The sequence below is a fragment of the Furipterus horrens genome, unplaced genomic scaffold (genome assembly GCF_987537825.1).
Source record: "Furipterus horrens unplaced genomic scaffold, mFurHor1.1.pri manual_scaffold_8, whole genome shotgun sequence".
In the NCBI taxonomy this organism is placed as follows: Eukaryota; Metazoa; Chordata; class Mammalia; order Chiroptera; family Furipteridae; genus Furipterus; species Furipterus horrens.
In genome coordinates, this window is record NW_028327178.1 from 81,283,203 (window position 1) to 81,427,381 (window position 144,179).

At 43.1% G+C, this 144,179-nt stretch overlaps 1 pseudogene; it reads right to left on the reverse strand.

Moving 5' to 3' along the window:
* Window positions 1–3,451: 3,451 nt before the first annotated feature.
* On the reverse strand, window positions 3,452–79,912 carry LOC150003233 (maestro heat-like repeat-containing protein family member 7; annotated as a pseudogene).
* Between the last annotated feature and the right edge of the window lie 64,267 nt (window positions 79,913–144,179).

The window sequence follows — 144,179 nt, forward strand, 5'->3', positions numbered from 1 at the left end:
ATATAGATCAATGGAACAGAATAGAGAGCCCAGAAATAAACCCAGGTCTATATGATCAACTAATATTTGACAAAGTGGGAAGGAATATCAAATGGAGTGAAAAGAGCCTCTTCAACAAATGGTGTTGGGAGAACTGGACAGGGACATGCAAAAAAATGAAACTAGACCACCAACTCACACCATACACCAGAATAAACTCAAAATGGATCAAAGACTTAAATGTAAGCCGTGATACCATAAAAGTCCTAGAGGAAAAAATAGGCAGGAAAATTTCAGATATCCCATGTAGCAACATTTTCACTGATATATCTCCTAAGGCAAGGGAGATAAAGGAAAGAATAAACAAGTGGGACTACATCAAACTAAAAAGTTTCTGCTCAGCCAAAGAAAACATCAGCAAGATGAAAAGGAAACCAACCATATGGGAAAATATATTCGCCAATGACATCTCAGACAAGGGATTCATCTCCAAAATATATAAAGAACTCACACGACTCAACACCCAATACAGACAACCCAATTAAAAAATAGGCAAAGGACCTGAACAAACACTTCTCCAAAGAGGACATACAGAGGGTCCATAGACATACAAAAGAATGCTTAACATCACTAGCCATCAGAGAGATGCAAATAAAAACCACAAGGAGATACCACCTCACACCAGTCAGAATGGCCATCATCAACAAATCAACAAACAACTTGTGCTGGAGAGGATGCGGAGAAACGGGAACCCTGGTGCATTGCTGGTGGGAATGCAGACTGGTGCAGCCACTATGGAAAACAGTTTGGAATTCCCTCAAAAAACTAAAAATGGAACTGCCTTTTGAACCAGCAATTCCATTGCTAGGATTATATCCAAAAAATCCTGAAACACCAATTCAAAAGAACCTATGCACCCCTATGTTCATAGCAGCACTATTTACAATAGCCAAGTGCTGGAAACAACCTAAGTGCCCATCTGTAGATGAGTGGATCAAAAAATTGTGGTACATTTACATAATGGAGTACTATGTAGCAGAGAGAAAGAAGGAACTTCTACCATTTGCAGCAACACGGATGGAACTAGAGAGAATTATGCTTAGCGAAATAAGCCAGGCAACGAAAGAAAAATACCTTATGCTGTCACCTATTACAGGAAACTAATGAACAACACAAAGAAATGAGCAAAATTGAACCACAGGTATGTAAACAAGGAGTAGACTAATAGTAACAAGGGGGGAGGCGGGAGGGAGAGAAGGGGGTAAGAAGGGGAAGGGTCTAGTCAAAGAACATATATAGATGACCCACGGACATGGACAGCTGAGTGGGGACTAAATGTTGGAGAGGGAGGGAACAGGGACAGGGAAGCAAGAGGGGGAAAATTTTGAGACAACTGTAATGGGAAAACAGACAAAAAAATTTTTAGTGGGGCAAAAATGAAAATATGAAAAATGGAAATGCCAGTTTAGTGAATATTAGAAGGACAAGGAATTTCCTTCACACTGTATATTTTTCTCCCTCTCTGATCCCTCCAGAGTTTGGCATTCTAAAGAAGTAAGTAATAACATAAGTTTATTTGCATAAAACTAATAAGACCAGTTGTTAATAGAGGGTTGTTTTTTTTTTTTTCTTTTTTTTTTTGACGAAGACTGTGACTGGAATGTCAAGCCTAAAGGAGACATGCTTTGGCTCAGGTTGTTGCCAAAAAGCCCTGAGGAACTGGGAATGACTTTCGAAGGTAATAAAAGCCCGCGAGATAAAAGGCCTGGTACCATGGTTGGTTGTACGGTCCACAGCAATCTTTCCAGGGAAGGAACGAAGGTTGTTTTCCTGAAAGATGGCTAGAAGGGACCTTAAGGCACAATGAAAAACCAGAAGGACTTAGAAAAGACAGGAGTGTACAGGCAAGGCTGAATGCCAGGTGTGTGGCCCAGCTTCTGTGCCCTGAAGAGCAGACTGAAGGTCACCCTAAATGTTCCTTGCGTAAGTTCCAGCAAAGCAAAACTAAAGATCGTAAGTGATCATTTGCTGCTCTTGTTGTGTATATGCAAATGAACAGAATAAATTAAAAATGGACTTAATGCAGTCCCTTTAATGACAAGGAGGGTAATCTTAGGGAAAAAAACCATTATTCAAGGAAAATCACAATGATCAGCGGTAGACTATAAAGTAGTGCAGCTAACCGTCTCTAAAGTTTCTTTTTATTTAAAATATGTTTTCACTTGAAAGTTAAACCATGTCTGTGGTATCATCAAAGATATTTAAGTTACAGGCAAGAAGAATGTCAAGTGCCTTGCAACTGGATGTCTTTCCAATAAGACAGTCTTACAGATTTAGGGACTTGTTTGTAGGTTATAATACATAAATTAACATGTGTTTTCTGTTTTCAAAGGGCATAAGCCTATGACCGCATTACCCAAGTGATTGTCTGCACGTATAGGCCTCACTTAATCCTGTCTGCAGCGCTGCCTCCTGAGACTCAACGGTTTGGCTGAACTAAGTGGCTGGGTTGGCGAAGAATGGGGTGGTCTGTGGGCTTCACTTTAAAACTGGTTTCTCTTTTCTATCCTAATGGCGTGGACTGAAAGGGCCCAGAGGTCGGAGAGGGGGGAAACCTAAAATATTTCCCTCAGCCAAAACTAAGTGTAATGAGCAAAAGGGTTTTGGACAAGTGACATGTGCCTAGCACACCTTCCTCCAAAGAAGCCTTTTTTTTTTTTTTCTCTAATGTGGAACATTGAAAAATTAATCCCTGCCTTTTGTCATCTAGTGGTTATGGATTGAATGATGTCTTTTAACCCTTTTTGCCAAATATGTTGCCCCCAGAATACAACAAGGATGCCAGCCTGTTTAACCAAGCACGCCGTTGTCCGGAGACAGCCAACTGACCTGGAGTCTGCACGATCCTTCCCCATGTGGGAAGGCCACCCTCCCCTCCACACCCCCACTCTTATTAGGGATTTCTGGACCCAAGGGTAGGTAGGATGATGACCATGTCCAGCTTGAAGCAGCTAGAGGAGCATGAGACCTTCGCCCATTGTCCTTTATAAGATTATAAAGGGTCTTAATATCTAAGAGGGAAGGATTGTTATTTTTTATTCTTAAAGTCATTAATTATTTATTAAAGGGGGAAGAAGGATAAAAAGAATACATAGAAGGGTGAAGCAGGAGAACTTGTACGTACGAGCCATGGGTATGGACTTGGGGGCGGATTGCTGGGGCGGGGGTGCTGGGTGGAGGGGAGTATAGGGGAAAAAGTTGGAACTATTGTAACCATATCATATCAAAACACTGCTTCAAGGACATCGATCAAAGTCATTAATTATTTATTAAAGGGGGAAGAAGGATAAAAAGAATACATAGAAGGGTGAAGCAGGAGAACTTGTACGTACGAGCCATGGGTATGGACTTGGGGGCGGATTGCTGGGGCGGGGGTGCTGGGTGGAGGGGAGTATAGGGGAAAAAGTTGGAACTATTGTAACCATATCATATCAAAACACTGCTTCAAGGACATCGATCAGAAGCCCAGTGCCCGCATGATCCAGCAGCGCCGCCGATGGCAAGTGGGCAGGTTCTCATCATTAGGACTCCCGCGATGTATGATGGCTGAGTCCCCATGTGGCAGTGGCGATGAGTTCAGCCAACAGCTGGCCAGGATGTTGTCCTGGGCCTGGGCCGCACAGATACATACTGAGGCTTCTGGGTCTTGTCTCAAGTTTTTCAGAGCTGAGTCATGGGAAGGAAAGGGGCCACTTGTGAAGACCAGGTCTCCACATGGGTCTCACACCTTACCTTCCTTCTCACTTCCATGACATGGCTTCGGCACCCTTTGTTCAACCTCCCCTCATCTTACCTTCCTCTCAGCTTCTTCAATGCCTGAAGCAAAACCTGCCTCCTCCAGGAAGTCTTCTTGGAGTGCCCCAGCCTACCTTCAGTTTTCCCATCAGCTTTCCCAGTTACAAAATTAATCTTCCCCTTTTAAGAGTCTGAAGTGCTTGCCCTGAACTAAGTGATTTTGAGTCTGGTTCTCTGAGTCTGGTTTCTTAGACTATAAGCTCCCTTAGGATGGGGCTATGTCCTCTGTCTTGGCGACTCCATGGTACATAACATGTACTCATCTGCCTAAAGACTTAACACAACTGAATTGAGCTGAGGACCGTTCCCTTGGGACTTATCCCTTCCCTCTTCTATGACCCACTGTGGGCCTACGCATTCTCTCACTGGCCCCTGAAATCTCACCAACGCAGAGCACAACTTACCGGCTTTAACTTCATGCAGATGCTCTTCCGTCATTACGATCTTCATGAAGGGGACCAGGGACCCTTGAGCATAATCCGAGAGGTGAGCATATCTACCTCCTTACTCTGACCCCACCCCCATCCCACCCTCGGACCAGACCTCCTCAGAGAAACTCTCCCTTCCCCTTCTCCAGCCTTGCAAATGGGGACACAAAAGGAGAACTTCATTCTGACCCTGCAACAGAGGCCCTGGGAGAGGTGGCAGGCTCAAAGGGCAGGGATGGCACCAGGACAGGGGCAGGATGTGGGCTGTAGCCAACTCTGACAGACAGCCCCAGGCAGTCACTTAGTCAGACTGGCCCTTAGTATCCTCACCTGAGACTGGAGGCGGTGCTGCCCCAGCTGCCCCTTCTCTGGGGAGTTTGAACCACAATAACATGAAAGACACCAAGTGCCTGGCATACCCTCCAGGCAGGCAGTTGGCAGGGCCCCTGGAGGGGCTGAGACCCAGCTCCTCAGCGATGTTACTTAGCCCTCCCCTGCCCCTAGCCTGCATGCCTGGCTCCCAAAGTGCCACCAGATCCTTAAATGGCCTATACCTCTTGCAAGGCCCTTCCTACACTTTCTTACCTGGCTAATTCCTATTTATTTTTGAATATTCAGCTCAACATAGTTGCTCCTCCAGGAAATCGTTCCTGCCCCTGCCCCCAAGCTAGGTTAAATGCTTCTCTGGGTTCCCAGAGTCCCTGTGAGTCTCTCTCTATCTGTATATGGCCTGTTGTATTTTACATGTGACTTATGACTCTCCCATCAGACCAGGGGTTTCTTCAGCTTAAACTCCCTGGGGGAGAGGGAGGGCAGTCTCCAAGGATCCTAGAGCATGAGCACAATTGTATGCAGATATGCATTTTCCTAGAATAGGTGTTCCTAACTTTCTTCAGAGTCTCACAAAAGATCGGTCACCCATGGAGGCTGGAGTCCTGCCCCACAGTGGGGGCTGTCTGTGGGCAAGGCTGGCATTGCTCAACTCTGTTCCCCCAGCACAGCGCCTGGCAGAGAGGAGACTCCCGCGGTGTTAAACACCAACACTTTTAGAAGTGATTAATTTGGAACAAGATTTAGGAAGTAATGTCACTCCCCGGGAGAAGCTGCCTCTGAACAGGCCCCCACATTCTGAGGGCTCCCCCAGTCCAGGCATGACTCCTCTGTCCCATCACTGATCATGTGAACGGCATCACCCCCTGAAGGGTTCTTTGTTTCCCTGGACTAAGCATAGTGACTGACACAGAATAGAGGGTCAACCACCATTTGCTAAACAAACCACCGAAGGGATCCACGGATGGATGGATGGATAAAAAACTGCAACTGATTTGAGGAAAGTCAAGGAAACATCACTTTACAAAGTACAGGGCTGGGAGCATCATCCTCTCTAAGCCTCTTTGCAGCAGGGCTTCCTGGTCTTCGGTGAAGGGTGTGTGATTATTTTGTGGGGAGCGGGAGTATAGCTGGGAGAAGACATACCCAGCATGTCATCAGACGGGTCCTGCAGGGGATTCTGGGTGAGGGGACTCTGCTATTTGTTTTTTCCACACAGAGACAGAGCCTGGCACTGTGGTGAGAATGAAGGTAACTAACACTGAGTGAGCACCTTGACGTGCCAGGCTTCACGTTAAAAAAAAGAAAAAAAAATTCTTGTCTAGTCTGTGAAACAGGAGTTGCTCCCCATCTCACAGGTGAGAAAACTGAGCTCAAAGAGGGGGCATCATGGAGCTGAGATTCGACGTCACTTTTCCACGTCCACAGTGGCAGGTCCCCGCTGCGCCTGGGCCTAGGCTGCACTCCAGGGGGAACTGTTCTGCTATGTATAGTTGTCAAGGTTCTGACCTGCACAAGGACTCCAGGCTGAATCCAGCCTGTGGTCCACGCAGTGATCTCAGAGGAGAGAAGACCTTTCTAATTTGCACCACAACTATCTGCTAACCAACCCTCAAACCCCAGGGGAGGCACCCATCCAGGTGCCCAAAGGGCTGGCAGCTTCCTTCCACGTTGGAGATTGTGCAGAGCCCCAGGAGCAGCACTAGTGCCCGGGTAGGTTACCTATGAACATGACGGAGGACTTCCGGAGAGAGGCTCGGGAATTCTTGGCATACTCCAGGCTCTGGTTGAGAAATGTGAAGGCGCTGTCTCGGTGGGTGTTCACCTGGGACAAAGAGAACCCCCAAAGTGCTGAGCCCTCATGAGAACTAATTACTCATCCACTCCTCCCGAAGCTGGGAATGGTGACTGTCAGGCAGCCAAGCCCTGGCCTCTTGCCTCCTGAAAATCTCTGCCTGAGCCCCCAGAGGCCAGGCCTCATCTTCTCCTGGCAGATTACAAAAATCACTTTTGTGGTCTTTCTGCCTTGAGTGTCTCCTCTTCCAACCCACCCCCCTGCTGCAGCTGGAAGGAAAATTCTAAAATGCAAGTCCATTCAGAGGTGAGGATGCACATGACGTACAAGGGACATGATCGATAAGGAGAAAGATCTGACCAGGGTGAAGGATTCAAGTTGCAGAGCAGGTGGGAATAAACTGGAAAGTGAGGAAGTTCTTAAAGGCCCTTAAAAGCCAAGCAGGCAGAGGGCTGACTTATGCTTTAGAAAATAGGAAGCCAACATTCATTCATTTTTTTTTCTTATTTTTAGATTTTATTTATTACTTTTAGAGAGAGGGGGAGGAAGGGAGGAAGAGGGAGGAAAACATCAACATATGGTTGCTGCTCACGCGCCCCCAACCAGGGACCTGGCCTGCAACTCATGCATGTGCCCTGACCAGGAATTGAACCAGAGGCCCTTTAGTTTGCAGGTGAGCGCTCAATCGGCTAAGCCACACCAGCCAGGGCCCAACATTCATTCTTGATAAGGTGATGGCAAAGCAATAATTTGGGCAAAATAATCTGACAGTGGGGCTTGGGATGAATTTGATCAAGTAGAAACTAGGGGGCAGACATCTTGCTAAGAGGCTGTTGTGGGAAATGAAGAGAAATCTGATCTGATCACTCCCCTGTTGACAATCTCCACATCAGGGAGTGAACTCCTGGGCATGACGCAAAGCCTTTATGATCATGTCCCTTGTCGGCCTCAACTTCCGCACTGCCTTCACCTGCCATGCACATTATGCTCCAGTCCCAGGATGTAGCCCAGTTCTCCTCAGATCTGTGCCTGATACAAGCAGTTGCTCCTAACTGCAGCGCCCTTCCCTCTCTTCATCTGAGGAATTGCCTCTCATCCCTTGAGGCTCAGCTCAGAAGCCAGCTCCTCCCTGAAGCTCCCGCAAACCTCAGGCAGAGCTGATTCTAGCACCTGTGATGTTTCTGCAGCATCTTGCACAATCTTTGTCACAGCACCTATGACATTGTGTTGTAATTATTTATACCCATTTCCTCCACTGGATCCTAAGCTCCCCAGAGAGAAGGAGCCATCTCACTGCACTCAGGGCCTCAGTGCCCTGCACAGGACTTGGCATGCTGCAGGTGCCCAGAAACTGTTGGATGATGGATGGATGAGTGAGTGAGTGAATGAATGAATTGATGACTAGGTTCCCAACCCCTTCCTAAACCAAACGGTAGAACTTAACCTTCACGTGAGCAAAACTAGGGACAGAGAATCCTGCAGAGTCACAAGCTGGCAGCCCACGGGCCATAAGTGACCAGCCGAGTGGTGACCCACACAGTGTTTTAAGCAAGCTAAACTGATTACTGATTAATGTTTTATAAAAATCTGGGTTTCACTCTGGCCAAGTAGCTCAGCTGGTTAAAATGTCTTCCCAATATGGCAAGGTTATGGGTCAGATCCCTGGTCAGGGCATATACAAGAATCAACCAATGAATGCATCAATTAGTGGAACAATAAATCAATGTTTCTCTCTCTAATAATAAAAAAAAAAATCTGGGTTTCTAGCTTCTGTTGTGAAGGCGAGGACCTGGCAAGAGTGGCTGCACAGTGAGTTGGAGCACTCCACTCGGGCTTTCAGCAGGGACTGGGCCCTGCAGGCTGCCACAGGCACTACCGCTGCCACGTCACTCGTGATCATGTCTGCCCAGTCCCTGGGCACTGCAAGTATGTGAATTAGCGCCCTGGCCAAGCACTTCCTCCAGGGCGTTTTCTCTCTGTGTAAGATGATGGTAACGATATTAGACACTGGGTGAGGAGATTTTGAGCCTTCCTGAGAATGGTGGTCCTGAAACATCTTCCCAATCTGATATTTTGTATATATTTGTTAGGTTGGTATGGGGAATACTGACATGCTCGGTCCAAATCTCCCTTTGGGTTTGAAAAATGCATTCTCCCAGCTATGGAGATTGCTTTGGCTGAAGAAAACCGTTAACCCAAGGTCACATCCCTTCCCAGGGGGGCTGGCGGCCAGAGACAGGCAGGATGTAAAGATATGACCCCCGACTCCAATTTGGGGAATCTCACGCAGTGCTGGCTGAGGCCTCCCTGCAACCACGAGGAGGCTTGACTGCTCTACCACTCCTGCTCCTCGCTTTCCCTTCTGCAGGTGTTAACCCCAAGGGTGCACCCTCTTAAACCCTGTGCGTGCTAATCTGTCTTAGAGTCTGCATCCAGGGGAACCCTGCCCATGACAACAGGGAGGGTAAATGAGACCAGATGGCAAAGCTTCCTAAATGTTATGCAGAGGTACTGGGCCATATCCAGCACTTTACTACCTTAGGATGTTCTCAGGTGTTACCTAGAAAAGGGGTTCTGTGTGGCCAGATAAGTTTGGAAAACCGTAAATTAAACAGCCATGAAACGTGCCCTTAGCACGGAACATCTCAGAGACTTCAAAGAGCTGATGGTGCTGCAAATACCCAAGAGGAAGATGACAATGCAGTGTTTCCCAAACCTAGTTTGGGACGTCTGAGAACGTCCTTTCTCCCCAGTAGGGCATATCCTATAGAACTGGTGTCATAGCCCTGGCTGCTGCGGCTCACTTGGTTGGAGCATCATCTCATAAACCAAGAGATCTCGGGTTCTATTCCCAGTCAGCGTACGTGCCTAGGTCTGGGGGCCGGGCCTGTCAGGGTGCATACAAGAGGCAACTGATCGATGTTTCTCTCTCACATCGATGTTCCTCTCCCTCTCTCTCTCTCCCCCTCCCTTCCCTTCTCTCTAAAAACCAATAAGCATGTCCTCAGGTAAGGATAAAAAGAAACAAAAGAATTGTTGTCATAGACAAGACACTCTGGGAATTCCTGTTGTAGAAAAGGGAGCCGGTAAAGCCCTTTCAGCAAGATAAACAGATGTGTGTTTTCACCAGACCACTCTGGTGGCCTGAGTGGGGAATGGATTGGAAAGGTGAGATTAAAAGCTGGGAAACCCACTGGAGGGCTAGACCCAAGTCCTAGCTGAGAGACATCCATGACCTGAACTAAAGGCAGTGACAGTGGGGGTGGGGAGGGAAAATCAGATTCAGACGTATTTAAGATATTTAAGATTGATCCAGTGTGGAAGGTGAGGGAGATGAAGGCGTCTAGGCCGATTCTGGGTTTCAGCTTTGGGGCTCAAGAGGGACAGAGCAGAATTGCAACAGGAAGTCATAAGTTTGGAAGAGACATGCTGAGCTTGCAGTGCGTGTGGTTCAGTTTGGGGGTTGTGTCTGGTAAACCCCTGGAAAGGGAACACTAGGAGTAAGGAGAGAAGTTAGAGACCGAGATGAACATTCAGGAGCCAACAACTCATGGGTGCTATTGGAATTTCCAGTCAAGATGTAAAAAGAAAGAAGAGGAAAGGAAAGAACTGCCCACCTCCAACATACTCATAAGGAACCACTGGCGTCTTGGAAGCACTCACAAGGTAGTTGCAAATCTTGGCCACCGTCTGTTGCTGGCTGTCCCAGGGCTTCCGGCTATAAGCTCTTTTTGGCAAGTCCCACGCCATGAAGCAAGAACAGCGGGACAGGGTCTTCACGCAGCACTGAGGACCAACAGAAAGAGAATACCAGAGCTGTGGAGTTCCGGGACAGCCAGAACATGTTCCAGAAGAAAGTCGTGTGAAACGGCACTTTGGAAAATCAATTCCTATTTGAAGTGGACAAGCGCAGCTGGTGTTTGGAAGAGGAATCCTGACACAGGTGCTTTCGGAAAACAGACTTCTCACCAGAGTGGTTAGTGACTCCGGATCAGTTTCCATAGAGGGAGAGGCACCCGCAGGGCCAGGGTCCTGCGCACACTCACCGGGCCCACCTTGGTGTTGCCCTCTTGCATGGTCAGCAGCAGGGGAACCAAGGCGCTGATCAGCTGTTCCTCCATGGCAGGGGTGCGGGGCGACGACCGCAGCTTCCGGACCACCTTGCCGTACAGCTTGATGCAGGAGGAGCGCACGTCTTCTCGTGACTGGGAGAGACGTGGAGGCTCAGGCACGCTCCCTCCTCCAGGAGGCAGCCTGGGCCTCTGCGCCTCACAGGGACACACCACGGCCTTCCTTCCACTCGTTCTGAGTGGCCCTCCAGGCACAGGAGGCACAGAGACAGAGAAGAGCAGAGGCCCCCTGGTGGGCCTGATCTGGGGCTGGTGTCTCCCTGCTGGAGCCCAGGTCTGGAGCTCCTCCCGCTCTTCCCAGCCAGGCCTCCTGCTCACCCAAAACATGTCTTAGAGTCAAGTGGGAAAATGAGCCCTCTGCCTGGACCAATAAGAAATGCACCTCCTGTAGGTGGACCAATAGCAATGAAGCAAGTCACTGGGAGACTTGATTATAAAAGAAGAGCTCCCTCCATGCGAGACAATTAGAAAAGGACCTTTCTATGCAGACCTATTACAAAAAGATGTAGACAAGTTGGAATGATGAATGAGGTACCCCTTCCCCTGGGCTGACTTGGCCCTGCCCACTTGGCACTGCCCAGGTGCCAGTGGGCCATGGAGGTATTGCAACCTGCAGGGAAGTAAAGAACCATCCTCTATAGCCAACTCCCACCCCTCCCACCCACACCCAAGGGGGTCCCTTACATCACTGAAGTGTGGCAGCAGGATCTGCAGCAGCTCCACATAGGCTGAGCTGTCATTCAGTTTCTTGTGGTCCAGCCCCTTGAAGATGGTCTTGAGGTTTTCGCCTGCCTCCATCAACAGCAGCCCATCCACATTCTTCAGAGCCTTCACCATGAAGGGCAGAAGAGCCTGCACCTTGGTGGTCTGTGGGGCAGGAGCATTTGGAATGGGGCCTCCTACTTGGGCTAACAGGTGGGAGACCCAGCCTCTGCTTCACCGAGAAGAACTCAGTGCAACAAGGCTCACTTCCAGGCCTTTGCTTCTGCCATCCCTCCGGCCTGGGACACCCTCACTGAAGCTTTTGCTGTCCTCAGAGCCTTCTTTGGCCCTGCCGACTCCTTCCTGGCCTGAATACCCGAAGCACTTGGCTGTCTACTCCCTTCCTTGTATAATTATTAGTTAGCTTTAGAGTCTACATCTTGTCATTTCACCTGCTATATATATATATCATGAGCCATAACAGTGCTTGGTAGAAAAAAACAAAGCACTTTAAGAAATGCTAATGATGTCCCAACAATCCTAGCCTTGGTTTCCTAATCTGTAAAGCAGGAATAATTACTGCCATCCCCAGCCCCTCTCACACACACACTGCCTTTAGGGACATTATGAAAACTCTGGATTACAAACTACTTCAAAACAAATGAAGTATTTAGGGAATTATTAAGGGATACCCATTTTACAGATGGAGCAGCTGAGGAAGGGACAGAAACAGGCTCCGATTCTGATTCTAGCCACCGGCATCTGAAAGTCGATGACAGCAAGCTCCGTCCTTCCTCCAACCCAGAGTCCAGCTGGGCTGGGCTTTCCTCTACCCTTGGCTTACCTTCTCAGTCTTGCGGGCCAGAGTGGCCAGGCCTCGGATGGACAGAACCTTCATGATGGGATCGCGGTGGTTCAGGCCTTCCACCATCCGCCCCAAAGAGTATTTCTCAGGAATCAGCTGCACCTGCTCCATCTGGAGGAGCTAAGGGAGGAACAGTGATTACTCCCTGGACGGAGGGGATAGGCAGCCCTCTGGGTCCCCACGCACTGGTAGCACAGGCCGGATGACCAGGGGCCGGGTGTGGGGCACGAACAATTATTGCCCAGTCAGCACCGTCCAATGCAAGCCACATGTACAGGCCTACACTTCCTAATACCGCATTAAAAGAGTGAAAAGAAATAGGTAACATTAACTTTACTAATACATATTATTTAACCCAGTATATCCAAACTAGTATCATTTCAGCATGTAATCAATATAAAAATTATTGATATATTTCACACTGAAACTTGGTGTGAATTTTATACCCAAACACATTTCAATTCAGACTGCATTACAAGGGTCACTAGGTCCCATGTGGCTGGTGGCAACCATATTGGACAGTCCAGCTTTGGTTAGTGATAGCCACTGGTCCTCTGTCTCCACCCGGCATTCAGTGGTGACGGCCCTGTGCCCTGTCCTTTCTGCCTACTCTTCCCAGTGAGCCCTCCATTCTCAGAATCTTAACTGCTGTCCCTGGGTAAATAACTCCTAAGTCTGTGCCTCCGGCTCAGCCTCCATCTGGAGCTTCCAATTTGGAAAACCAACAGTTTACCGCACACCTCCACTGGATGTCCAGCACCTCATGTCAGAGTTGAACATGTCACTACCCAGCTCAGAGCCCCCATTCTCCCCCATTGCCTTCCACCATCAACCCTAATTGCTCTGGGGCCCCATTCGTGCCTGCCTGCCCTCTAGCCACACTCACTATCAACCAGCTTCTAAACAAGCTGCGCACCATTCATGGAATGACCCAGACTGTTTTGTCCCTTTAGGGTGGACAGGATGCCCTTCTGCCACAGCAGCCACCTCCGCTCTAGCCCATGCTTACTTTGCGTGACTCCATCTAGAACTCAACCCCTGAGAAGCCATGTCTGACAGTGCCCCCAAGACTCACCTCGGCAGCTGGCTCCCTTCTCTGGGCCCCCTAGGGCCCTGAACATGGAGACCTTAGGACTCCCCTCTGCTAATGTATCTGCCTGCCCTCTCCCATTGTGGGTTTCCTTGAGGACACAAACGAGTGTTTCTCCTTTGGGTCCCTTTGAGACAGCTGTGTTGTGGCATATGTGCTTAGGGGACACTTGTTGCCTGAAACATGAAATTTGGTTCCTTTCCTCACTAGAATTGCCCTTCCTCCTGTGTCCCCATTGCAGGGTTAGCAATTCCCCCACCCCCAGTTCTTTTCCCAGCCCCAAACCAGGCATCACTCTCATCTCCTTCCTCTCCCTCCACACCCTCCCCACCCACCACAACCACCGCTCTTCAGTTTCCTCCTAGTTGTCCTCATAAACACTTCTCCTACCTCTTACCTTGCCCTATATCTACTGAGACTAGTGAGACCATGTGTCTGTATAATGAGAAGAGGGAGCTGGGGAGAGGGGCTCCTACCCATCCATACAAGATACTCAGGCCTGCTATGCACCAGGTTCTGTGCTGGGCACTAGAAATACAGGAAAGAGTAAAGATGATGATGATGGTAATAATAGCAACAGAGTTGACTCGCAGAGAGCACTTCCTGTGTCCTGGAACTGTTCTGAGTGATGGATGTAAACTCACTGAATCCTCATCGAAACCTATGAGATCGGCAGTTCATTATCCCCGTATTACAGGTGAGGAAACCGAGGCACAGGCAGGTTCCGTGACTCACCCAAGGTCACAAAGCTCCCTAGAGGAGTTCTCCGGCCATTGGTAGAAGCAAGTACACATACGACACTCACAGCATAGGGGCCTGGGGGGCTAGGGAGGAACATCTGAGCTACATCAAAGTTCCAGAGTGTATGCAGCAGGCCTGGCTCTGGCCAGGAGCAGACCACCACCTCTTCTGGGAAGTCGGAGAGCCTAGGGGAGGACCCTTGCTCCCAGAGGAAGGGCCACTGCTCAGGGTTCCAGGGGAATGCTGCGGAAGATTAAGTCTAGAGTCCTTGACCTTGTGGTGAACACAAGAGCATCCCCCGAGATCTGGCAAGGTCCAACTTTCCACCCCCTCCCCAAAGAAACTGTGTGGCAGCCACTTAAGACTAAGGCTGATTGCAATAGGAGAGCCAGTCATGGAGACGTGGTCTGAAGCTCTCTGGACTTCCTGAGCTGCGTGACCTGGAAAAATGCCCCTAAACTTGTGCCTCACAAGTCTTCCTTTGCAGCACTGCTGTGCAGATTAGAAGGGTAACTAACAAATGAAAGCGGTCAGCACAGGGTTTGGGACATAGTAGGCCCTCAAGAAATGGTATTTTCCCTTTCCACACCGGAACCATGCGGAAAATTAGAAGTAAGACCCATGCTTATCATCCTGGAGGTGATGTTCTGCTGGTGCCTGCAAAGCCAGGCAAAGTGTCCATTCCGACCCTCACTCCTCTATTCAATCTCCCCATCTGGGAGCCCTCTGAGGACTGGGTCTGGGGCTGCAATGCATGGCCCTTGTTCTGCAGACTCGCAGTCCAGAAGAGGACTTCTGCAGAGGCAGAAAATATGCAAGGAGTACGTGGAATGCCATGCTGCCTCCTGTCCACCTGGCAGACTTTGCTCACCTGTCAAGGCCTGTCTCAAATGGCACCTCCTCCAGGAAGCCTTCCTTACCTGAGCCTCCTGCCTCTGAGCCCCACTGTACAGACCCCGGTGATAGCCCTGACCCGCTCTACGACAATCGGCAAGTCAAAAGAGGCACACAGGGCTAGGTTAAGAGAGTGGGTTTTGCAAGTGTCCGTCAACCGATGAATGGATAAACAAAACAGGGTATATACATACTACGAAATATGATTTAGCCTTAAAAAGGAACGAAATTCTACAACATCCGTGAATCTTAAGAACCTTATGTTAAGTACAATATGCCAGATAGTGTAGATTTCACTTGTCCAAAACCTAGAAAAGGCAGATTCACAGAGACAGGAAGTAGAAGGTGGTTCCAGGGGCCAGAGGAGGGGGGATGGGAAGTTTCAGTTTGGGAAGGAAGATGAAAACGTTCTGGAGATGATGGTGGTGATGGCTGCACAACACTACGAATGCACTTAATGCCACTGTGCTGTACAGTTAAAATTATTAAAGCAGTAAGTTTTATGATATACATGGTGGGGCAAAAGTAGGCTTACAGCTGTTCGTATGGAAAATAATACAATAATTAATAAATAATAATACAAAAATAATGTACTCACAAGTGTAAACCTACTCTTGCCCCATGTGTATTTTACCACACGCGCGCACACGCGCGCACACATACACACACATACACACAGTGTTCTAAGAGCTCAGATGTCTGGGTTTGAATGCTGGATCTGCCACTTACAGGCTGCATGGCCTTAGGAAAGTTATTTAAATCTGTGCCTGTTTATTCCTCTGAAATGGGAGATAGAATGGTATCTGCACCACCGGATTGTGTGAGGATTACATGAATCGGTATGTGTAAGGCTCCTAGAATGTGCCTGGAAGGTAGTAAGTGCTCAGTACATGTTCTATTATTATAAGTCAGTCTCCCCTTCTGGGTCTGACCCTATCCATGTCCTGACTCATCTTTCCCCAGCAACCCCTTCCTAGTACCCACACACACACTCACTCAGCTTAGATGTCACTTGCTCAAGGAAGCCCTCCCTGATGAGCCCCATCATAGCACACATCACTCTACAGCACCCCATGTTATAACGGGGATGTCCTCTCGCTCCTTTGTTGCACCAAGGATTCATTGAGGGCAGGACAGAGTCAAACGTATGTTTATAGCTCCAATCTGGTGCTTGGCATACAGAAATGCCCAGCAAAGGATAGCGGTTGCCTGGGGAACAGAAGGGGTCTGAGAAGAGTGGAATGGGGTGAAGGAGTGGAGAGAGGAGGAGAAAAGGGAGGGAAGAAGGAGCTCTTCACATTCAGGAGAACTCATGCTCACGACAGACTGTCAATTGTTAAGTACTACTTGCGCGGGGAAAAAGACCGCTAATGTGAACTGAAGCCTATGCTCAGGGGAAGGCCTGGGAGCAGCCCCATCCTGCACGCGGTGCCCCATTGGTACCTCCACAAAGAAGGCGGTGGCGGTGATCTTGTGCTTCTCATCGCCTCGCTCCAGGAGCGGGATGAGCAGGTAGAGGATGCGGCACAGGTCCTCGCAGGAGCAGTGCACCATGGCCCTGCAGGTGGGGAAGGGGAGCAGTCCCTCAGGCTCTCCGGCCCCAGGGAGGCCTGCTGTGTGGGAGTCTGGCTGAGACACTGCAAACCATGGACAAGACAGGGTCACCTGGGCTTCTGCATTCCCAGGATTTCCCACCTGGACAGGACCTCAGAGGCCATCTAGTTTAACTATTTTGTTTTGCAGACAGGGAAACTGAGGCTTAGAGTAGGAATGTGGCTTGCCCAACAGCACAGGGCAAATCAGTAAGACAGCCTGGCTTCAGACTGCCCACTGAACAGGACCACCCCAGGAGGAGGAGGCCGGAAGGAGAGGGTGTGAGGACCCACTCACTAAGCGCCCGGCAGCAGCCAGGTGCTTTCACATTGTTATTGCATTTGATCCTCCCCATTAAGCCTCGAGCAGATTACCATTATTATTATTCCCAAATAAGGGGACAGGGGCTTCAAGTGTAACCTGGTCAGGATCACAGAACTGGAAAAATGGCAGAGCTGGCACCGCAGCCCAGGGTCCCCCACTCCAGCTGCCTTGTTCATTGTACCAAGTCAGTGGTTCTCAAAACGTGGCCCCTCGATTAGCAGTATCAGCATCCCTAGATACGTGTCAAAAATTCACATTCTCGGGCCCCCATCCCAGACCGACTGAATCAGAAACTCGGAGAGTGGGGCCCAGCAATCAGTGTTGAAACAAGCCCTGCTTGCTCAAGTCTGGGGACCACTGCACTATGCTCCATTATCAGTGAACCCAGGAAGTGTGGCAGCTGTGCACAGAGACTGGAGTAAGGCAGCTCGGGTTCAAATCCTGGCCCCACCACTAGCTGTGTGACTTTGGCAAGTCACTTAACTTCTCTGTGCCTTGGTTTCCTCTTTGGGAACACTGGGATAGCAGTAGTACTATTTCATCAGTCGCGGTGAGAATTAAATGGAGTAATCCACATACATACAGCTCTTTGCATGGTGCCTCAAGCATAGTAAGTGCTCAATAAATGTGCTTGTATCCTGAGACCCCAAGGAGACCCCATCCTGGGCACTTGGTGCAGGGCTGAGGCAGGCATTCCTGCAGGACTCACATCTTTAAAATCAAGGTGTCTGTCCTCTCCTGACCCCATGGGAGGCTGTGTGTGGTTGCAGGGAAGAGCCCCAGTTGGGGTCAGCAGGTCATTTCCCAGCTTGGCCACTTCCTGGCTGTGTGACCTTTGGGACACAACTGTCCCTCTCTGGCATCGTCCTCTGCATCAGTAATTCCTGCCCCACCAGGCAGCATAACGATAGTAAGAGCTAACCTGTGTGTCTGAGCTCTGACCATATGCCGGGGGCTGTTCCGAGTTCTTTACTTAATCCTCACCCCAAATCTTGGCTCTGGGTCCTATTGTTACTTCCTTACTACTGAAGGGAAAGCGGAGACATGGACAGGGATGTAACTTGCCCTGGGTCACACAGATGGGACACAGCAAGCGGGCATTCAGACGTAGGCAGACTACCTCCAAGGCCACACTCTGAACCTCTCAGCCATCCCATCATTTCTGTAGCATTGGGGGTATTAAATTCATGATGCTGTGAGGAAAGGTGCTTTATAAACAACCTAAGTGCTCTGTGGTTGCCAGGTACTGTGGTAAGCAGTTTGCTCTGAAGAGCATGTACCATCGTTCACATCTATATTGTCTATCCACCAAGGCAGACAGGATCTGCTGGTTTTAGAGGAGAGGTGATGGACTGAGGGAAGGGTTTTGCCCAGAGACATGCAAACCCAAGTCTGTCTGAAGACACTGAGGTCCCTCCCCTCCCTCCAACCCCTGCCTCACCTAGCCAGCAGGGTCACTCCTCGGTGGTGGTTCTCCGCTTGTCCCATGAGCTCCCAGCCGCCCTGCTCATCCAGAAAGGTGGCCTCGGACGAGCAGCCCATCTTCAGCAGCAGGGTTTTCACCACTTTGACCACCCAGCTGCCAAGATAAGGGAGCAGAGACCTCATGTCACCCCGCCCCCAGCAGGCTGGGCCGCCCTCCACCCAGGACTCTCCCACCATCAGCTCCCATCTGGCCAGACAGGCTCCTCTCTGTCATGCTAATCAATAGCTAGTGGTGTCCAGTGGATCCACAAAAAGTGGCTTTTTTACAAACAATTTTTAGCTTTGAGAACAAGAAAGTAAACAGAAGTAAGACGTCCCTCTCTTTGGAGCTGCTGCTTTACCCTCACTTTTCCCCTGAGTTTCTTTACTGAAAGGAGAGGTTGGATTGGAGCCTCCCGCCGCCCAGGTCCTGCCTCAACCTTGCCCTCCACCCCCATCAAGCCCATGGCGGGGGGAGCTCCATGGGACAGTCCTTTCTGCTCCTTCAGACACAGTCTCCTGTCCAACCCTGAGTCCTTCATTCGCTCAGGACACTTAAGTAGTGAGTCCCAAGTCTAGGTGCACAACAAAAGTTCCTGGGGAGCCTGCGCAACCCGGGGACTATCAGGCTCGGACGCCGGTCTGTGCTTTGAAGGCCCTGGGTGGGCCTGAGGAGCCCCGGTACGAGGGAGCAGGAGGAGGGCTCCGCCAGGGGCTGTCATCCTCCTGCGTGCCTGCCACGGCCCCGGCTGCTCATGGGAATATCTTGTATATGTGTGTGTCTGGATATGCACGTGTGTAGATCTGTGCATGCGTGTATGAGCCTTTAGTAAAATAAAAACTGACAATGTGTGTAATAAAGTTTACATTTAAACACAGTTTTCCAGAAAGCCAAACCCTTGCTTTAAGAGTTTAAGACACGGTTTTGTGGGCCTAGTTCAGCTGATGCCCACGGCTGGTGGTTCTCAGCATCCCGGACAAGGCATCAAAGCATTTTGGAACTCAGGTGATGTTCAGGAATTTGCTCTGAATTTTTCTGTTTGGGGTTTTGTAATGAATATGAGTCCAGTGTAGAAATTCAAGTCATGCAATCCTTGTGCGGATTCTTTGAAACATGTGCTGTCGGGGACAGTCCTTCACCAGCCATGCCGTTAAGAGTTTCTAGTTACACACACACGTGCATACATGCACACACATGCATACACACACACACACACACACGAGGGGATGGAGTGGGGCAGACCCCAGGTGTTGTTCACCCTAACAGCCGAGGGCTCACCCTCCCCAACTCTCCTATCCACTGTCCTCCCTCTGCCCCTGAAATTCCAGCACTGGCTAAGCTGAGATTTATGCATTTTGTTTAGAGAAGGAAGGTTATACCTTCCAGTTCCAGTATTAGCAGCACCTTTAACTAAAACAGAACGAACCACCTGCGTGTGCTCTCTGTTATGTGTCTCCATGTCCGGTGGCAGTTGGTCGCCTCTCGCTAACTGGTTTGGGGACAGCATTGAGCTCAGCGCTCAGAAGCTCCACAGGAAAGAATGTGACTTAAGAGGTTTCAGACAGTCACAGTAGACCCCTGACCTCATCTGTGCAGCCCACAAAGAATGTAGATTTAGGCCAAAACATCCAAACACAGAGCTACGTCATTCATAGTTTGTCTTCTCTCACTTCACCACTTTCTCAATAAGGCTCCAAAGTTTAACAAAAATGACCTTCTTCATCACCCTTCCTCCCCACCTCACTCCCGAAGAGACACCTGGAAAAGCCCAAAGAAGGCCAGCCTGCGCTGGTTTGTAAAAAGGCAGAGGTACACTGTTGGGAGAAAGCTGCGGGGTAGGGGGTGCATTTCCTTCGGCTCTCCAAACACCAACTCTGCGAGCTTCACCTTCCTGGAAGGTTCTTGGCTTTTCCCAGCAAATGGAGCCAGTGTTGCCCTGTTCCTGCACTGGGATGGGGGGTGGGAAGAGGGCAGGGAGCAAGGATCTAACACCAGCTGCTTCAGAGCCCGAGGCTGCTGCAGAGCATGGAAGCTGGAGTGCACGCAATGCACTGTCAAGCTCTATCTATGGTGTCCGGTCCAGCAGGACGCCCCCACCCCCGTCAAACCCAAGTCTGTGTGACAGAGCTGGTGCCCACACTCATCGCCTCCACCCACCTCTCCTCACGGGAGGGTGCGACAGTCTCTGTGCACTTAGCCATCTCCTTAGAGCTTTTCCATTCCTTCACCGGGGCCTGGAGCACCCAAGACCTACTTGGCTTCCACGCCCCGATGCCTAGTTTCCTCGGGCTGCCCTAACCAATGGCCACATAACTGGTGGCTTAAAACAACAGAAATTTATTCTCTCTCCATTCTGGACACCACAAATCCCAAATCCAGTTGCCAGCAGGGCCCTGCTCCCTCTGAAGGTCAAGGAGAGCACCCGTCCCGGCCTCCGCCTGCTTCCGGTGACTCATGGCGTTCCTTGGCTTGTGGCTGCGGCACTCCGGTCTCTGCCTCTCTTCACGTGGCCTTCCCCTCCGTGTGCGTCTTTTCCTCTTCGTGTAAGAACATTTACTGCTGCATTTAGGACCCACCTGGCTCGTCCAGGAGGATGTCATCTCAAGCTCCTCAATTATCTTCAAAGACTCTTTTTCCAAATAAGGTCACACTTGGAGGTTCCAGGTGGGACCCAGCATGCAGCCCTCTCCACCCAGGTACCACCCTGTGGCTTTTCTGGTCCCCTTCAGCGTGGCACTTGCCCACCTCTGGTTTTCTGTCTCAGGTGCTGCCTCCTGCGAGGCAGAGGTGAGGGGGGGCGCTCAGGCTCTCTTCCAGCTCTCTGGTGCAAGCGTCAGCGGATTGAAGCCCTCCATGTCCGGAGTTTGCACCTTCACTCGGCAGCCCAGGACTTTTCCACGATGTGTTCCTCTTCTTCCTCCTCCAGTGCCCCCTCCACTTTCCTCTGGTTTTGTTTTCCCTCCAGCCACCAGCTTTCTGAGTCAGGGGTGACACCCTCATGGCAGCACCTGTGAGCGCCAGGGGAATGAGTGCCAGTGTCCTGCTGTGATGCCATCCTCTTTAGTCCTTACAACACACCTAGGGGGTAGAAATCTCTTACCCCATTTTATAGGCAAAGGAACAAGCCACCAAGACGTTAAGGTAGTTTCCCTAAAGTGCAAAGCACAAAGTGGTGGAACCATGACTCAAATCCAAGCCCAGCTGCACAACTGCTTGCCCTGTGCCCCTCAAAATGCACCACTGTGAGCATAACACTCAAGAGAAGCCAGAAAGGAAAAAGCTAACAAACCGGTCTACATACATTTAAAATCTCTGAGTGGCAAAAACAAACAAACAAAAAATAAATAAACAATAAAATAGTTGCCAGTCACGTAACAAACTAGAATATAAATGACAAAGAGCAGTGTCCTTAATATGTAAGCGCTTTTACAAATAATTAAGGAAAATTCCCAACAGTTTTGTATAAAATTGGACAAAGGACAAGAACAAGTGGCTCACAGAAAACACAAATAGCATCTCAACCTCAACCCCGCTCACAAGAAGAGAAACACAAACTAAAATTGCAGCAAAATACAGCATTCTCTCACTTATCGCAGGTATTACGTTCTAGAGCCCCCTCCCCCGTGAAGTAGGAAACTTACATTTATTCTACACTCTGAAACCTACGTAACTCTAACACCATACGTATACAGTACCGCAAAATCCCGTGATATAGCGAAAAATCCGCGATAAATAATCAAATATAATATATTTTTTTAAATTCCCTGATGCAGTGAGGCTGCGATAAGTGAACTGCGATATAGAGAGGGACTACTGTACCTTTTTTCCCCCAGTTCTCAGACTGGCTGAGATGAAAATGTTTTATACAGTATTGTGCTGGCAAAATGCGAGGAGACAGACACTCATACACCACTGGTGGCGGTGCCCTTGTTGGAGGCTATTTGGCAAGTTCGGTGCTTTAGGATATATTGCAATTTCTCTTCCATCACGTCACTGGTCAAGAACCCTTTTCCCCACACATTCCTATTCCACCTGACTATTTAGATGCAGAAACCTTCTTTGCTGCAGCCATTCTGCTGTCAGGAATTCCTCCTATACATACGATCGCATGTGTGCACATACAGACATGTGGACAAGCAAACTCACGGCAGCATTGTTTGTAATCAAAAAGGGCTTCAAAGTGCCTAAATGAAGAGGACTCTAGTGAAATAAATTATGGTACATTGAAATTAACATTGAAATTAATTTTTTACATGGAAATATCATGCAGCTGTGAAAAATAATGGGTGGCACTATATGTAATGATCTCCAAGACATAATATATGCTAAAAGCAAAAATGTGTAACTGCGTAAGGGTCACAGTTCCATCGGTAGAAAAACAGAGAAATAAATGTGTGCTTATCTTTGTACACACCACCTCTGGAAGGTCATGAAAGAACTCTGTCCTTCTGGGGAGGGTGACTGGGTGAAGAAAATGTCTTTTGAGATTTTTACCATGTCCATTTATTACCTATTCCAATTAATCATTTAAAACTGGATGTTCAGGCCTTAGATAAAACCCCCCTGGGGAGGGCCGATTCTCTCCCGCAGCCCAGCACTAAGCAGAGTCTGACACACAGCAAGGGCTCACAAATAGTTGCTGAACAAATGATTGCCTCTCATAGAAGTGTGGTTCTGTTTTCTCTTCAAGTCTCACAGCTGATTTCTATTTACCGATTGCCCTAAAGACTTTCAGAAGGGCCCTTGGGGGGTGGCCCTCCCTGAGCCAGGAACAGCAGGAGCATACCGCACAGGTACGAAGGCAGACAGCTGTGCATCCTCCTTGGCATCCTTGTGGGAACCCACGAGGCCAGACAGGTTGAGGCCGATGTGGTAATGCACCTGAACGAGCAAGGCCAGAAGCAGCTGGGGATAGATGCGCCTCACATGGTCCAGGCAGCTGTCGACGGACAGGAGCTCACACAGGCCGCTGGCTGCCTGGGGGCAGAGAAGAGGCGTGTGGGAAGTCCTGGCCCACTGTCTCAGCATTGCTGACTGCTTCTCTAGGAGGTCAGACCTGGATCTTTGCTCTACTCTGGCGTGGCCTGGGAAAGCCCAGATCTTCCCGAATCCCGACTCCCACTTCTGGCTTTGTGGGTGAGCCCTGCACTGGAGCAATAACAAAAGCCTGCCTCTTTGATGTTGACACACCCCTGGAAGATCATGGTGGTGGTCTTGATCCCACTGTGCCAGTGAGGAGACAAGAGCAGAGGGGTGATGGGACTTGCCCAAGGGTCACCTAGCCCCTGGGGTGCAGGGCTGAGTCTTGAACCGAGGGTTTCAGATAGGGCTGTAGCATGCCCTTCCTCGTCCTCTTTTGTACCACAGGAACACAGACCGCAAAGCGGCACCAGCTGACCCTTTACTTTGGGCCATTAAGGTGGACTGCCCTCACTGCCTCCCCATGTGGCCAGCAGCTAAAAGAAACAAGCCACAGCCTGGAGCAGGAGCCAGGAAGGACCTGTTCTGAACTCCATGACAACCTGCCTCACACACCCTCCCCGACACCAATCCTCCCAAGCCCTGGGAATTTGGCTTCGTTGGCATTTGTCCCACCAGGTTCCCAAGGACCAAATTTGCACTCACCGCTGTCCCCCTCCAACTTCCCCACCTACATTCACTCTGGTCCTGGCCTGGGCCCACCCCTCACACTTGGCTCACTGAATCCTCCCTGACTTGCAGGACAATGTGGGGGCAGGGAGCAGGCAGTAATGGGTTGGAGTCACAAGACCTGATGGCTCTTTCTGGCTCCACCGCTCCCTGCCCCACTTTGAGCCTCAGATTCATCCTCCATAAGGTGAGGTCACTGGGCCTCGTCCAGCCAGCCCCACAGATGTGGTGAGAAGTGAATGAAGGAGAAGGGAGACTGCTTCCTAAAGAAATGATTGAAATTTGTGCCACCATGCAGCTGGCCCATTTAATTGTGAAGTGAAAGAGCCCATGACTTGTTCCCATGGAAATAAATGACATAATGTGGGCTGGAGGAGAACAATAAACGGCCCTTATTTGTAATTCACGGCTTAGGAAACCCTTTCACGCATCCACTATCTCACTCTTCTCAACAGGTAAGACAGAGAGGCAGGAGTTATGACTACTCATTTGACAGATCTTACTATGAAAGCTAAGGAGGGGGAAGTGACTGGCCAAGGTTACACAGAGAGGCAGTGGCAGAGCTAAGATGAGTCTCTTGGACTCAAAGCCTTTCCACTTGTCAGCAGCCCAAAACGAATACTTTATTCAAAGAAAGCAGTCTGCGGTGTAGAGAAAAGCCTCTGGCGATGTGCCATAAGGCTCTGCTCTTGGCTTAATCTTGCTCAAATGGTGTATCAATGCCACAAGGTAAAAATTTGCCCACGTCCTATCTATGCTCAAACTATGCTTGTTCAGCAAGACGCATGGATGAGTGACTGGAGAATACATGGGAGGAGTGAATTAAATGCCGAAATCAGGGAGGGCACGGGGCGCCTGATCCATAGAGCTCGATGCTGGCAGAGAGATCCGATGGGGAAGCACGGGATCTGGGTTTGAGTCCTGCCACCACCACTCAATGGCTGTGTGACCTTGGGCAAGACACAGACTGTTCCTAAACAGGAGGATCTCCCTCTGTAAAGGATAATACCACCCACTCCTCCATTCCCCATATCTTTGCTTATTTGCTTCCCTCCCTCAGAATGTCTTGCTCTCTGCTGAGTCTCCAGAACTTACGTGTGCTCAATAAACAATTGTTAAATATATCAGTTGAAATTTCTTGAATATCTGCTCTGTGCCAGGTAAATGTTAGACGTTTACTATTCCAGGCCACTGACGTAACTGTAAGTAGCAGCACTGCTGCCATCGATGGATCACAGTCAAGAGCAGACAGACAGACACTTACCCAAGGCCACACAACTAGCTGCTCGCAGAGCAGCACCCTAGAAGCTGGGCGGGTTGACTCCAGCAGGAGGGGGGAGGAGAAAAGGGGCAGGCAGACAGGTCTCACCGCTAGTGGCTTGCTGGAGGTCCCGCCCTTCTTGGTGACAGGCTCCTCCTTCAGGATGAGCAGAAGCAGGTCCAGGACCTTTACGACTTCATGGTTGTACTTGTACAGTATCAGCTGCCTCCACATCTCTGCTCCATTGCTGGGAGGTTGGGGGTAAGATAGTTATGGGGACCAGGCCCACGGGGGCAACCCAGCTTCCCACTGTTACCCATGGGCATGCTAGCAAATTCCTGGAATGGTCCAGAAAACACTCCCTGTGAGGCAGGGGGCTAACAGCGATACAAAACCCTATTTCCCAGCTATTATGCCAGGTGCTTTACAGACAATTTATTACTTCAGCAAATATCGAGCATCTGCTATCGTCCAGGCACTAAGCATATCTCTGGGGATACAGATACGAACAGACATTTAACATTCAGGGTCACTGAATTCTCACAATGACCCTCAAGGTGGGTTGTTATTCCCATTTTAGACATGGAGAGTTGAGGCTCAGAGACGTGGAGTCACCAGTCTAAGACAACACAGCTCATGAGTTGTATCATCAAGAAGTGACCGGGTCTGGTGTCCCAAAGCCTGTGCTCCTTCCCCCAGGCCAAGGAGCCCTTTGGGGCCTGGACCCTGCATCTGTCACATGATATCAAGAAGCCCACGCCCCCGTCCCTTAGGAGGCAGTACCCCAGGCAGGGGAAGGCGCCTGCGCCAGGCGGCACCGGCCTGCGGGCATTCTGATGGGCCGGTGAGCTACAGGGTTAACCCAGCCCTTTCTACCTTCTGCAGGAACATGTGAGCCTCCCATTAACTTTCCAGCTCTGTTCCCCTGGAAACCTGATAAAGATAGTATGTCAACTATGTTGCTAGGTAACATTGTTTATGGGAAAAGTGACCCAACTGGTAAATTGCATCTGAGCTGGGAGGAACTATAAATTAACTATAAGAACCGATGGGGACATTGTAGCATTGAGCTTCCTGGGGTGACTGTGCTTGTCCCTGTGGGGACCCTGGAAGCCAAGTCTATAGAGTTGTTAGAAGAAATGCTAGTTCCCGTGTGGCCTGAGCCACTTAAGCTAAGGCAGCTCCCGCACCTTCCGCCTGAGACCCACGAGACCAACTCTTGGAACCAGGGCCAAGGCTGGGGTAAGGGAAGTGAAGCATCCAGGGCACAAAACGTAAGGAGTCCCTCACTCTCAGGCTCACACAAGTGCAGGCAGGCAGGTCACCTGAGAGCAAGGGCCTCCTTGAATTTTGTTCCTGCTCCGTCTGGCCAGCTTCATGGGCTGCTGCAAGGTCTCCTGCAAAGAGGAGCCCCTGATGCCATCCTGTCCTATATCCTGAGTGACTCTGATTTCAAGTGTGGCCTCCACAGCCTTGTGAGTCTGCATGTCTAGTGGCTCCAAGAAGCAAACCCTCTGGTGGGCAGTGCAGTCACAAGGTTTAAATTCTTGCAGGTGGGAGGACAGATATGTGTCACCCCAGCCCTCACCACTGATGTCCTTGGCTTCTGTGAATGACACCAACTCTCCTTCTTAGAGACACACCCCATTTGCATAGCTCTGCACAATTCTGTTACCTTCACTCTCAACCAACCATCTTAAGATGTGGACCACACGCTTTCTGCCTTGATTTAGTCATTCAAAGGTGTGGGAGCATTTCCAGGGCCAGGAGGCTGCACCAGTCACACTGGTCTCTCCTGGCCATGAGCTCACCATTGGCCACAGTCCCCTCTGCCCATCAGACCACCCGCTCCCTGAAGGCTGAGGGCACAGTGCGCCCTCCTGCACGGACCCGGCACAACTGGCTGCGTTACTCGGCACAACCACCCATATGGAGTGGGAATGCAGGCATTATTTCTTCCTTTGGCCTGTGGGGGAAAACTGAAGCCCAGAGAGGACAAGCAGGCTACCCAAGACCACACAGCAGCTGAAAGCTGAGTCAGGACTGTCACTCAGGCCTCCTTTCTATGGCATCATTATAGAGCTCTGGGCTTGGAGTTGGTCAGATCTGAGTTCAGGTCCTCATTTTGTTGCTGGCTCAGTGGATGCCTAGGGTAAGAAACTTCCCCTGAGCCTCAGTTTCCTCATCTGTAGAATGGGGTTATTGCACTATTAATGCTGAGCAAAGACAGCTAGCAGTGTTTGGGAAGTGTCTAATGGTCGTCGTAGTACCACAGATCACAGAAGAGGGGCCGTCTAGAAGGGCAAGGGACTCCTCTGGGTAGAAGAAGCGTCCCAGGCCCGGGCGGGGGCTGCTTCAACCCTCTGAGGCCAACCCCCACCTTGGTACCTGTCTAGTGGGAGAGGGCACAGGAGCAGGGCCTCCACGACCTCGGGCATAAAGGAGCTGGCCAGGAGAGAGACGGGCAGCAGGGCCACCTTGCGGGCCTGTGGCTCCTGGATGTGGCTCAGCTGCACGTAGACAGCCTCCACGATTTCTGGGATCTGGAGGACGGCGGTAAGCCATGAGCACGCAGAGGGCCAATGGCGAGGCCAAGGGAGTTGTGGGGGCAGGGAGACGGAGGAGGAAAGGAGTGACAGGATAGAAGGGGACACACAGGAGAGAAAAGGGGAAGTGGGCAGAGTGCCTGCTCCTTCCCTGAAAGCGAGCTACTCTGTCTTCACTGCCCACCCCCGCTGCCCCACACTGGATGGGTGAGTTCTTCCCCGCCTTGAACTCAGCCACCACCACCCCTGCCTTACCTGAGGGATGAGCAGGCCCTGTGGGGTCTCCCAGCCCAGCCCCCACTCCCAGGGGCCTTACCACTTCCAGTGTCCTGTCTTCGTACCACGCCAGCACTGAGCGGAGTATCACCTCTGAGGCCAGCGGCATCGTCTCCCCTGAGTCTTTCCCCCGAGCCTCCGAGGCACCCTTCAGCCCTTCCAGGGCTGCTACCAACATGTCCTTTACCTCCTCGGGCCCCAGGAAGCTTCTGAATCCCTGAAACAAAGGCACAGAGATGCTGGCACACATGGACAGACCCTGAATGAGCCATACACAGTTGCATAAACACCACCAAGCACACCCAGAGGTCAGCAGGGAGAGCCCGCAACCTCTGGGGAGGAGCTGCAAAACAAGAGGCGACGTGGCCCCAGAGCTGGGTGACTCAGCCCACTCACTGTGGCTCAGACCAGAGGGGTCGTGGGCACTCAGGATGGCCCACGTGGTCAGGGAAGCCTTCCTGGAACATGGGAGAGGAGGGGAGGGCATTGGGCAGGCTGGTGCTGCCCTTCTCCCCCATTCCCGGGAAGGCCCAGGGCTGGCAGGCAGCAAGCAGTCACCGTGATCACACGCAGAATGTTCTTGCGTGGGCTGACGGGGTTGTAGGGCCCCAGGAAACGCTCGTTGCTCTCATACAGTTCCGTCTTGGGGATCTCTTTCTCATCCCTGGCTCCTGTAAGAAGAGGACCTTCTCAGTGAGGCCTGATCACCCTTTCTCTAAAACTTCTTGTTAAACATAGATGTAGGAAGTGCATAAATCATAGGTACCCAGCTAAATAAATTTTCAAATGCTCAACCTATCCACGTAACTGGTGCCTAGGTCAAGAAACAGAATGTGATCAGCACCCCAGAAGCCCCTCGTATGCCCTCTTTCAGTCCACTCTGTCCCTCCCCTACCCTGGGGTAACCACTATTCCGACTTCTCAGCCCACAGATTAGATAACCTTACTGTTGGACTTCTACAAATGGACTCATATATTATGCGATCCTTGATGTCTGGCCTTCACTCAACATCATGTGGGTGAGATTCATGGCCCCTGTTGCAAGCAGCATTGCTTCATTCATCCTCAGTGCTGCCCAAGTTCCCATGGTATGAATATACTACAATTTATGTATCTGTCCTACCTCTGATGGACATTTGGGTTGGTTCCAGCTATTGTGCATAGTGCTGCTATAAACACTAGTATGTCTAATCATGTCTTTTGCTGACTACATGGACACATTTGCTAGGCAGATAACTAGGAGAGAAATTGCTGTGTCCTTGGGTAGACATAGATTCAGCTTCAGGGGATACTGACAAACAGCTTTCCGCGGTGGAGGCCAGTGATGCTCCCACCGCAGATCCTGAGAGCTCCAGTGGCTCACGTTTCACCAGCGTGCGGCACTGTCCCTTTCATTTTTGCCATTCCGGTAGGCGTATGGCAATGCCCCTTAATCGGCAATCCCCCTGCTCCTGGCATTCCCAACTCCCCTTTTCTGCTTTCTTTTTTCTTTAGGACTCATCATCATCTGACTTACTATAGGTATTACTTTTTATATTTTGTTGTCTATTGACAACAAGAAGGTAAGTTCAACAGGGTGGATTATTTGATTAATTGATTTTATATTTATTTCATCACTGCTATGTCCCAGTGCCTAGAATAGTATCTGGCATATGATGGTTTGTATTTCCTATTGAAGGAAAAACATTTCAGATGCATTTTATGAGCCCTTACTATGGCCTGACCTGGGTCCTTCCTGGATCTCCCAGTGTAGGCAAGACATGGGCATGAGAAAGGTCCATCAGGTGGAGTGACCACATGAACCAAGTGCGTGGGTTTTTTGTAAAGGGAAGGAGCTTGGGACCTGGAATCAGGCAAACGCAGGTTTTATATTCTAGCTTTGCTGCTTCCTACGGTCAGGGGGTCCAGACAAACCACTTTTCTCCTGCAGAATCTAACAGAGTGGATTTGGCCTAGGCTTGCCAGATAAAATACAGGATAACCAGTTAAATATGAATTTCAGGTAAACAAATAATTTTTAGTGAAAATATATCTCAAATATATAATACTTTCAATCAGATTATTCATTGTTTACCTGAAATTCACACTTAAGTGAGTGTTCTGTGTTTTTATTTGTAAAATCTAGCAATACTAACTTGGTCTATACTATTCCTGACCTTAAGGCTGATTATTAACATGACTTACATCACTTTTGCCCATTACTCAGGAGGTCTGAGTGGTTCCTGGGCAGCAGCGAAAATAGTCCAGGGGACAAATCTTTGTCCCAAATGTTAGAGGTCAAGAAAAGCAGGGACACCAGACAGATCCCAAAGGCCTGAAACTAATAAGACCATCATTGTAGGCATGGAGAAAAGAAAACTTGCCCTGGCTGGTGTGGCTCAGTGGATTGAGCACCGGCCTACGAGCCAAAGGGTCACTGGTTCAATTCCCAGTCAGGGCGCATGCCTGGGTTGCAGGCCAGGTCCCCAGTTGGGGGTGCACAAGAGGCACCCACATATTGATGTTTCTCTCCCTCTCTTTCTCCTTCCCTTCCCCTGCCTCTAAAAACAAGGAAATAAAGTCTTTAAGAAAGAAAAAAGAAAGCTCTATTTGACAAGTGCCTATAATGTGTGGTACTGAGCTGGTCTTTTTACATATATGATCTCATTTAATTTTTCAGAAAGCTTGCGAGTTATATGCTATTTTACCCTTTTCTACAGATGAATAAATCTAGACCTGGACAAGGAAAGTACTTGTCTGAGGTCATACAGCTAGGGAGGGCCAGAGCCAGGTCTTGTACCCAGGTCACTCTGCCTCCAGAGCCAGGGCAGTTTAAACAACATGCCAAGGTCCCTTGGTTTGAGGCAGTGTTGGGACTGTGGAAAAAAGAAGGACACAAGTAATCGATGATATGGTGCACTTCTAGGTGCAGTGCCTTCTGGGCACCTGTGTCAGCCCATGCTGCAACGCTAGCTCCCTGGAAGAACATCCCAGGAATGTTCTCCACTTACAGGTTTGAACCACTGTGCTTCTAAGATACAATCTGTTCTTTGTTCATTCATTCCATAAATATTCACTGAGCACCCACCACGTGCCTGGCCCATGGCTAGCCCTTGGGGATTCATCGGTGAACAAGACACAGCCTTGCCCTGTCCTCAAGTGAGATTATAGTCTAGTGGAGAAGACAGACCAGGAACTAAGAGATTAGGGCTATCATGCCTGAGTATACATGGTTCCACGGGAATGTGAAAATGAGAGTCACAGATTACATTTGGAAGGATGAGGAAAAGCTTAGATAGAAGGATTGCTTCAATCAAAATAGGTTTGTTTATAGCCTTTGTCCCTGGTCCTGTGGGGACTAATTCTTTGTACTTCTACATACCCCATCAGACCCTGTGCTGGTCTCCACCATCTCCCACCCACCAGTGCCTTGCTACTGCCTTAGTCAAGTGCCTAGCTGAATGCCTGCCTGCTCAGAAGCTTTGCTTCAGAGGTGCTCTAGACTTACGTTTTCGGAGGCCCAGGATGGTATAAAGGATGGCGATGCCCTCCAGAGCCTCCCGGCCAATATGCTCATCGGGATCCCCGATGCGAACGGTGAGTCTTCCCAGCAGAAGCCCCAGGCCCGTGAATCCGAAACATACCTATTTGTGTTATAATAATCTTTAGGGACTGAGTCTTATAGGTTCAATAATGCTATACAGCAAATGGTAAAAAGAGATGGAATGTCTGTCCCTGATAGCGGAGCCCTCTGAGGACGGTAAGGGCCACCTGGGAATCTCTGGACAGGTTGGACAGGTGCACAGGCTCCCTCAGAACTGGGAATATTCCCCCCAGGAGGCCCCCGCCCCATCTCCTGGAGGCCACTCACAGAGTAAGGCAGGGTGAGAAGTGTGTGCTTCAACACAGAAACATTGCTGCTCACAGCAAGAGCTCGTTCATGGGCCTTTCCAGAGTTCATCCAGGGCCCCAGGGGCTGTGAGGACAAGGGTAAGACTCAGAGCTACAGGCTGGCTGCCAGCCCCTACTGCCTGGGTGGGCAGCCCAGTCTTCACTGATCAGCTTCTGGGGAGAGCATAAAGACCACTCCCCACAGATCTTCTCTTCTTCTTAGAGCATAGGGAGTCATGGGGTCCAGAAGCTGAGAATAGGACTGAAACACTAGAGGGAGGATGGTCAATGAGGAGAGAGATGAAAAATGGAGAATCATGCGGCTCAAAGAAGAAGACAGGGGCATGAATGAACAGAGCAAAGATATGGGGGCAGCTACCATGGGAGTATGGAAGGGAGGGAGAGAGTGAAGAGGCACGGGTCTGGGACAGGGAGGCAGAACACGCACAAGATCACATCCTGAAATAAAATCACTCCTTCTGGGTCCAGCACCCATCACCCCCTCCTCCTAAGCCAATCCTCCTTTCTTCTCCACCCTTCCCCTCCCCCCTGTCCCCTCACCTCCAAAATGCTCGTCAGCCCAGCAGCAACGGGGCACTCAACAAAGAGAGCATTGAGCAGTGTCTGCAGGGCTTCCAAGGTATGACAGTAAAGTGTCTGTAGACAGGAGAAGGACCAAGCTACTAGCAGGCCTCTGGAGCAGACCCTCACCCCAGGACACCCCTTGTGTGGACCCAGGAAGCTGCTCTTCGGTCCCACCCGAGACTAACTTAACGTATGATACTGGACACATTACTTCCCCTCCATGGGTTACAGTTTCCTTATCCACAAATTGGTCGTTATTATCGCTGCACTTTTTACCTTATAGTGAAGGAAGCAGATACCCAACATTCACTAAGAATCTACCATAGGCCAAGTAAGCAACAAATGAGAGGGTGAGTGGGAAAATGCTCCAGAACTCTAAGAGCTAGCTAAACTTTTATTATTGTCTCTAGGGAAGCGCTCTGGTTCTTTTTTTAATTGCTACTCCTAGACTTAAATAGGTTTTCCAAGTCGCCTCTTCAGGGCCGCCACCTCTCCCATGCCCGGGCTCCTCCCCTGTCAATCACACCACAGGCCTGGGTTTTAGGAAGGTGCAGGCATTACACATACACGAGGCTGAGCTATGGGTTGGAGCCACTCTGGAAAGGTCCTCTCTCCTCTGCCTTCCCTTGTCCTGCCAGTTCCCCATGTCTGCCTCTCACATTGGTATTGCCCAGGCTTCCTGAGTCTGTTCATTCACACCAGGGTTGCACCACAACCACCAAGCAAACCTCACTCTCCAGCTAAGCCCCTCGGTCCTTCTCATCTGCAGCCCAGCACTGTGCAGCGCTGACCTCTGCTGGCTGGACCTGTTACTACAAGGGGTCCTCCACCTTCCTGGGCCCAAACAAGGATTGCCCGCCCTTCCTTTGGGTCTTATCTCAGGGCACCACCTCTGGGACCCAGAGCCCTCTTACCGCCACGTGGTCTGCCCCCACAGCTCTCAGCCTCACTTCTCAGCACTCTCGCCCGACCCTGGGCTCCAGCCACACCGCCTCAGTGTCATCCTTGCTGTCACCATGTTCTCTCCAGCCTCAGGCCTCTGCACAGGCTGTTCCCTCTGCCCGGCATGCTTTTCCTTCTGCCAGCCCCACTCCCTTCAGCTAACAAGCTCTTCTTTAACCTCTCAGCTCCAGCACCAAGAATCCTGAACCCCCGCCCACCTAGGCCAGGTCCCCTCCATTCCAGGCTCTTCATAGCAGCAGTACTTCTTGCTCGCAGCATGTACCAGTGTTGTAATTTTGCATTAACTGCATAATTCTCTGATAAGGTCTATCTCACCCCTGCCCTTGCCCCTCCTCTATCCCACCCCTGTGCTTCTAGTAGGCCCTCCGTTAATATTCAATGAATGAAAGGATGAATGAATGAATGAATGAATGAGCTTTACTCTGAGCCGAAACACCACTCCCTTGACTTCCCCCACTGACCCTACACCCTACACTAAAGGTCACCTCTGACCGTTCCTCCTAGGACAACTGCAGAGGTTGAAAGGTTTTCATGTGTTTGAGCTCCTTGAGGTCCTGCTTCTCTGGGCCACAGCCAGTCTTTCTTCCTTGTGACCTAGCCCTCAACCAGCCTCCTCTCAATCCTGGCTACCTCCTCTGGCCATACCAATGCCTGCCCACCTGCCTCTCACTGGGCAGGGCTCAGAAGTCAATAGAACCCTCCAGATGAGGGACTGATCCCTATTCCAAAAATCCGTTCACTCACCAAACATCCCTCTCATACCAAGAGAGGGTCAGCACATTGCCCCAGGCCCTGCAACTCGAGCAAGCACCCTTCCTTTCCCTGCTGGGAGTCCTACCATGTACCTCACTCTGAGGACCCTGGACCACCCTAGGACCCACCAGGGAGGGCGCTGCTTACCTGTACGGTGTCAGCCTTGGCCTCATCTTTCTCCTGCATGGCCTGCACAGAAGGCAGGGAGAACACACTCTTCACACACGTGTTCACCAGCTCTGACCTTTCCCAAAGATCCAGCACAGGATGGCTGTGACTGGTGAGGAGACAGAAAGCAAAGGCATAGAGTGAGGGAGGCTGGAGCTATGAATGCAGGGCTGGGGCGAGGGTACCTCGACGGGGTGCCAGGCGTGGGCCTGAGATTCAGATCCACAAAGGGTGAGGTGAGATGGGGGGGGGAGTGAAGTGGGTGCGGAGGGCAGACAGCCCTGGGAGGGACTGGGCACGGGGAGAGGAGAAGGCCCAGGAGTGGGGTTAGGGCACAGCAGAGAGGCTCCAGAAGACAGAGGCGGAGCCCATGGCAAGAAGAAGAGGAGATGGGGGTCGGGGAGGGGCTGTGGACACCTCAGCTGCGTCAGGGTCTCCATGGCCTGCTGGCGGACGGGGCTGGAGAGGGAATCCAGTGGCTCCTCCTGGATCTGCCTCTGAGCAGGGCACACAGAAGGGCCGATGAGGGGAGCAGGCCGCTGCAGACCACCAGGGCTGCGGCTACCCCTCCAGGAGCAGCTACAGCAGCCCCTCAGCCTGGGCAGAACTCCCCACCTCCACGCTCTGGCAGCCTCCAGTCGGAGGGAGCCAGCTCACTGCTCAGACCTGTCTGGAGCCTCAGTTCAAAGCCACCCAAACACCCCACGTTCTAACCAGCTGCGTCTCTGAAGCCCCATGGTTGGGAGGTTTATTTAAACCACAGACTAGCCCAAAGCAAAAACACCACAAAGGGCCCTCGAGAGAAATCCAGTTGAATTCCTTTTAAAATGTCCTTCTAATTACTTCTCACTTTTGATTTACTACCTACAGACAATAGGTGCTCAATTAATATTAGTTAAATGAAGGTATCAAGGGCAAGGATATTTTCCCTCTCTAAGGGACTCAAAGCTAAGTATGATTTTGGAAACTTCTCTGCTTATCCCCACCCAGCGCATGCTGGTGGATAACTGAGAAATGACTGTATTTAGCAAAATGATAAGAAAATTCCCCACCAGAACTAACTTTTGGTATTAAGTAATAAAACTGCTCCCAGGTACACAATGCTCTACAGTAAACCATTGGATTGTGTTCTCCCCCGCCAAGCAGTGACACAGGCATTGTCACAGATGAGCAGAGTGAGGCTCAGAGAAGGGACATGACTTGCCTGGGCTCCCTCTAGACAGGCAGAGAGCAGTTAGAGGTGGAGCTGAGACTCAAGGCCAAGTGCCCTGCCTCCTCGTCTCTCCTCTCCCCGCCTAGCCCCCTGGCTCATCAGTGGGTAGACTCAGGACTTCCGCTCCTCCCACCCCAATGCCACAGACCAGACGTGGCTCTCGCACCATCATCTTCTTCACCATAGTCTTCTTCTCTCCTTCACCTTCCAGCACATCCTGGCTCTTCTGGAGGGTGATGACATTCTCAGCCTCGGGGGCAGCAGAGGGCAAAGTCACAGGGTGAGAGCCGCACTGAACCCAGCTTTCAGGGGCTGTCCCTACCCCTGCATCAGCCACCCGCTGCCTGCAGGCATGTCAGCTTGCTCCTCCCCAGCTGCCAGCCCCAGTGTTGCTCAAGAGAAATGAGAACCCACAAAGGGAACATCTGGGGAGTGGGTGAGCCTTGAGAAGGTGACCGCAGGGGTGTGTGGATAATCCTTGAAGTCCAGCGTTTGGAAGAGGACAGATATCAGGGGCTGCAGAATTCTCCCCCTTTGCCAGTCAACTAAGGGAGAAGCAGCGGCTGCGGGGACAGAAAGGGTCCCCCACACCTCAAGCTGAAATCTCACCATATGTAATACCTCCTATGGGCCTTCTGCTATCTACCCTTCTTGAGGACACGTCCTAATCAGATTAAGGCACTCTGCTACCTGAGAGAGGCAACACATTTACTAATGTCCAATTCATCTATTCATTCTCCTTATCTTAGGGCAGAAGAAGGAGAAAAAAACATGAAATAAATAAAATAATGAATAAAATGACTTCATATAGTAAAGAAAGCAAAACAAGGTAATCAGATGAACAGTGTGGTGGGTTCAAGATCCCACAAGTTCTTCCCTATTCTGCCTATCAAGATGGCTCTGGGCTCATCCCACCACACGTTTAGACCAACAGAAGGCCATGCAAGTGCTGCTGTGCAGTTTCTGGCCTAACCCTTAAAGGAACTGGCAACCCTTCCGCTCTGGAACCCAGCTGCCATGGAATGGCAACGTCAGGTACACAGAGACTTGGGAAGATGGGGTCATCTTGGATGTTCCAGGCCCCCTCCCCCAGTGATCTCTGTCTACACCACACAGAGCAGAAGAACCACCCGCTGAGCCCAGTCACACTTTAGAATCATGAGAAATTGGGCCCTTTCCATCCTTACTTCCCTGGCTGTCAGAGTGAACTTTTAAACCACTAAGTGTTGAGGCAGTTTGTTAAACAGCGATTAGTGACTTTGGCTACTAAAGTGATGGGAGAGGGATGGCTCACTTAGAACAAACTGTCCAGGAAGGCCTCTCAGGGGAGATAATATTTAGACTGAGTCCTGAATGACAAGAAAGAGGTAGCCATGTGAAAAACAAGAAGGAGGGTCTGTCTGTCTCTCCAAAGTAGAATGTCATTTCACTAGTGTATCTCTAGTGCCTGAAACAGTGCCTGGCACATAGCAAGGGCTCACCTAAATTTGCCGAGTGATTGCAGTAACAAAGTCTTTCTGTGCTGGGACCGTGCTCAGTGCTGTGCATACATTATGTAACACAGACCTCACTTCAGTTTTATTTAGGCCTATCTTATAGGAAGAACCTTCCTGACAGAATAACAAGTGCAAAGGCCCTGAGGTAAGAATGAGTTTGGTATGGAACAGAAGAAGGCTAGTGTGGCAAGAGCAAGGTGGACAACTGGAACAATGCCGTGGGGTAAAGACAGATGCTTCCCAAATGCAACACCTCTTCATAGTTCTGTCACCTTCTCCCCACCCCCACCCACATGCTGCATTGAGCTGGCCTCTGAATCAGCCTGAGGGCAGGGCAGGGCCTCCCCCCTATAAGTCCTTATCCCCTACCTCCAGACTCTGTCCATCAGCCAGCCTTGCCCACATTCTGTGTGTCATATTCGTGTCCACCAGCCTGTCCCGTCTGCCCCAACTGGCCCTCAACAAGTCCTGCAGACACTGGCTTTCTCTGGCCTCCCGAGGCCTGGTGCGTGGCCAAGACCTGCGTCAGGCCTATGTCCTGAAACAGGCCATTTCCAGCCTTTCTGTCTCCAGTACAGACCCTCTCACAATTCATTTAGTTGTTTAGAAAACTTACTGAGCACCTCTGATATGCCAGGCACCACAGTAGATGCTGGGAATACAGCTGTGAATAAGACAGATCAAAATGCCCAGTGCATAGGAGATACATATAGCGAGAGAGACCGATAAAAGATGGAAAGCATCTTGTGCATCGGATGGTGATGAACACCATGGAGAAAAGAGGAGCTGGGCAGAGAAACAGGGATGGCTGGGGCTGGGGAGTGGGGGCTGGGGGGCATCCCAGGAAGTCAGCTGTTTGTTGGGCAGGATGCATACCAGAGTCATTTTGTTGCCATCCTCTCCCTTCCCTGGCACGTTCACCAGGCATGAGGCCACATCATCAAAGGCTTCTGCATGTCGTTGTTTCGATGAGGGAAGAAAGGAGTAGAAAGATATAATATACCTAGGGACCCACAGTCCCTTCTCTCCTCCCCAACTGGGCTTCTCTAATCCTTACTCTCCCGGCAGCCAGACTGGGCTCCCCCTACCCTGACCCTTCAATGGCACCCCAGTTCACTGAGCATAAAGTCAGCATCCTTGTCAGCGCCTTCAAGGCCCTGCCAGGTCAGCCTCCCTGACCCCACCCCCAGCCTTACTGTCGCTGCTCTCCCTCACTCACCATGCTCTGGCCACACTGGCCAGACAAGCTTCCATGCTCAGGGCCTTTGCACAAGGCAGTTTCCTCTACCTGGACCAATTCACTGCCATGTCCCCTTGCCCAGGTCCCACACCTGTCCTTCAGGTCTAAGCTTGCCTGCCTCTCCTCAAAGAGGCCTCCCCTGACCTTTGGGTTAATGGGGGTCCCACTGTGATCCTCTTGTGCATCAACTTACTCTCTTTTTTCAACCATTATCACAATTTATAATGAAACTCTCATTTGTTATAGTAGTAGATACTTGCTATTTTGTCAGCCCCAGGTTTGCTCATCTTTCCTTTGGTAAAAGAATTCCTGCCTTCCCTGTGGGTTACCCATTCCATATAGTTAGATGAAGCTGAACCCTTGAAGCCCCACCTATCCCCCTCTTCAAATAGGCGCGGGTCTGCAACCCAAGCTTGGCCAATAAAAAGAGTCCTGTGCCCATCGCCACAGTGACTGGTCCAGGGATGGGCTCTTGGGTGAGCAGGGCAATAGAGCTCTTTATTTAAGAAAGTGTGTCTTCTCCTTTTGAGGACCTATGAGAGCCTAGAACTTCAGGGCCCTCTTGGCCACCAGAGGCTGCTGGAGCATTAAGCCAAGAGAAAGAAGCAGAGTCATCCCAATAGTAGTAAATACGGCCAGCACCAAGACCTTGGCTTCTAAGTACCATTCTCCACTAAAAGGAACAAGGCTCCTTGGGCTGATTCTAGGACTTGGGCAGGAAAAATAGAAGATGAACTAGAAGACAAGGAAGAGACATCTTGAAACGGAGAACAAGAGAACTCAAGCAACAATGAGGCTATGTCAAAGGGCACAAAAGCTTGCTTGAAGAGGAGTCCACTGGTCAAACTGGGGAAAGTTTCGGTATCACAATAAATAATGGCAGCAACACATGATGCAGTCCATTGAATAAACTAGGAAGCCACAACTCCATACTAATATAAACAAGTAAATGAATAAGTAGAAAGTTTGATGAGGAATGAGGTATTTACACAGTTTCAGATAACCTCCTCACACAATATTTATTACAAAGCGGTAAATAGTGACTTCACAGTGGTGAACTTGGCAGCAACCATCTCACTCACGTGACCGAAGTGAGCATCATCAGTAACGGAACAAGCCAAAATCACACACCACCAGGTGGGACGCCATGAGAAAAGGCTAGCTCCCCTTCCATGCTCTTCCTGCCAAAGGCGCATGACACGGAGGTGATCATGGGGAAGCATCAGACAAACCCAAACCTGGGTGCAACTTACAAAACAGCTGGCCTGTAATCTTCAAATGTATCAAGAACATGAAAGTCCGGAGATCCAATGTGGCTTCAGTACCCTTGACTCCTCAGAGGCCCCCTGCAGCCATAGCCAGCAAGGGCTTGCAGGACCTGAAGCACAAGTGGAAGGGGTAGCCCAGGCTGCAGCCATGGGCGGGGTGGCCAAGTACACCCAGAAAACCATCCACAAGACTGCTAGCCAAGCCTCTGACACTTTCTCAGGGTTGAAAGGAAAAAAATAGGCTTCCTGAGGTGACAAAGGGGAGCCATGGGTGACTCCCCTCTAGGCCCTGAGCTCTGCTCAGCTGCTGCCCCCTTGGCCTGACAGCTCATTAAAGCACATGTTCAGAAAGAAAAAAAGAACATGAAAGTCAAGGAAAGGCTGAGGTGAGGACTGAGGAAACAAAACAAACTAGACAAAGAAGTGCAGTGAGTTATTCTGCACTGGATCTTTTTCTTCCAGAAAAAATTACCGGGACAATCAGTGACATTTGAATGGGGTCTGCGAATTAGATGGTAACAGTGTATTAACATTGATTTCATGATTTTGATGGTTAACCTTTGTTCTTTTTTGTAAGAAATAAAAAACAAAATTCAGGGATGTGGGACATCACTTGGCCATTTAATCAAATTATTCACAGACAAAAAATTTTATACTGTGCTTTCAATTTTTCTTCAAGTTTTCATTGTTTTAACATGTTTTAAAGGAATGAAAGAGAACTAGAGGCAATCTTTTTCAGACAAAAAATGATAAAAGTTTACCATCAGCAGAATTCACTAAAGGAAATTCTAAAGTATGCTCTTCAAGCCATAGGAAATCAATGTCAGATGGAAGGTCTGAGATGCAATAAGCAATGAAATAAAAGAAAGATTAATATTTGGGTAACTATAAGAACATTAACTACATAAAACAATAATGATGTTATAGGATTAAGAAAATAATGAATATGCATTACCAGGACAGCATATAAATTAGGGGGAAGGAATTAAGTGGGGTTACTGTGTTTCGATCACAAAGGACCACATATTTATATGAAAAGTCCAAAACAGGTAAATTTATACAGAGAGTAGATTAGTGGTTGCCTAGAACTGGGGGACAGTGGGTTTGGGATGATATCTAAGAGGTTTGGGGGTTTCTTGGGGGGTGGGGGGTGTTGATGAAAACGTTCTACAGTTGATTGTGGTGATAGTTGCACAATTCTGTGTGTATTTTAGTACCATTAAATTATACACTTAAAGTGGGGAAATTTTATGATATCTAAATTATAACTCAATAAAGTTGTATTTTTAAAAGTTCAACATACAGAAACAAAATTTCTCTATACCATCAAGCATCATCAGTACAAAAGAGGAATTGTATTAAAAAATAAGATATGATTCATGCAAGCAATAAAAACTATAAAGTACATAGGAATTAACCTATCGAAAAATACAATAGATCTTGAGGGAGAATTTTTCAGTTCTAGTAAAAGCTATATCCTATATAAAGGAAAACTTCAAATAGATGGATAAATTAATAGCATTCCAATACAAATGCCAGCAAGATTTTTCTGAAGACCTAGACAAACATATTCTAAAATATATATGGACCCTGCCCGGTGTGGCTCAGTGGATAGAGCGTCGGCCTGCAAACCAAAAGGTCGCCAGTTTGATTCCAGTCAGAGTACATGCCTGGGTTGCACACCAGGTTCCCGTTTGGGGGCATGAGAGAGGTAACCACACATTGATGTTTCTCTCCCTCTCTTTCTCCCTCCCTTCCTTTCTCTCTAAAAATAAATAAATAAAATCTTTTTTAAAAGAAAAATACTTTTAAGAAGAGAAATATCTACAGAATAGAGAAAATATTTGTAAATCATATATCTCACAAGAGTTTAGAATCCACAATATATAAAGAACTCACCACTTGGCGTGGTGAATACACAATACAATATACAGCTGATGCATATAGAATTATACACCTGAAACCTATATGATTTTATTGACCAATGTCACCCCAATCAATTCAATAAATAAAAATATAGAGAAAACTAAAAATTAAAAAACTCTAACAACTTAACAACAAAAAGATAACCCAATTTTTAAATCAGCAAATGACTTAAACAGGACACTTCTCCAAAGGAAGTGGGGGGGGTATACACACACACACACACACACACACACACACACACACACACACACACATACACATATATACTTGAAAAATAGTCCGTCTGGAAAAAGTCCAGCCATGGTTAAAGAACAAGAAAGGTTTGTGCAACACCAATGTAAGCTGGTAGCCAAGGCGAGTGGACTGGAATACACATGTGTAAATGATGATGACTGCACTGTACTAGTCAGTGAAGGTGGTAGCCACCGCTGAGTGAACATGTGTGCTGCGTGGCTGTCACATCCAAAGTGACTGAGCGAGTAGAGCATGAATCTGCATCGGTTCTGCATTCAGCTTGAACACGCCTCCGAAGAAACTGTTCGCATGACTCAGAAGGCTGCGGCTAGGAGCGACAGGTGATTGCAGCTTCATGAGGACGATGTGCTTGCTCATTCATCACATCTTGTGCAGAGTTCTTGGTGAAACATCAAATCACCCAGGTGACTCGGCCCCCCTTACAGCCCAGGTTTGGTACTTCTGGCTTTCCCCAAAACTAAAACCAATGAGTTTCAGGAAAATACCACAGGGCAGCTGATGGTGACTGGGAGAACTGTGTGAGGTCCCAAGGTGCCTACTTTGAAGGGAACTGGGGCATCATTGTCCTATGTACAATGACTCTTGTAACCTGTAGCTTCTTCAATAAATGTCTCTATTTTTCATATTACATGGCTGGATACCTTCTGGAAAGACCATATATATAAAATATTTTTAAGAAATGTGTATATATATATATATATATATATATATATATAACCAACAAGCACATGAAAAGATGCTCAACATCATTCGTCATTAAGGAAATGCAAATCAAAACCAAAAAGAGATACTACTTCACACCATTAGGATGGTTATAATTTTTTAATGGAAAATTACAAGTGTTGGCAAGGATGTATAGTAATTGGAGCCCTCAAATTGGATGTGGGAAGTTGGAATCCCACTGCTTGTGGGAATGTAAAATGATGTAACCTCTGTAAAAACCAACTGGGTAATTCTTCAAGAAGTTAAGCATAGAATTATCATACAATCCAGCAATTCTACTCTTATGTATATACTCAAAAGAATTGAAAATTGGTGTTCCAACAAAAACTTGTACACACATGTTCGTAGCAGCACTATTAACAACAGCCAAAGGTAGAAATACCCCTAATGTTTGTCAGCTGGTGAATGGATAAACAAAAATGGTATATCCATACAACGGAATTTTATTCAGCCATAGAAAAGAATTAAATACATGCTAAACATAAACTTTGAAAATGTGCTAAGTGAAAGAAGCCAGACACAAAAGGTCACATATTGGATGCTTCCATTTATATAAAATAACTAGAATAATCAAATCTAGAGATGCTGAAAGCACATTAAAGCAGACAAAAAAGTTGCCAGGGCAGAGAAAGGAGGGACTGGGAAGTGATGCTTAATGGGTACACAGTTTCCTTTTGGACTGACAAAAAATATCCTGGAACTAGGTAGTGGTGTTACCCAACATTGTGAAGGTACTAAATGTTACTAACAATACATTTTATGCTAAGTGTATTGTATCACAATTTTTAAATGCTTGTTACAGCCAACAGGGGATAGACCCACTTTTCCCTACTCCTGCCTCCTAAATACAACTAAATACCCTGAAAAAAGCTCAACAGACAAGTCAGTGAACTAGCTAGAGACCTCAGGACTTAAGGGATGACATGATAGTGAGTGCTCCCCGGTTTTCTTTTTATCTCCCATAAAACCCCGACTGAGCACCAGAGAGGCCTGCAACACAGTTCTGCCAAGAATGCTTACAAACACACACACACATGCGCACAGAGAGAGAAAAAGGAGAAGAAAAGCTTGCTTTCTGACCAAAAGATCAGGAAAGGAGAAGTCCAATAGAGGGGAAGTCCCAGTGAGGTGCCCAAATCCCCACTCTTCATCTACATCTAGGCAGTGACAGGCCAATCCAACTTCAGTGTCAGTGTTAGCAGAGCCCTGCATCTCTGGGCCCTCCACCCAGTGGCAGAGAACTTGCCAGGTCCCACAGTTCCTGGATCTCCAAGGACAACATATGTCCCAGGGAAGCACCGTCTGCCCCTACAGGCAGCCCCAGCAGTGCCAGAAGAACAAAGCAGACCAAGGTTGACTCCCTGCTGAAACAGAAGATTAAAGTAGGGTCAAGAGACTTTTGATGTCCAGAGCACCAAAGATACAATCAAAAATCACTCATCATACCAAAAAATAGGAAAATTTTATCTTAAGAAAAGATAATCAACTAATGCCAACACTGAGATGAATCAGAAGTACAGAATTTCTGAGCATTCTTGAAACATATAAAAATACAAAATCTCAATCAATACATAAAGTTATTAAAAATACAATAATGAATTAAAGTAGAAGTTATTGTAAAGGCACAATAACTAAAAAAGAATTTTTAACTCGCTAGATGAGCTCAATAGCAGAGTAGAGATGACAGACGATAAATCAATGAACTTGATGAACAGATCAATAAATTTACTTAATTTCACTGACAAAGAGAAAACAGGCTGAAAAAATACAGACTCAGAGATATGTAGGAGGAAATTATATATATAGCTATAATCATTTTTATCATGAGAATTCCAGATGGAGAAGAGAAAGAATGCTGAAAAAAAAATTTCTAAGAAATAGTAGCTGAAAATAAACCAAATTTAGTGAAAGATATAAACATACAGATTCAGGAAGCTGAGAAAATCCAAAATGGGATAAACCCAAAGAAATCCATTTCAAAACATCATGATTAAACTTCTGAAAACTAAAAGAAAAAGAAGAGAAATAAAAAAATCTTCAGAGAAGCCAGAGAACATTATCTCTAAGAGAACATCCCTTTGAATGGCAGTGGATTTCTTATGTGAAACCACAAGGCCAAAGAGAAGTGCTATACATTTTTCAGCTGCTGAAAGAAAAGAACCGCCAACTACAGATTTTCTGTCAAGACTCTTTCAGGAATTAAGTGGAAATATTGATATTCTCAAATAAAGGAAAAATGCTTGTAAATCCAACTACACCATTTCCCTCTCGGACCTCCTCTGTGACTTCTCATAGGCTTTCAGACTCTGGGGTGGGGGTATAGTTTACATATTTTTTTAAAAGACAGATTGCTGGACCTTGCTCTCAGAAACTCTACTTTGTAGCTCTGAAGGGGTCCAGGAATCAGCCTTTTGGTCAAGCTCTTCCCTACCTCCTCTCCCCAAAGTGATGATCACATAGCTGGTGGATGGACACCCTGATCTGCTGTCTGATATGTGTATTTCCTTTACCAGTAAGCTCTGCCCACATGCCTCACCCCTCCATCTCTTCAGCGACATCCATCCCCTTCCCTGGTGCAATCCTTGAGTCACTCTCAATTAAGTTGCATCCCGTGCTCAAGCCATTCACAACTTCTCCCAGTGCCTCAAGTGCATTGACCAACCTTTTGACTCGGGGACTTTGCAAATACTCTTCTTTCTTCCTATAAACTTACCCAAGGCTACCCAACTAAACTTCCATCACCTCCCCTGGCTAACATATAGTCACGTATTAGATGCCAGCTTAAGAATCTCTTTCTTCAAGGAGTCTTCCTGAGACCCTCAAATGTGGGTGAGGAACCTTCCTCACATGAGCAACTCTTTTATCAGAGGATTGCTCTGTTTATTTACTTGTACATATACGTCTCCATCTAGAAAATGAGCTTAGTGAGTGTCTAGCTGTCTAGTTACCCTTGTTTTCCCAGCACATGACATAGTGCCTAGCATGCAGGGGAAGTTCAGAAAATATTCATAAAATAAAAAATTGAATGAATGAATGAATGACAACTCTTCAACGTAAGTGTCATTAACCTTATTTACTGGCATATTAATTCAGACTGTTCACAGATATAAAGTGATTTTTGCAAAGTCCCCAGCAAATGGCAGAGGCAGGATTCAAGCCCAGGTCCTCTACACTCAGGTTTCCCTACAATATTTCAGAGATTCTCCAAGCATGAATCACTGAGTGAATCTACGTCTTCCCATTTCTCATTCTCTAAACCCTCTGCCACTATTAAGCCTCTATCCTAAAAGGAAAAGATCAATGAAAGCAACAAAAGTCTCCCAATGCTTATAATACACAAACCCCGGGCTTTGGAATTAGATAGACCTGAATTCAAAACCTGCTCTGTCTCCCACCAGCTGTGTTAGCCTGGGCACGTAGCCTTACCACAATGAGCATCAATCTTAATATGCAATCCACAAGATTACTGTAGGGAACAAAGTGAATAATGCAGAGAGTGATGGTCACAGGGCCTGGCCCCCAGTAGGCCCTCGATAAATATTCATCCTCACCATCTCTTCCTCCCCCTGGGTAAGGGTACAGTGGGAGCAGGGGGACTTGAGAAAAAGACCAAGTCTTGCTTCCGGGTTGTCTGCCTTCTCTGTCCCCCAACCTATGGGACTGCCTCCTTGAGTCTTCTTCTCACTCTCTTCCCCCTCACCTGCCCCCAACTCCCACCCACCACACTCACAAAATTTTCTCCGTGTGCTTGAAGTTGCTGGTGTAAAGTTCAATGCCTTACCTCCTTCTGGAGTATCCATGTGGTAACAGAAAATTCAGCTTTAAGACAAAGGTATGAAGTTCCAACTGTGGAATTAAAACCCTAGGAGAGAGACTTTTACCCAGGAAGGGTGGGTGGGGTCAAGACCGTAACTGCCTTGTGAAGGCTGTGAAGGCTGCCCCCACTCCTGGAATGTTTCCAGAGCCACCTCTCAGGTTACCTAGGCTCCCCCAAGCCCAGGCCAGTGTTACAGTCTTTGTGAGGTCGACATGATGACACAGGAGTTCCCAGCCAATGGGGCCCTTGCTCATGCCAACGCACCAGTGAAAAGCAGTTAAGTGTTCTTCTGACACAGGCTTGTAGACCAGGACAAGTGGAACAGGCAAACTGAGATAGTTAAATGACCAAGAAGTTTACAACCATCTGGTAAATCGTGAAATCCTTTGTTTCCTAACCAGAGGATAAATAACTTAAATCACCCTACTCACTGACATAGATAACAGAAATCCAATTAGTGCCAACCACACCCAAGGACAGATGAAGTCAGGGAAATAAATCTCATTTTGGCTCCTCAGCAGAAAGCTAATGAACATGCTATTGAGATCTCCCCTAGAGCTCCCCCAAATCTCCCAGCCTTTGAAACCCTCAAGAGGGGGCGCGCCGCGTGCAGGGCCGCCGTTGCCGCCGCGGTTTGTCGCCGAAGGGAAATGGCGGACCTGGAGGAGCAGTTGTCTGATGAGGAGAAGGTACGTATCGCAGCAAAATTCATCATTCATGCCCCTCCTGGAGAATTTAATGAGGTGTTTAACGATGTTCAGTTACTGCTTAATAATGATCATCTTCTCAGAGAAGGAGCAGCCCATGCATTTGCACAATATAACTTGGACCAGTTTACTCCAGTAAAAATTGAAGGTTCTGAAGATCAGGTATTGATAACAGAACATGGTGATGTGGGAAATGGAAAGTTTTTGGATCCAAAAATTAGAATCTGTTTCAAATTTGATCACTTAAGAAAGGAAGCAACTGACCCAAGACCATATGAAGCAGAGAATGCAGTTCAATCATGGAGAACTTCAGTAGAAACTGCTCTACGAGCTTACTAGCCCAAAGCAAAAACACCACAAAGGGCCCTTGAGAGAAATCCAGTTGAATTCCTTTTAAAATGTTCTTCTAATTACTTCTCACTTTTGATTTAGTACCTACAGACAATAGGTGCTCAATTAATATTAGTTAAATGAAGGTATCAAGGGCAAGGATATTTTCCCTCTCTAAGGGACTCAAAGCTAAGTATGATTTTGGAAACTTCTCTGCTTATCCCCATCCAGCACATGCTGGTGGATAACTGAGAAATGACTGTATTTAGCAAAATGATAAGAAAATTCCCCACCAGAACTAACTTTTGGTATTAAGTAATAAAACTGCTCCCAGGTACACAATGCTCTACAGTAAACCATTGGATTGTGTTCTCCCCCGCCAAGCAGTGACACAGGCATTGTCACAGATGAGCAGAGTGAGGCTCAGAGAAGGGACATGACTTGCCTGGGCTCCCTCTAGACAGGCAGAGAACAACTAGAGGTGGAGCTGAGACTCAAGGCCAAGTGCCCTGCCTCCTCATCTCTCCTCTCCCCGCCTAGCTCCCTGTCTCATCAGTGGGTAGACTCAGGACTTCCGCTCCTCCCACCCCAATGCCACAGACCAGACGTGGCTCTCGCACCATCATCTTCTTCACCATAGTCTTCTTCTCTCCTTCACCTTCCAGCACATGCTGGCTATTCTGGAGGGTGATGACATTCACAGCCTCGGGGGCAGCAGAGGGCAAAGTCACAGGGTGAGAGCCGCACTGAACCCAGCTTTCAGGGGCTGTCCCTACCCCTGCATCAGCCACCCGCCGCCTGCAGGCATGTCAGCTTGCTCCTCCCCAGCTGCCAGCCCCAGCGTTGCTCAAGAGAAATGAGAAACCACAAAGGGAACATCTGGGGAGTGGGTGAGCCTTGAGAAGGTGACCGCAGGGGTGTGTGGATAATCCTTGAAGTCCAGCGTTTGGAAGAGGACAGATATCAGGGGCTGTAGAATTCTCCCCCTTTGCCAGTCAACTAAGGGAGAAGCAGCGGCTGCGGGGACAGAAAGGGTCCCCCACACCTCAAGCTGAAATCTCACCATATGTAATACCTCCTATGGGCCTTCTGCTATCTACCCTTCTTGAGGACACGTCCTAATCAGATTAAGGCACTCTGCTACCTGAGAGAGGCAACACATTTACTAATGTCCAATTCATCTATTCATTCTCCTTATCTTAGGGCAGAAGAAGGAGAAAAAAACATGAAATAAATAAAATAATGAATAAAATGACTTCATATAGTAAAGAAAGCAAAACAAGGTAATCAGATGAACAGTGTGGTGGGTTCAAGATCCCACAAGTTCTTTCTTACTCTGCCTATCAAGACGGCTCTGGGCTCATCCCACCACTCGTTTGGACCAACAGAAGGCCATGCAAGTGCTGCTGTGCAGTTTCTGGCCTAACCCTTAAAGGAACTGGCAGCCCTTCCCCTCTGGAACTCAGCTGCCATGGAATGGCAACGTCAGGTACACAGAGACTTGGGAAGATGGGGTCATCTTGGATGTTCCAGGCCCCCTCCCCCAGTGATCTCTGTCTACACTACACAGAGCAGAAGAACCACCCGCTGAGCCCAGTCACACTTTAGAATCATGAGAAATTGGGCCCTTTCCATCCTTACTTCCCTGGCTGTCAGAGTGAACTTTTAAACCACTAAGTGTTGAGGCAGTTTGTTAAACAGCGATTAATGACTTTGGCTACTAAAGTGATGGGAGAGGGATGGCTCACTTAGAACACTGTCCAGGAAGGCCTCTCAGGGGAGATAATATTTAGACTGAGTCCTGAATGACAAGAAAGAGGTAGCCATGTGAAAAACAAGAAGGAGGGTCTGTCTGTCTCTCCAAAGTAGAATGTCATTTCACTAGTGTATCTCTAGTGCCTGAAACAGTGCCTGGCACATAGCAAGGGCTCACCTAAATTTGCCGAGTGATTGCAGTAACAAAGTCTTTCTGTGCTGGGACCGTGCTCAGTGCTGTGCATACATTATGTAACACAGACCTCACTTCAGTTTTATTTAGGCCTATCTTATAGGAAGAACCTTCCTGACAGAATAACAAGTGCAAAGGCCCTGAGGTAAGAATGAGTTTGGTATGGAACAGAAGAAGGCTAGTGTGGCAAGAGCAAGGTGGACAACTGGAACAATGCCGTGGGGTAAAGACAGATGCTTCCCAAATGCAACACCTCTTCATAGTTCTGTCACCTTCTCCCCACCCCCACCCACATGCTGCATTGAGCTGGCCTCTGAATCAGCCTGAGGGCAGGGCAGGGCCTCCCCCCTATAAGTCCTTATCCCCTACCTCCAGACTCTGTCCATCAGCCAGCCTTGCCCACATTCTGTGTGTCATATTCGTGTCCACCAGCCTGTCCCGTCTGCCCCAACTGGCCCTCAACAAGTCCTGCAGACACTGGCTTTCTCTGGCCTCCCGAGGCCTGGTGCGTGGCCAAGACCTGCGTCAGGCCTATGTCCTGAAACAGGCCATTTCCAGCCTTTCTGTCTCCAGTACAGACCCTCTCACAATTCATTTCGTTGTTTAGAAAACTTACTGAGCACCTCTGATATGCCAGGCACCACAGTAGATGCTGGGAATACAGCTGTGAATAAGACAGATCAAAATGCCCAGTGCATAGGAGATACATATAGCGAGAGAGACCGATAAAAATAGGAAAGCATCTTGTGCATCGGATGGTGATGAACACCATGGAGAAAAGAGGAGCTGGGCAGAGAAACAGGGATGGCTGGGGCTGGGGAGTGGGGGCTGGGGGGCATCCCAGGAAGTCAGCTGTTTGTTGGGCAGGATGCATACCAGGGTCATTTTGTTCCCATCCTCTCCCTTCCCCGGCACGTTCACCAGGCATGAGGCCACGTCATCAAAGGCTTCTGCATGTCGTTGTTTCGATGAGGGAAGAAAGGAGTAGAAAGATATAATATACCTAGGGACCCACAGTCCCTTCTCTCCTCCCCAACTGGGCTTCTCTAATCCTTACTCTCCCGGCAGCCAGACTGGGCTCCCCCTACCCTGACCCTTCAATGGCACCCCAGTTCACTGAGCATAAAGTCAGCATCCTTGTCAGCGCCTTCAAGGCCCTGCCAGGTCAGCCTCCCTGACCCCACCCCCAGCCTTACTGTCGCTGCTCTCCCTCACTCACCATGCTCTGGCCACACTGGCCAGACAAGCTTCCATGCTCAGGGCCTTTGCACAAGGCAGTTTCCTCTACCTGGACCAATTCACTGCCATGTCCCCTTGCCCAGGTCCCACACCTGTCCTTCAGGTCTAAGCTTGCCTGCCTCTCCTCAAAGAGGCCTCCCCTGACCTTTGGGTTAATGGGGGTCCCACTGTGATCCTCTTGTGCATCAGCTTACTCTCTTTTTTCAACCATTATCACAATTTATAATGAAACTCTCATTTGTTATAGTAGTAGATACTTGCTATTTTGTCAGCCCCAGGTTTGCTCATCTTTCCTTTGGTAAAAGAATTCCTGCCTTCCCTGTGGGTTACCCATTCCATATAGTTAGATGAAGCTGAACCCTTGAAGCCCCACCTATCCCCCTCTTCAAATAGGCGCGGGTCTGCAACCCAAGCTTGGCCAATAAAAAGAGTCCTGTGCCCATCGCCACAGTGACTGGTCCAGGGATGGGCTCTTGGGTGAGCAGGGCAATAGAGCTCTTTATTTAAGAAAGTGTGTCTTCTCCTTCTGAGGACCTATGAGAGCCTAGAACTTCAGGGCCCTCTTGGCCACCAGAGGCTGCTGGAGCATTAAGCCAAGAGAAAGAAGCAGAGTCATCCCAATAGTAGTAAATACGGCCAGCACCAAGACCTTGGCTTCTAAGTACCATTCTCCACTAAAAGGAACAAGGCTCCTTGGGCTGATTCTAGGACTTGGGCAGGAAAAATAGAAGATGAACTAGAAGACAAGGAAGAGACATCTTGAAACGGAGAACAAGAGAACTCAAGCAACAATGAGGCTATGTCAAAGGGCACAAAAGCTTGCTTGAAGAGGAGTCCACTGGTCAAACTGGGGAAAGTTTCGGTATCACAATAAATAATGGCAGCAACACATGATGCAGTCCATTGAATAAACTAGGAAGCCACAACTCCATACTAATATAAACAAGTAAATGAATAAGTAGAAAGTTTGATGAGGAATGAGGTATTTACACAGTTTCAGATAACCTCCTCACACAATATTTATTACAAAGCGGTAAATAGTGACTTCACAGTGGTGAACTTGGCAGCAACCATCTCACTCACGTGACCGAAGTGAGCATCATCAGTAACGGAACAAGCCAAAATCACACACCACCAGGTGGGACGCCATGAGAAAAGGCTAGCTCCCCTTCCATGCTCTTCCTGCCAAAGGCGCATGACACGGAGGTGATCATGGGGAAGCATCAGACAAACCCAAACCTGGGTGCAACTTACAAAACAGCTGGCCTGTAATCTTCAAATGTATCAAGAACATGAAAGTCCGGAGATCCAATGTGGCTTCAGTACCCTTGACTCCTCAGAGGCCCCCTGCAGCCATAGCCAGCAAGGGCTTGCAGGACCTGAAGCACAAGTGGAAGGGGTAGCCCAGGCTGCAGCCATGGGCGGGGTGGCCAAGTACACCCAGAAAACCATCCACAAGACTGCTAGCCAAGCCTCTGACACTTTCTCAGGGTTGAAAGGAAAAAAATAGGCTTCCTGAGGTGACAAAGGGGAGCCATGGGTGACTCCCCTCTAGGCCCTGAGCTCTGCTCAGCTGCTGCCCCCTTGGCCTGACAGCTCATTAAAGCACATGTTCAGAAAGAAAAAAAGAACATGAAAGTCAAGGAAAGGCTGAGGTGAGGACTGAGGAAACAAAACAAACTAGACAAAGAAGTGCAGTGAGTTATTCTGCACTGGATCTTTTTCTTCCAGAAAAAATTACCGGGACAATCAGTGACATTTGAATGGGGTCTGCGAATTAGATGGTAACAGTGTATTAACATTGATTTCATGATTTTGATGGTTAACCTTTGTTCTTTTTTGTAAGAAATAAAAAACAAAATTCAGGGATGTGGGACATCACTTGGCCATTTAATCAAATTATTCACAGACAAAAAATTTTATACTGTGCTTTCAATTTTTCTTCAAGTTTTCATTGTTTTAACATGTTTTAAAGGAATGAAAGAGAACTAGAGGCAATCTTTTTCAGACAAAAAATGATAAAAGTTTACCATCAGCAGAATTCACTAAAGGAAATTCTAAAGTATGCTCTTCAAGCCATAGGAAATCAATGTCAGATGGAAGGTCTGAGATGCAATAAGCAATGAAATAAAAGAAAGATTAATATTTGGGTAACTATAAGAACATTAACTACATAAAACAATAATGATGTTATAGGATTAAGAAAATAATGAATATGCATTACCAGGACAGCATATAAATTAGGGGGAAGGAATTAAGTGGGGTTACTGTGTTTCGATCACAAAGGACCACATATTTATATGAAAAGTCCAAAACAGGTAAATTTATACAGAGAGTAGATTAGTGGTTGCCTAGAACTGGGGGACAGTGGGTTTGGGATGATATCTAAGAGGTTTGGGGGTTTCTTGGGGGGTGGGGGGTGTTGATGAAAACGTTCTACAGTTGATTGTGGTGATAGTTGCACAATTCTGTGTGTATTTTAGTACCATTAAATTATACACTTAAAGTGGGGAAATTTTATGATATCTAAATTATAACTCAATAAAGTTGTATTTTTAAAAGTTCAACATACAGAAACAAAATTTCTCTATACCATCAAGCATCATCAGTACAAAAGAGGAATTGTATTAAAAAATAAGATATGATTCATGCAAGCAATAAAAACTATAAAGTACATAGGAATTAACCTATCGAAAAATACAATAGATCTTGAGGGAGAATTTTTCAGTTCTAGTAAAAGCTATATCCTATATAAAGGAAAACTTCAAATAGATGGATAAATTAATAGCATTCCAATACAAATGCCAGCAAGATTTTTCTGAAGACCTAGACAAACATATTCTAAAATATATATGGACCCTGCCCGGTGTGGCTCAGTGGATAGAGCGTCGGCCTGCAAACCAAAAGGTCGCCAGTTTGATTCCAGTCAGAGTACATGCCTGGGTTGCACACCAGGTTCCCGTTTGGGGGCATGAGAGAGGTAACCACACATTGATGTTTCTCTCCCTCTCTTTCTCCCTCCCTTCCTTTCTCTCTAAAAATAAATAAATAAAATCTTTTTTAAAAGAAAAATACTTTTAAGAAGAGAAATATCTACAGAATAGAGAAAATATTTGTAAATCATATATCTCACAAGAGTTTAGAATCCACAATATATAAAGAACTCACCACTTGGCGTGGTGAATACACAATACAATATACAGCTGATGCATATAGAATTATACACCTGAAACCTATATGATTTTATTGACCAATGTCACCCCAATCAATTCAATAAATAAAAATATAGAGAAAACTAAAAATTAAAAAACTCTAACAACTTAACAACAAAAAGATAACCCAATTTTTAAATCAGCAAATGACTTAAACAGGACACTTCTCCAAAGGAAGTGGGGGGGGTATACACACACACACACACACACACACACACACACACACACACACACACATACACATATATACTTGAAAAATAGTCCGTCTGGAAAAAGTCCAGCCATGGTTAAAGAACAAGAAAGGTTTGTGCAACACCAATGTAAGCTGGTAGCCAAGGCGAGTGGACTGGAATACACATGTGTAAATGATGATGACTGCACTGTACTAGTCAGTGAAGGTGGTAGCCACCGCTGAGTGAACATGTGTGCTGCGTGGCTGTCACATCCAAAGTGACTGAGCGAGTAGAGCATGAATCTGCATCGGTTCTGCATTCAGCTTGAACACGCCTCCGAAGAAACTGTTCGCATGACTCAGAAGGCTGCGGCTAGGAGCGACAGGTGATTGCAGCTTCATGAGGACGATGTGCTTGCTCATTCATCACATCTTGTGCAGAGTTCTTGGTGAAACATCAAATCACCCAGGTGACTCGGCCCCCCTTACAGCCCAGGTTTGGTACTTCTGGCTTTCCCCAAAACTAAAACCAATGAGTTTCAGGAAAATACCACAGGGCAGCTGATGGTGACTGGGAGAACTGTGTGAGGTCCCAAGGTGCCTACTTTGAAGGGAACTGGGGCATCATTGTCCTATGTACAATGACTCTTGTAACCTGTAGCTTCTTCAATAAATGTCTCTATTTTTCATATTACATGGCTGGATACCTTCTGGAAAGACCATATATATAAAATATTTTTAAGAAATGTGTATATATATATATATATATATATATATATAACCAACAAGCACATGAAAAGATGCTCAACATCATTCGTCATTAAGGAAATGCAAATCAAAACCAAAAAGAGATACTACTTCACACCATTAGGATGGTTATAATTTTTTAATGGAAAATTACAAGTGTTGGCAAGGATGTATAGTAATTGGAGCCCTCAAATTGGATGTGGGAAGTTGGAATCCCACTGCTTGTGGGAATGTAAAATGATGTAACCTCTGTAAAAACCAACTGGGTAATTCTTCAAGAAGTTAAGCATAGAATTATCATACAATCCAGCAATTCTACTCTTATGTATATACTCAAAAGAATTGAAAATTGGTGTTCCAACAAAAACTTGTACACACATGTTCGTAGCAGCACTATTAACAACAGCCAAAGGTAGAAATACCCCTAATGTTTGTCAGCTGGTGAATGGATAAACAAAAATGGTATATCCATACAACGGAATTTTATTCAGCCATAGAAAAGAATTAAATACATGCTAAACATAAACTTTGAAAATGTGCTAAGTGAAAGAAGCCAGACACAAAAGGTCACATATTGGATGCTTCCATTTATATAAAATAACTAGAATAATCAAATCTAGAGATGCTGAAAGCACATTAAAGCAGACAAAAAAGTTGCCAGGGCAGAGAAAGGAGGGACTGGGAAGTGATGCTTAATGGGTACACAGTTTCCTTTTGGACTGACAAAAAATATCCTGGAACTAGGTAGTGGTGTTACCCAACATTGTGAAGGTACTAAATGTTACTAACAATACATTTTATGCTAAGTGTATTGTATCACAATTTTTAAATGCTTGTTACAGCCAACAGGGGATAGACCCACTTTTCCCTACTCCTGCCTCCTAAATACAACTAAATACCCTGAAAAAAGCTCAACAGACAAGTCAGTGAACTAGCTAGAGACCTCAGGACTTAAGGGATGACATGATAGTGAGTGCTCCCCGGTTTTCTTTTTATCTCCCATAAAACCCCGACTGAGCACCAGAGAGGCCTGCAACACAGTTCTGCCAAGAATGCTTACAAACACACACACACATGCGCACAGAGAGAGAAAAAGGAGAAGAAAAGCTTGCTTTCTGACCAAAAGATCAGGAAAGGAGAAGTCCAATAGAGGGGAAGTCCCAGTGAGGTGCCCAAATCCCCACTCTTCATCTACATCTAGGCAGTGACAGGCCAATCCAACTTCAGTGTCAGTGTTAGCAGAGCCCTGCATCTCTGGGCCCTCCACCCAGTGGCAGAGAACTTGCCAGGTCCCACAGTTCCTGGATCTCCAAGGACAACATATGTCCCAGGGAAGCACCGTCTGCCCCTACAGGCAGCCCCAGCAGTGCCAGAAGAACAAAGCAGACCAAGGTTGACTCCCTGCTGAAACAGAAGATTAAAGTAGGGTCAAGAGACTTTTGATGTCCAGAGCACCAAAGATACAATCAAAAATCACTCATCATACCAAAAAATAGGAAAATTTTATCTTAAGAAAAGATAATCAACTAATGCCAACACTGAGATGAATCAGAAGTACAGAATTTCTGAGCATTCTTGAAACATATAAAAATACAAAATCTCAATCAATACATAAAGTTATTAAAAATACAATAATGAATTAAAGTAGAAGTTATTGTAAAGGCACAATAACTAAAAAAGAATTTTTAACTCGCTAGATGAGCTCAATAGCAGAGTAGAGATGACAGACGATAAATCAATGAACTTGATGAACAGATCAATAAATTTACTTAATTTCACTGACAAAGAGAAAACAGGCTGAAAAAATACAGACTCAGAGATATGTAGGAGGAAATTATATATATAGCTATAATCATTTTTATCATGAGAATTCCAGATGGAGAAGAGAAAGAATGCTGAAAAAAAAATTTCTAAGAAATAGTAGCTGAAAATAAACCAAATTTAGTGAAAGATATAAACATACAGATTCAGGAAGCTGAGAAAATCCAAAATGGGATAAACCCAAAGAAATCCATTTCAAAACATCATGATTAAACTTCTGAAAACTAAAAGAAAAAGAAGAGAAATAAAAAAATCTTCAGAGAAGCCAGAGAACATTATCTCTAAGAGAACATCCCTTTGAATGGCAGTGGATTTCTTATGTGAAACCACGAGGCCAAAGAGAAGTGCTATACATTTTTCAGCTGCTGAAAGAAAAGAACCGCCAACTACAGATTTTCTGTCAAGACTCTTTCAGGAATTAAGTGGAAATATTGATATTCTCAAATAAAGGAAAAATGCTTGTAAATCCAACTACACCATTTCCCTCTCGGACCTCCTCTGTGACTTCTCATAGGCTTTCAGACTCTGGGGTGGGGGTATAGTTTACATATTTTTTTAAAAGACAGATTGCTGGACCTTGCTCTCAGAAACTCTACTTTGTAGCTCTGAAGGGGTCCAGGAATCAGCCTTTTGGTCAAGCTCTTCCCTACCTCCTCTCCCCAAAGTGATGATCACATAGCTGGTGGATGGACACCCTGATCTGCTGTCTGATATGTGTATTTCCTTTACCAGTAAGCTCTGCCCACATGCCTCACCCCTCCATCTCTTCAGCGACATCCATCCCCTTCCCTGGTGCAATCCTTGAGTCACTCTCAATTAAGTTGCATCCCGTGCTCAAGCCATTCACAACTTCTCCCAGTGCCTCAAGTGCATTGACCAACCTTTTGACTCGGGGACTTTGCAAATACTCTTCTTTCTTCCTATAAACTTACCCAAGGCTACCCAACTAAACTTCCATCACCTCCCCTGGCTAACATATAGTCACGTATTAGATGCCAGCTTAAGAATCTCTTTCTTCAAGGAGTCTTCCTGAGACCCTCAAATGTGGGTGAGGAACCTTCCTCACATGAGCAACTCTTTTATCAGAGGATTGCTCTGTTTATTTACTTGTACATATACGTCTCCATCTAGAAAATGAGCTTAGTGAGTGTCTAGCTGTCTAGTTACCCTTGTTTTCCCAGCACATGACATAGTGCCTAGCATGCAGGGGAAGTTCAGAAAATATTCATAAAATAAAAAATTGAATGAATGAATGAATGACAACTCTTCAACGTAAGTGTCATTAACCTTATTTACTGGCATATTAATTCAGACTGTTCACAGATATAAAGTGATTTTTGCAAAGTCCCCAGCAAATGGCAGAGGCAGGATTCAAGCCCAGGTCCTCTACACTCAGGTTTCCCTACAATATTTCAGAGATTCTCCAAGCATGAATCACTGAGTGAATCTACGTCTTCCCATTTCTCATTCTCTAAACCCTCTGCCACTATTAAGCCTCTATCCTAAAAGGAAAAGATCAATGAAAGCAACAAAAGTCTCCCAATGCTTATAATACACAAACCCCGGGCTTTGGAATTAGATAGACCTGAATTCAAAACCTGCTCTGTCTCCCACCAGCTGTGTTAGCCTGGGCACGTAGCCTTACCACAATGAGCATCAATCTTAATATGCAATCCACAAGATTACTGTAGGGAACAAAGTGAATAATGCAGAGAGTGATGGTCACAGGGCCTGGCCCCCAGTAGGCCCTCGATAAATATTCATCCTCACCATCTCTTCCTCCCCCTGGGTAAGGGTACAGTGGGAGCAGGGGGACTTGAGAAAAAGACCAAGTCTTGCTTCCGGGTTGTCTGCCTTCTCTGTCCCCCAACCTATGGGACTGCCTCCTTGAGTCTTCTTCTCACTCTCTTCCCCCTCACCTGCCCCCAACTCCCACCCACCACACTCACAAAATTTTCTCCGTGTGCTTGAAGTTGCTGGTGTAAAGTTCAATGCCTTACCTCCTTCTGGAGTATCCATGTGGTAACAGAAAATTCAGCTTTAAGACAAAGGTATGAAGTTCCAACTGTGGAATTAAAACCCTAGGAGAGAGACTTTTACCCAGGAAGGGTGGGTGGGGTCAAGACCGTAACTGCCTTGTGAAGGCTGTGAAGGCTGCCCCCACTCCTGGAATGTTTCCAGAGCCACCTCTCAGGTTACCTAGGCTCCCCCAAGCCCAGGCCAGTGTTACAGTCTTTGTGAGGTCGACATGATGACACAGGAGTTCCCAGCCAATGGGGCCCTTGCTCATGCCAACGCACCAGTGAAAAGCAGTTAAGTGTTCTTCTGACACAGGCTTGTAGACCAGGACAAGTGGAACAGGCAAACTGAGATAGTTAAATGACCAAGAAGTTTACAACCATCTGGTAAATCGTGAAATCCTTTGTTTCCTAACCAGAGGATAAATAACTTAAATCACCCTACTCACTGACATAGATAACAGAAATCCAATTAGTGCCAACCACACCCAAGGACAGATGAAGTCAGGGAAATAAATCTCATTTTGGCTCCTCAGCAGAAAGCTAATGAACATGCTATTGAGATCTCCCCTAGAGCTCCCCCAAATCTCCCAGCCTTTGAAACCCTCAAGAGGGGGCGCGCCGCGTGCAGGGCCGCCGTTGCCGCCGCGGTTTGTCGCCGAAGGGAAATGGCGGACCTGGAGGAGCAGTTGTCTGATGAGGAGAAGGTACGTATCGCAGCAAAATTCATCATTCATGCCCCTCCTGGAGAATTTAATGAGGTGTTTAACGATGTTCAGTTACTGCTTAATAATGATCATCTTCTCAGAGAAGGAGCAGCCCATGCATTTGCACAATATAACTTGGACCAGTTTACTCCAGTAAAAATTGAAGGTTCTGAAGATCAGGTATTGATAACAGAACATGGTGATGTGGGAAATGGAAAGTTTTTGGATCCAAAAATTAGAATCTGTTTCAAATTTGATCACTTAAGAAAGGAAGCAACTGACCCAAGACCATATGAAGCAGAGAATGCAGTTCAATCATGGAGAACTTCAGTAGAAACTGCTCTACGAGCTTACTAGCCCAAAGCAAAAACACCACAAAGGGCCCTTGAGAGAAATCCAGTTGAATTCCTTTTAAAATGTTCTTCTAATTACTTCTCACTTTTGATTTAGTACCTACAGACAATAGGTGCTCAATTAATATTAGTTAAATGAAGGTATCAAGGGCAAGGATATTTTCCCTCTCTAAGGGACTCAAAGCTAAGTATGATTTTGGAAACTTCTCTGCTTATCCCCATCCAGCACATGCTGGTGGATAACTGAGAAATGACTGTATTTAGCAAAATGATAAGAAAATTCCCCACCAGAACTAACTTTTGGTATTAAGTAATAAAACTGCTCCCAGGTACACAATGCTCTACAGTAAACCATTGGATTGTGTTCTCCCCCGCCAAGCAGTGACACAGGCATTGTCACAGATGAGCAGAGTGAGGCTCAGAGAAGGGACATGACTTGCCTGGGCTCCCTCTAGACAGGCAGAGAACAACTAGAGGTGGAGCTGAGACTCAAGGCCAAGTGCCCTGCCTCCTCATCTCTCCTCTCCCCGCCTAGCTCCCTGTCTCATCAGTGGGTAGACTCAGGACTTCCGCTCCTCCCACCCCAATGCCACAGACCAGACGTGGCTCTCGCACCATCATCTTCTTCACCATAGTCTTCTTCTCTCCTTCACCTTCCAGCACATGCTGGCTATTCTGGAGGGTGATGACATTCACAGCCTCGGGGGCAGCAGAGGGCAAAGTCACAGGGTGAGAGCCGCACTGAACCCAGCTTTCAGGGGCTGTCCCTACCCCTGCATCAGCCACCCGCCGCCTGCAGGCATGTCAGCTTGCTCCTCCCCAGCTGCCAGCCCCAGCGTTGCTCAAGAGAAATGAGAAACCACAAAGGGAACATCTGGGGAGTGGGTGAGCCTTGAGAAGGTGACCGCAGGGGTGTGTGGATAATCCTTGAAGTCCAGCGTTTGGAAGAGGACAGATATCAGGGGCTGTAGAATTCTCCCCCTTTGCCAGTCAACTAAGGGAGAAGCAGCGGCTGCGGGGACAGAAAGGGTCCCCCACACCTCAAGCTGAAATCTCACCATATGTAATACCTCCTATGGGCCTTCTGCTATCTACCCTTCTTGAGGACACGTCCTAATCAGATTAAGGCACTCTGCTACCTGAGAGAGGCAACACATTTACTAATGTCCAATTCATCTATTCATTCTCCTTATCTTAGGGCAGAAGAAGGAGAAAAAAACATGAAATAAATAAAATAATGAATAAAATGACTTCATATAGTAAAGAAAGCAAAACAAGGTAATCAGATGAACAGTGTGGTGGGTTCAAGATCCCACAAGTTCTTTCTTACTCTGCCTATCAAGACGGCTCTGGGCTCATCCCACCACTCGTTTGGACCAACAGAAGGCCATGCAAGTGCTGCTGTGCAGTTTCTGGCCTAACCCTTAAAGGAACTGGCAGCCCTTCCCCTCTGGAACTCAGCTGCCATGGAATGGCAACGTCAGGTACACAGAGACTTGGGAAGATGGGGTCATCTTGGATGTTCCAGGCCCCCTCCCCCAGTGATCTCTGTCTACACTACACAGAGCAGAAGAACCACCCGCTGAGCCCAGTCACACTTTAGAATCATGAGAAATTGGGCCCTTTCCATCCTTACTTCCCTGGCTGTCAGAGTGAACTTTTAAACCACTAAGTGTTGAGGCAGTTTGTTAAACAGCGATTAATGACTTTGGCTACTAAAGTGATGGGAGAGGGATGGCTCACTTAGAACACTGTCCAGGAAGGCCTCTCAGGGGAGATAATATTTAGACTGAGTCCTGAATGACAAGAAAGAGGTAGCCATGTGAAAAACAAGAAGGAGGGTCTGTCTGTCTCTCCAAAGTAGAATGTCATTTCACTAGTGTATCTCTAGTGCCTGAAACAGTGCCTGGCACATAGCAAGGGCTCACCTAAATTTGCCGAGTGATTGCAGTAACAAAGTCTTTCTGTGCTGGGACCGTGCTCAGTGCTGTGCATACATTATGTAACACAGACCTCACTTCAGTTTTATTTAGGCCTATCTTATAGGAAGAACCTTCCTGACAGAATAACAAGTGCAAAGGCCCTGAGGTAAGAATGAGTTTGGTATGGAACAGAAGAAGGCTAGTGTGGCAAGAGTAAGGTGGACAACTGGAACAATGCCGTGGGGTAAAGACAGATGCTTCCCAAATGCAACACCTCTTCATAGTTCTGTCACCTTCTCCCCACCCCCACCCACATGCTGCATTGAGCTGGCCTCTGAATCAGCCTGAGGGCAGGGCAGGGCCTCCCCCCTATAAGTCCTTATCCCCTACCTCCAGACTCTGTCCATCAGCCAGCCTTGCCCACATTCTGTGTGTCATATTCGTGTCCACCAGCCTGTCCCGTCTGCCCCAACTGGCCCTCAACAAGTCCTGCAGACACTGGCTTTCTCTGGCCTCCCGAGGCCTGGTGCGTGGCCAAGACCTGCGTCAGGCCTATGTCCTGAAACAGGCCATTTCCAGCCTTTCTGTCTCCAGTACAGACCCTCTCACAATTCATTTCGTTGTTTAGAAAACTTACTGAGCACCTCTGATATGCCAGGCACCACAGTAGATGCTGGGAATACAGCTGTGAATAAGACAGATCAAAATGCCCAGTGCATAGGAGATACATATAGCGAGAGAGACCGATAAAAATAGGAAAGCATCTTGTGCATCGGATGGTGATGAACACCATGGAGAAAAGAGGAGCTGGGCAGAGAAACAGGGATGGCTGGGGCTGGGGAGTGGGGGCTGGGGGGCATCCCAGGAAGTCAGCTGTTTGTTGGGCAGGATGCATACCAGGGTCATTTTGTTCCCATCCTCTCCCTTCCCCGGCACGTTCACCAGGCATGAGGCCACGTCATCAAAGGCTTCTGCATGTCGTTGTTTCGATGAGGGAAGAAAGGAGTAGAAAGATATAATATACCTAGGGACCCACAGTCCCTTCTCTCCTCCCCAACTGGGCTTCTCTAATCCTTACTCTCCCGGCAGCCAGACTGGGCTCCCCCTACCCTGACCCTTCAATGGCACCCCAGTTCACTGAGCATAAAGTCAGCATCCTTGTCAGCGCCTTCAAGGCCCTGCCAGGTCAGCCTCCCTGACCCCACCCCCAGCCTTACTGTCGCTGCTCTCCCTCACTCACCATGCTCTGGCCACACTGGCCAGACAAGCTTCCATGCTCAGGGCCTTTGCACAAGGCAGTTTCCTCTACCTGGACCAATTCACTGCCATGTCCCCTTGCCCAGGTCCCACACCTGTCCTTCAGGTCTAAGCTTGCCTGCCTCTCCTCAAAGAGGCCTCCCCTGACCTTTGGGTTAATGGGGGTCCCACTGTGATCCTCTTGTGCATCAACTTACTCTCTTTTTTCAACCATTATCACAATTTATAATGAAACTCTCATTTGTTATAGTAGTAGATACTTGCTATTTTGTCAGTCCCAGGTTTGCTCATCTTTCCTTTGGTAAAAGAATTCCTGCCTTCCCTGTGGGTTACCCATTCCATATAGTTAGATGAAGCTGAACCCTTGAAGCCCCACCTATCCCCCTCTTCAAATAGGCGCGGGTCTGCAACCCAAGCTTGGCCAATAAAAAGAGTCCTGTGCCCATCGCCACAGTGACTGGTCCAGGGATGGGCTCTTGGGTGAGCAGGGCAATAGAGCTCTTTATTTAAGAAAGTGTGTCTTCTCCTTCTGAGGACCTATGAGAGCCTAGAACTTCAGGGCCCTCTTGGCCACCAGAGGCTGCTGGAGCATTAAGCCAAGAGAAAGAAGCAGAGTCATCCCAATAGTAGTAAATACGGCCAGCACCAAGACCTTGGCTTCTAAGTACCATTCTCCACTAAAAGGAACAAGGCTCCTTGGGCTGATTCTAGGACTTGGGCAGGAAAAATAGAAGATGAACTAGAAGACAAGGAAGAGACATCTTGAAACGGAGAACAAGAGAACTCAAGCAACAATGAGGCTATGTCAAAGGGCACAAAAGCTTGCTTGAAGAGGAGTCCACTGGTCAAACTGGGGAAAGTTTCGGTATCACAATAAATAATGGCAGCAACACATGATGCAGTCCATTGAATAAACTAGGAAGCCACAACTCCATACTAATATAAACAAGTAAATGAATAAGTAGAAAGTTTGATGAGGAATGAGGTATTTACACAGTTTCAGATAACCTCCTCACACAATATTTATTACAAAGCGGTAAATAGTGACTTCACAGTGGTGAACTTGGCAGCAACCATCTCACTCACGTGACCGAAGTGAGCATCATCAGTAACGGAACAAGCCAAAATCACACACCACCAGGTGGGACGCCATGAGAAAAGGCTAGCTCCCCTTCCATGCTCTTCCTGCCAAAGGCGCATGACACGGAGGTGATCATGGGGAAGCATCAGACAAACCCAAACCTGGGTGCAACTTACAAAACAGCTGGCCTGTAATCTTCAAATGTATCAAGAACATGAAAGTCCGGAGATCCAATGTGGCTTCAGTACCCTTGACTCCTCAGAGGCCCCCTGCAGCCATAGCCAGCAAGGGCTTGCAGGACCTGAAGCACAAGTGGAAGGGGTAGCCCAGGCTGCAGCCATGGGCGGGGTGGCCAAGTACACCCAGAAAACCATCCACAAGACTGCTAGCCAAGCCTCTGACACTTTCTCAGGGTTGAAAGGAAAAAAATAGGCTTCCTGAGGTGACAAAGGGGAGCCATGGGTGACTCCCCTCTAGGCCCTGAGCTCTGCTCAGCTGCTGCCCCCTTGGCCTGACAGCTCATTAAAGCACATGTTCAGAAAGAAAAAAAGAACATGAAAGTCAAGGAAAGGCTGAGGTGAGGACTGAGGAAACAAAACAAACTAGACAAAGAAGTGCAGTGAGTTATTCTGCACTGGATCTTTTTCTTCCAGAAAAAATTACCGGGACAATCAGTGACATTTGAATGGGGTCTGCGAATTAGATGGTAACAGTGTATTAACATTGATTTCATGATTTTGATGGTTAACCTTTGTTCTTTTTTGTAAGAAATAAAAAACAAAATTCAGGGATGTGGGACATCACTTGGCCATTTAATCAAATTATTCACAGACAAAAAATTTTATACTGTGCTTTCAATTTTTCTTCAAGTTTTCATTGTTTTAACATTTTTTAAAGGAATGAAAGAGAACTAGAGGCAATCTTTTTCAGACAAAAAATGATAAAAGTTTACCATCAGCAGAATTCACTAAAGGAAATTCTAAAGTATGCTCTTCAAGCCATAGGAAATCAATGTCAGATGGAAGGTCTGAGATGCAATAAGCAATGAAATAAAAGAAAGATTAATATTTGGGTAACTATAAGAACATTAACTACATAAAACAATAATGATGTTATAGGATTAAGAAAATAATGAATATGCATTACCAGGACAGCATATAAATTAGGGGGAAGGAATTAAGTGGGGTTACTGTGTTTCGATCACAAAGGACCACATATTTATATGAAAAGTCCAAAACAGGTAAATTTATACAGAGAGTAGATTAGTGGTTGCCTAGAACTGGGGGACAGTGGGTTTGGGATGATATCTAAGAGGTTTGGGGGTTTCTTGGGGGGTGGGGGGTGTTGATGAAAACGTTCTACAGTTGATTGTGGTGATAGTTGCACAATTCTGTGTGTATTTTAGTACCATTAAATTATACACTTAAAGTGGGGAAATTTTATGATATCTAAATTATAACTCAATAAAGTTGTATTTTTAAAAGTTCAACATACAGAAACAAAATTTCTCTATACCATCAAGCATCATCAGTACAAAAGAGGAATTGTATTAAAAAATAAGATATGATTCATGCAAGCAATAAAAACTATAAAGTACATAGGAATTAACCTATCGAAAAATACAATAGATCTTGAGGGAGAATTTTTCAGTTCTAGTAAAAGCTATATCCTATATAAAGGAAAACTTCAAATAGATGGATAAATTAATAGCATTCCAATACAAATGCCAGCAAGATTTTTCTGAAGACCTAGACAAACATATTCTAAAATATATATGGACCCTGCCCGGTGTGGCTCAGTGGATAGAGCGTCGGCCTGCAAACCAAAAGGTCGCCAGTTTGATTCCAGTCAGAGTACATGCCTGGGTTGCACACCAGGTTCCCGTTTGGGGGCATGAGAGAGGTAACCACACATTGATGTTTCTCTCCCTCTCTTTCTCCCTCCCTTCCTTTCTCTCTAAAAATAAATAAATAAAATCTTTTTTAAAAGAAAAATACTTTTAAGAAGAGAAATATCTACAGAATAGAGAAAATATTTGTAAATCATATATCTCACAAGAGTTTAGAATCCACAATATATAAAGAACTCACCACTTGGCGTGGTGAATACACAATACAATATACAGCTGATGCATATAGAATTATACACCTGAAACCTATATGATTTTATTGACCAATGTCACCCCAATCAATTCAATAAATAAAAATATAGAGAAAACTAAAAATTAAAAAACTCTAACAACTTAACAACAAAAAGATAACCCAATTTTTAAATCAGCAAATGACTTAAACAGGACACTTCTCCAAAGGGAAGTGGGGGGGGTATACACACACACACACACACACACACACACACACACACACACATACACATATATACTTGAAAAATAGTCCGTCTGGAAAAAGTCCAGCCATGGTTAAAGAACAAGAAAGGTTTGTGCAACACCAATGTAAGCTGGTAGCCAAGGCGAGTGGACTGGAATACACATGTGTAAATGATGATGACTGCACTGTACTAGTCAGTGAAGGTGGTAGCCACCGCTGAGTGAGCATGTGTGCTGCGTGGCTGTCACATCCAAAGTGACTGAGCGAGTAGAGCATGAATCTGCATCGGTTCTGCATTCAGCTTGAACACGCCTCCGAAGAAACTGTTCGCATGACTCAGAAGGCTGCGGCTAGGAGCGACAGGTGATTGCAGCTTCATGAGGACGATGTGCTTGCTCATTCATCACATCTTGTGCAGAGTTCTTGGTGAAACATCAAATCACCCAGGTGACTCGGCCCCCCTTACAGCCCAGGTTTGGTACTTCTGGCTTTCCCCAAAACTAAAACCAATGAGTTTCAGGAAAATACCACAGGGCAGCTGATGGTGACTGGGAGAACTGTGTGAGGTCCCAAGGTGCCTACTTTGAAGGGAACTGGGGCATCATTGTCCTATGTACAATGACTCTTGTAACCTGTAGCTTCTTCAATAAATGTCTCTATTTTTCATATTACATGGCTGGATACCTTCTGGAAAGACCATATATATAAAATATTTTTAAGAAATGTGTATATATATATATATATATATATATATATATATATATATATATATATATATATAACCAACAAGCACATGAAAAGATGCTCAACATCATTCGTCATTAAGGAAATGCAAATCAAAACCAAAAAGAGATACTACTTCACACCATTAGGATGGTTATAATTTTTTAATGGAAAATTACAAGTGTTGGCAAGGATGTATAGTAATTGGAGCCCTCAAATTGGATGTGGGAAGTTGGAATCCCACTGCTTGTGGGAATGTAAAATGATGTAACCTCTGTAAAAACCAACTGGGTAATTCTTCAAGAAGTTAAGCATAGAATTATCATACAATCCAGCAATTCTACTCTTATGTATATACTCAAAAGAATTGAAAATTGGTGTTCCAACAAAAACTTGTACACACATGTTCGTAGCAGCACTATTAACAACAGCCAAAGGTAGAAATACCCCTAATGTTTGTCAGCTGGTGAATGGATAAACAAAAATGGTATATCCATACAACGGAATTTTATTCAGCCATAGAAAAGAATTAAATACATGCTAAACATAAACTTTGAAAATGTGCTAAGTGAAAGAAGCCAGACACAAAAGGTCACATATTGGATGCTTCCATTTATATAAAATAACTAGAATAATCAAATCTAGAGATGCTGAAAGCACATTAAAGCAGACAAAAAAGTTGCCAGGGCAGAGAAAGGAGGGACTGGGAAGTGATGCTTAATGGGTACACAGTTTCCTTTTGGACTGACAAAAAATATCCTGGAACTAGGTAGTGGTGTTACCCAACATTGTGAAGGTACTAAATGTTACTAACAATACATTTTATGCTAAGTGTATTGTATCACAATTTTTAAATGCTTGTTACAGCCAACAGGGGATAGACCCACTTTTCCCTACTCCTGCCTCCTAAATACAACTAAATACCCTGAAAAAAGCTCAACAGACAAGTCAGTGAACTAGCTAGAGACCTCAGGACTTAAGGGATGACATGATAGTGAGTGCTCCCCGGTTTTCTTTTTATCTCCCATAAAACCCCGACTGAGCACCAGAGAGGCCTGCAACACAGTTCTGCCAAGAATGCTTACAAACACACACACACATGCGCACAGAGAGAGAAAAAGGAGAAGAAAAGCTTGCTTTCTGACCAAAAGATCAGGAAAGGAGAAGTCCAATAGAGGGGAAGTCCCAGTGAGGTGCCCAAATCCCCACTCTTCATCTACATCTAGGCAGTGACAGGCCAATCCAACTTCAGTGTCAGTGTTAGCAGAGCCCTGCATCTCTGGGCCCTCTACCCAGTGGCAGAGAACTTGCCAGGTCCCACAGTTCCTGGATCTCCAAGGACAACATATGTCCCAGGGAAGCACCGTCTGCCCCTACAGGCAGCCCCAGCAGTGCCAGAGGAACAAAGCAGACCAAGGTTGACTCCCTGCTGAAGCAGAAGATTAAAGTAGGGTCAAGAGACTTTTGATGTCCAGAGCACCAAAGATACAATCAAAAATCACTCATCATACCAAAAAATAGGAAAATCTTATCTTAAGAAAAGATAATCAACTAATGCCAACACTGAGATGAATCAGAAGTACAGAATTTCTGAGCATTCTTGAAACATATAAAAATACAAAATCTCAATCAATACATAAAGTTATTAAAAATACAATAACTGGAATTAAAGTAGAAGTTATTGTAAAGGCACAATAACTAAAAAAGAATTTTTAACTCGCTAGATGAGCTCAATAGCAGAGTAGAGATGACAGACGATAAATCAATGAACTTGATGAACAGATCAATAAATTTACTTAATTTCACTGACAAAGAGAAAACAGGCTGAAAAAATACAGACTCAGAGATATGTAGGAGGAAATTATATATATAGCTATAATCATTTTTATCATGAGAATTCCAGATGGAGAAGAGAAAGAATCCTGAAAAAAAAAATTTCTAAGAAATAGTAGCTGAAAATAAACCAAATTTAGTGAAAGATATAAACATACAGATTCAGGAAGCTGAGAAAATCCAAAATGGGATAAACCCAAAGAAATCCATTTCAAAACATCATGATTAAACTTCTGAAAACTAAAAGAAAAAGAAGAGAAATAAAAAAAATCTTCAGAGAAGCCAGAGAACATTACCTCTAAGAGAACATCCCTTTGAATGGCAGTGGATTTCTTATGTGAAACCACGAGGCCAAAGAGAAGTGCTATACATTTTTCAGCTGCTGAAAGAAAAGAACCGCCAACTACAGATTTTCTGTCAAGACTCTTTCAGGAATTAAGTGGAAATATTGATATTCTCAAATAAAGGAAAAATGCTTGTAAATCCAACTACACCATTTCCCTCTCGGACCTCCTCTGTGACTTCTCATAGGCTTTCAGACTCTGGGGTGGGGGTATAGTTTACATATTTTTTTAAAAGACAGATTGCTGGACCTTGCTCTCAGAAACTCTACTTTGTAGCTCTGAAGGGGTCCAGGAATCAGCCTTTTGGTCAAGCTCTTCCCTACCTCCTCTCCCCAAAGTGATGATCACATAGCTGGTGGATGGACACCCTGATCTGCTGTCTGATATGTGTATTTCCTTTACCAGTAAGCTCTGCCCACATGCCTCACCCCTCCATCTCTTCAGCGACATCCATCCCCTTCCCTGGTGCAATCCTTGAGTCACTCTCAATTAAGTTGCATCCCGTGCTCAAGCCATTCACAACTTCTCCCAGTGCCTCAAGTGCATTGACCAACCTTTTGACTCGGGGACTTTGCAAATACTCTTCTTTCTTCCTATAAACTTACCCAAGGCTACCCAACTAAACTTCCATCACCTCCCCTGGCTAACATATAGTCACGTATTAGATGCCAGCTTAAGAATCTCTTTCTTCAAGGAGTCTTCCTGAGACCCTCAAATGTGGGTGAGGAACCTTCCTCACATGAGCAACTCTTTTATCAGAGGATTGTTCTGTTTATTTACTTGTACATATACGTCTCCATCTAGAAAATGAGCTTAGTGAGTGTCTAGCTGTCTAGTTACCCTTGTTTTCCCAGCACATGACATAGTGCCTAGCACACAGGGGAAGTTCAGAAAATATTCATAAAATAAAAAATTGAATGAATGAATGAATGACAACTCTTCAACGTAAGTGTCATTAACCTTATTTACTGGCATATTAATTCAGACTGTTCACAGATATAAAGTGATTTTTGCAAAGTCCCCAGCAAGTGGCAGAGGCAGGATTCAAGCCCAGGTCCTCTACACTCAGGTTTCCCTACAATATTTCAGAGATTCTCCAAGCATGAATCACTGAGTGAATCTACGTCTTCCCATTTCTCATTCTCTAAACCCTCTGCCACTATTAAGCCTCTATCCTAAAAGGAAAAGATCAATGAAAGCAACAAAAGTCTCCCAATGCTTATAATACACAAACCCCGGGCTTTGGAATTAGATAGACCTGAATTCAAAACCTGCTCTGTCTCCCACCAGCTGTGTTAGCCTGGGCACGTAGCCTTACCACAATGAGCATCAATCTTAATATGCAATCCACAAGATTACTGTAGGGAACAAAGTGAATAATGCAGAGAGTGATGGTCACAGGGCCTGGCCCCCAGTAGGCCCTCAATAAATATTCATCCTCACCATCTCTTCCTCCCCCTGGGTAAGGGTACAGTGGGAGCAGGGGGACTTGAGAAAAAGACCAAGTCTTGCTTCCGGGTTGTCTGCCTTCTCTGTCCCCCAACCTATGGGACTGCCTCCTTGAGTCTTCTTCTCACTCTCTTCCCCCTCACCTGCCCCCAACTCCCACCCACCACACTCACAAAATTTTCTCCGTGAGCTTGAAGTTGCTGGTGTAAAGTTCAATGCCTTACCTCCTTCTGGAGTATCCATGTGGTAACAGAAAATTCAGCTTTAAGACAAAGGTATGAAGTTCCAACTGTGGAATTAAAACCCTAGGAGAGAGACTTTTACCCAGGAAGGGTGGGTGGGGTCAAGACCGTAACTGCCTTGTGAAGGCTGTGAAGGCTGCCCCCACTCCTGGAATGTTTCCAGAGCCACCTCTCAGGTTACCTAGGCTCCCCCAAGCCCAGGCCAGTGTTACAGTCTTTGTGAGGTCGACATGATGACACAGGAGTTCCCAGCCAATGGGGCCCTTGCTCATGCCAACGCACCAGTGAAAAGCAGTTAAGTGTTCTTCTGACACAGGCTTGTAGACCAGGACAAGTGGAACAGGCAAACTGAGATAGTTAAATGACCAAGAAGTTTACAACCATCTGGTAAATCGTGAAATCCTTTGTTTCCTAACCAGAGGATAAATAACTTAAATCACCCTACTCACTGACATAGATAACAGAAATCCAATTAGTGCCAACCACACCCAAGGACAGATGAAGTCAGGGAAATAAATCTCATTTTGGCTCCTCAGCAGAAAGCTAATGAACATGCTATTGAGATCTCCCCTAGAGCTCCCCCAAATCTCCCAGCCTTTGAAACCCTCAAGAGGGGGCGCGCCGCGCGCAGGGCCGCCGTTGCCGCCGCGGTTTGTCGCCGAAGGGAAATGGCGGACCTGGAGGAGCAGTTGTCTGATGAGGAGAAGGTACGTATCGCAGCAAAATTCATCATTCATGCCCCTCCTGGAGAATTTAATGAGGTGTTTAACGATGTTCAGTTACTGCTTAATAATGATCATCTTCTCAGAGAAGGAGCAGCCCATGCATTTGCACAATATAACTTGGACCAGTTTACTCCAGTAAAAATTGAAGGTTCTGAAGATCAGGTATTGATAACAGAACATGGTGATGTGGGAAATGGAAAGTTTTTGGATCCAAAAATTAGAATCTGTTTCAAATTTGATCACTTAAGAAAGGAAGCAACTGACCCAAGACCATATGAAGCAGAGAATGCAGTTCAATCATGGAGAACTTCAGTAGAAACTGCTCTACGAGCTTACTAGCCCAAAGCAAAAACACCACAAAGGGCCCTTGAGAGAAATCCAGTTGAATTCCTTTTAAAATGTTCTTCTAATTACTTCTCACTTTTGATATACTACCTACAGACAATAGGTGCTCAATTAATATTAGTTAAATGAAGGTATCAAGGGCAGGGATATTTTCCCTCTCTAAGGGACTCAAAGCTAAGTATGATTTTGGAAACTTCTCTGCTTATCCCCATCCAGCACATGCTGGTGGATAACTGAGAAATGACTGTATTTAGCAAAATGATAAGAAAATTCCCCACCAGAACTAACTTTTGGTATTAAGTAATAAAACTGCTCCCAGGTACACAATGCTCTACAGTAAACCATTGGATTGTGTTCTCCCCCGCCAAGCAGTGACACAGGCATTGTCACAGGTGAGCAGAGTGAGGCTCAGAGAAGGGACATGACTTGCCTGGGCTCCCTCTAGACAGGCAGAGAACAGCTAGAGGTGGAGCTGAGACTCAAGGCCAAGTGCCCTGCCTCCTCATCTCTCCTCTCCCCGCCTAGCCCCCTGGCTCATCAGTGGGTAGACTCAGGACTTCCGCTCCTCCCACCCCAATGCCACAGACCAGACGTGGCTCTCGCACCATCATCTTCTTCACCATAGTCTTCTTCTCTCCTTCACCTTCCAGCACATCCTGGCTCTTCTGGAGGGTGATGACATTCTCAGCCTCGGGGGCAGCAGAGGGCAAAGTCACAGGGTGAGAGCCGCACTGAACCCAGCTTTCAGGGGCTGTCCCTACCCCTGCATCAGCCACCCGCCGCCTGCAGGCATGTCAGCTTGCTCCTCCCCAGCTGCCAGCCCCAGCGTTGCTCAAGAGAAATGAGAAACCACAAAGGGAACATCTGGGGAGTGGGTGAGCCTTGAGAAGGTGACCGCAGGGGTGTGTGGATAATCCTTGAAGTCCAGCGTTTGGAAGAGGACAGATATCAGGGGCTGCAGAATTCTCCCCCTTTGCCAGTCAACTAAGGGAGAAGCAGCGGCTGCGGGGACAGAAAGGGTCCCCCACACCTCAAGCTGAAATCTCACCATATGTAATACCTCCTATGGGCCTTCTGCTATCTACCCTTCTTGAGGACACGTCCTAATCAGATTAAGGCACTCTGCTACCTGAGAGAGGCAACACATTTACTAATGTCCAATTCATCTATTCATTCTCCTTATCTTAGGGCAGAAGAAGGAGAAAAAAACATGAAATAAATAAAATAATGAATAAAATGACTTCATATAGTAAAGAAAGCAAAACAAGGTAATCAGATGAACAGTGTGGTGGGTTCAAGATCCCACAAGTTCTTTCTTACTCTGCCTATCAAGACGGCTCTGGGCTCATCCCACCACTCGTTTGGACCAACAGAAGGCCATGCAAGTGCTGCTGTGCAGTTTCTGGCCTAACCCTTAAAGGAACTGGCAGCCCTTCCCCTCTGCAACCCAGCTGCCATGGAATGGCAACGTCAGGTACACAGAGACTTGGGAAGATGGGGTCATCTTGGATGTTCCAGGCCCCCTCCCCCAGTGATCTCTGTCTACACCACACAGAGCAGAAGAACCACCCGCTGAGCCCAGTCACACTTTAGAATCATGAGAAATTGGGCCCTTTCCATCCTTACTTCCCTGGCTGTCAGAGTGAACTTTTAAACCACTAAGTGTTGAGGCAGTTTGTTAAACAGCGATTAGTGACTTTGGCTACTAAAGTGATGGGAGAGGGATGGCTCACTTAGAACAAACTGTCCAGGAAGGCCTCTCAGGGGAGATAATATTTAGACTGAGTCCTGAATGACAAGAAAGAGGTAGCCATGTGAAAAACAAGAAGGAGGGTCTGTCTGTCTCTCCAAAGTAGAATGTCATTTCACTAGTGTATCTCTAGTGCCTGAAACAGTGCCTGGCACATAGCAAGGGCTCACCTAAATTTGCCGAGTGATTGCAGTAACAAAATCTTTCTGTGCTGGGACCGTGCTCAGTGCTGTGCATACATTATGTAACACAGACCTCACTTCAGTTTTATTTAGGCCTATCTTATAGGAAGAACCTTCCTGACAGAATAACAAGTGCAAAGGCCCTGAGGTAAGAATGAGTTTGGTATGGAACAGAAGAAGGCTAGTGTGGCAAGAGCAAGGTGGACAACTGGAACAATGCCGTGGGGTAAAGACAGATGCTTCCCAAATGCAACACCTCTTCATAGTTCTGTCACCTTCTCCCCACCCCCACCCACATGCTGCATTGAGCTGGCCTCTGAATCAGCCTGAGGGCAGGGCAGGGCCTCCCCCCTATAAGTCCTTATCCCCTACCTCCAGACTCTGTCTATCAGCCAGCCTTGCCCACATTCTGTGTGTCATATTCGTGTCCACCAGCCTGTCCCGTCTGCCCCAACTGGCCCTCAACAAGTCCTGCAGACACTGGCTTTCTCTGGCCTCCCGAGGCCTGGTGCGTGGCCAAGACCTGCGTCAGGCCTATGTCCTGAAACAGGCCATTTCCAGCCTTTCTGTCTCCAGTACAGACCGTCTCACAATTCATTTAGTTGTTTAGAAAACTTACTGAGCACCTCTGATATGCCAGGCACCACAGTAGATGCTGGGAATACAGCTGTGAATAAGACAGATCAAAATGCCCAGTGCATAGGAGATACATATAGCGAGAGAGACCGATAAAAATAGGAAAGCATCTTGTGCATCGGATGGTGATGAACACCATGGAGAAAAGAGGAGCTGGGCAGAGAAACAGGGATGACTGGGGCTGGGGAGTGGGGGCTGGGGGGCATCCCAGGAAGTCAGCTGTTTGTTGGGCAGGATGCATACCAGAGTCATTTTGTTCCCATCCTCTTTCTTCCCCGGCACGTTCACCAGGCATGAGGCCACGTCATCAAAGGCTTCTGCATGTCGTTGTTTCGATGAGGGAAGAAAGGAGTAGAAAGATATAATATACCTAGGGACCCACAGTCCCTTCTCTCCTCCCCAACTGGGCTTCTCTAATCCTTACTCTCCCGGCAGCCAGACTGGGCTCCCCCTACCCTGACCCTTCAATGGCACCCCAGTTCACTGAGCATAAAGTCAGCATCCTTGTCAGCGCCTTCAAGGCCCTGCCAGGTCAGCCTCCCTGACCCCACCCCCAGCCTTACTGTCGCTGCTCTCCCTCACTCACCATGCTCTGGCCACACTGGCCAGACAAGCTTCCATGCTCAGGGCCTTTGCACAAGGCAGTTTCCTCTACCTGGACCAATTCACTGCCATGTCCCCTTGCCCAGGTCCCACACCTGTCCTTCAGGTCTAAGCTTGCCTGCCTCTCCTCAAAGAGGCCTCCCCTGACCTTTGGGTTAATGGGGGTCCCACTGTGATCCTCTTGTGCATCAGCTTACTCTCTTTTTTCAACCATTATCACAATTTATAATGAAACTCTCATTTGTTATAGTAGTAGATACTTGCTATTTTGTCAGCCCCAGGTTTGCTCATCTTTCCTTTGGTAAAAGAATTCCTGCCTTCCCTGTGGGTTACCCATTCCATATAGTTAGATGAAGCTGAACCCTTGAAGCCCCACCTATCCCCTTCTTCAAATAGGCATGGGTCTGCAACCCAAGCTTGGCCAATAAAAAGAGCCCTGTGCCCACCGCCACAGTGACTGGTCCAGGGATGGGCTCTTGGGTGAGCAGGGCAATAGAGCTCTTTATTTAAGAAAGTGTGTCTCCTCCTTCTGAGGACCTATGAGAGCCTAGAACTTCAGGGCCCTCTTGGCCACCAGAGGCTGCTGGAGCATTAAGCCAAGAGAAAGAAGCAGAGACATCCCAATAGTAGTAAATACAGCCAGCACCAAGACCTTGGCTTCTAAGTACCATTCTCCACTAAAAGGAACAAGGCTCCTTGGGCTGATTCTAGGACTTGGGCAAAAAATAGAAGATTAGCTAGAAGGCAAGAGACATCTTGAAACGGAGAACAAGAGAACTCAAGCAACAATGAGGCTATGTCAAAGGGCACAAAAGCTTGCTTGAAGAGGAGTCCACTGGTCAAACTGGGGAAAGTTTCGGTATCACAATAAATAATGGCAGCAACACATGATACAGTCCATTGAATAAACTAGGAAGCCACAACTCCATACTAATATAAACAAGTAAATGAATAAGTAGAAAGTTTGATGAGGAATGGGGTATTTACACAGTTTCAGATAACCTCCTCACACAATATTTATTACGAAGGGGTAAATAGTGACTTCACAGTGGTGAACTTGGCAGCAACCATCTCACTCACGTGACCGAAGTGAGCATCATCAGTAACGGAACAAGCCAAAATCACACACCACCAGGTGGGACGCCATGAGAAAAGGCTAGCTCCCCTTCCATGCTCTTCCTGCCAAAGGCGCATGACACGGAGGTGATCATGGGGAAGCATCAGACAAACCCAAACCTGGGTGCAACTTACAAAACAGCTGGCCTGTAATCTTCAAATGTATCAAGAACATGAAAGTCCGGAGATCCAATGTGGCTTCAGTACCCTTGACTCCTCAGAGGCCCCCTGCAGCCATAGCCAGCAAGGGCTTGCAGGACCTGAAGCACAAGTGGAAGGGGTAGCCCAGGCTGCAGCCATGGGCGGGGTGGCCAAGTACACCCAGAAAACCATCCACAAGACTGCTAGCCAAGCCTCTGACACTTTCTCAGGGTTGAAAGGAAAAAAATAGGCTTCCTGAGGTGACAAAAGGGAGCCGTGCGTGACTCCCCTCTAGGCCCTGAGCTCTGCTCAGCTGCTGCCCCCTTGGCCTGACAGCTCATTAAAGCACATGTTCAGAAAGAAAAAAAGAACATGAAAGTCAAGGAAAGGCTGAGGTGAGGACTGAGGAAACAAAACAAACTAGACAAAGAAGTGCAGTGAGTTATTCTGCACTGGATCTTTTTCTTCCAGAAAAAATTACCGGGACAATCAGTGACATTTGAATGGGGTCTGCGAATTAGATGGTAACAGTGTATTAACATTGATTTCATGATTTTGATGGTTAACCTTTGTTCTTTTTTGTAAGAAATAAAAAACAAAATTCAGGGATGTGGGACATCACTTGGCCATTTAATCAAATTATTCACAGACAAAAAATTTTATACTGTGCTTTCAATTTTTCTTCAAGTTTTCATTGTTTTAACATGTTTTAAAGGAATGAAAGAGAACTAGAGGCAATCTTTTTCAGACAAAAAATGATAAAAGTTTACCATCAGCAGAATTCACTAAAGGAAATTCTAAAGTATGCTCTTCAAGCCATAGGAAATCAATGTCAGATGGAAGGTCTGAGATGCAATAAGCAATGAAATAAAAGAAAGATTAATATTTGGGTAACTATAAGAACATTAACTACATAAAATAATAATGATGTTATAGGATTAAGAAAATAATGAATATGCATTACCAGGACAGCATATAAATTAGGGGGAAGGAATTAAGTGGGGTTACTGTGTTTCGATCACAAAGGACCACATATTTATATGAAAAGTCCAAAACAGGTAAATTTATACAGAGAGTAGATTAGTGGTTGCCTAGAACTGGATGACAATGGGTTTGGGATGATATCTAAGAGGTTTGGGGGTTTCTTGGGGGGTGGGGGGTGTTGATGAAAACGTTCTACAGTTGATTGTGGTGATAGTTGCACAATTCTGTGTGTATTTTAGTACCATTAAATTATACACTTAAAGTGGGGAAATTTTATGATATCTAAATTATAACTCAATAAAGTTGTATTTTTAAAAGTTCAACATACAGAAACAAAATTTCTTTATACCATCAAGCATCATCAGTACAAAAGAGGAATTGTATTAAAAAATAAGATATGATTCATGCAAGCAATAAAAACTATAAAGTACATAGGAATTAACCTATCGAAAAATACAATAGATCTTGAGGGAGAATTTTTCAGTTCTAGTAAAAGCTATATCCTATATAAAGGAAAACTTCAATAGATGGATAAATTAATAGCATTCCAATACAAATGCCAGCAAGATTTTTCTGAAGACCTAGACAAACATATTCTAAAATATATATGGACCCTGCCCGGTGTGGCTCAGTGGATAGAGCGTCGGCCTGCAAACCAAAAGGTTGCCAGTTTGATTCCAGTCAGAGTACATGCCTGGGTTGCACACCAGGTTCCCGTTTGGGGGCATGAGAGAGGTAACCACACATTGATGTTTCTCTCCCTCTCTTTCTCCCTCCCTTCCTTTCTCTCTAAAAATAAATAAATAAAATCTTTTAAAAAGTAAAATAAAATGTATATGGAAGAATGAGGGCTTGCTAATAGACGTCAGAGCGTGGTTTGGATGCTGTTACCCTCAGAATAATTTTGAGACATTTTAAAGAGATTCATACCCTACCAGATACGAATACATATTTGCAAAGCCATGGTAATTTTTTAATTGCAATATAGTATTGGTCCACGAACAAACATAAATATTTAGAGATCTAAATAATTGAGAGATCCTTACAACATCAAAAACAGGAGATTCATTTCCAAAACACCTGTATATCAGAAGTGAGTGAAGGTTCCAGATAGGACCCCAAGGCCTTGCTCAGGTGGGGAACCTCAAACGCTCTATAATAGAGGTGAGTTGAGCCTAGAGCCTGCCTCCTCCATTGATCTGGAAAGCCAGGTCTGAAATTTATCAAAAAAGAAAGAGGCATACATTTTGAAAGGAAGGTATAGTTAGTTGACTTGTAATCTGGACATAATAAAGGTATTATCATATGGATGATGTTAGAGTTAAGGAGACTGAAGTTCAGAGAGATTAAGTAGCTTGTCCCAAATCCCTCAACAAGCAGAGGCTGAGCACTGAATCTCTTGTGCATAATTAATATATTGCATGTTATCCACTGATTGATGTTCCCTTTCTTCCCCTCTCCTCTCCCCTCCCTGCCCCACAAGTCTAAATACAAGTTTCTTCCAGGACAGTGCCCTCTCTAGGGCTGTCACCCCTGCCACACTCACGTTCAGGGACACTTTGGAAGGCTCTGGTGTCCTTGTCTGTGGTGTTGTGGGTGGGGAACAACAGTGGGAACTGGCCCACCTCGGCACCGGCCATCTTGCTCAAGCTCTGCTGATCTTCCTCCAGGGGCACAGTGTGGATGGTGTTGTCCTCAGAATAATCGTGCTGGCTGCTCAGTGTCAGGGTGGACACGTCCCTGAAGATGAGGCTGGAGCCCAGATCCAGAGTCTCGCTGGAGCCCAGACTCAGAGTCTCCTTGGAGCCTAGTATCAAGGTCATGTATGAGGGTGGAGAAAAGGCGGAATTGGGTCCATAGGTGCTGGAGTGCAGGCTAATATCATCATTGGAGCCAGGACTCAGGGCCAAGCATGAGGCCTGAGTGACGGTCATGTTCAAATCAGACTTCACATTGCTATTTGAAGCCACATTGATGGTTCCCTTGGAACTCGTGTTCCAGGCTGTACCAAAGGCTCCTTTCAAAACAGACCCTGAGGTGTTATGTGAAACCAAAGTGATGGTCTCGTTGGTGTTTGGGATTGGGGTCCCACAGGAACCTGGAGCCACATTCAGGTCCAGCTTGGAGGTAGCTCTTGAGCCCACACTGAGCAGGTCATTGGAGCTGGTATCCAGAGAACAGTTTGAGGCTTGAGTAAGGAGGCCTTTTGAGCTTGGCCTGGAGATACATGAGCCCAGAGCTAGGGCTTCTCTTGAATAGGACCTTATAAGTGGATCTGATTCAGGCCTGGGAAGATTGGAGTTACTCTGACCCAAATCAAAAATTGTGCTTGAGTGGCAGTTGAAGGCCTCCTCAGAATTCAGCCCCGAGGAGTTGTTCCAGCTCAGACACTGGGCCTCAGTAGAGCCAGGGCTCAGAACAAGGTTTGAGGCTGAACACGGGGGACCCCTGTGAGCTGGGCCTTGAGATGTGATTCCTATCCAGGCCCAGAGCTTCACCAGAGTGGGAAGTGGTGATCTGGAGGGAGGCTGGAGCCATGGCCTCACTGTCAACAGGCCTGGGGCTGTTATCAGACACCAGGCCAGGGGCTGGCTCAGAGACAGGACTCGGAATTAGATTAAGGTCTGGAAGAAGAGCCAAGCCAGGATTCACGGGTGGATTCAAGATAGGAACAAGGTCTGTATCTGGGTTTGGCCCAGAGATGGTGCCAGAGCCTAAACTAGGGCCCCGGTGGAGTTGAGACTCGGTGTCATCTTTGGTTCTTCATCGAGGGCCACACTGGCCCTTGGACTCAGAGCCATGTCTGGTCTAGACGTTCCTCAATGCCACTGCCCCTTTCTCTCAAATAGCTGACCGTTACACTCTCTGCAGTGTTCCTAAGAGAGAGAAAAGGCAATGCCTCACTTGTTAAAATTTCTCCATGGATCCCCACTATCTTTCAAATGAGGCCCTGTGTGACTTACAGGGACCTCCATGACCACGCCCAGCCCACTTTTCCAGCCCCACCCTACACAACAAAATATTCATCACCCTTTATTCCAATGACTCCATTAGTAGGCCAGCCCCTGCTGGGCAGAGCTCCACCCTGGCAAGAGCTGCATATCTTAGTCCTTGGGGCATCCACAGCACCTAGCACTGTGCCAAGTTCATGGTAGGAAGCCCATAAATGAGGAACCTCTCCCACCTTAAGTAGAAAAAGGGAAGGAGGAGCTTCCTTATGAGTCACCCCACTTCCAACCAACCCGTAACTTGCTAGAACTGTGGCCTAGACTCCCAAAGCAGACTTAGCAGAGCTGCCCACCATCCCTAACGGTTTGCCTATTCTGGGTGGGGCTGGCTACGTAGAGGACAAGCTGGGGCAATCATCAAAAACACAGCCCGCCTCAACCCAGCAATCTGACTGCTGGCTGACCTCCCTAATCCCCCCACCCTATCCCGCCCCACACCTAGACCACAGCTCGCCTGCATGCATGGTACTCCCTTCCCGACTCCATTCCACCATCCCTCAGTTCCTTTGAGCTTTTTCAAAGAGCCAGGCTCCTAGGTTAGGTCTGGGCCTTCTACATTTGGGCACCCCTTTCTCCAGCCTTCTGCCCTGGCTAACACCTACAGCTCCACCACTTCAGATTTCAGCTCAAATATTAAAAGCCTTCAGGTCTCCCACATAAGTGAGGTCCACTTGTAAGTTCCCAAGGCATCTGGTCCACTTCCCTTTTCTTGGCACATAATATCTGGTTTCTCCACTAGACAATAAGATCCACGAGAGTCTAGCACAGCACCTGGCACACGTCAAATGTTCCATAAGTAAGCTTGTTGTTTCATCTTTTTATCTCGTCTCCATTTCCTCACCCATTCTTTCACTAGCTGATTTCATCACTTACTCATTTACTATTCGCTCATGCACTCATTTACTAAATCACTTACTCCACAAACTTTGCTGTGCATCTTTACAGCTTGGCTTTGGAAAGGCCGTAGATTTGGAGTCACGTTATCCCAGGTTCAAGTCCCAGCTCATCCTCTCACTAGTGTTAGTGAATTTGGGTAAGAGACTTTCCCCCTCTGACCCTCATCCTCCTCATTGCTAATACGGAAGACAAAGCCTGCTCCCCAGGGTTGTTGCACACAAATAGCCCTCCTACTGCTTTCTATAAATCATTGCCATTTGCTCTATTTCTCTCTGCCAGGCACTGTGGGCAGAGGGGAGTAAGGCCCATTGTGCATTGGGAAAAGTAAGGCAGAGCACAATGGGAGCTGCTTTCATTCCAAGCAAGCAGCTTCACGTCCTGCCTCAGAAGTAGGAAAGGTTCACTCACCATTGGCACCAGAAGCAATTTTACCCTGAAGCTAATGAAATCGAAAATTCCAGGGCTCCTTGCTTGATAAGTCCCTTTACAAAAGAACTATACTTAATGTTGCATCCACAAGGTTTTGCTCGAAGCAAAGATAAAGCTTTTACTAATTGTAAAAATTTACATGCCTGGGGTGTGACTACCCAGTGACCTGCCCAGTTAGGAGTTTATGATCAAATCTCCCCGTGAGGTTACTTTCCATAGAACCCCTTTTCTCATCCACCATAGTGAATTTTCTCCTGTCCACCTCGTATCTGCCCTGCACCTCTCGTTCCCTCCTGCTGCTTCAGGGGACTGTGTTGTCCCAGTTCTTTCTCTACTTGCTTCTTCCCTGTGGCCTGTGAACATGGCTAACTTTTCTCTCAGCAAAAATCCTTCCTTCAAGTTCATTGCTTCTCCCAGCAGCCCCTCACTCAGCCCCTCACTCGCTGCAGTGACCAGCCTCTCCCCAGAACCCTTTTGGACTCCTCCCTCTCCTCACCTGGTCTCATGCATCGAATGAACCACCAAGTCCTGTTACCAGACTCAAGGGGTCCATTTGCCTGCACACATCAAAGCCCAATAAGACACTAACAGGAGTTTGCAGTCAAGAAAGTAAGGATTTATTAAGGCGATGGCGCCATGCCCGGAGTCACAGGTAGCTAATGCTCAAAGACCTGGCTCCCCAATAGCTTCCAGGGGGATGAATTATATAGGGAAAACATCATTAATCGTGGTTACTAAAGGAGTTAGGGTCGTGGTCTCTACTGATTGATTAGTGCTAGAGTAGGGGGGTAATTGATCATTGCATCTGGTCCTGATGTCGGCCATGGAGTTGTTCTGTCCAATTTCACAAGGATTTGTTCTGTGGGATTGTTCTGCCTTCTGTGGGTCTGGAGCTAAAACACAACTGAGGCCAAGATATTGTCTTTAGTTTGATTGAAAACTCTGTAGTCACTAGGCCCAGGACTACTGGAGGCTGACCAGAACCTCATTGTCCTGAGGGATTAATGATTAAGCAAGGAGGAGGGAGGTGGGTGAGCCAGGGCGCTGGGTGAGGCCAGCTTGGGTCAAAGGAAAAAATAAAATAAAAGGCCAGATTAAAGAAAATAAGGTCCCTGTGCAGTTACAGTTCTTTCAATTTTATGTCCAAATCTCTCCTGTTCCTCCAACCCCACACCCTCTAGCCTGGCTTCGGTCCTCATCATTAGACCCGCTCTTCTCCGGCCACTCTTCTCAATAATGTCCCACAAGGCAGGCTCTCCCCTCTGCTAGCCACGCTCCTCCTGCAGCTAAGCAGCTTCCCTGACAGCTCAATGCCCCCTTAACCCCTTCAGTGTCTCCATGCCTGCAGGGTCACGTGCAAGCTCTTCAGTCTGACTTTGAGGCCCCTTTTCAGTCATCCTCTGTCTGCCTGTCACCTTGTTTCTGCTCCCTTTTTGATTTTTAAAAATTGTATGCCGAAGCGTCATACAGATATACGAAATGGCGCATACTCTCAATGCTGATGCATTTTCACTGAGCGAGGACACCCATGCAACCAGCACCCAGATCGAGAAAATAGACCATTGCTGCTCACAACCCCAGACACCTGCCAGTTCCCATCCCCCACAGAGGGTACCAGACCTTGACTTCCAACACCACTCTACATTTGTCTGCTTTTGACTTATACACATGGAATTACACAGCAACACCCTTTTAAGTTTTTGGCTTCTTTGGTTCAATATTATGTTTGTAAGATTGTACATAGTTTTGCATGTAGAAGCTCTTCCTTCTTTTAAATGTTGGCTCCCCTCTACATCCTTCCTGATTTTGAGCTCTTTCTGGAGGCTTCAGGTAGCTGTTTTGTATATTTTGTTCAGAATTCCTATCTCTAGGAGGGTTGCTCTGATAGATCGGAGCCACATTGGCGTTGCCAGAGGTCGTCGTCGGCAGCCGTTCGTCTCGAGAGACGATGGTGTAGCTTCTTAAGAGTCTATCTGCACCTCCGAGAATGGTTGTGCAGTCCGACTCGGGAGTGACACGGTATCTGTCTCCTCCCGTGTTGAATCGACATCTTGCGATGACGCTGGAGTGTCCTCTCCCGTGAAGCTGAAGCTACAGAGCCTGGGCAGGGTAATACGGAGGGTCTGCTGTTGCCCATGCAGCAGACCCCCCCTCTCTTCGCAGCTGAAGGGTCCAAGGGAAAGACGGAGTCGATACAGCTTGGGTTCAGGTGCGCCGCAGGAGTTGCCGGTGTTGACTACAACATCAAACCGCCTTAGGGACTCCGGCTCCGGATTTTCTGTCGGGGTTTACTCCCTTAGCCTTTCCCCTGAAGAGGTATGCCGCAAGGCAGCGGAGGTTTTTTGGTGTCAGAGTTTTCCTTCTCTGATGTACCCTGACTGGAAGATCGAACCAGCGACACTTAGCTCGCAGGCCGACGCTCAATCCACTGAGCTAAACCAGCCAGGGCAAGTTGCCAGAGGTAGACTCTCCTTATTGTTATCTTATTTTTCTCCTTTTTTACTTTCTTTAGGATTACCACATTTGCCATCTTTTTCATTCCTTTTTCACCCCCTTTTCTATGTCATTGAAAGTTCCATATTCTATATCTATCCCTTAGGGTTACTTTAGCCATTTTAACATGCATACCTCATACCGCAAAATGTAAAATTAAGTAATACTGTTACAAGGACCGTAGAAAAATCTAACTTCAATCAGCCACCTCCCAACTTATATATTATTATTATTTTTAAAACATTTTTTTGTTTTATTGGGTTTCTTTTTTTCCTGTTTTAGTTTATTTCTTTTTTTTATATACATTATTCTTTACTTTATCAACCAGTTCAACTATCTGAAATGCTAAAAATATGTATTTTCTGAGAAAAGCTTTCATATGTCTCTGACCAGAAATTATTCATTTCCTTTGTACTTTCAGGAAATTATGTAAATTAATTGGGCAGTAAGGGATTCTAAAATCATGGATGGCTGTTGTTCATTCCATTGGTCACCGAACACTCTCCCCTGGGCGCCTGTCTGCAGGGCAAGGCCTGCTCTCCAGGAGCTTGAGTCCACTGGGAACATAGACTCCTGGGGACAAGACTAATGCAAGTTGAGGGAGGGGCATGACAACACAGATTTCACAAGTGAGGGAAAGGCCATTTGCCTTTCAGAAGGAAGTTCACTCGCCTTTCAGAAGAAAGTTTTAAGGATGCTCTGTGTGTGTGTGTGCAATTAGTAAAGGTTTAAATATTAAGGATGTGCTCTCATTTTTAAATATTGAAATCCAATTACACAGCCCGTGAGAATAAGCACCTTTAGCACTTTAAAAGGGGAATCATTCTAAAGTCTTTTCAACTCACTGATTATGTTTCCCCTGAGCAATAATAGCTTACTATAGGGATACAGAGTGGCTCTCGAAATACCACATGATTCCACTGCATCCTTACAACTCCCTTGTGAGGTAACTAGAAGAACAGTTCCCAAGAGCCCACCCACGTCAGGAGGCAGGTGGTGTGTGTACTGTTCATTCTATCTAATCCTCACAGCTGAAGGGGGCTGTTACACCCAGAGGGGCCCTGTGGCTTGTCCTGGTCACATCATTAGCAAAGGGAGGAGCTAAGACCCACTACAGTTAGGTTCATCTAACATCAGAGTCTGTGTTCTCCCTGCCTCCAATATCAGGTTGCCTCCCTATCTCACAAATGTAAAAAGTGAAAAAAATGTGCCATTCAGGCCCTTAGCTGTAACACAGGTATATGTTTTTCAGGAGAGGAATACAAGACACCATAAAATTCAAAGTTCAGTATACAATTAAGAGTTCTTCACTGAAATACTCAATTCTGTAATTATTGTTTTAACAGGCAAATCAGTTTTCTAAGTGAAGTTACCAGATTTTACACTGCTGTAAGCTATAAATGTGAATGCTGGTAGCTATTACTGACTTCTGTGTATTTTGACTTCATGTCCTAAAGTAAAATAGCTAACTTAAAAAACAATACCTTAAATAATTTACAAAAACTTAACTGAGGTTTTAGTGCAATTAAAACTGTAAAGCACCCTGGCTGGTGTGGCTCTGTGGACTGAGGACAGGCCTGCGAACCGAGAGGTTGCTGGCTTGATTCCCAGTCAGGGCACGTGCCTGTGTTGCGGGCCAGGTCCCCAGTTCGGGGCGTGTGAGAGGAATCGATGGATGTATCTCACACGTCAATGTTTTTCTCCCTCTCTTTCTCCCTCCCTTCCCCTCTAAAAATAAATAAATTTTTTAAAAAATTGTAAATCATACTGGATAACAAGGTAAATTCACACAACAGAATACTATATAGCAATGAACAATCTATTTTATAGATCCAATTTATAGAAAATACAAAAACTAAACTACAGCATTGGGTCCTGATGACAGTTAACTGGTTACTGTGGGGGGGGGCAGTGAAAGTCGGGGAGCAACGGGGTCCTTGGGGTACTAGTAACACTGTTTCTTGATCTGGCTACTGCTTAAAAAGGTATGTAAGCTATGAAAATCTCTCAAACTCCACATTTATGATTTGCATAAAGAAAGTCTTCTTAAAATGAAAAATGCTAGATAAGCTCTGTTTACCAGAATTCTCTTTCTCTTGCACTTTAGGGGAACCAATTATAACAATATTAGCTCTACCTAGTTTATAAAACTTAAATATTGATGGTATTTAGAAGTTAAACAGATGGTATTCTTGGATTTACGATATTAAATTACAGAATAAAATAATTTCTTTTAATGCTGATATTCATATTAACAATTTGAAGCAGGCACTATAGAAGGACCAAAAAAGATTTTTATCTAACTGCTCATGTGAAACCAAGATTTAAATCCACATTAGAAAACACAGAACTACTCCTTTGTTTAAAAAGCAAAGAATGAAGCTAATGTTGGCAGTCTGAAGAATGCATGACAAACCAAAACTGATTTAGGCCAGATGCATTTTCACATAAGAATGCCTTATCAAAATGTTCTAATTCATAAGTACATTATCCAGGGAGGAAATGCACTGATTCTCAAAGTTAGTGAGTTCAATAATTCAGCAACTATTTTTTTTTCAACATCCAATGCTGTGATCCTTTAAAAAATGATAAATTTAAATTCTCAAGTTTACAAAGAAAACCTATATTCATATCATGAAGCTGCAGGCTTTAATTTTTAATCCATTAGTGCATTTTAAGTAAAGTTTTCATAAAATCAAATTGTTAATAATTAATATGGATGCAAGGTTTCATCATATCCTGGGCCTATTTATAATTTCTTGTAAGAGATAATTAATGCTTTTCAGAGAAACCAATCACTAATAATATTAGCAAACATTAATTAATCACTACCATGTATAGGGTTGGCCAAAAAGTTCATTTTTCCCCATAAATGGCTCTAGTAGCACTTAGCTGTCTTTAACATCATTTGAAACAATTTTGTTAGATTGTATTGTGACAGCTGTCATATTAGTGTGCATTAAAAAAAAAAGTTACCAAAATTGGTGAATTTTTGTGTAGTCATTTTAATACTGAAGAGGGAAGAAAATACGGAACATTTTCAGCATATTATGTTTTATTATTTAAAGACAGATAAACATGCAATTGAAATGCAAAAAAAGATTTGTGCAGTGTACAGAGAAGGTGCTGTGACTGATCAAATGTGCCAAAAGTGGTTTGCGAAGTTTCATGCTGTGTATATCTTGCTGGATGATATTCCAAGGTCAGGTAATCCAGTTGCAAGTTGATAGTGATCAAATTGAGACATTAATTGAGAACAATCAATGTCATACCATGTGGGAGAGAGTCAACATACTAAAAATATCCAAATCAATAAAGTTATTGGTGAAAATGAAAAATGTGTCCTTTAATTCATAGAAAAGACTAAATAGATTTTTTGGCCAACCCAATACTATACTAGCCATATGGTATGTTCAAAGTGTTTCCTTCATGAGTCACTACCTCCAGGCAGAGACTGCTATTTGCAAGTATCTGATGCCTCTCCCTGCAAAAGGATTGTGCATCACCAAACTCTGAATTCAGTTCACCACGAGACTTGCTTTAGCCAATGAAATGCAAGCATGTCACTTCCAGATAAAGGCTTTAAGAGCTCAGTCTTTCTCTTACCTCATCCATGATCTTTGAAGTGTTAAGTCAAGATGTTCCCTCCATCAGCCTGGGTCCCTGAATTACCACAATGAACACAGCCTCCACGCTAATCCACAATGTACATGAAATGTGAGTAATAAATATTCTGTGTAGTAAACCCATTGAGGTTGAGAGGTTGTTTGTTACTGCAGGATAATGTGACCTATACAGACTGACACAAATCTGTTTTCTAAAAATGGAAAGTGAGTCACAGAAAGGTATTTTGCCCCAGAGTCCCCAGCTTGTAAACAAGGGAAACTAAGCATTCAGAGAGTCTAAACTCCAAAGCCCACACTTTCATTCAATTCTTGTTTTCATAATTTACAAAACTTACCTATTTATTCTTAAAACTGTCAATAACAAATATGTGATTCCTGAGATCAAAGGAAAAAAGGTCAGAGATATACACAAGTTTTTGTATAAAGCTGGTTATCATGATTGGTGTCTATAATACAAAAAAATCAAAAACAGCATGAAAAGAGTAATTTTAATTACCAAATGTACCTGAATTATAAACTGATCAGTGCATGTGCCTGTGGGTTTGCAGAACACCACACAGAAGTTACAGACCCATCTGGAAAACCAGCTGTTCTCACACATGCCCAAGGCAGGCCACACTATTTGGTTACACACTCGAGAAACTGTGCTGGGCCACGGGAATGCAGACAGGAAAGACGGTCTCTGCCCTCAAGAAGCTGCTGCCCAGCATGACAAGACAGTAGGGCAACTGACACAGCAGGATGTACACGTTTTTGGAACTTCAGTTCACAAAAGGACTTCTCACTGAGGCTGGGAAAGAAAAGAGTGTCAGGGGGGTCTCTAGGAGGAAATGACAACTGGGTCATGTTCTAAAGAACAGTGGGAGTATCAGTTAGTACAGAAGGCTGAAGCATTTTCCAATAAATGGGAACATGGAAGGCGTGACGGTGAGGGAAAACATGGCAGGGGGGAGTTTCACCTGAATGGGCAGGCTGGACCGCAGAGAAGAGAGGACCGGCCCTGCAAGGCTTGCTGACAGCGGACTAAGGATAAGCAGCAAGACAAGGATGAGTTACCTATCTGGAGCTCCTGTGCCCGGGCTCCAATACGCTCCCATCAACTCTCACTTTGTAAGACAAAACTAAAGGTTGCTGGAGCCACTCATTCACGCCTCCCTGGTGACCTGGGTGTGATGAAGGGAGAGCTTGTAAAGGGGTATCCCTGTGAATCAGTCGGCAGCAGGACTTCAAAGAGGCTGAAGTACCTTCTCACAGACAGAAGGTCAACCCTGTACTTTATTGTAAAGGCAAAGGTGTAACAAAAGAAGCCACAGCCAAGTCAAGTCGGTCAATGACACGTCTGTGACCCTCCCTTACAGGCTTTCACTTATTTTGAGCTGCACAGAATTTATTTTGATGTAGCTTTTACCGCTCACTTTTGTAACCACCACTGCAAACAAACCAACTACTTGAACTCAAGCCTCCATCATTGTTCATTTTGTTAAACAAAGTTTCTCCCTGAACAGAATCTGATTTAAGACTGGACAGCTTTATCCTAACAGGGCTACTAATCCTAAGTCTCCAGAGAAACTTCCACTTTTACTAACAATTATATTAATTTGTTTTATAGTTACAGCAGTCCTAGTTTGGAAATAAATGGATTTTCCAAGTCACTCCTGGGAGGTGGGAGGATCAAGGGCGGGACCCAGCCTGGTTCCCATCTTTCATAGCACTTTCCACCTGCCACCTGCCACCTGCAACAACAGACCAATACTCCTGGGTCCTGGGCAACACACCTGGCTTAGTGACCTGAGACTCCATACTGGGTTTCTCTGAACTTCTTCAAGTCCCTCATTTATAAAACGAGGAGTCAGTCTAAATAAGTTCCTTCCAACTTTCATGTTCAATGTTTTTACAAACGAAAGTTACAAGAAAAGATTCTTTTCCTCCACACACACACAAAAACCCACCAAGATGGGTGTTAGTGCCTGAATCAGGGTCATAATTCAAGTAAGTTTTAGTAAAGGCATAATTATAAGTATAAATACAAGTATTCTCCCACATTGACATACTAAAAGCAACTCTAATAAAATTGTGCTTTAATGACACCAATTAAATATGGTTTTTCCAACTAATACCTGCATCAAGTCAATAGTATCATTATTATATATCTGTAATACAGAGTAATACAGAAAATTACACTACAAAATATGTTATTGAGTGCTAGAGTCAAACTTTTCAGGGCCAGCGCTCTGGATCCAAAAGAATTTTAAAAAGAGCAATCACACAAACCTCTTTCCCAGTCCCCCAATTCCTTCATGGCTTCCCCATCCTTTCCTTTCCCCCAATACAAGGTTAAGAGCTGCTCAGTAATCCAAGGTACTTTGTATTTAATTTCCCTTAAAATAGTATATATCTGTTTTCATTTGCTGCCACAACAAATTACCACAAAACCTGGCAGCTACAAACAACACAAATTTATTATCTCACAGATCTGGTGGTGTCTCCCCCCAAGTCTCACAAGGCCAAAATCAAGGGCCGTGCCCCTTATAGAGGCTCTGGGGAAGAAGAATCCGTTTCCAGGGACACTCAGGTTGTTGGAAGAACTGAGTCTGTGTAATACAGGACTAAGGTCTCTGTTTCCTTCACAGCTGCCTGCCAATTATTTGCAGCTTTTAGAGGGCGCTACATTTCTTGGCGCATGACCGCCTTCCTCCGTCTTCAAAGCCAGGGACAGCATGTTGAGTCTTGCTCATACTCCAGACTCTCCTGCCCCTTCTTCCCTCACATCTCTGTGAGTCTTCTACGTCCCTCTTCCACTGTTAAGTATTCCTGTGATTACACTGGGCTCACTCTGATAACCCAATGCCATCTGCAAAGTCCCTTCGGCTGTGAGAGGACATAAACACAGGTCCGAGAATTTAAAGGGTGGGGATCTTTGGCAGCCGTTATTCTGCCAACCACATCATAAATACAGAAAAGACATAGATTTCTCTGCCAGAAAACAATGAAAAATTATTCTGTTCAAACCACACAGCAAAGCAGAGATTTATGCTAAATATCAATGAACAGAAATGAAGAAGACAATGACCTTGTAATCGCAAGGTCACACACAAAAATCCCATTAGTTATTAGTGCCTGGAACAATGAAACTATATATACTAGAACAAGGGTCAGAAAAACAAAAATATAACTGTCAAACTATATGAACTGCAGAAACTAAGAAAAATGTGATATTCTGAATCAACTCTTCAACTTTCTAGAATTATTCACAGTAGATATTGTAAATCATACTTTGAATTTTAATTTTAAAAATACACTAAAACATCTTACAACCTACCTTAGAGACTCACATAAATCTGAAGGGAAAATGGTGATAAATAATTATGCTGCTTTACTGCAAGTCAAGCTGCCAAACTTAAACATAGCATTATTTCCATCCTAAGTTCTCAGATATGTTATTTAACTTGATGGCATAGATTTGATATAAAATAAATATAAAAATATCAAGAAAAATGTTAAATAGCCTACTTTACTTTTATCTTTCTATGGCATCATGCAGAGTTAGCTAAATATAGTAAGACAGCATCAAATGAAAATATCCCAAAGTTTTTCTAGAATTTCAGGAGACAACTTTTTTTCTAACACTAAACTTTCACCATCTGTATAAAATTCATAGTTTTCAGCTAAACATTACTCCCTGAGACAATTTTTCTTGATTATGACAATAAAGCTTAATATATCTCAGATATTGTTCCTTCCAGTTACAAAACAATCAACAAAAACTATTATCTATCTTCAAAGTCTTAAATATTGTATGTAAATTATTAAACCATATAGTTGAGAAGTGGCTAGAGCTTTGTCAATAATGACAGAAATTTCACAGGCTTGGTTTAGGTTTTCTGAAAGCTGTTTTTGGATCTCAGCAGATATGTTTTGCAACCATCGGGACCAGAACTCTGAGCTGCCATGATACATTCACATAAAAACTGTTTTTAAAGTCTTAAAAAACCCTTTAAGACAGAAAATTATTTTTAATTTAAATTTAAATCTGGTTTGTTCAGTTTTTCTATTTCTTCATGATTCAGTCTTGGTAGCTTGTATGTTTCTAGGAATTTATCCATTTCTTCCAGATTGACTATTTGTTGACATATAATTGTTCACAGAATTCTCTTATGATTCTTTGCATTTTTGTGCTATCAGTTATAACATCTCCTTTTTCATTTCTAATTTGATTTGTGTCCTCTCATTTTTTGATGCGTCTCACTAAAGATGTGTCAAAAAGCCAGCTCTTAATTTCATTGCTTTTCTATTATTTTTTTTGTATCTTATTTATTTCTGCTCTTATCTTTGCTATTTCCTTCCTTCTACTAACTTTGGGTTTCCTTTCTTCTTCTTTTTCTTCTTCCTTAAGGTATAAAGTTAGGTTATTCATTTTTAAATCTTTTTGTTGAAATAAATTGTACTCCATTATGGAAACACAAGTTATTTGTTTTAGGTTTGCATTATTGTATATTATCAAAAGATATTCTGGACTGCAACTTATTACTACTATTTCTTTTTTATTTCTTCTTGGACAGGTTCAGAATATTCATGCTTATGATATCTAAAAGTATAAAACTTTTCAAATGGGAGCTAGGTCATCCTTTGCCACCAAGATCCAAGGCTAGAGAGATAGACAGTAAGTGCCTCAAAAGTAAACCTGATTGTAGCCTATAAAATTAGCTTGAACTAATGAGTTTACATTGAAATTTATGTATTAATTCTACCAGTTTACCCAGTTACAATACATTATTTGCTGACTGATAAGGAAGAGTCTCATTATCTTATCAAACAGGAGAGCCACTCCAGTGAAAACAGTTGAAGAGCAGTCCTGGCTGTAGCAATCACATTAAATAGCCCTAATTTTTCACTAAACTGTCATTTTAAGACCACTGATATTTTCCATACTGAAATATGCAAACTGGAACGAAGTGATATTCAGTCACTATTTAAAAGGAAAAATAACCGAAAAAGGAGATTTCCACATAGAACAATCTCAGGAGGGAAGATCACAATGAAGAGCTTTCCACAGTGATGTTGCTAAATTTAAACCATGTTGCTACCAACACATTCACCTCTCCGGCAACACCACCACCACCACCATCATACTATTTACTGATTATGTAAGAGCAAACCAGTTGCCCTCTCTCATTAAAAAGTAAATGAACAAACATAAATCAGCGTAAACTCTCAGTCATGTCATGCTGGTCCCTTCCACGTTTCCCCTCAGAAAAATATCCGAATTCTCCAGAAGACTCACGAGAGCTCCAAATGTGACTGTTCTCCTGGCTAACTCCTCCTACAGCTTACAGCTATCAGCTCACAAGCCACTCCTTCAGTCTTTCCTGCCTACCCAATTTCAATTCTGTACCGTCTTCCCTCGCACCTTATTCTTCTCCGTCACTGTGCTTTTCCACAATGTGCAGTTAAATACGTACTCACATGATTACTTACTGTTTGCCTACTTGCTAGACAGCTCCATGCAGGCATTTTTTGTTGACTTTAGTGTATCTAATAGCTAACATGATACCTGGACACAGAAAGAACTAGCTAGATAAATATTTGGTGAGGAAATGAATGGATGAATAAATTGCTAAATACCCTACGTCTGTGTAACATACACACCAAAAGTAAAACAGGACTGAAGGGTTTTTTTTTTTTTTTTAAGTGAAATCTCTCTGAGTATTAGCATTGCAAGAGCAAATATGTACACAACCGAGGATTACACAGCTAGAGATTACCCAATAGCCACACGCCCTGCCATCCTCACCTGACTTAGCTCGGACACTGGCATGCACAGAAGACTGAGAGCTCCCGTCTCCCAGGGGCCGCTGCCATCAGCAAAGGCGCACTCCCTTGTTTGCCCAAGACTGTGGGGCAGAGGATGTGACTAGGGCAGAGGGAAGAAATAACAGTCAGAAGGCCAAGTGCTCAAATGGAACCACGGTAAGCACAACTACCGTTCTAGCTCTCACTGTTAGAACTTCACTCAAAAACGACCCTTTCCTGATCAATTCTGCAGAATCAGAACTTCCAGGGCAGACAAACCACTGCTGACTGAGGACAAGCAGCTTTTGCCAAGTACCACCACATACCATGGCACTCCAGTGGGAAATGAGGTGAGCAAGAGAAAGAAAAACAACCCAGTGGGGTTTGGAAGGGCCCGGTCCCACAAATCCACAAAGAGCAGTGCCAAAAGGTACTGGGGAAAGGGAATGTGGGATGAAGTCAGCAACACAGATGGAAAAGTCCAGTGGGCTAACAATGGGGGCAAATAAGGACAGGCGAAAGAGCCAGATGTCTTGATGGGATAAGAAGCTAAAGGTAAACACAGTAGAGATTATGGTCCCTTTCAAATGACAGTGGGAAAAGTGGAAAGGAAGTGACAGTCTCTGAAACTGAGTTAAAGCACTGTATGAATCATGGATGCTAATTTATGTTTAAACAGGTGTTGGGGAGAAACAGAGATGGGCCTGCCTAGGTGCTGAATCACTGGAAGATGCAGAAGAGTGAACTCTAGGTCAGTGAGGTCAGGAGTAGGATTAGGGCAGCTTAAGTTAATAATGTAGGGTTAAAAGGGAGACTGAAATGGAAATAGAATGAAATCATTTCTAGTTCCAGGAATAGGAAAAGGTGGAAAAAAAAGAGTAAAAAGAGCACATCAATAAAAACCAGGACTCAGTTAAATTGTAGCAGTAAGAGGACCATCTAAGTCAAATATGTAAGGGGTTTTGACAAGGGTGCCAACAGAGACGGTAGCAGCTGGGGTGGAAGGGCAGAACTGATCAGGGATGGGAGTCTGGGTGGGTACAGGAGTGAGGAGTTTGTGACTAAGGTGCTAGGTTAGAGAAGGATGGAATACTAGGTGCGAGGTTCTCAACCTGCAGGTACGAAAATGAATAAGATGCATGAGGGACAGGTCGTACAGGGCAGTTCATCAGCTCGCAATAAATATGTCTGGTCTACTCATCTCCTTTCACCAGGTTGACTGACCTAGACCAGGCCTATCAGATTCTCTTTCCTAAGAATTTAAAACCTTTAAAAGAGATAGGAGGTAGCTGGAGCCAAGTCACTTTATAACACCCTTGAAAGAAAATCCACGTTAATGCATTTTGATACCCAGGTTCTCACAAAACCTAGTTACTCAACTTTCCCCCATTTCTGAGAGCTATTCTCTCACTACCCTTTAATAATTTCTCCATTTTTGCTTTTTTAATTTTTATGCCAGAATCATTCATGTTCCTTATCACCAAAGTATCTTATCTGATTCAATGTGGCTCCTGCCTATAGCCAACCCTTTCATTTTGTAAACGAGGATATATTTTTCCTAGGTTACAAGAGGAGAGGGTCAAGACCAAAACCCAAGTTGCCTTGCTATTAGTATTATGGCTGATATTTTTAAACACAGATTTAGAAAGACAACTAGCAAGAGATTTATAATCTAAAACGACATCAGGTAAAATGCAGTCATAAGTATAAAACATAAAAAGCTAAAACTGGAGCAGACAGAGATGGGTAATGAATAAGAGCCACTGACCTTCTAATACTATCTAATTTTCATATTGTATCATAACATGAAGCCTGAGTAATCAAAGATTTCTATAAAATTTTTAAAAATATCTAAAGCCATTGTATTAAAATAAAATCTGAGATTAAAAGAAGAAAAGTTAATGTAATAAAAAAAGGTACAAAGCCAGAGGAAAGAAAAATAAATGTCAACATATAGACAATATTATAAGGACCATGTCGATAATGTCAAGATATTCTGGCACTCATCCCATGCTTAGAAAACACTTGTCTTGGTGTTCTTCCACACCAAAGATTTTTGGACTATAAAATGTTTCTCATATTTCCTTGACTTTCGCAGATTCTGCTGCTATTTCACTTCCTCCATTTCTCAGAATCTTTGTAAGCCCAATTTTCTTTGTTTTCCTGACAAAATGTCCTTCTCTTCCTAAAACTTTTACTTTATTCCCCCTTCTCTAGACAAAAACTTTGCCACTAAATATTAATCTCTCTTTTCCTATTTCTTTGGAGCCTTATACTTCCTTGCCTAACCATTCCCTCATTAATGTGAGACAATTTTAATTGGTACATTCTAGCAAACTTTTCCCAGGCACAGCTTCAGAAACAACCACAGGAGCTTTTAAAATAAAAACATTAACAAAAGTGATCTGTTTCTAAGACTGAGTATAAATACCACATGTGCTTCTATGAAGTCATTCATTTCTCTTTGAACATGGGTTTTCAGTAAAAATGAGAATCAAGTCTCTTATTTATTCCAGATGGTCTAACCCACGATGATAAACATGCACAGCCAGTGCTCCATATGAAATACTTCAGGTAAATCTAATTGTTTTATAGAAAAGGAAACTATATTATACATAAAAGAATTTATTTAATTAAAAGGAAAACTGTCATCAAACAGGAAGAACAGATCAACCAAAATGGAAACTGAGATTCATGTCCCCACTTTTATATCAGAGGATATAAAATAATTCTAAAAATTAACATTTTATTCGCTTTAAATTTATGATAGGAAATATGTGTAGACTTCTTATAGCATTTAGCTCTGTTTACTTTCAATCCTTTTAATAATTACACAAATTCAATTCCACATTAGTGAAAATTATGTGAAAACACCCACTACTCAATTAGCAGAAGGAAAATAAATCTTAATGAAGTTTATACCAAGAGTTAATAAAAAACACTCCTTAGACTAAAGAACATCATTTATCTTCCTACCACAACTATTCTAAATTGATACATAACCTAAATATATATAATCACTATAACCTAAAGCAGTGGTTTATGAGGTGGGCAGGAGGGATTTGCTCACTCGACCCTCCAGGGGACATTCTGCAAAGTCTGGAGACATTTTTGGTTGTCACAATGTTGGTGGCAGTTGGTGGGGGGGGGGGGACTGATATGCTACAGGCATCTACTAGATGAAGGGATGTTGCTACATATCATACAATGCACAGGACAGCACTTCACAACCAAGATTTATCCAGCTTCAAATGGTTGAGAAACTGTCCCAGAGAGAAATAACACTGAAAGGACAAGGAGTAACAAGAAAATCACCATGAGTCACTGTCTGCCAAGCCCTCCCAGCGGTCCAGGACCACCTACCTTGGATGCTTGTGGCGTGGATATCACGTGGACCGTGCTGGGTTTGACTCCATTAGCCTTAGGTCGTTTATAGAGAGCAAATCTGCTTTTCCTCCGGCCCCTGTCTCCATTAGGTAATGCACCATTGTACCTATAAACAAAGATGAAAGAGTTCACTCATTCAAGGATGTTTTAAAAGTTTTAAGAAGAAAAGTTAGATAGAACAGGGAAAAGAGAGGAATGGTCATAAAGAATTGCCCACTAAACACCCCACAAAAGGAAAGGGCTGCAAAACAGACGTCAGCTATAGCGAAAGTCAGATGCTTCCAGAAAGTTAATTTAGGACTGGTGCACAAGGTAATTACAGGTTTCCTATCCTGTAAAATCAGACTCTTCACATCTTTTTGGAAAGAGACAGCATATAAATAAGCAAGTGAGAATTCTACACAGGCTGTATTAGTGCTGGCTCCATTCAACAAGCGCTGTTCTAATGCACCCCAGAGAAACGTTTAAGAAATATTTTTAAATGAACTAGTTAGAAAATAGCATATTAATTAAACCTCATCTCTCACTCTCAAATCATGTTAATGTCTGGAGGATCTTTATTTGTAAGAAGACCAAACTTAGTTACTTGCATTCTTATAAGTTCTGAATTCTCTACGCTCATTCCCATTTCTATTTGAGCCCCACATAGTCAGGTGAGCCAAAAAATAGCTTATAAAAATTAAACATAAAATATGACTACCGGAAGGTTGCCCACAAAATGGCCTGAAGGTAAAAAAGATGAGTTTTAGTCCACAAACTGTCAAATAATAATATAAGAAGTCACCTGGAAAACACCTCATGCCCTGAAGCAGATTCCCTGTATTAATACCTTAAGCTAATACCAGTGTTTGAAACAAATGCAGGATTGCAGGTTGCTTTTCTGTCTTCAGCTGAATTTTCAAACTCTGGATTAATCGGTTCTTGTATGTTCTGACTGCTGTCACAAGCTGCCACACTGACATGACTATTCTTCCCCTCTCCCTTGGCAATTCTTTCCAAGAGAACTGAAAGAAGGTCATATTTACATGGATAAGTATGACAGCTCCAGGGCTCCTTCAGAACACCAAAGTCAGGGGCAGCACATCTGGTAACAGTCCCTGTCCTAACACCCTTGCCTTTGTCAAGAAAGGGCACGGTGGCCAGTATGGCAGAGAAAGGACATCAGGCCCACTGAGAACAGTAAAAGTTGAAACCAAGTGTTTTTGTGTGTTTGTTTTACAATTGCGTAGCTACAGTATGACAATGATTTAAATTATCACCAGAAGTTATTCCTGCTGTGCTTTTCATCTGTTACCATTGCCATCACAAAGGAATGTCAGCTATACAAAAATGTCTCTATAATATAGATAATTTATTTCAAGTATTCATCTCCTTTTTCTGCAGCAAGATCAGAATAATGTGCATTATTTAAAACATGTTTGTGATTATTAGTATAATGTACATACCTGTGAATAAACTACCACTATAAACCCACTATGTTTTAATATATTTTCATATCCCTTAAATCAAGGTGAACATTCTGTAATAAGAGGAATGTGAATCAATTAAAGCCAGGACTCTACACAATTCAGAAGACCATTTTCACCACTGTGGACCACAGGCAACTGGTACAAAATCTGGCAAGGTTTCCTGCGCCCTTCATGCTTCCCTGGCTCTCTGATGCATCTTCCTCTCAACCATCTGCTGCTGGTCAACAGGATCTTACCTAGTAAGAATATGGCAGACACTCTTTAGGGACCTGCTGTCAACAACACTTCGTTCTTGGAAATCTATCCCTTAACTACTTAAGAGAGCCCCAGCACCACGGGTGAATGAAATGGCCAGGGCAACACCATCTGCACTGCCCTGGCTGGAGGTGGGCATCTGGTCCAAGCTGGCCAAAGACAGTCTCATCCCAGAAAACACAAAAACAGGACAGAGACACCCAGCCAGTCTCTGTGGATGCTAGAGCTGTACAACACAAGCACCGGAGCTGTGGGGATGTCGCAGTCTGGACCGAAGCAGATGCACAGAGACAAGTAGCAGAGAGATGAAAAGGGTGGACCCATGAGGGCTTCCCAGGGCCCAGACACAGTTTGACTCTTGTTCATGAAATTCTTTTTAGTTTCAGCTAACTCAATTTGGTTTCTGCTACTTACACATCATATCTAATATAAAGGGAAAAATACAAAAACCAGAAATGTCAACCTTAACATATGCAGAAACACTTAATTTAAATTGCCTGAGCATAGATGAAAATATTGCAGGTCAAGCAAATAAAATGTCAGTCTACTTACATTGACTTCTTAATACATTTAGATGATTATCAGTAAAAAATCCTACTCGAAATAACTAAGGTAGCAGAGGAAAACCAACGTTAAGATGAGACAAGTTTCTAAATTAGGTTAAGCTACACTGTCCTTCACTCAATATTTATAATACCAAGTACCAGGGCCACAATAATGAATATCAGTCTTCCCTGTCTTGACAGAGCTCTCTGATAAAAGGAAAGAAAGGCACAAAACCAAGTGTGATAAAACACAGGTGAGCGCACTAGTCATTTTGTCCATTAGTAGCACTAAGGAAAGCTTCACGGAGGAGATGCCGCCTGAACTGTCTTAAACTCTGAACAAGACTAGGTGTGGAACACAGGGCAATAGTATATACAAAGGCAAGGAGGACTACAGATAATTTAGTACTTCCAGAGCATACAGTTCAAAAGGAGAGGAAATACTGGGAAAGAAGGGTAAAAGGTAGGCAAGGGCTAGGTTGTAACAGCCTGATACTCCATGATAAGGGGCATGGCTTTTTACTCTCAGGGGAATGGGGAATCTGGTAAGATTTAAGCAAAGGACTAATATTGTAACAGAACCCCTGGGCTGCTCCGATTGAAACAGAACCCACGGGCTGTTTAGTTAGGGTTCTGATTGCCCGCCGCCAGAATCATAACTCTCAATACCAGAGTTTGGTGAAAAGGAAAAGAATTGTTTATTTACACAAAGTCCTGCCTCCCCCTCCCAGACCTGGCCAGTCTTAGGAAAGTCAGAAACACCGTTTCCCTACTTCCTAGGCACAGTTCAGCTTTACCAGTAGCTGCCAATCACTCAGTTCTGATTGGGGAGGTCCTTTCTGTGCTGTGGTGCCCTCCAGCTCTCAATGCAGGACCGCCTGGATTCTCAGCCTCCTTGTAAACTGCCTTCTTCCTGCAAACCGCATGGATCTCCTCTCCTTCTCAAAGCAGCCTGGCAAGAGCCTCTTCTTAAAGCAGCCTGGAGACCCCTGCTCCAAGCCAGATGGAGGGAGCCCACAAGAGCCAGAGAGTGAGGGCTTGAGGGCCAGAGAGAGCCTGAGAGAGAGAGCCTCCTAGAGCCAGAGCCAGCCCAAAATGTCCACAGCTCCTTCTCTCTTCCTCCCCTCCCTCTCCCCCTGCGTCCTCTCATGCAGTCGGTGTTGCAAACCGTTCTGACCATTCACAGAACCCTCCTAAGGCTCTGTCTGCTTCTTCCATACCAGCCCACAGTCCAAGATCCCTCCCATCTTCCCGAGTCTTGGAAGTAAAGCGGATCTTTGCAACAATGTATCCAGCCACTAGCTCCAGGCATGCAAGGGCATCCTGAAAGCTGCTTCCTGCTGCCTATCTCCCAGCCAAAAACTCTGGGGTTTGTTTTTGGACTCCCCTGTTTCTGTAACAATATGATTGGGTATACAGTAAGTTCTCCTGTAATGTTGTTAAGTAGGTTCTGTGACTTTAAGAAAAATGATGCATTATGAAACCAATTTTACTATAGGCTAATTAATATAAATGAGAGTTAAGTTCCTATGGTATCTCATCAACGTTATAACAAAATGATGACATTGAACAAAATGACAATATTCAAAGACCTGCTGTATAAAGTAACTGCAGCACAGCGCAGGATGGGCAGCCAGATTAGAGTCAAGATGATCAGGTGGGGAAGAACTATCCTAACCATAGAAGTAGTACAGTAAATTGAATAGCAGCCTCTGAAAAGATATGTGCATGTCCCAGACCTGTGAATGCGACCCTTTTTGGAGAAAAAAATATTTTTGCAGATGTAGTTAAAATAAAGATCTTGAGATGAGATCTTCCTTGGTTACTGGTGGGCCCTAAATCCAAAGACAAGTGTCTTTGTAAGAGACCCAGGGAATGGGAGGAGATAACTGTGTGAAGACAGAGGCAGAGATTGGAGTCTGCAACCACAAGCCAAGGAGTGCCTGGAACCATCAAAAGAAGGAGGAGGCCAGGAAGGCTCCTCCCCTAAGGCCATCAGAGGCAGCAGGGTCCTGCCCATGCCTTGATTCCAGACTTGGGGCCTCCAGAACAGTGAAAGAATAAATTGTTATTTTAAGCCACCATGCTGGTAGTAATTTGTGTGGTAGCTACAGGAAACTAAAACCCTAAACCAAAGCACTGCTGATGGAAGTAAAGTTGGAGGATTAGAGAAAAATTTTAGAGAGTTGTTTTCAATAATAGATGAACATCTGAATCACCAGGGGGGCTTTCAAAAAACAGGCATGCCTAAGTCTGAAGAGACCCTGATTCAGTAGCTCTGGGGCTGTGCTCCAGGTATGCACATTTTAAAACGTCCGCAGGTGATGCTTACTTGCAGCCACAGTGGTGAACCTTGGTTTTAATGGCAAAAATCAATAGTACTTGGTAATCTGTTTAGCTACACAGAGCAAGGGACAGAGAAAGTGAATGTCATATAGGCTTCTGGCCTAGGCCAGAGTGATAGCATTATTAAAAAGAGAAAAGGAAATTAAACCACATCCAGGGAAGACCTGTAGGAGGCAACAAAGTTATAGACTTGGGTGCTTTCTCCATACATGTGGCAGTTAAAGTCATGAGAGTAGGTGAGATTACTTAAGAAAAATACAGAATAAAGAAGGGCAAGGCCAGATCCTGGGACATACAACCATTCATAGAAAGAACCCCTTCTTAGCCACAGGCTTAGAAGGATGAGGACCGAAGAAAGTTGTATCACCAAAGACAAGAGAGAATTTCAACACTGTTAATCAGTTAGTAGAACAAAAATCCACAAATATGATCTGGAAAAGATCGGATCATTGGTCACCTCACCCATCCTCAAGTCAAACAAGCAAACTGAAAAATAAGCAAATCCCTCCAATCATCAGTCTTACTCTGATCTCCACTCCCATTTCTATCTTCTCACAGCCAAGAACCTGGGAAGAGTACTGCACATCCACTCGGTCACTTCCAACACCTGTTGAATCTTCAATCCACTGTCATTTTACCTTTGCCTCCAAATCTGGTCACGCATCACGCACCTACCACTCCATTCAACTGGCTCTCCTATCAAGGAATACAGTGTGGTAAATCAAAGACGGCCAAAATTTCCATTGGTTATCCCACTGAGAGGTGAGTCTAAGTCCCTCTCCCTAAACCTGGGTGGGCCACAGTGACTTATTTACCACCAGGATGGGGAGGGAGTGGCAGTCTGACACTTCCAAAGCCAGGTCTGAAAAAGCTTTGCAGTTCCTCCCTGTGTCTCTTGGGAGCTTTGAGCTACCATGAAAGAAGCCTGGGACCACCATGCTGAAGAAGACACAGACAGGCACTCCAGCTGCAAGCCCCAGCTGAGGCCAGCCTTCCAACCACCCTGATAAGGTACTAGCCATAGAGAGTGAAGCAATGCTGGACTCTCCAGACTAGCCAAGTGACCTCAGCCAATACCATGTGGGGCAGAAGAATTGCCCAACAGACCATTGTCCAAATTCCAGACCCACAGAATCATGCAATAAATAAAATGGTGGTTGTTTCAAACTACTGAGTTCGGCATAGCTGGTTACACAGAAATAGGTGCCTGGAACAAGCCCCAACCCTTCAGCAGTCTCCCTCTCCCTGCTTCCCGGTCTCTCCTTCATCCCCTGATCTAATTCAAGTTAAGCAGTGTCACCTCCTCCTGAACACTATCACCAAATCTTCCTCTCCCTCTTCCTGCCTCCCCACCTGGCCCCTCTTCCCCCTAGGGAACAGGGGGTCCATCTTCAACACCTGGCCCACTGCACAGGGCACATGGTAGGCACTGAAACCCTCCAAATCAACTACATGATGGGAGAGAAGGACCATCTTCTGTATAGTGGAGCAGAACCCAGACATACAGATGAAATTGTTTACAAAGGCAAAAAGTTACTGTTCCACAGAAAAGGCTGGAATGTTTCCTGGCCTGGTTAGCTGTTCTGCCAGTTCATTTGTAGAAATAAGATTTCCAAGTGCTACTGACATACCTGTTTCAGCTACTGCACAGGAATAGGGGTACTGCGAGTCAAACCTACAAGCTGCCCTTCAGGCTTCACATTAAAAAAAAAAAATCTGGATACTTAAAGACATCCACTTATTTAGTAAATGTGTGATGAAAATTTAACTGTTCATATAGGCAGAGCAAATGGAAAACCTGTATAAGAAACCTCATGGAGTAATAAAGGGTTTTTCTTGATTGCAAATTCAGAGGTCACATATTAATGTTTTTTTAATAGCATTTTCTGTGCACTTAGTACCAAGAAACCCTGGTGGGAAGGTGTTATTACTCCTAGTGGACAGAGGAAACGCTTGAAGGCTTGCACACACAGATTTGTGTGACTAGGACAGGGCAGACGGGACCCGAATCCACACCTGGCTCGAAATGACTCCAAATGTCATACTCTTTCCAGCAGGCAACTCTGATGATTTTTAAATTCAAGGCATTTCTTGGAATACAACACAGAGTCTTGAGAAGATGCCTGCCATCTAAAAATGCATTTGTCAAAAGGAATTTTCTTTCTTTTCTTTTTCAGTTTTTAAAATTTCTTTAAAATTTCATTGAATTTTTTTCCATTACCATTTAGCCCCCTTCTTCCCCCCTCCTCCCATAATCACCACACTCTTGTCCATGTTCGTGAGTCCGTTTTCCTTTTTGCTCGATCCCTAAGAATTTTCTATAGGAGACAACAGCAAGAGAGGGTGCTGGGGGCTCCCAGTCACAATTTGGAGGCATTGCATTTGGTGTTAAAACAGCCTGAACACACAGAGCAGCATCCACGTGGAACTGGGAAAGAGAAAGTGGGCTGCAGAGTGGAGGCATCATCAGCATCAAATGATCACATTCCACAGGCCGCCTGCTTCTCGTTGCAGACTGAAGGCTCTGCCCTCCCTCGAAAGCAACATCTCTGTCACAGATAAATCACAGGCAACTACTGCAACCAGAGTAGACTGTGCACGGCAGATGAATGGATCGGTGACACTAGAGACCAGAGGCACAAAGGCAGGGCACAGTCTGATAAACCCCTGCCACGCAGCACCTGTCTTGAAGGAGCACAACTAACTCACCACAACAGTGGATGCACAATTGCAACTGTGCGTAAGAAAATGCTCAGAAACCAGTAAGTGCCTGACACCAGCTTTACATCATTATGGTCCCCACTCTGTATTAGTTAACCTGCCATCCACATCTGGACTTGCCCGGCCTGAATGAACTTTACATACAAAGCCCAGAGACACAACATTATTTCACTGTGCCTCACAAATACTGCATATTGTAGGGTCTCATAAAATAAACAGTAGGCTTTCACTGACAGCCAGAGAACGAGCAGCACCGTAACAAGTCTACCCCCTCTGGTGACTCACTGCTTCGGCTTTCTAAACATAAACCCGTTCAGAAAATCTTCCTAAGGCTTGGCCTTAAAACAAAAATTCTCAATGTCCCATTTCTGGCTGGAAATGATCTTTGCTCCAAGTAGCTACATAAGAACAACTGAATATGAAAATCTATATATTCATTCAAAATGCATCTAATGAAGCGTCTCAGGTAAGTCAGGCCCCAGGGCTGGGTGGTAAGGGGCGAGTGATACAAAAAGACACCTTGTCTCTCAATGACTCAGTCAGGTGGAGAAGGTAGGCAAGGTAATAAGACTATAAAACAACACTGATAAATGCTAATGAAAGTGAGTTACAAAATACAATGGCAAAAACATAAATCAGAGCAGAAAGCTTTGAATTAGGACACTACCCTGGTGTCTTGTGTTTCCTACACGTGATCTGAGTCACAGAACCTTAATGACAGTCTTCTGTACCAGACCTGTGTGACAACACAGGTTAATCTTCCACTTATACCATTTGGACTGGATGCTCTTTGAGAAGTTTCCCGTTTCTCTACACACACCTCTGCACTCTGCATAGTACCTTAAAGCTAAGGAGGGGCTCAACAAAACAGGCACAACGTTGGTATGGAAATAATGATAGTGGTGTAGAGATCAAGACAGGAATTCTAGCTCCCGCTCTTTTCCTGGCTGGTGCTGCAAGCTTACCCAAGACGGGCCTCAGTTTCCTCAGCTACAAAGAAAACAACACAAAGTTCCAAATTCAGTTTTAAAAAGAGATGTCCAAACCTCTTTCAGATATTTCAATTCAACATGGACACAGAAGGCATTTCATCCATCTGCCACCTGCCCAATGAAGGTGAAGGCGGCGGTCGTTATTCTAACCACTGGCTACCATTCCACAAGGACTCCCACATCCTTGCAGAGGTTGATATATGGCAGGTATACTTCCAGGTTACCTTTCTCTTATCTCGAGGTTTTCTAGCTTCAGGGTGAAACATTAAAAAGTGTTTTTTTTAATATCAGGACCACAGTACTCCCCCCACGCTCAGAAGGTTTTAAGCTGTTCGTTCAGGGTCTACACCACTCACGCTGCACACATGCGCTTATCCAGCCCCCTGCAGCAGAAGGTAGGGTGTGACGGCAAGAGGGGGACCACATCCTGGCTCTGCATCCAATCCTGTATGTGGCTTTGCCCAAATCCCTGAACTCAGAACTTTGCTTTCCTTCTCCATAAAGTAGGAAAGCATAGCATTCTATGGTTTGGGTTAGGGCAAAGCTAGGGAGCTCAGGAGAGGCCCGGAAGGGTGACCCCAGCCTCAAGAGTGCCACACCTGCCCTGGCCCCTGGGCAATCAGTGCTCTTTCCTGCATTTTCTCAGGCTCTATGGACTCGGAAGAATCACACTTCCCTACTGGCTCTCCCTTCAACAAGGCCAACAAAAGACAAGAACATGCAAAGCAAATCTAGTCTATGTAAAAAATAAACTTTAAGAAAAGAATATTTATTATCTAATAGCTATCCATTTGTCTTTGAAGTCTTTTCCATTCAAACTCATACTGTCACTGAATCACACAAGATAAAGTTTTTTTACTGTACTGAACCTGATTTTTCAGCATAGCTAGAGGGCCAACAGCAGAGCTTATTTTCACTGAATACCTGAAGGTAAGCAACAAGTCAGTTATAGGGAAGGCTCTTTCTGTCACTTTTAAAACAGGTAAGACTTCTGTATAAGTATGTATTAATAACATTAGTGCTTTTATGTGAAAGAATCTATTTTTTACCCTGTGGGTGAAAACTATTTTTTAAGTATTACCCTGCAGTAATGTTTAATTCCTAAAAGAAGAAATATCACATGAAGAGAAAAACCCAAGAAATGGATTTGATATAGTACAAGATTTATACAACTCAAGAACAGCCAGATAAAGATTTATCAGATTTTATTCTTGAATTAGCACTATCTTACTCCACACCTCTTTATTCATTTTACCAATTATAATTTTGAAAAACATTAAATCCTACATACTCTTTTCCCATCACTTTATTTGAGCCTCTCATCGCCTAAATTACAATGGTCAGGTGTATAAATTCTCTCTGGTAGACTGAACTATTGGTGCCAACTCTTCACTCCTCCCTGAAGACATGCCCTTCACCATGACTTTATCATTACAGTTAATTTCATTGTCCTGGACTTTGGGTGGGCCCCCATGACTTGTTTTGGCCAACGGGATGTTAACAAATGTGACCCAAGCAGGGGCTTGAAGTGTGTTTGGCAGTCGGGATTATCGTCTGGCACCTGTGCCACAGTTACAGGAAAGCATGTCCCAACCAGCCCGCCAAGGAGGATAAGAGACACACGGAGGAGACCCAAACCACTTAAATGCAGCGTGAAGTGAAGCCACTCGTAAAGCAGATCCCTCAACAACCCACAGATTCATGAGAATAAATGGCTGTTGTTTTAGGTCACTGAGTTGGCGATGACTGGTTACACAGCATCACCCAGCAAACATTAAATAATACCCTGCATTTCAAAAGCAAATTAACTTAAGCAACTTCCTCAGTACCTAAAAACTTGGGCCTAAAGACACATACATAACATATCAAATATGTACCCATCAAAATATTTTAAATAGAAGAATGCTCTTTTATTCTGAAGAAGTCTAAAATTAGAGATAATTTCAACTGTGTCCCTTTTTAAATTGGCTGAAAGAAAAAAGAAATATTTTAATGTATACTTTTTCAAAGAGGAAGATGAAATATAATTGTACATTTTTTCTTTTCAAAAATTATTTTATCAATTGAAATTTATCATCCCTCAAATAACCTAAATAATGTGTATACAAAGGTCTTAATCTCTAAAACCCAAATTTAGACATAAAAGAATCAGTATAAAATTTAGTAATTATTTGGCAAAGCATTGATTCTTTTAAATCTGTTTATATACAACTTCTACTATAGAGGCCTCTAAAAAGTAAGCATCTCATAGGCTGCCTAAAAGGGAAGCATCTTAAACTAACATTAAGGCCACCATTGAATGTGTATTATTAAGCTATGGGCATGTCAAATAAAGAACCTGATAGTACAAAGAAATTTGATTATTGGCCCAAAGTCTGAGTAAGTATTAAAGCCAGAAATTAAATCTAGTACTGGAATCTCTTCTGTAGCATAACTTCATCAGAACTACTCCTAACTACAAAAATAATTACTTCCAATCTCTTCCCTTTTTCTCATTTTTAGTTTTGTTTGTTTTGAGAGAGGGAGAGGGCGGGGCGGGGGGAGAGAGAGAAAGGGAAAGGGAATGAGAAAAACATATACATGAGAGAGAAAGATCGATCGGTTGCCTTTTGTATGTAACCCAACCAGGCACCCAACACAGAACCCTGGCTTGTGTCCTGACAGGGAATTGAACCGACAACCTTTCACTTTGCAGGACGATGCCCAACCAACTAAGCCCCAGAGTCAGGGCTCCTTTCCTTTTTAAAAATTTCATGGCAAGCCTCCCTTACTACTCCTAAAAATAATCACACTAATATATGTGCTACTTTACTAATGTTTATTTAGTTTAAATTTCTAGAGTATACAGAGAATTTTTAGAAATTCCTAGAAATATAAGCATGTCAGAGCAAGCATATCCAAATTTGGAACATGACTGGTCAATGCCCTGACAAATTACTTACTAAAAAGATATATAATTGATATCGTATACAACAATTAAGTCCTCAAGACAATTTGTTATAAAATATATTAGCTTTATTCAATTACCCATGACAGAATTTGGGGGACAGAGGAGTAATTTTAAACCAAATATAAATTTTTTACTGAGCTACCAAGCTTGAAGACATTCGTAGCTCTATGTCATGTCTAATGATGCTACACAGATTCACTCCCTTTCACATAACTTTTCTAAAGAAGATTTTTCTATTTCTAGGACACCTACATATAACTAATAAGTAAAACACAAGATTTAAAAAACTTAGATATAAAAATGTACTCAAAAATCCATTTATTTAAAAAAATGAAAGCACTCTCTAAAACCTCATTTTATAACAGCAAAGTAGTAGGTGAATCAAATCAATTATACAAAAGGGCGTTTTGAGCCTCTCTGTAGTAAATAATTTTTGTTAACCAACCCTTCAGTGCTACAATGCATGCTATCAAGAAGTTAATTTTGGTTTGAAGCATTAAGCCATAAGCTGCAAAAAAGAAAAAAAGACACACTACCACCTTCATCTTCACTATAAAAGTACATTAACTTAATTAACACAAATAACACATTATGTTTACATGGATATAGAAGTCGGTCAACAGCCATGTACACAATGTGAATACAGGGAGTATATTATCAATAACCTAAGAATCAGAACACATCAGAACCCCACACCCCATCTCCCAAGTTACAAAGTCTTAAAATATAAGAAGATTCTTAGGAAATTTATAGCCCTATTCAGAGAAACACAGTTTGAGAGCTATACTGTCCAATATGATAGCCACTAGCCACACAGGGTTATTTAAATTTTAGTAAAATTAAAACTTCAATTCTTCCCATGCGCTACATTTCAAGGGCTCCACAGCCACATGTAGACAGTGGCTACAGGCTACATGGCAGAGCTACTACAGAACATTCCCACCATCACAAACTTTCTTTCAGACAACGCTGGGGCAGATGCTCATGCAAGTCAAATGAGGAGGCACCTTCCTGGTTGCATGCCTGACCAGCAGTAGGATTCTGAATTCTAGTGCAATTCGGCCCTCAAGATTTCTAGAATTTGTTAATTTTTGGACACTGTGTTTCTAAGTGAGTTCCTATGAATAATGTCGAGGACTAGGAGCCATTCTCAAACTCCATTTCTTGCTTGAAGATGTTTTTCTATCTCATAATTAAGAAAATGTTCTACTGCCTTTTGAGGGAAAGAAAACATGTTAGCATCAAAAAATATATTTTGCTCAAAGCCAAAGTATTTTTCTCTAGGGACACATTTTGGGATTCAGTGTAAGTTCTGGTAAAGTGTGATTCACTTATAAAAACAACTACTAAATTCAGTCCTAATACAGATACTTAAAAGGGATTTGATAAAAATTTTTTATCCATTCCTGATTGATGTTTTAAAGAGCCAAGAATAAAAAATGACTTTCTCCCCATAAATTATTTAAAGAAAAAACATTAAAGCATTTATATTAAAAATCAGGAACAAACCAAGGATGTTACCTTTTGTATTAAACTCTGGTCTAAAAATCCTAGACTAACCAAAACCACTGAATTAGAAATAAGGGGTATAAACTATAGGAAAAGAACATATAAAACTGGTGTTATTGCTATAATAATTAATATAGTACTTGAGAACAAGAACCACAAATCAATGGAACAGAAGATGTTTTTCTCCATAAATACACCCTTAACTCTGTAAGAAAGTAATAGAGGATAAAGGACCACCAGTCAATGGGAAAGAAATTGGGTTATTCAATTAATTGTGTACAGAAACTGACTAGCTACTTTGAAAGAAAAAAAATAAAAAAAACGGTTAGAGTTGCATCTTACAGTCTAACACAAAACAAAATTTAAAATACTCAAAGGTAAATGTGAACAATCATAAAACTAAAAAAAAAAAAAAAAAAAAAAGTTGAATGTTTATACTAGCCCAGAATCAGAAATAATGTTAAGAACATAAAAGCAGTGGGAAAAAAGTAAAAGATCTTAAATATATAAAAATCTGAAACTTCTTCATATCAAAAATTATAAAATTACACATCCAACAAAACTAGAAAAAATATTGGCAACAATATGACAAAAGCTCGGTATCTTTAATACATAAATGTCTTTACATATGAAAGAGAAAAACAGACATTCCCATAAATACACAATAGAAAAACAGAAAAGAACAGAAGTAGAAAATCCAAGAAAAATTAACTATAACTAATAAATATTTTTAAATGTTTTAATCTCATCATGAATCAAAAACATGCAAATGAAAACAAGAGTTCATTATTTGCCAATAAAACTACCAAACTGTTGAAGTGAAATAGTAATACACCATTGGTGAGAATCTTAATTGGTATAATCTCCCTGCAAAATAATTTAGCAACATATATCAACATGTGTATGTTGATATATATATATATATAAGTACTCATGTTCTTTGACCTAGTAATTCTAATTTGAGAGATCTACTGTCAGCACATAGTCCTGAAATGCAAGTCAAGTTTTACGCACAAAGATGTTAAATTATATCATTGCCTATAATGGGGAAAAACTGCAAATATCCTACATGTTTAATAAATGGGTTAAGTAAATAACGCAATTTTACATGATGAAATTCTATTCGCAACAAATTCTTAATAGCAATGAAAAAGGATTACAAAAACAAGAGAATACAACAAAATGTACATAGAGTATCACTAATGAGTTCAAAATAAGTGTTCATAGGAAAAACTGAAATACACCAAAATATTGACAATGGTTACTGACAGCATAATTATGTGATTTCATTCTTATTTATATTCTTCTATGTCTTCTAAATATCTACATTGAGTATCTTTAAAAAGATTTTATTTATTTATTTTTAGAGAGAGGAGAAGGGAGGGGAAAAAGAGAGGAAGAGAAACATCGATCAGCTGCCTCTTATACATGCCCCATTCAGGGACCAAACCCACAACCCAGACCTGTGCCCTGACCCAGAATTGAACCAGCGACCTTTCGCTTTGCCAGACAACACCCAACCAGCTGAGCCACATCAGTCAGGACTAAAAATTGAGTATTTTTAAAAATTAGAATGAAACATTTAGAGAAGCATGTATTTCATTAAATAAGGTGGTCTCATTGTCTTAATTTCCAATGGTATAGTGTTCATTTTGTTTCTGATACAATACCCAGAAATAAAATCAACTCTTAGGATGGGAAGAAAATATAAATTTATACTCAATAGAAGGCCACGATGTGTCTAAACTGTTAAATGGCTACATTCACAAACAGCATTTATGCGTGGATTACCTCTGGCAGAGACGCAAAAGTAAGTTCTTCACAGTTGGGAAAACTGTCACTCTACAAAAAAAAACTCCTTGCATCTATCGTTTTTGTACTTTTAAATTAAAAAACATCCCCAGCTTTCTATTTCTACCACAGATATTCTTGACATGAATATACTTAATTCTTTTATATAGAACTTTAGTCAAGTTTTTAACTCACGCAATTTATCATTAAGAGTACTAACAGACCTCTGAAAAGTTTAAATCTAAAAAATTTATTTCTAGATTAATTCCTAGGAGAGAATTCTTGACACTACATATTAAGCAATGTCAAACTTCCATTTCCCTCACACAGGATCATCTCTCTGACGCCTTCTCTAAGGATGAATTGGGTATTAGACTTCATATTTACACCTCAACTCTGATGACAAACAAGGGCAGGAATTTCAGCCAACTCATAGAATTAGCAGCCTGATACGTAGTAAATGTTGAGGTGGATCAGGACTCTGTGTACCGTCCAAACCAGAATGTACAGAACCCAGTTTCCCAGAATACTTAAGAGAGCAGTGGTACTCAAAAATAAACCAATAAATCAAAAAAGTTCATTTTCAAAAGAGTTTGTTAGGTAAGCTAAAAAAAATTAAACAGCTTTTTCTGCTATCACACTTCTCACAATTTTAATATGCTAATATGCCTATGAATCTCCAAGTGGCACATACAGCATGCAGTGTGTCCCAAATTTATTTAACCTAATGCTCTACTATCATGGCACATGCAAAATCATCTCCTAGAACAGTGCTCTAAGCAGCAAAGTTTGAGAACTGCCAGGGTTGATGTGTGTGTATATACCATGCAGCCCACTGTGTCACTAAAAGATATGGGATAATAATGTCTTGAAGAAAAAACAGGAAAAGTTAGAAATAACTGGGCTGCATACTGCCTTTCCCATTTTCTAATGACATCAGAAAGGCTCTGTAGCTTCAGCTTCACTGGAGAGGACACTCCAGCGTCATCGCAAGATGTCGATTCAACACGGGAGGAGACAGATACCGTGTCACTCCCGAGTCGGACTGCACAGCCATTCTCGGCGGTGCAGATAGACTCTTAAGAAGCTACACCATCGTCTCTCGAGACGGACGGCTGCCGCCGCCGCCGACGGTACACATTTTCTAATGACATCAACTGGAAATGGATTTCAGTGAATGAAATTTCACTTTATATCCATCTTCTGACTGTTATATACACCATAAGGAGGAATGAGTGTTGAAATGAGAAATTAATATTGTTATAAGTAAAATGTTTCCTTTAAGTTACGCCCTTCGTATATACATGACAAGCTACAGTGAAGAGCGAGATAAAAATGAAAACACAGCTCATAAGCCTTTCTCCTAATGACCCAAGCACAACTAAACAAGTCCTGTGCAAGCCAGGAGCCCCAAAGTTCCTGGGACCCACAGTAACCAGAGTAAAGCTGCGGCCACTCAGAAACCCCAGGTCATGAGGCAGGCCAGGGAGCCCCAGTGTCTGGTTTTCCTCCCTTTTCCCGCCAATACTCATTCTCCCTTCTTCCTTTTTTTTAGTAATGCAACAGTCACAATCACTGACATCCACATAGTGCCTCCTTTATGCCAAGCACTGTCCTGAATGCTTTACATGTACTCACTTAATGTAATCCTCACCAAAACCCTGTGAGATACGTACACTTATCACCCCATTTTAAATATAATAGGCACAGACAGGTTAAGCAATTTTCCCAACATCTCACAGTTATTCAGTGGCAGAGCCGGGACACTAACCAATCGTAAGAGGAAAGTTCCCTAAGTTTCCCTCTTCCCAAATTCAAATACAAAGCTAATAAAGTCTTCACAACCTGCCAAAATTAAAATAAAGACAGTTTAGGATGTGGTCATGTGACTGGATGGGATAATGGAATGGGACCGTAAGTGATGCATAAAACTTCTGGCTCCTCTCCTTAAAACTGAAACCACTTTCCCTGACCTTACTCTTCCCTGAAGGACACAGACGGGAGCTAGGACAGCTCATACTATGTGAGACCAACTTCCTGAGAGTAACAACATGAGAGAAGCCTGGGTTCCTGAATGATCCTCTGGACCACAGCAATAGTGAACTGCTCAATGTTAGGCTATTTCATGAGCAAGGAAATGTTTATTAAATTTCAGGTGTAGTATTTAGGTGACTTGGGGGTTATCTTTGTTAAGAGGAACTTAACTTCATTATACTGAAGCCCCAAACTTGCTTTGTCTTCTTAAACAAACCCTACTAATAATTTGTTTCTTAATAACTCAGTTCTTAGCTTTGGTCCGAATAATAACTGTAATTTATTAAATGCTTACTTGACACTGTTCTAAGCACTTCACATGTACTAACTCATTTGATCTTCTTAACAATCCTATGGGGGAGGCCCTGTTATTACCCTTATTCAAAATGAGAAACTGGGGCAACCTGTCTACCATTACAGAGCTGAGATGAAAACCATTAGCCATGCAGTATGTCCCAATGGTTAAGGAATTATCACATTCATGTAACATGTTTAGCAAGTTCAATCCCTTGAGAAATGAATAACACATATACAGGGTGCTGTTCTAAAATAGGTCTTTGTAAGTAACAAAGCATCAAGGATGGAACCCCCGGAGCCAGTTAAGTTTGGGGTAGGCAAGGGTCAAAAGAAGAGTTCACAGAGAAAAATGCAGAGCAGCCCACTGGATAGGAAGTAAAAATTCACCAGGCAAACGTGAGGAGGGGCAGGGAGGAACAGAGAAACTGTGTATGCAAAAGACCATGTGACATGAAACCCCCGCAATTGCTCTCAAGGTGGGCAAAGATGCTCCAAAAATGTTCCACAGGGTCCTGTGCGTACGTGTGGGCAGACGACACCGTCAGAAAACTGATCAGCAGCACCCAGTTTAAACTACCTTCAATCTCATTTTCACCTTTTCTTTCTAAGCTCCAGCTGTAACACGACAATGGTGCTTGAACGTCTCACTTCCTTAAGTTCTTAACATCAAAGAGGCAAAATCATTTAATCTTTTTCACACCTCAGTCTTCTTACCAGATTTCTCGGAATCTAGGACTGAAGGAACCTGGGCATCACCTGGCCCAGCCTCTCCACTGCCACCAAGAGGCCCGCCCCTCTGCTATCTCTGAGACAGAGGCCCAACCAGCCACCACTACTGAAACATGGCCGCAGGGAAGGCCCGCTCAAGGACGCCCTTGTCTCTGTTAAATCTTCCTTATACCAAGTTAAAGCCGCCTTTTTCTATCTGACAACCCTTCAAACACCTAGAATCACAGAAACTGACAACCCTTCAAACACCTAGCATCACAGAAATAAAAGGTTGTAAGATATTTTCCAGATTCTATAAATACCTCAAAATATAGTTAAACATGTATTTAAACATAATTATTTATGTAAAGTATCTACTCCCAAAATTCATTAATATGCCACTGCACAGCATTATCTCAGTATAGACTCATCTGAAAATACTACTTGAAAACTATTTTAAAATGGTAAAAGAAAGAAAACACTAAACAAAAGGGTAAGAGATAACGAATGGGGTAAATTATAAGTTTTTATCAGATCAATCAGCACTCATTAAAATCCATCTTCATTCTTAAACTCGGTTTAAATGAATTTCTTTACTTTGGCTATCCATGAGGAAATGGTTTCCTTTAAGTTGGCATTTTGGCACTTAACACTGAATCTTAATGTTAACTACCAGGCACACCTGACAGTTACATAATGCTTTTTGCCAGGAACATAATCCCCATAATATTTCCTCCTTAAACTCCTCTGCTTTTGAGGAGATCAAAGCACTTTAGTATTTATCCTTACACCTGCCTTGAGAAGGAAGATAGCAAGTATAATTACAGAGGTCTAAGTTTTAACGTTTCCTCTTAATAACAATATTGGTAATGACTATCCCACAGATATCTTGAAAAGCCATCAACCCTCCCCACAACGTAGTTAGGACAAGCATAGAAAGTTATTGGGAAGCAAGACCTTTTTTCTTTTTTTTTAATTTTATTTATTTTTAGAGAGAGGGGAAGGGAGGGAGAAAGAGAGGAGAGAAACATCAATGTGTGGTTGCCTCTCACGCGCCCCCAACTGGGGACCTGGCCTGCAACCCAGGCATGTGCCCTGACTGGGAATCGAACCAGCGACACTTTGGTTCACAGGCTGGTGCTCAATCCACTGAGCCACATCAACCAGGGCGGGAAGCAAGACCTGTTAAAGTCTCCCACCACCACCACCAAAAAAGGAAGAGAGCAGAAAAAATGTGTTTCTGTACATGCAAGGAAAGATATTAAATGTCATTTAAATATAAAAGATAAAGACAAAAAATATTTGCATTATCCTCTGACAGACACTTGCACTCTAAGGACAAGTACAAAAATATAAGGTATGCAATATTTTAAATAGAGATCTTAACACCTTATTCACAGGTGCTTCAAGGTATGAGAAGTGATATGATCTGGAAATGAACTGAGGCAATACAACTCCTGAAGTTCAGGTAAAAATTAATCTGGCAGAATGACAAAAAGATTCTTCACAACTGTGATGTCGATTTTACAAAAAAGTAGATGGTGGGCTCCAATCTCCAAGGAAAATGGAACTATTGAAACCAAACAGAGAAGTACTGGTGATGAGATACAGTTGTACATTTCTTCTTCATAGCATTGCCTTCATGGACTCCCTGCACCTCAGGCAGGCTTTCTTTTATAATGCACAATTCCACCTGTGATCACACCTGGCAAGTTGTTGAAATAAAAAAGGACAAAGAATGAGCTGCTGCATCCAGAATACCTAACCAGAGCAAAGCAGAGCTATGCATAAAGCAGAAGTTAAACAGGAAAAAAGACCCTATGCAAAGCCCCCACTTTTCCGTAATCGTGGATATGTAGTTTAAGGCTGTTTCCATAGATTTTATGTATCTTATGATATTTTGTGATAACAGAGAGCATCATTTTTCTATTAGCCTTGTATTAAAGTGGGAAAATAACTGGAGCAAGAGAAAAAATTGAGGAAATAAGCAGGACAGACAGGGAAACTTCACTAATAAGTTTGTTTTTATGGTGAATATAACATTTTAGAAAGGTGTCTAAAGGAGAGCACAGTATTGAACTGGCAGTCATAATCAGAGCAGACAATTCAGAGGAGTAGTCTGACTAAGGGAAATAAAATCATCAGTGCTAGTTGGTGGAAATAAAAGAAGTTAAGGTAATAAATCCAAGAGAAATTAGATCAGCTGGACACTGCAGAGATATCCACAAAACAAGAAAAGGGGCAGAACTGGAGAAAAGATTGCATTCTTTTGATCATAAAAATGAGAGGATCTGAGAGCATAATAGAAAACCTAGAAGTGGGGTCCCATCAATAGACACAATGTTTGTGCTGCTTCTGGTTGCCCAGAAAATGGGAGTCCTTTCTTCATACTAATGATGGTACAATGAGGAAAAACACATGCAAATATAGTCATGAATAATTAGAGTCAGATTCATATCTGGTCCAGGGAACTTCCTTGGAAAAAGCCTAGGTAGGAATTAGGGTGGAATCTATGTGAGAGGTTGTAAGAAAATGGATTTGATTTACATGTGAAAGCTGGAAGTTGAAGCCTCTGTAGAGTGTCTGGTAATGAGGAGTTAACGAGCAGCTGCTTCACCATGTTGTCTCTTGACACAGTGGGCAAGTTTACCTGGGACTGCAGAATCCAGACAGCTGGGCCTTGGCTGGCTTTCCACTCAGAAAGTGGAAACATTGATATTTGATGTAGAAAGAAAAATCATAATTTACAAAATTCACTCTGCCCTTTTTGAAATATGTAAATACCAATTTTTGTTTTGTTTTTACTCAGTTGTTCTGTCTCTCTAGACGCTGAATAATTCTAGCTTTGTATTTAATATTTTAACTTTAAAAAAAAAGATTTTATTTATTTCTAGAGAGAGGGGAAGAAAGGAAGAGAGAGAGGGAGAGAAACATTTATGTGTGAGGGAAATATCAGTTGGTTGCCTCTGGCACAATACACACCTGGGGACTGGCCCACAACCCAGGCATGGGCCCTGACTGGGAATCAAACTAGTGACCTTTTGCTTTGCAGGATGAAACTCAACCAACTGAGCCACACTGGTCAGGGCTAACATTTTAACATTTAAAAAAATATTGTAAAGGAATTATCGCCATAAGCTATTTTTGATACTTGAAGATACTTTCACCTACTTTTCATATGTTTGGGAAGAAATTTTAATACAATATTTTAATTTTTAAAGGTTTTTTTTTTTTTTTTTTTTTTTAGCAGTTAAAGCAGAAATCAAAATGTTCAATGTTTTAGAGCAATGTTTTTTGAACATTGCACAAGAATGACCTGGGGAGCTTGTTATAGATTCCGCTGGTCTGAGCTGATGCCTAAAATTCTGCATTTCTACCTCTCTCTCAGACAATTCCACTGCTGCTGGCCCAAGGACCTCACTTTAAGAGGCAAGATTTCAATTCATTAATAGCAGTGAGCATAAACGGTAATGTGGTAGCTAAGTGTTAACCAACTATAATTTTTTTTTTCATTCATGGGGACATTTTTGGTCAGATTTTCCTTTTGAAAATTGCACAGTAAAGCAGTTATAAAAAATCCACTAATTATAGATATGGATGGAGTGAAACAAAAATGCATCTTTTTTCTTCACCCTTCTCCTTGCTCAGTCTCTTTCCTTTGTAGATAATAAATATTTTGGCATAATAAACTCTATATATATAAATAAAAATAAAGGGGAGGAGTATATTGAATACATTGCTTTTATTGAGAACTTCTACAATGCTTCAATAATGCTACATAATAAATTTACCTGAAAATTCAGTGGTTTAACACACTAAGCATTTTGTCCTCACACTTGGGGTCTCAGGTTAATGACTATTGTCTCACTTAGAATAGGCTTGGCTAAGCAGCTCTGCTTCAGGCTCTATGTTCCAGAACAAAAGCACCTGCCTGGAACTGGGTTCAAGTTGGCTCCACATTTCATTCTGGAGCCTAAGCTAAAGTTGAAGAAGAGCAGTTACTTGGGATGTGTCCTTTTCATGGAGGCTCACAATTGCCAAGAAGACAAGCCCAACATTCAGGTTACGGTGATGTCAGCTAACATTGTTCAAAGCAAGTTACGTGGCCACGCCCAGAACCCAAGCTGTTCACTCAGCCCACCCTAAGGGCATGGCAGAAGGGTGTATTTACAATTTCATTAGAAGAAAATGAAGAACTGTGGTGAGCTTTTAATCGAAGAGGCCACTGAGATTATTTTCTTCTAGCTTCTCTTCTATGCCCTGTTCAGTCTTCTGTCCCCTGTGAAATCAACTGCGTTAAAGTCAAATTTTCATACATTGTCATTGTCTGTTCCATCAGAAAACACTGGTGGGGGCTGGGGGGGGGCATCAAACCCTTCTTGTCTTTGAGTGATTCCACCTCAGTGACGGTCCAGAGCAATGACTACCTCAAGAGAATTAAAAAATTCCCAGTGGTTTCCATGTGTTCATACTGGAACAGAGCAGAGCAGTTGTTATTTAACATAGTTTGGTGAAGGCCTTTATTTATAGGGCAGAGCAATAAACATGTTGGTTTCTTCCCTAATATGTTCTTCAGTCACAGGCCATGAGATTTTCACTAATGTGATCTAATGCCATTTTGAAGTTTTTGTCTGCACATTTTGATTAATATCAGTTTCAAAAATAATTTTAGTTGCCTCTAATGCTTTACTAATTAAACATTCTTTCCACCTAGATGCCAGAAAGAGGTTGTTGCTATTGTTTTTCTCCATGTTTGGACATTCTGCCCTGTGCCAAATAACTTCAGGGTGCTTAGTAGAAGCCACAGTGCCCCAATCTATATGCCCTCAGCCAACTTCTAGATTCACTACAGCTGGATATACACCCATCCCCTCCACCTCAGCCAGCCACAGCTATCTACTTGCTTCTCTGCCTGCATGCAGGGCAACCTGGAAGTGTCATAAGTTTAATGCTTCCAGAAGGGACTTTCAATTAGTGAACAGGAACCTGTGCATAGGCACCCAGCTCCTGTTACTCAGTGAGGCACATGATCAGAAAGATCAACGACCTGTTCATGCACACACACTGCCTTTCCTTCCCTACTTCACTCCCCACTCCGTTGCAGCCCTTCCTGGGATCACCTCCCACATAAACTACTTGTGCCCATGTCCTTGCCTCCAGGCCAGCTCTTGGAGAAACTCAAACCAGGGCTATAAGTAGAAAAGGCTGAGAGCTCTTCCTAAAACTCACAAAACTCAGATTACCTAAAGAGATAAAGTAATTTATGTGCCTGTAAGAAGTGGCTGGCAGACGGCATGGTTTTGTCAGGGCTGGCAAGTTAAAATAAGTAGTTAACCAAATACCAAAAACGCAGATAGGAATAGAAACTCCCACCCAGGTGTTTGTCTGCGTTTGAAGCAAGAGCAATGCCCTTAAGGCCCTGGTGTCCTCTGATTTCCAGGTCATTTCTCTGGCTGCCCCTTGGTCTTAGGGCCCCTTTCTCTGTCCAGAAGGGCTGGGCATGATCCTGTGCTGATTATTTCCGGAGCAGACAGACTTGCATTAGGTTCAGATACTACTAGAAGCTTGTGTCGGTCACTCTCTTGTGCTCCAGATCGCCTCCTCTGGCCCACCTGTATACAGCAGGCAGCTTGGAGACACTGTCATCTGGCAGCACCTTCCACCACCAACAGCTCCTGCTTTCTGTCCTGGAGCTTCTCTTTTGCCATTTCTTGTGATGCCTTCTGGAAATCATTCAGCTGTTCTGAAGCATGTATTGGATACAATCCTGGAAGTTCAAGGTCATGAACACTGCCTAGGGCATATCTTGACCCAACGGAGAAGAAAGCTGATGGATGATTTCTCTTGTTTGTCCTTCTAGTGGACAGCTTTGAGGTGTATTCTATGCAGCTTTTCAGAGCGCCTCCTGGAGGATTGAGCTCCAACTGCCCGTGGTGTTTAGCTTCACAACTCCAGTCTTTTATTACAATTATTTCGGATGGAACTGCCCAGAGTAAACTTCCTGCACACACACTCTGTGTCCAGTTCAGCTTTCTGGGGAGCCAAGCACTGCTTAGGCCCACATTCCAGAATGTCAAGCTTCCTCCGTTTCTCCTTTCCCAATGGATGTTTACACATCTTCCAGCCCAACCGCTCTTCTGTCACTGTCATGGTCTCATCTTGCCTTCCAATGAATAGAAGTGTGACTGTCTGAAAAACTAGAATTTTACTGCCGATTAACTATGCTTAAGGAATTAACCATTTGTAAAGATATGAACGAATGTTTAGGACCCTAACTTCTGGACCTCTTTGTTGAATTTTTGAGAACTTTGATAAGCTCATTCCTCCACTGATAGTCCTCCTTCATTAATTTTCACCATTCCTTGAAATGTACAGATTTATACCAGTGGATTCAAATTTGGTGGGGATTCATTGACTCAAAAAATTATTTATTAATATCCATAGCATTTGGAAAGGCACTTTTGAGAATACAGAGTGTCTGAGGTGCAGTTGCTAAGATTTAGGGATGATTTGAAGATGAAATAGGAAAAAATTTACAAATAATCAAAGTAAGTAAAATACAGAATGTAATAAGTGTGACAAGTTTTGGCAAGGTGCTATGGTGAAGAGAGAAATCACATCCAGTCAGAGCTGTAAGATGGCAGAGCCTTCGCACTGTTCCTCAGCCAGGTGGTCAAAGATGATGCTTCTGGACCATACGGAGACCAGCAGAGACAATGGAAAGCTTTGCCACAATAGCAAAATGATCTGTTTGCTTGGCTACAGAAGTTTTGAAGGAACATTTTTCAATTTAATTCTTGAATATTTTGGTGGCTCTATACAGTTAAAGCTCCAAAGGCATTTCAACAAGTTTTAGTATTCTGCCATCGAATAATTTGTTCATCCTCTCCAAAGTTGCGCTTTTAGAATTATAAAATCTATTCTTTCTGAGGTTGTGATATAATACTTGCTTTTATGAACCATTGCAACTCTTCATGCCTCCTGGGTATTTCTACTGGTCTATGAGACTTTCATTGTTATTCATGTGTAGATGGCAGTTTAACCTAGAAAGAACAAAACATGAAAAATAATGATTACATAATTCATGCCATCCTTAATGAACTATGCATTATTTCCTAAAAGCTGCAGATGTTATATTACTCCTAAGAGTCTGTTCACGTATGAGTTATGTCTCACAAGTAGGATATTTGTTAGCTTGAAATGTTTAAGCAAATCCTGTTTGTTTCTTTAAATTAAAAAAAGTTGGTATCAGAGTATATTAATGACTTTTTTTGTCCCTATAAAATGAAGAGCTAAACTAGTTGAGGTCTAAGAGCTTCCTAACACAGTGTGGTCTTCAAACCTGCAACATCAATGTCCCTCCGGGCTTTTAGAAATGCAGAATCCTGGGCCCCAGCCCAGAACTACTGTCTCAGAAGCTGCATTTAATAAGATGTGCAGTGATTCAAGAGGACTTCAAAGTTTGAAAAATTTTGATCTACTATTTTCTTTTAAATAATTTATTTATTTGTTTATTTATTTATTTTTAGAGAGAGGGAGAGAAGCATAACTGTGTGGTTGCCTCTCACTCGCGCCATGAACTGGGGACCTGACGTGCAACCTAGTCATGTGCCCTGACTGGGAATCAAACCAGCGACACTTGGTTCGCAGGCCGACGCTCAATCCACTGAGCCACAGCAGCCAGGGCTTACTATTTTCTACAACCATAATTCTATGAGTTTTAAGAACTAACTTTGACTTTAATTGAAATAATATTTGACACATAGGACACTCTTGAAACATGTGGTGGCCATGGTACTTAGGTTTTAGAACATATAAATATATTTGAAATGTCAATTTCTAGTAAAGGTTTTCTGCTCCTTCTAAAACAAGCTCAGTTATAGCTTTAAAGGATCTTTAATTACAATAGTACCTTTTTCCTATGCTGATTATTTATGTACTACTGATTCTCAGGGCAAAGTTTTAGGTTTTAGAAGCTTAGAACCACTCATTGGATGCATCTCCTGGGGGAGTAAAATGACAGGTTTTATGTCTGCCCAAATGGTAAATGTTCAAGTAGAATATCCAATTATATTCAATAATATTTTGAAATTTTAAACTAGTTTTTAAAATAAATTTTTTTCTACCCACCAGAATGAGTAAAGAATGGCATCATTACTCCAGGAGGTTTGGAGGAGAAACCAGCCTGGTGCGTAACTGGTAAGGATATTAACTGACACGAACTCTTTGGAGGACGCATCTACCAACTTTGCAGTGGGCAAACGTTCTGACAGAAAAGTTTCACTTTAAAAATTTATGGCTACATTCCCATATATTTACAAAAAAATTGTACTAGAACCATTTTGCATAAACATGAAAGCTGGAAATTACCTAAGTGTCTATTAACACTAGTAAAAAGATACATTGCTGTCCAAGATATGTCCAATCTAATTATAGATTCAAATACTTACACAGATTACAAACACACATTTAGATGAGCTATAGAAATAGGTCTATGCATAGAAAATGCTTGAAAGAATAAACAGCAAGCTTCTCACAAAGGCTGCCTCTGAGAAGGGGTATGGTGAGAAAATGGAAGACTTTTACTTCCCAGTTATTTAATGTTTGCTTTAAAAAATTAAATCTGTACTTTAAAAATAATGATTGCTTTTCTTTTGAATGTCTTCTTGCTAGCCAAAAAAAAAAATTATACACAGTTAGATTTAAAAAATAAGCTTGTAAATTTTAGAATGTGTGCAATCTAAATGAATTTAAAAAAGAAAAAAATTCAAGAAGAGTTACTCAAGGAAAGATTTCTTAGCAATTCATAGCTGCAGGGTCTCTGAGAAATCTGAATTCTGAATTAATAAATTTTCTATCATTAGTTTAAGATATTTTGTTATATAAACATTTAAATCCACAGCTAATTTTAAATGCAAAATAAAATGAGATACATCATTTTTTCTTGCCAAGTTGACAGTTTGTTAATATTAAAAAGTTCTTAAAAATAAGTTTTCCAATATTAAAAAAAGATTACAATAGTCATCAATCATAACTAGGTATACATTTCATGACATGGGAAAATGTACACTTTTAATGAAACAATCAAGTTTTAGTCCAATATGTATAGCCTGATTCCATTTTATCAGATAAATGCATACATATTTCAGAATAAGCATAAAAAAATAGGGAATAAATATTATGTTATTAATGGTTACCTCAAGGGTAGAGGATTAGGAACAGACTTTCAACTTTTTCTATGTAAAGAACTTTTTTTTTAGTGTGAGAATATAGTATATATATTTTCACTATTTCCAAAAAAATTTTAAGTGTAAAGAAAACTGGTGAAATTTATTTACTTAAAAATATACTTCACAGCTTTGTGAATTATTTTTATAATTCCTCCAGAGCTTTAATCTCCTTTGTAGATTAAATAACAAAATTAAAACAACATTTTTTATTGTAATTAGGCTTATGAAAATACATAAAAGGTAAACTTTGAAGAGGGCATTTATATGTGGTATTTATATGTGGGAAGAAAGAAGTATATGGGATTTTATCCTATATACTCATTTCAGATTAACTGTATTTCAAAGGAAAAGATACATTGAGAAAAGGGATATTGATGCTGTGTTTTCTTGATTCAAGGGACATATATTGTAAGTAAAAAAATCTTATCTTAAATGTGTTTTATGGCACTCTTTTGGGGGACATATTTGAGAGTTCTATGTATTGCTTTTTATTTTCTAGAAACTTTGATTTTTAAGGTTTTAGGAGATTAGGCAGTTAATCAGAAACTGTGAAAAATGAAGCAATGAGAATAGTAAGTCAGAACCATGATTCAAATAATTTAGCCAGAGCCTTAATTTGTTTTTTTATCATTGATTTTTATTGTAGTATTTCATTACCATTTATTCCCCTTCTACCCACCTCCCCACCGCAATCTCCACATGCTGTCCATGTCCCTGTGTCCTTAAGGGCCTTCAGTTGTATTGGAAAGTAGGGTCTCTTAGAAATTGAAAGACTTCTAGGGTATTTTTATCTTTTAAGGCACTTAGTATATATTCAAAAAGTAAACAAATGACCAAATTGGGTTAAATATTTGTGTGTATTTTTAATGTTTACTTTCAAGAATTCAAGTGGTATTATTGATCGTTCAACCCCTCTGTGACTGTACATGTAAACTTATGTGGAGATCACATCAGAAATACAAATATGAGACCCATTGGAAATGTCAGCCCGAGACCTGTTCCCTCCCTTTCTGTGACACAGGCCCAGATGGAAGAGCTTCACTATTCCTTCCACCACCGATAAATATGACACTCGAGTGGAAGCAGTGAGTTCAGAAAACTGGGCATGCTCATGCTTAGGAAATGTTTGCCAGTTCTGGTTTCCATATTTGCTATGATTATGAGATAAATTGTATCTCACTGTTCCAAATTCACAAAAATAAATAAAAAAATAATATTAAATAAAACATTAATTTTATGAGCAATAGCCTACATAGAAAACCCTTCCTTCCTTCCTTTCTTCCTTCCAATTGAGCTATGATATTACGTTCTGGTGTACAACAGAACTGCAGATTTTTCTTTCACAGACAGGATACAAAACTTCTTGGGGGTCAAGAAGCATAAAATAGTTTCACTTTTTAAAACACTAACCTGTGCTATTTATGTGTCTCTAGCACAGTGCCTACTAAATTGACAAGTATCTAATACATGACTGTTGATTAAAATGATAAATGAACAAATATACAGTGCAAATTGGGAGAAAACCTTTGACTAGCATTCAAAGGAATAACACTCCATGTTGGAGTGGGTTATTAAAACCTTATTTTAAATATAGTATACTTATAGGACACTTATTATTCCTATTGGATAGCAAAAAAGCTACATTCGTTATTGTAGCAGACAAACAGATCACCTGTGGTGGTGCAATTCATTCTTTTCTAATAATAAATGCTTTGTTTCTCTAATTACTTATTTGAAACTAAAATATGCTCATATATATTCATGTGCTAGAAAACGAGGAGTGAGCTGGCATATTTAAAACTGTGCCTCTCTTCAATAAAACCTAATGAAAAAATCTAATTAATACTCATAATAGAGAACAATTATTCCCTTTAGAAAGATAATCACCTGGACACATTAAAAGTATTTTAATTGACTAATATTTAGGGGTTGACCAAGCAAAGCCAGGTACCATTATCATTACTGCGATCCATAATTGAACATATGAACCAAAGTTCATAATGTGAATAAAGGGTTTGGTCTAAAAATGTTGAAGTATTTAATTTCTAATACATTTATCTCAACCTTTTAAAAAAATCTATAGCATCCTATGGGCTGCAGATTCCTGGCCCTGGCCCTTGAAGAGCCTGTGGTTTAATGGGAGAAGACAGGGGTATAAATACAGTCTCAATATAAAATCAGTGCTGTGCTTAGGGATATGAAAAAACAGTATGAACTCATAATGATGGTAGAGATTTATTTTTCCTGGGGTTAGCAGGAAATCCTTTACTAAAATGGAGGTATTTCAGTTTGAAACTTGTTTGTAATTTTTCTAGTAATGAAAAGAGGACATGAATAAATGAAGAAATAAAGGCCCTGCTCATACAAAACAGCAAGGGCAAAAGCAAGGAGGAGTGAATAGTCACTATGTAAAAACTGGAAATAGGAGACAAATCATGTATAGCTATCAATGCCAAGTTACTGACAGGCCATATGGAATCTATTTGCCTTGTTTTAAATGCACTTTCAAATAGAAGAAACAAAACAAATTGCATTTCATTCAATTAACTTCCTTCTTTCTGAATGAGGAACATGCCTTTCTAATCTGTTGTAGAAGGAACAAACAGGTTTGCATTAGCACCTACCCTGTTGCTGGGATATGCATGTCCAAAACAGTGAGTACCAGATCAAACAGTGCTAATGTTCAATTGTATTAAATAGCTCCCATTGGGATATTTTTCCTAAAATAAATTTGAGTAAATATTTAAAAACCAACAAACAAACAGTGAATTTTAGAACAACAAGAGATTCTGAGTGATGGCCATTGGGGTACCCAGGGAAGTGTACTAAAAATGAGGCTGCAAAGATAACCCTGGTGCAGGCCAGGGTTTTACCCTTTGCAACAGCATGGGTAGACCTGGAGAACATTATGCTAAGTAAAATAAGCCCATCAGAGAAAGACTAATACCGTATGATTTCACTCCCTTGTGGGATCTAATGAACAAACTGAACTAATAAGCAAAATCGAGACGGTCTTGTTACAGAAACCCTGGGCTGCTCCAATTGAAACAGAACCCACGGGCTCTTTAGTTAGGGGCCCGATTACCCGCCGCCAGAATTATAACTCTCAGTACCAGAGTTTAGTGACAAGAAAAAGAATTGTTTATTTAACAGTTATATAGATTTAGATTATTTGCGGATTTCTGCCATTAAGTTTTATGTTCCTTAAAACACCCCTAAACACATATCCTTGCCTCCCCCTACCAAACCAGGCTAGTTTTAGAAAAGTTAGAGAAACCGTTTCCCTACTTTCTAAACACAGTTCAGCTTTACCAGTAGCTGCCAATCATTCAATTCTGATTGGGGAGACCTCATCTGTGTTATGGTGTCCACCAGCTTTTAATCCAGATTCTCGTGGATTCTTAGCCTCCTTGTAAACTGCATGGTTAGTCCTTTGTAATCCACATGGAGAATTTTTCAAAGCAGCAAGGTACGTCCCTTCCTTAAAACTGCATCGTCAATCCCCGTTAAATCTGTATGGTCAGCCTTGTTAAAATGTCTGCCGCTTATTTTTAAATCCCTGACTGCTTCCTGTGATGCAGTGGGCATGGCACTCAGTTCTGACCATTTACAGCACTTCACGCAGGCTTTGTGTGCTTTTTCCACACCATCCCCTGGGCCAAGACCCCTCCCATCCATCTGAGGCCTTGGATGCATTAAAGCCATTTTGCATAAGAAAGACACTAGCCACCAGCCTCAGGCACATGGAGGCATTCTGAAAGCTGCTTCCTTCTCTGCATCCTCCAGCCGCAAACTCTGGGGTTTTTTGGACTCCCCTGTTTCTGTAGCAGTCTCACAGGTAATAGGTTGACAGCTTGGGGTGGGGATGTTGGGGATGGAGGGATGGAGCAAAAAAGAAAAGTGATACGGACAACAGTGTGGTGATTGCAGGGAGAAATGATGGATGGAGGTGGGAGAGGGTATAAGGCAGATAAATGGTAATGGAAAAAATACAATAAAATATAAATAAAATAAAGAATAAATTGAACCATTAAAAATAAATTTTTAAAAAGTTGTTTCTTTAACAAAATAGTAGCCATTCTAATGAATGTGAGGTGGCATCTTGTTCTGATTTGTACTTCTCTAATAATTAGTGATGTGGATCATGTTGTCATATACTTACTGACAATTTGTATATCTTTTTTAAAGAAATGTCTGTTAACTTTTTTGCCCATTTTATAATCATTTCACTTTTCGTTTGTTTTTGAGTTGTAGGAATTCTTTGTATATTTTGGAATTAATCTATTATCAGATACATTATGCACAAATATATTCTTCCATCTCTTGGGTTGCATATTCAATTTGTAGATTGTGTTTCTTGAAGCAGTTTTTAATTTTGATGTAGTGCAGTTTATCTGTTTTCACTATTTTTGCCTTTGCCTTTGGTGCTACATTCAAGCAATATTGCTAAACAATCCATTTAATTTTAGCCAAGTTTGTCTTCTAAGGCCCAAAGATGATTTATAATGCAAATTAATTGGATAACCTGAATTAATTTACTCATTCAAAATACAAGATGTTAATGAATAAAATTAACATTAGAAAACTATGAGGTTTATTGAAACTTTAACTTTTGAAAAAGTACTAAATTTGTTTAACTACTTGATTATTTTGCCTGAGGTTTCTAATTAATGTCTAGTTCATGGATTCTTTCAAAGAGGAACATAATGGGAACTCTTTTGAAGTCTAATTCTATGTAATTTGTATCTTTGTTTTGCCAGACTGTCTAGTACAGTGGGCAAGGAGATATGGGCCTCTTGAAGATACAACAAAAACTCATGGGCCTAGAAGTTTGGACAGCCTGTCTGCACCACTGCAGTTAACTGGCGCCTGTGCGTGTGCATATGACGTCACTCTCAATGTAAGCAGGTGTTGCTATAGGAACATGGGGATATATTTTGGTCTCTAAGAAAATTTAGTTAAAGAGTTTTTCCCTCAATTCTATAAATGCTCCTGAAAACTGTCATCTTGTCTCTTGGGTGCTGCTCCCACACCTCATGCATCCCCCAATTATTAGTGAGGGATTTTGAGAGATGCTGAGAGATCCTCTGTGCAAATTGCCATCTTGGCTGACCAAATTTTGTATTTCTAACTCATTTTATTCTGTAAAGTATATAGTATTTAAGACCTGAAAAAGCCTTCTAAGTCATTGGGTTTATATCTCCTTCTTTTTAAAAGGAGGCTTAGAAAGGCAGTGATTTGACACAAATAAATTCCCCAAAGGGGTGTGGTCAAGATCTTAATTGAACTGCCAGATCCAAAAGTTCATATATTGTTAGAAATATCACCAGAAGCAGAAACAATGAAGGTACAGTAGGTATGTATTCCAGGACTTGAGCTCCCTCCTTGTCTTGCAGGTTCTGAAAGCTTGTTGTCCCTCAGCCATCCACAACCGCCAGAACATCTTTGGCGTCTAGTGCGCTAACCTCCCAAGCCAAGTAACAAAGCCATGGGACCTCCTCCTCACAGCCCTCGGTCCACTTAAGCTCATTCCACTGCTGTCAGAAACAGGATGACGAATACATTCCAATTTTTGCCACTTGTAAGGTACAAAGAAACTGGTGACTCTCAAACCAGAGTAGGAAATCATTAGCAGCACAGAACAAATGTAATTAATCCTTGAAGTAGGTGGTCTCTGAGTCAGTCATCAATTTTAGCATACCTGCAAGTCAGGAAGTGATATTTCCAAAGCTCAACACAAACGCCTCTGAGATCAAAGGGGAAAGATATTAAGCACCAAACACCAGGAAATGGGAAAATGTAGCTAGACAGCTCAGCAAACAATTTAGGAAATTCTGCCCTCGGTTAATTTAGTTAATCACGTTAGATTGTAACTCAGGAGTATCCAAGCTTGGAGAAACGGAGCCAAGGAAGGGGAAGTCGGGGGAGGGGAGGCTGGGGGGGAGCAGGGGTGGCAGCTACTCATGTTAGTATAAAACTAGCTTCCTTGGTCTATTTGGGTGTGCGTGTCTTTGCTGTGCTTCCAGCTCTGCAGACCTGTGAATAAACAAAGCCTTGTCTATTGCTTAAGTCCTATGTGCGGGTGTTTTTTATTGTGAGCATTTCTCACACTTTCACCTATCTTAGATAAAAGGGGATTTATTCTGTAAGGATGAACATACTCAAAGCGTTGCTGTTTCTATAGTCACATAAAATTGTATTGACAAGATTGCCAATTTTCCAACATGTTCAAATTTAACTGACCTTCCAAATAACAACTGCCTCTGGAAAATTATTAGACATCTGTGAGGGTCATGTGGGGTTGAATTAAGCTTTTGATATGCTGTGAAACTGGGTCAGAGCATCAGAATTGCATTTTAATAGTTATGAATGTGCTAATAAAATGCTGTTCTTCAGTGCAAATTGGCAACACTCCCAGATTTCAGGAAGCTTAGAAGAAATGAATTTCAAAATCCCTGATTAACAAATATGTATAAGAAGTCAGAAAAGACAAATTAAGAATCTCCTATTAAAGTACACAATAAAACCTAGATTTATTTTAAGAGCTATGATCTTAAATGGGGCCCATTTGCCCTGAAAAGGGCAACATTGTTTAATGATATAAGTAGCAACTAGAAAATTCATAAGAAGAGAAGTTTCTTTTCTGAGAATTTTTTATTCCAGTGAAGTCACTGTACTTGCTCAACTATTTTCTAGATTGCCGAATAGGGCAAAAAATAGGACAAAGCAATGGGAGTTGTAGGGGCTTAAATTTTTGTTAGATATTAACAACAGGCTGCCTTGTATTGCTCATGAAAAATGCTTATGCAGAAACTGGACAACTATCTTTCAGGGATATTGTAGAAGATATTTCCTAATTGGATGATAAGTACACTCAATGAGTTTCAAGGCCTTTCTCAATTTTAAGACCATGCTGCTACATTCTGTAAAATAAAGCCAAAGGAAGCTTAACTGAATCTTTCTGGGAAATAATGTCTTAGGAATGATTTCCCACCTAACTGCATTTAGAACTTATCAGAACTAAATCTAGGTTTCCAGACCCCACCCACGGGACAGTCACAGCTTCTGGATGCGAAAAGAACTTCAAAGGAGCTTCAGGAGCCGGGTGGGGCACGCCGCCCTAATGCCCTGCAGAGCCAGCAGATGCTCTCAACACAGCTATAAGGCAGGTAGCTACAGGGTGGAGGTTGAAGGCAAGCCTCAAAGATGTTCAAAATGTAAAGTAGTTTTGGTTTCTTTTCTTACTCAATCATTACCATTAACCCTAATTCTTTACTGTAGAAACAGAGGAGATAAGAGAGCTCTAGGACAAATGGCAAAGACTGCAAAAAATCTTTTGTTGGGGTACAACTGTGGCCTGTCACACCCGAATGTTAGCACAGTCAAGTGTAGATGTTTCTTAGGTATCCAAACACTTATGCAAGGCAAAATTTCATGTTTGATCATACCCAAGCCTTGCATGTCATGCCCCTTCACCTTTTGTCCACACTTCTCCCTTTTTCTCTAGCCCCTTAGTTCTTCCCTAGGATCCCTGACTTCAGGCAGTGCCCCTGTTCAGGACCTGTTCTTTTGTCTCCACTAAATCAAAATTGACCTAAGCTGTGTCCTCATCCCTCTGGGCCATCTAGATAAGTGCTGAGTTAATTAAAATTTAAAGGAAAAATAAACCCCATAATCTGTATAACTCTTTCATGATATCTGCATAATAGTTGAGTTCTCTTTGAATTGAAAAACAATTTCACAAAATAATGCTTCTGTAATTGTAATTCCATGCAGGTGGTCAGCAGTTAGGGGCTGGTTTAAGGTCTAGTCTAGTCATATATCCCACATCCCACCAGATAGGTCACCCCCTCTACATCTGTGTATAAATTTAGAAACCATGTGATGGTGAATTATTTTTTTAAATCATTTTTATTGTTATTCTATTACAGTTATCCCAATTTTTCCCCCTTTGCCCTCCTCCACCTATCCCAACCCCTGCTCCCACAGTCAATACCCACCCTGTTTTCCATGTCCGTGGGTCATTCTTACATGTTCTTTGACTAGTCCCTTCCCCTTCTTTGCACCATTATCCCACTCTTCCCTCCTCACCAGCATCTATCAGTCCGTTTCATGTTTCCATGCCCATGGTTCTATTTTGTTAGTTAATTTTGTTCATTAGATTCATCTTATAGGTAAATGAGTGGATCAAAAAACTGTGGTACATTTATACAATGGATTACTATGCAGCAGAAAAAAAGAAGGAACTCCAACCTTTTGTGACAGCATGAATGGAACTGGAGAATATTATGCTAACTGGAATAAATGAGTTGATAGTGAGTTATTTTTAATTTTTTTACCACAATCTATACTCATTCAACAAAATTTATTCATTTCTGCTGTGGAGCGGTTATTGCACTCGAACAAATGCCATAGCTCAAACATAGATGACATTATCATATGAAAGTTAATTCATCATTTTCTAAAAGTTTTAGTATTTTATTTTTTATTGTGCTTTGGTTTATTTTTTATTTTTGGCATACTTTTCTATTTCTTTTTTCAGATTTATTGATTAGAAATTATATTTATTTAAGGTATATGTGTTATATATAATTATATATATTTAAGGTGACAACTTGATGTTTTGATATAAATATACATTGTGAAGTAATCATCTCAAGGTAATTAACATATATATCACCTCACATAGTTACCATTTTTTTTTCTTTTTTCTTTTGTAGTGAGAACACTTAAGATTTACTAAAAGTTTAAGTATTTATTGTCCATGGGATTAAGCTTATTATTTTTCTTATTGAGTACAATTTTGCTACATTTTTTGTTAGAAGCCCATTTAAGTGTTACCTCACATATAAACTAAAATAATTTTTCATTTGTTGGAAAGAAATAGTTCACAGGGTTATGATGTCAAAAATCCTCAAGGCAATGGAGATGAAATATGATGACAAGGGCTTGGCTTTAAGAAGTAGTAATCACAGGCATATCTGAAAAGGATAGAAGAATCTCAAATAAAAAACCTAACCATAAAGCTACAAGAACTAGAACAACAACAACAAACAAAGCCTAGGGCAAGAAGAAGGAATGAAATCATTAAGATCAGAGCAGAACTAAATGGCATAGAGACTAAACAAACAATCCAAAAGATCAACAAAACTAGGAGCTGGTTCTTCGAAAAAATAAACAAAATCGACAAGCCTCTAGCTGGTCTAATCAAGAAAAAAAGAGAGAAGACCCAAATAAACAAAGTCAGAAATGAAAGAGGAGAAATCACGACTGATACCTCAGAAATACAAATGATAGTTAAAAATTACTTCAGACAACTGTATGACAAGAAATTTGACAATCTAGAACAAATGGACAAATTTCTAGAAACATACAACCTTCCAAAACTGAATCAAGAAGAAGTGGAAAGTCTCAACAGACCAATAACAAAGAAAGAAATTGAAACAGTAATCCAAAATCTCCCTGCACACAAAAGCCCTGGACCGGATACCTTCACAGGCGAATTCTACAAAACATTCAGGGAAGAACTAACTCCTATCCTCCTCAAACTGTTCAAAAAATCCAAGAAGAGGGGAAAATCCCAAACTTTCTATGAAGCCAGTATTATCCTAATCCCCAAACCAGGTCAAGACACAACAAAGAAAGAAAACTACAGGCCAATATCACTGATGAACATCGATGCTAAAATCCTCAATAAAATATTGGCAAACAGGATCCAGCAATACATCAAAAAGATCATACATCATGATCAAGTGGGCTTCATTCCAGGGATGCAAGGATGGTTTAATATTCGCAAATCAATAAATATAATACATCACCTAAACAGAATGAAAAACAAAAATCACATGATCATATCAATAGATGCAGAAAAAGCATTTAATAAAGTACAACACCCATTGATGATGAAAACACTCAGCAAAATGTGAATAGAGGGAGCATACCTTAACATAATTAAGGCTATATATGAGAAGCCTGAGGCCAACATCATACTCAATGGACAAAAACTGAAAGCATTCCCCCTGAACTCAGGAACTAGACAAGGTTGTCCACTCTCTTCACTCCTTTTCAACATAGTGTTGGAAGTCCTAGCCACAGCAATTAGACAAGAAAAAGAAATGAAAGGCATCCAAATTGGGAAAGAGGAAGTAAAACTTTCATTATATGCAGATGACATGATAGTATACCTAGAAAATCCTATAAACTCCACTAAAAGACTACTCGATATAATAAGTGAATTTCGCAAAATCGCAGGGTACAAAATAAATATATAGAAATCTAAGGCATTTCTGTACACCAACAATAAAATAGCAGAGACAGAGACAAAAAAGAAAATACCATTTACTATAGCAACAAGAAAAATAAAGTACCTAGGAGTAAACTTAACCAAAGAGATAAAAGACCTGTACTCTGAAAATTACATAACATTGAAGAAAGAAATTAAGGAAGATACAAATAAATGGAAGCAAATACCATGTTCTTGGATGGGAAGAATCAACATCATCAAAATGGCCATACTACCCAAAGCAATGTACAGATTCAATGCAATCCCTATTAAAATACCAATGACATATTTCACAGACCTAGAACAAATACTCCATAAATTCATATGGAACCAAAAAAGACCCCGAATAGCAAAAGCAATCTTGAGACAGAAGAACACAGCAGGAGGAATCACTACACCAGATATCAAACAATACTACAAAGCCACTGTGATCAAAACAGTCTGGTACTGGCATAAGAACAGACATATAGATCAGTGGAACAGAATAGAGAGTCCAGAAATAAACCCAGGCCTCTATGGTCAACTAATATTTGATAAAGGAGGAAGGAACATAAAATGGAGTGAGAAGAGCCTCTTTAACAAATGGTGCTGGGAGAACTGGACAGGGACCTGCAAAAAAAAATGAAACTAGACCACCAACTTACACCACACACGAGAAGAAACTCAAGATGGATCAAAGACTTAAATGTAAGCTGTGACACCATAAAAGTCCTAGAGGAAAACATAGGCAAGAAAATATCAGATATCTCACATAACAATTTCTTCACGGATACATCTCCTAAAGCAAGAGAAATAAAGGAAAAAATAAATAAATGGGATTACATCAAACTAAAGAGTTTCTGCTCAGCAAAAGAAAACATCAGCAAGATGAAAAGGAAACCAACCATATGGGAAAACATATTTGCCAATGACATCACAGACAGGGGACTGATTTCCAAAATATATAAAGAGCTGATACGACTCAACATCAAGAAAACAAACAACCCAATTAAAAAATGGGCAAAGGACCTGAACAAACACTTCTCCAAAGAGGACATACAGAAGGTCCATAGACACATGAAAAAATGCTCAACATCATTAGCCATCAGGGAGATGCAAATAAAAACCACAATGAGATACCATTTTACACCAGTCAGAATGGCCATCATCAACAAATCAACAAACAACAAGTGCTGGCGAGGATGTTGAGAAACGGGAACCCTACTTCACTGTTGGTGGGAATGCAGACTGGTGCAGCCACTATGGAGAACAGTATGGAATTACCTCAAAAGATTAAAAATGGAACTGCCTTTTGAACCAGTGACTCCACTACTAGGATTATACCCGAAGAATCTTGAAACACCAATTCAAAAGAACTTATGCACCCCTATGTTCATTGCAGCACTGTTTACAATAGCTAAGTGCTGGAAACAGCCTAAGTGCCCACCTGTAGATGAGTGGATCAAAAAACTGTGGTACATTTACACAATGGAATACTATGCAGCAGAAAGAAAGAAGGAACTCCTGCCATTTGCAACAACATGGATGGAACTAGAGAGAATTATGCTTAGTGAAATAAGCCGGGCAAAGAAAGAAAAATACCATATGATATCACCTAATACAGGAAACTAAAGAACAACACAAACAAAGGAACTAAATAGAACAAAGAGCAGAATAGCAGTCAATAGGGGGGAGGGGAGAGGGAGAGAAGGGGGATAAGTAAGGGAAGGGTTTAGTCAAAGAACCCGTATAAATGACTCATGGACATGGACAACGGGGAGGGATATGATTGCGGGAGAGGGGGTGGGTTGGGTGGGGGAGAGAAATTGGGGGAAAAGGGCACAACTGTAATTGAAAAACCAAAATAAAATAAATAAATAAATAAATAATCACTAATAAAAAAAAAGTAGTAATCACAAGGCTAAAATGGAATCAATTTACGAGAGTCTTTCTGAAAATTAACCAAATATGGTTCCTGGGAAAAATGTATCTATGGATCATACTATAAAAATATGGAATTATACCATAAAAACCCAAACACAGGACACCTATTGTGGTCATTTATCTGACAATAACCAAGACAAAACCGATCCATTTACTTTAGCTGAGCCAAAACAATGAAATAGAAACAAAGTACCACATAATTCCAAAGGAGTCTAGTTTCAGGGTTTGAAGTGCTACTATTAGATCACCTTGAATTTTTTTCCTTACAATCTCCAATGTTCACATGAAACTAGACCAAAAAGAAAATAAATCTCCTTTCTGCATTTTACGTGCCCAAATTTGTTTTTGGTCCAATGACTATTTTGAAAATACACTCCCAACTCAAGGACGACTACTGATTACTTTTGCCACTTAGAGTCCAGGAAAAAAAACAACAACCCATGGACAGAAAGAATATCCATTTTCTCAGACTCTTTTCTACTGAGCCTGTAGCCAAACTGCTAAGAGAAGAGTAAAACAGAAGTGTTAACCTTTAGACCTGTGTCTAACCATTGCTTGGGAGAGAAGATAACATGGGTAGGACTCCCTGACTTCCTGAAAAAATGAGATTTTCAGCTGAAAACAAGAACTTTTGGTAGTCCCCATAAAAGCCACCAAGTCCATTTTTGAAAAATGGAAGATAGTGATCAAAAGCATTAGTTTGCTTTTCCCCTCTGACATCAAGCATGCATATTACTTGTATTATCTCATTCACAAAAGGGAGAATTAAACTAAACATTTCACATGTTTACCTTAAACAATGTCTCTCATATTGAATAAAGATACTGGTTGGTCCAAATTAATTGACGAATAAATATAATACTGCACACAAGATTCTTTTGTTCAGTCAAAAGTATCACTCAGGAATAGTGAACGCAGAGTTGATGGAGTCAGAAGCTTATGATTGGGGGGGGAGGGCAGGATGTCTTTTTAAAAAGATACCTCTCAGTTGGTTGGGTCCAGTGTTCCATTAAGTCTTCCCACGGATCTCCTCTACTGCAGAGAGCTCCTCACTCTTTAGAAGAGAAAAACCACTTTCTTTGGGTAAGAAAGCCCCTTCTCTCGAGACTGAAAAATGAACAGGAATCCTCCTGGAGCTGACTTTCTCTGAGCTGACTTTCTCCAAGTTGCCTGTAAATGGCTTCCCAGAAGCATCGCTAGAATCCAGTACCCTGATTCTGCCCTTGTTGATGTCACAGTCTTTTTCCATATCCCCTTTGAAAATATAGAAAAGGACTGAAATAAAAATACCTGTGGCTACTATTAAGTAAACAGCATATAGGATAACAAAAACGGCTAAAGCAAGCGCGAGATCCACAACGAAAATGATCAGCTTTGCCAACATGTCTGCATTTCTCCTTCTTCACAGAAGATACTGAAAAACTCACAAAAGCACCCAGCATGCAATTATGTCTTTGTAAGATGTGGGCAGGAAAAAAGACATTTCCAGACATGCTACCGTATGTTGCAATTCTTCCAAGTATCTACCAGGAATGGTGTATGATATAATGAAATTTTTGATTTCCCAACTAATACAGAACAGTGGCTAAAGGTAAAGCACGGGATATTGCTTCACCGTAACTACTCTGAAGGAGAGAAGCACAGGGACTTATTTTATCCCCTAACTGTGTATCTGATTCACTTGGGTTGTAATTTTCAAAGAGTAGGAATACACTAATGTTATGCATTTATAACATGCAAGGCTACTATAAAATCTGATTTTTTTTTTGGAAAGTTAAAATATACCGGTGTAGTATGAAAAAGAAAATAAAGCCATTTCAAACATGCAAAGAATCCATAAGTTTGCCTCTTTGCATGTGTTTGAAAAAAATTGCTGGAAGATATAATCCAATAAAATATCTTCTTTATTGAAAGAGGATTACTTAGCCAAGTATCGCTGGTTCGATTCCCAGTCAGGGCACATTACCAGGTTGCACGTCAGGTCCCCAGTTGGGGGTGCGAGTGAGAAGCAACCACACAGTGATGTTTCTCTCCCTCTCTTTCCCTTTCCCCTCTCTCTAAAAAATAAAATAAATAAACAAACAAATAAATAAATATTTTTTTTTTAAAAAAAGAAAGAGGATTACTTGGTATATAGAATTTAACCATAAATAAATAAATAAATAAGTCCCAGAATCACCGCTCAGCAGCATACATATAGGTAATAAATTCACATTAGAAAAGGAAGTTAGCGAGCCACCAGAGACCGTCTTTAAGAAAACAGTTGCCTTTCTGTATTTAATGGTATGACTAAAAAGCATGACAATTTAAAAACAAAATGTCCAGGGTATTTCTTAGTTAACAAGGTAAATGAAATCTAATAAGAGAATCCAAGAACATAAAGTTGAATAATAAAGCCATGGGCCTCAGATGAAGCAAACTAAATTGAAGCATGATTCTGAGTAAGTGATGAAATATGAAAAACGAGAATCTATTTGTTCTTAATATTCAGAAGCTCTACTTTAAGTAACAGATCAAGAATGTGAGATTGTATTGCCAAAGAATTGAATAATACTATTGATTTCACAGTGAATTTTTCCAAATGCATAATATTCTACATGTTATCTACTAGTGTTACATTTTTAAGAACCAAAAGCACACACAATTATAGTAACAACAGACTTCATAGGTTATAAACCTCAACTATTTCAAAGTAATGGTATAGTTTACAAAAGTTTGGAGGCATAGTGAGGGAAATGGAGAGAGTGAAGGTATATTGATTTCTACATCTTGCATAGTTGGAATTCAAGAGATACTGTCTAATATTGGTGTAAGAAATTAAAATTAAGTATAGTTTTACAAATAATAAAGAGGTCCAATGGGAGAGCTACATATACAAATTTTAAAAGATTTATGAAAGAACGGGTAGAAAGGTGCTAAATTCTTCATTTTCATGGCAGGAAGTCAACAGATACTGTTTAAAATTGCTAAAAAACAAACTAGATGCATACTCTCTAGACCTGTGATGTCCAATATGATAGCCACTAGCCACGTGTGACTATTAAACATTTAAATTTAGCTAGTCTGAATAGATATGTGCCCTAAGTACAAAGTACACTTAACATTAAAGACATTTAAATATCTCCTTCATATTTTTATATTGACTATATGCAAAATGATAGCATTTATATATGGAATCAAATAAAATATATCATTAAAATTATTTTCAACTATCTTTTTACTTTATTTTTAATTTTTTTTTGTTTCTTTTTACTGTTTAAAATGTGACCATTAGACTAATTAAATGTGGCTTACATTACGTTTCTTCTATCGGACAGCATTCATCTAAAATTTTAGAGCTAATCACTAAGAGACCCCAAACCTTAAAATGTTAAAAATAGTTTCTCTGCAGGGTAGGACAGGAGTGGGCAGACAGTATATTTTTATATTGTCACATTTTGTATAGTCTCAATTTTTATGACCGCATCCATTATTTTTATTATTTTGAATAACAGTTAATAAAATACAAATAAAAGATAATCTACATTAAATAAAAATGCTGATACTTTTTCACAAAGTAGATTCAGTGAGTGGACTGGAGGCAAAATTTGAAAGAATAAAGTGAATAGAGTAATATAGATAAAATGTGAAAACACTATACCTTTTAATATATGAGAAAAGAATGAGAGGAATAGTAGGTCATTGTAATTGGAGAGGGAGGTTAAAATTATAAAATGTTTCATATTGACCAATAGTTTATTTTCCAGTTTAAAACTTAACTTTAGTAATCATTGGGTAATTTTATACAGATTAGCTAAAACAATAAATTAAAATAACTAGTAGATGATGGCATTGTGATGGTTAATACAAGTGTATCTGGCTTTATGCTTAAGTAATATATACATGTTTCAATTTGACAAAGAGATAAGAGTTGGTTGTGATCACTTTCTTTTTAAAGAAGCCTCTCCTTAACTAAAGGAACGGACAAAGGATTCAGAATCAGACGCCCTTAGATATTATCTTGTAAATTCAACTCCCTGAGTTTATAAAGCTGCTAGAGAATATCATCAGGGAAAGAATTCAGATTTTTTATTATGATTGCAATTAAAGAACATTTAATAAAACTAAAGTTGTATGCATTGTTTAATAAAATAAACTATTTTCAAAATTTCTTCAAAATATTAATTATATAAAATTAAATGAATTTTAGTAATAATTACAAAAAATATGAGTTTGAGCTCTTTTTAAAAATATGTTTCATTGATTATGCTGCTACTATTGTCCTAATTTTTTCCCCTTTGCCCCCCTCCACCCAGTACCTCCTTTCCTCCAGCAATCCCCCCCCCCTTAATTCATGTCCATGGGTTGTGCATATAACTTCTTTGGCTTCTCCATTTCCTTTGCTATTCTTAATATCCCCCTGTCTATTTTGTACAACCAATTATGCTTCTTAATTCCTGCACCTTTTCCCCATTTCTCCCCTTTCCCTCTCCTAGCTGATAACCCTCTAAATGATCCCCATACCTATGATTCTGTTCCTATTCTGGTTTGCTTAGTAAGATTTTTATTTTTTATTTTTTAGATTCAGTTGTTGATAGTTGTGAGTTTGTTGTTATTTTAATGTTTGTAGTTTTGATCTTCTTTTTCTTAAGTAATTCCCTTTAACTTTTTATGTAATAATGGCATGGTGGTGATGGATTCCTTTAGCTTTACCTTGTCTGGGAAGCAGTTTATCTGCCCTTCCATTATAAGTGATAGCTTTGCTGGATAGAGTAATCTAACTTTTAGGTCCTTGCTTTTCATCACTTGGAATACTTCTTTCCAGTCCCTTCTTCCCTGCAAAGTTTCTTTTTAGAAATAAGCAGACAGTCTTATGGAAAGCACTTTGTATGTAATTCTCTTTTTTTCTCTTGCTACTTTTAAGATTCTCTCTTTATCTTTAGCCTTTGGCATTTTAATTATGATGTGTCTTTAATTATGGTGTGGTCCTCTTTGGGTCCAACTTGTTTGGGACTCTTTGTGCTTCCTGTACTTGTACATCTATTTCCTTTTTCAAATTAGGGAAGTTTCCCTTCATTATTTTTTCATATAAGTTTTCAATTTCTTGGTTTTCCTCTTCTCCTTATGACACTCTTGTGAATAGAATGATCATATTTTTAAAGTTGTCCCAGAGGTTCCTAAGCGTCTCTTCATTGTTTTGCTTTTTTTTTTTTTTTTTCTTTTCTGTTCTGGTTGAATGTTTATTTCTTCCTTTTGTTCCAAATCATTGACTGAATCATCCTGGGTTCCTTTCCTTCATTGTTGGTTCCCTGTATATTTTTCTTTATTTCACTTTGTGTAAACTTTATTTCTTCCTTCCTTCCTTTATTTATTTATTTATTTTGCTGTACTCTATGAATTCTCTGAGCATCCTTGTCACGGGTGGTTTGAACTCCACATCTGATAGGTTGGCTATTTCTGTTTCATTTAGTTCTTTTACTGGGGTTTTGTTCTATTCTTTCATTTGGGCCATATTTCTTTGCATTCTCAATTTGGAAGCCTCCCTGTGTTTGTTTCTGTGTACTAGATAGCGCTGCTTTTACTTCTTGTCTTAGTGTGGCCTTTGTAGCAAAGGTGCCTGTAAATTGTGTAGGGTGGAGCCTTAGGTAATTGTCAGGGAGGGACCACCCACTTCACTGCTTTGTGGCTCTGTTTGTGATGTGGGGCTTGGGGAAGGGCAATACTGCTGCCTGGCTTCTGGCAATCTGCCCATCACTTGCCCCATTTCCAGTCACTTCACCCACTTCCCATATGTGATTGGTGCCCTTCCAGTTGCTGCCCTGGGGTTTGCATATGTTCTTAAGATCATGCAGGCCCTTTAAGTGGTGATAATCCAGCATTTCTTTTGCCATCCCAACCCCACTGGTTTTTACAGCCAGAGGTAATGGGGGTTTATCTTTCCAGTGTTGGAACTCTGGGCTGTGTGGTGTGGCCTGGTGCTGGGATCTGTCACTCCCAGGGTGTCCCTCCTTATTTTTACCCACCATATGTGAATGTGGGACCACCCATTCTGCCACTGCCTCTCCACTGTTTCCCCGATTCTGCCCCTCCTTGTTTGCATGAATGTGGCTTCTTTAAATCCTTGGTTGTCAGACTTCCATATAGCTCAATTTTCTGATGGTCCTGGTTTTTACTGGTTTTTTAGATCAGGTTGTAATTCTTTCTGTGGTTGCTCGTGGAGGCGAAGCTTGTGTACTTATGCCTCCATCTTGACTGGAAGTCTTGAGTTTGGTCTTTCTTTTCTAATGAAGAGTATGTTTTCAGTGATCATATTAAGAAAGAAACTTCTTTGTTCCCTTAAGAACTTTTTCCATCAGAAATACCTATAAAATGTTCAGAGAAGTGGACCAAATGTAACATCATTATGAACCAATTGTTCTTTTGGATCATTGCTTTTAAATTTTCTCCACTGTGTGATTTTACAAAAGAGAGGAATATAGCCTACTTTCATTTATAGTTGTCTTTAATTTCCAGCTAGAAAATCTTTTTTTGGCTAGAATTTTGTTTTCTATTGATATTTGCATACCATGACTTATGCTAACATATTTAATTTGTTAGGTTGAGGTGTTGATATTTGTTGGTAAATTTTAATAAAAATTATTTATTTTAGAAGAGTAGGTTTTTATAGGAAAAGTGAGATTGAGGAATCAGAGAGCAAAAGATTCATACATAGGAAGGAATACAGAAAGGGCTAGGCTCAGAGAAGATTATAGCAAACCTTACATACCATCTAGACTTAAAACTGATGTGCCTCAGTTGTGTGAGACCCTGGGGGCACAAATTGGGATTGTGGCTTTTCATGTCCCTCAGTATAAAGACTAAGATAATTTGATTTTTAATCCTCACCCAAGGATATGTTTAATGATTATTATTTTTTTTTTTTGAGAGAGAGAGAGAGAGAGAGAAGGAGAAAAAAGGGGGTGGGGAGAGAAAGAGAAACATAGCTGTGAGAAACATAGATTTATTGCCTTCCATCCACATCCCAACCAGGGATCGAACCCACAACCTAGGTATGTTCCCTGACCAGGAATTGAGCCCACAACCTTTTGGCATATGGGATGATACTCCAACCAACTAAGCCACCTGGCCAGGGTAAAACTAAGATGATTTTAAATGTAGATTGATTCCAGGCCCAGGATAAAATAAACAAGGGAATTCTTTCATCAAACACAAGAATGCTTGGTTCTTATAATAAAATATTATTAGATCCAGAACTAGTCATAGTAGAGATTGGTGCTTTAATATATAAAGAAGTTTGCTGGCATACATTTTTATTAATGGATTTTTTCTTTATGCAAATTAGATCTTAATTATAAGTACCAAAAATCACATGCAACTTTTCATCCTACGGTCCCCCAAATTTATCTCCAAATTATTTAAAATACCTTCTAAACCAGCAGCAACTAAGGTTTCAATATACCTAAAACTATTATAATGACACCTGGATTCAAATCATACATTTAATATCTCTTACCTTTCAGATCATCAAATCCCATAGGACTCACTATAAATCTCCCTACTTCTACCCCAGAATGACTTGGGCAGAAACATTCTGAGTTAAATGATGCTATGACTTGATTTATGTACATCTGGACTTTCAACCCAATGGTTTTCCAGCACTCTATCAATCTTTATAAAGTCCTGATAACATACTCGAAAAGAACTGCAATGCATTGAGTTAAAAATGAGGCCTGGATTTTTGCCAATGTTACAAGATAAGAAACTGTGTGACTGGCCCCTGCTGTGCAGCTGGTGATGAAGGACTGGTGGCCCTTGGGGCTCAGCAGCCCCCTGCGTTCTGCTGCTTACCCCTTAAGTCATCTTCCACATCCTGAAATAACAGTTGCTAAGAAAGGTCCAGAGTGGCTTTAATGCTTGAACTTCCTTAATATTTCTTTTATGAGGTTAAGTTGAAGCTGGTAAAGCTTACTTTCATTTTTACCCTATTAATTTATTCAAATAGAAAGCTCCCTAACCTAACACAATATGATGCACTAAGTCTGATGATTGCATTATTGTTCTTAATATTAGATGACCTTTCCTTCCCATAAGGGGATTAACCTTTCCAGGCTTGTGAACATCAGACTTGGCCATGTGACTTGCTTTGGTCAGTTAATATAAGCTAACATCATTAGCTATCTTGCCTATCTCGGAAAGTTGCCAAGGTTATCAAGTGCTTAGAAAGAACTTTATAAAGTTTATGAAGCATTGATTTGTTGTCTTTTATTTTTCACTTCTCTGTACAACATGACTTATTGTACTTTGATTGTAATTCTTTGAGGGGTAGCAGTAGTTTAGGATGTTTAAGGAATTCACTTGATGAGACCAGTTTCTTTTGTAAGACCATTGGAGTCAAAAACAATTTGTC